This window comes from Mirounga angustirostris, unplaced genomic scaffold (assembly GCF_029215605.1).
Source record: "Mirounga angustirostris isolate CCGP_5_RB_7025 unplaced genomic scaffold, mMirAng1.0.hap1 SCAF_15, whole genome shotgun sequence".
Taxonomy (NCBI): domain Eukaryota; kingdom Metazoa; phylum Chordata; class Mammalia; order Carnivora; family Phocidae; genus Mirounga; species Mirounga angustirostris.
This window is the reverse complement of record NW_026991723.1, coordinates 2,199,596-2,343,774: the sequence shown is the minus strand read 5'-3', so window position 1 is coordinate 2,343,774 and position 144,179 is coordinate 2,199,596. Positions and strand designations below refer to the sequence as shown.

Below are 144,179 nucleotides of genomic sequence, written 5' to 3'. Positions count from 1 at the left end.
AAATTTTGGTGACATCCAATGTAACAGTTTTCCTTTTATGGGTGACGCTTTTGGCATCAAATCTAAGAGCTCTCCACCCAGCCCTAGATCCTGAAGGTTTTCTGCTATCTTTTTCTAAGTTTTTCTAGTTTCACATTTTGTATTTAGATCTGACATCCATTCCGAGTTAATCTTTATATAAGATGCGAGGCTTTGACCGAGGCTCTTCTGCTTTTCTTTACCTTGGGCAGCCAGTTGCTTCACACCTTTGCTGGAAAGGTTACCTCTCCTCCGTGGAATTCCTTTTGCACATTTGTCGACACTCAATTCGGCATGCTTGTGGAGGCCTATTTCTGGGTGCTCTCCTCTGCTCCACGGAGTGCTGTTTCTGTTCCTCTGCCGGAGCCACACTGTACCACTCCCGGCACCACACAGAGGCCTCAATGCTGGCCAGACGGGGCGCTTCAGCTTTTTCTTCTTCCCAAGTGTGTTAGCCATATAAATTTTGAGTAAGCTTGCTTGTATTTACCAAAATCAATCTTTCTGGGCGTGTTGATAGGAATTGCATTAAACTTACAGATCGACCTGGGAAGGATGGAATGAGAGCATCAGGCAACCCCGTGGGGCCCCAGGTGCTGCGGGCAGGGCCGTCCTCCGCACCTGCTCTGAGCAACCCAGCAGCCATCTCCCCAACCTGGAGCATCTCTTACTTCTCTGGGAGTTTCTCCCCCTTCGAGTTCTTCATTTTGTCTTGCTTGAACTTTCATCAGCCAATGCCGAATGTCCTGTCCTGAGCTGCTTACATAGTTTTCTTACATTTTTTCAATTTCTGAGTCTATCTTTTGTTGTATTTTCTGTGAGATCCGTCAGGTTTATCTTCCAAAATCCCTATTAAACTTTTCATTTTGCTTATTCTGTTTCCAAGAGGACTTTCTTCTCCTCCTACTGTTGCTTCATGTAGCACTTTTAATGCACCCAGTATATTTCATTAGCTTTCCAAAATGTGCATTTTATTCCAGCACAGCATACATACAAATGGTCCAGGAGTCCTGAGTGTGCAGCTCCACGGATGTTCAAACGAAGCACACTCATGTGGCAGCACCTGGCGCACATTTGTGCCCCCTCCCCACCCACACCCTCCTGGGAGGATGGCTGTCTTGCCTTCCAAGCCCACTAGTCAGTCTTGACTTTTTAGACCTCGTAGACAGAATCATATAGTTTGCACTCTTTTGTATTTCTTTCACTCAAAATAGCCTGGGAGGTTCACCCATTCTCCTTCTCACTGCCAATGTTACTCCATTGTATGAAGTGGGTAAATCCTACCCTCAATGGGCTTTTCGGTGCTCCCAATTGGGCTATTATGAATAGTGCTGCTTTGAATCATTCCGTGCATGCCTCTCAGTGAACACACGTACACACCTGTGTGCCGAGGAGTGGAGTAACTGGGTCATAAGCTCCAAATGTGTCAGCTCCGGAGAGTCTGCTGAGCGGCTTCCCAGAGCGCGTGAATGAGCCCACCCACCTGCCGGCTCAAAGTGCTCCCGTTTGGTGTCGTCCGTGACCTTCACCGGAGCCGCTGTGGTGGGCCTGCTGTGGTATCACATTGAGGTTCTAATTTCATTTCCCTTTGACCAATAAAGTTGAGCAATTTTACATGTTTATTGGCAATTTGGAGATATTCCTTCTCAAAGTGCCTGTTTGGGGTCTCAATGATTTCTTTTTTTTTTTTTTTTTTAAGATTGTATTTATTTTTTGACAGAGAGAGAGACAGCGAGAGAGGGAACACAAGCAGGGGGAGTGGGAGAGGGAGAGGCAGGCTTCCCGCGGAGCAGGGAGTCCGATGCGGGGCTCAATCCCAGGACCCTGGGATCATGACCTGAGCCGAAGGCAGACGCTTAACGACTGAGCCACCCAGGCGCCCCAATGATTTCTGCATCTAATTGTCAATGTTCTTCCTGAGTTATAGTTCCTTACCTTTCTGCCCCATGACGATTGTGGAGTCTATATGTTTGTAATTGGTTATTGCTGGTTAGGAAAAAAATATTTTGGTATTTTTGTAGTCTGGTTTTCACTTTTCCCATCAAATATTAAAAAGGACTCAGAGGTGTCCATGTTGGAATGCTTTTGGGGAGGGGGAAAGAGCAGCTGCTAAAAACAGAAACTGTACCTATTCCCACTTCCTCCCCTTAGTAACAGAGCCCTCCTCCCAGCACAGTGCTCTCTGGGCCCAGCCTCTTAGCAGGGGCCGGATTTGCCTCCCTTGCAGCTGCGCGTGGCTCTGGGGCAGAGCTGGAGCAGCAGTGATGGGGGGCAAATCTCCCACAACACGTCCCCCACAGAGGAGGCTGCTCCATGCCTGCTCCCCTCCTGCCTCAGCCTCCAGCCACAACAGGAGGGCCTGAGCGGAGCTGGGGGCAGCAGTGAAGCAGGGCCTGCATCCTGGGGCCTCATGGGAACCTCCCCATCTGGGGGCTGTGCCCTAAGAGAGACACATCATTCTGTGGTTTGTGAGCCGCCACAGTTCGGGGTCTCGTTTTTACAGCAGCTGCGCCTGAGCGCTAACTAGTACAAGCTTTTTCTACCATATATGATGCTAAGAATTTTATGCACATCAATAATTCCTTTTCGTAGCAATTAAATGCTCCATGCCCATTTTTACAGAAACTGAGGCTCAGAATTATTATTCTTGATCAGAATCTCAAAATTTATCAATTAGTTTCAGATTTCAGATTCAAAGCACAAGGTTTTTCTACTACACAAGTAGTTTCAAAGCTTTCTGTTTTATTTTTTACTTATGATTTTTGCCTCTTATTGGCATAAGTTTTTTTTTTTTTTTCAAATAAAATTTTATGTGGACCTCTGGTACAAAACACATCAAGCAAATGAAAGAAAAGCTGTTTGGGTTGAAGCTGGGTTGGGACATTTAGAGACCCACCTGTCGCCCCTCATCTCTCCACAGACCAGGCCTCCCTTTCAGGAGCCCGGGACAGGCTCACCAGGAACAGAACTGCAAGGAACTTAGGGCCCCCACGCAAGACTCAAGCTACAACTGGCCTTGGCTTTTCATCCTGAGGTATTACACGTCCCCAGTGCTAAATGCTATGCCCACTCTCCTGGAACCCAGCAGGTAGGACTGCTTTTCAAAAAGGACATCAGACTCATTAGATGGAGCACAGACTTTAAATGTTCTGCTAGTTCTCACAATCAATAAAATGGAAGTTCCTGAGTACCTCCCAGAGCTCCTCACCTCCAAATGGAGTGCAACTTATATGAGTGTCCTCATGTGGGTCCAACTCCGTGACCAGTTTATAGGTCAAGGATGAAACATTAGTCTATTTGTTTTACTTCAACTTGTTTACCCAGCTTCGGGACTACCCTTCTTAATAAGGCTTGGTATTATTAAGTCCTGACTATTTCTAACTTCAAACTCATGTTACAGAATGAAGGGGAAGAGTGAGGCACTCAGGCCATCCGTGCACATTCTGAAAGTAATTCCCAAAGGGTCCAGGTACTCTGGGAGCCATACCAGCAGCTCTGGTGAAAGTGCTGTGCCCCTTGGAGAACCCATGTGAACCCTCCCTCCCTTTCTCCCTCCCTTCCTTCAGGATGCAGGCTTCAGGATGTTTAATAATAATCACTAATTTCTTTACAGGGCCTACTGTACAGAATATTTTCCTAAAAACTCCATCACTTCTATATTAATATAATAATGAGAAAAGCAAATTAGTGAAAAAGGAATTCAAAGTTACGGGGGATTTCTCTTTTTTCTCCAGAATTGATAAGACAAACCAAAGTGATGCCTTAATCTAGAATAAAAAATTGAATAATTACATTGAATAATTACTGGAGAAGGCTGGCCTCCCATGCTCTACAAGCTGCCTAAGAGATTTCCTTTAATGCCCCAAACTGAACTGCCTCCAACTGGCCAGCCCTCCTCATGTGTGGGGTTCTGACAGCATGAGGGTTTCATGCAAGAAAGACATGGAGAGCCTTCTTCAGACTTACTCTGTTTTCCTATGCTCCCCCATTTCCAGGTTTAAATGTCATCTTTTTTGTGATGTTTAATTTTATGTGTCAATTTGACCAGGCCATGGGGTGCCCAGATATTTAGCTAATCATTATTCTAGGTGTTTCAGGACTGGTGCTTTTGGATGACATTAACTTTGCCCTCCTTAGTGTGGGTGGGCCTCATCCAATCAGTTAAGGGCATGAATAGAACAAAAAATTCCCCTGAGTAAGACGGAATTCTCCAGCAGACAGATGGCCTTTAGATTTTATCTACACCGTTGGCTTCCCTGGGTCTCCAGCCTGCTGGGCCCCTATTGTAGATTTGGACTTAGTCTCCATGATCACACCAGTCAATTCTTTATCATAAATAAGGGAAGGAAGGAAGGAAAGAAGGAAGGAAGGAAGGAAGGAAGGAAGGAAGGAAGGAAGGAAGGAAGGGAGGGAGGGAGGGAAGGAGGAAGGAAGGGAGGAAGGAAGGGAGGAAGGGAGGGAGAGGGGAGGAAGGAAGGGAGGGAGGAAGGAAGGAAGGGAGGGAGGGAGGGAGGAAGGGAGGGAGGGAGGGAGAGAGGAGGAAGGGAGGGAGGGAGAGAGGAGGAAGGGAGGGAGAGAGGAGGAAGGAAGGGAGGGAGGGAGGGGGAAGGAAGGAAGGAAGGAAGGAAGGAAGGAAGGAAGGAAGGAAGGAAGGAAGGAAGGGAGGGAGGGAAGAGGAAGGGAGGGAGGGAAGGAGGAAGGGAGGAAGGGAAGGAAAGAAGGAATATTCATATATATCCTATCAGTTCTGCTTCTCGGGAGAATTCTGACTAATATACTCCCTGTTGCTACAACTGAAACAAAGTAAAGCTACTACTTTGGATTGACTTGCATGGTTAACTTCCCGCCATATCCATGAAATGGAACCAAGAGAATCTAAACTCTCTTTTTCAGTGAATGGGCATTGGGAGCTGGCCGGAAATGATTTTTTAATTTATGCTATACTTTTGTCTTTGAAAACCCATATTTTTGGCAAAGTTAAGTTTCTGGAGCACATGGTGAGATAGCTTATTATCCTCGGGCATTAGAAGTATTTCCAAGATCACCAATGAGCAAGTACCTTCTGTGGAAACACAGTAAGTATTTGGAAATGTAACCGCTCGCTCGTGCTCCCCACAACAAGAATATTTGGTCCTTGTGCGGCTAACACAGTGGCCGGGCTACCTCCTCATTAATTTTAAAGGCACAAGGAAGATGAAGGAACCGAAGGAAACTGCTGCATGGAGGATGTTTCCAGACTCATCCATCTGCAACCTCATCAGTTCCCTGGGTCCAGATGCACACTGACAGGCCCAGGAGAGATCAATGCAGGGAGTAGCTCCCGCGTGAGGACGCAGATGTGGTCCTGCTGCGCACGCCTCTCGGTGCTCAGAGCACGGGGGGCGAAGTGTCATGAGCCTGCAGGACTCACCATGCACGGACATATGCGCTCCCAGGTCACATGTGCGCTCCTACCATGGAAATCCCGTGCAATCCAATCAGCGTTCATTTCGGTATTTAGAGAATGCTGTTTTGGGGGCAATGGTTTTTCTGGAAAACCACAAAAGGATAGAAGCACTTTTCTTGAGAGAAAAGAACGGATTTCTTTTCTCAGATACCTTTCTTGTTTCTCTTAGCTGCTGTTTGTCAGTATATGTATACACCGAAGGTTTGGGTTTGTACTGACCGCTTGGTACTTCGGACGGCCAGGAGCGACGGTCGACGGAGGGAATCGGGAATACACAAGGTGCCAGAGCGCTGGCTTATCCGGGCATTTGTACTGGTGCTTCCCAGTTTCCAGATTTATGACCGGTTTCCGCAGTGTAAACTGCATGGTCCACGTCAGGGGGTGATGGAGAACAGGCACTCGGGTGCCCGCCGCATGGTGCCCGGCACCGGGTAAGCGCCCGCAGTACGGAAGACAATGCGGTTCCTGCCTTCACCTTCCCCCCCGCCGTGAGAATCACAGAATTCATAATGAATTACCGCATTTTCCCACATCTGTTACTTCATCTTGCTTGTGCTGATGACATGCCTGTCTTTTATTTATTTATTTATTCTTATGTTAATCCCCATACATTACATCATTAGTTCTAGATGAAGTGTTCCATGATTCATTGTTTGTGCACAACACCCAGTGCTCCATGCAGAACGTGCCCTCCTCAATACCCACCACCAGGCTAACCCATCCTCCCACCCCCCTCCCCTCTAGAACCCTGTTTGTTGTTCAGAGTCCATCGTCTCTCATGGTTCGTCTACCCCTCCAATTTCCCCCACTTCATTCTTCCCCTCCCGCTACCTTCTTCTTCTTCTTCTTTTTTCTTTTCTTAACATATATTGCATTATTTGTTTCAGAGGTACAGATCTGAGATTCAACAGTCTTGCACAATTCACAGCGCTTACCAGAGCACATACCCTCCCCAGTGTCTATCACCCAGTCACCCCATCCCTCCCACCCCACCCCCCACTCCAGCAACCCTCAGTTTGTTTCCTGCGATTAAGAATTCCTCATATCAGTGAGATCATATGATACATGTCTTTCTCTGTTTGACTTATTTCGCTCAACATAATACCCTCCAGTTCCATCCACGTCGTTGCAAATGGCAAGATCTCATTCCTTTTGATGGCTGTATAATATTCCATTGTATATATATACCACCTCTTCTTTATCCATTCATCCATGGACATCTTGGCTCTTTCCACAGTTTGGACATGCCTGTCTTTTAAAAACACAGGGCTACAGTTTTTTCCTTCAGTGTATTGAGGCTCCTGGCTCATCGGTTTATAGATCCCCACAGAAATATCCTGAGAACAAATAGTAGGAAAGAAGAGCAGCTTTTGGTGGAAACATTTTTTAAAGCAAGAGTGTCATGCCAGGGTCTCTGCACACGTCCTCTGCTCCTCACTGTACCCCTACGAGGAGACCAATGGCCACGCAGCTCACGTCTGAAGACACCTTCCCGACTGACCCTCTTCAATGTCATCACTAAGTCACCGTGGAACGTAGGACTCAAGCACCCCAGGGGTATCTTACGTCTGTAGAGAGGAGCGATTCATGCGGCTACCAGAGGAAGCGGTGTTTTTAAAAGACAGAAAGCCCTAAATCCATTCTGTATCCCTATTATTCAATCCCACAGCTCATTTTAGGAAAATATAAACCCCTAAAGAGAAACAAGGGTTCCGTAATATAGCATCACAGAGAAATTCAGCCACAAGCCCAGTAAAAGAAGTGCAAGAAATAATGAAACCTTATTTCCCACCCGATGGACTGGGAGTGCTTAAAAGACCAACGGCGCAGGGTTGGCGGGGTCCAAGCAAGGCCCAGCCCTACCACCGTTGGGGGGGGGGGTCTCTGCCCCACAGCAGCTGGAGGTGACAGCTTGGGAACAGGTGGCAAAATTTTAATAGGCATCCGTTTTGAGTCGCTTCTAGAATTTATTCTAAAAAGATCATCAGGCAAATCTGGAAAAAAGTAGATAAAGTGATTTTTATCGCTATGCTGTTTTACAATAAACTTAAAAATAGGGGAAAGCTACATCATGAAACCATCAACCCGAACATCCATTCCTCACCCCGAGTTCAAAAGCCTTGAAGGAACAGCAAAGCCGCATCTGGCCTGGCCCCTCCTGTGTCTCCAGCACTGGCCGTTTGCCACGCTGGCTTCTCTCCATTCCAAGAAGCAGACCAGGCTCCTGCCCACCTCTACAGTGCTCTTTGTGCCTAGAAGGCGCTTCCCCCTTCCCATTCCAGGTCCTCGTTAGGCCTGTGTGAGCACGTCTGACCCAGACCACGGTCGCTCTGGTGTATCACGGCCTCGTGGCACCTGGCACCGTCCTACAAACCACTCACACACGTCCTTTGTCCTCTAGCATCTCCATCTGTATCTGTGTCTCTATGTCCTTCAAACCTCCTACCAGAACATAGTAGATGCTCAGTGAACACTCGCTGAGCTAAGGGCCAACTTACAGAGCTGGCTCCCTCTCTCCTGACTCTGTGCCCGGCTCAGCACCCACTGCAGTTCAAGCAGAAAGAAGGCAGTGTCAGACAGGCTCGTCTCCGTAGGCTTGGTCTAGTGGCCATTCCAGCTGTGACGCTTTACCAGGTAGGTTTTTACCTTTCCAGCATCTACAGCAGATAAAGATGAGCAAAGAGCAACTGAAAATCGAAATTAAACTTCTATATCCACCTTTCCTTTACCCCATAGAAATAAAAATACAAGGGCGTCTATGATTTCAATGCTCTGACATTCTGGAGAAGGAAAAACCCTGGAGCCAGTAGAGAGATCAGTGGTTTCCAGGAGCTGGGGGGGTGGGGGTGAGCAGGTGGAGCACAGGGGATTTTTAGGGCACTGCGTCTACGCTGTATGACACCGTGGGGCCAGATACACATCCTCATACATGTGTCCCAACCCACAGAACGCACACCACCAAGCATGACCCCGACGTGAGCCATGCACCTGGGTGAGGATGATGCATCCATGCAGATCCATTCAGTGTAACAAATGCACCATCTGGTGGGGATGTTGATGGTGGGTTCTGGGGGCGGGCAGGGATAATGCGGGAAATCCCTGCACCTTCTTCTCAATTTTGCTGTAAACCTAAAACTGCTCTAAAAAAACATAGTGTTTTTTTAAATGCAAGGACACAAGTACTTACTGATGCATTGTTCATAGTGACCAAAGGTGGAGCTCAATTAAATGCTTTTTAAAGGGGGCCAAATAAATTCAGGTTCACGGAAGACCAACCAGAACAGAGCATTTTACTACCCCGCTTTCAGAACAATGCAACGCGGCCCCTTCCCCTGTGAACAAGCACGTGGGTAAGCACATGCGAGGTGAACGTCCCCTGAGTGCACCCATGCGTGTGCCGAGAGCCGCGGGCCACGGGGTCGCCACACCTGTGTGGACGCACGGATGGGTCTCCAGAGGGACAAGTGGAGAAGATAAGCAAAAAACAAAAAAAGAGAAGTTTGAAAAGCAGCATTATGACATGATCCATTAACGCACTGATTTAAAAACGTGTGTGTGTGTGTGTGTGTGTGTATTTACCTTCCCATCTTGTCTCCCATCGGGTTCACCAGACAACAGCAAGACCCCGTTGTGCTGATTCCTCAGAAACCACCCTCTCTCCCCAGAGCACACTGTGCAGACGCCACTTCGTAGCTGGACGTCCAGGGACCATCCTGAATAAGACAACGCTTCTGCAGCACGAGCCCCCAGTTGCCATTGTGACCTCACCCAGTGAAACTTCCATTTCTCTTTCCAGCATGTGCTTCTCCTTGGAGAAACAACTCTGTAAATGTTTGAAGTTAGCACTGCTCTGTATGCTGAAGAAAATAGGGTTACACAGAAAACCGACTCCAGGACATTACAAATCAATGCAGTTTGAGGATTAAAGTAGGACAGAAAAGCAGCTCTGCCCATGGTGAGATGCCCAGGCCATGCAGAGCAAAGGGAACCACCACCAGAAAAAGAAGATTTCGAGGGAGGGCATTTGCCAGGCAAGCCGAGAAATGCAATTGTGTGAATGGGGACGATTAACCTTGCCCATATCTTATTTAAACACCCGTAGATGCAACTCATTGCTAATTGCCTCCTTTGAAATGTTCTTGGTGGCAAAATGTTCAGCATCATCCCAGCCTGGGGACATACTTTTCTCATCAAGATCCTCACTGATTGTTCTGACTTTTACCTCATTTCAAACTTTACTTTTAAAGTTTGATTCCAGATCTTCAACTGTATCGGAAAGTGTTTAAATATGCTTAGTGTTTCTGTTATTAAGTACGCAAACTTGGGGGTTTAAAAGAGCAGCTGATGATATGATTTTAAAAACTTATAAGAGAACGGTTGCTTATTTCTGGCTCCCACTTTCCCAAAAAGGACAGGCTAGGCTTTGAAGGCCGGTTTGCCTGCCCCACCCAGGGCCGCCCTCAGATTGGGGATCCGGGGTTGGGAGCTGCTTGTCGAGGGCTGGGGCAGGCGGTCAAGCAGGAGTCTGCACTTCCTACACCCCTTTCTAGGGCCCTCTGGTGTCCCGGCCTGTAGACAGACACCGAGCTTGGGCTCCACTCTTGGCCCCGCGGTCTTAGGGACCAGCACGGCGAGGAGGAGAGCGGGCTAGCCTGGAGGAGGCTGCCCCCTGGTGGTTAGTCTAGCGCGTCCTGCCCTGCTCATTCCCACCTTGGCACCCAGAACAGCCTGACGGCATGTGATGATGATCCGTGTGTGCGTTTATCATAACTACCCATGTCCCCGTTAGAGGGTAGGCATCTTTGCCTTTTTGCCCATGGAGGCGTTCCATGCACTCACACACTTCTGGCTCAGAGCGGGTGTTAGTGAATGTTTGCTTGCTGAATGGCCCGTTGGGACACAAACCACGGACGGCCAGAGATGACCAGCTCAGGGACCGCCCCCGGCCAGCATCGATGTCCAGGATGCCCTGTGAGCACCTGCGGCCCCGTGGATGCCCATGCGCAACCCTGTACTCTCAGGGAAATGCTGGGTCAGCGCCCCCCCGGGAGCTCCAGTCTGTCGGTGCATCGGTAACCATGAACACCATTTATCTGTGCACACGATATATTCATTTCCTGGGCTGGGGCATCCCCCAGGCTGGCTCATGACACGGAGACATGAACAACAACGTGTGAATTCCCAGGGGCTTCTCTTCTGGGCTTGAGATGAACTGTTGCTAGACCGGCCTCAGCACATCCCCAGACGCAAGGCCCACGACTCCTCCAGACTGAAATGCCTACTAACTGTAGGGAAGCACAAAAGACCCCAAATAGCCAACGCAATCTTGAGAAAGAAGAGCAAAGCTGGAGGCATCACGCTTCCTGATGCCAAACTATATTACAAAACTGAAGTAATCAAAACAGGTTGGTCCTGGCATAAAAACAGACACACAGACCAATGGAACAGAAAATCAAGAGCCCAGAAATACATCCATGCTATATGGCCAACTAATCTATGACAAGGAAGACAAAATATACAAGGGGGAAAGACAGTCTCTTCAGTAAATGGTATTGGGGAAACTGGACAGCCACATGGAAATGAATGAAACTAGACCCCTATATAAATCTTACGCAGAAAGTCAAGTAAAATGGATTAAATATTTGAACATGAGACCTAACCCCATAAAAACTCCTAGAAGAAAATATAGGGGGTAAGCTCCTTGACAATGACTTTTTGGATTTGACACCAAATACAAAAGGAACATAAAAATAAGCAAAACTTAAAGGCTTCTGCACAGCAAAGGAAACTATCAACAAAATGAAAAGGCAACCTACTGAATGGGAGAGGATATTTGCAAATCATATATCTGACAAGGGGTTAACATCCAAAATATTTTAAATAACTCAATAGCAAAAAAAAAAAAAAATCCGATTGAAAACAGAGGTACTGAAGAGTCATTTTTTCCAAAGAAGACATACAGACGGCCAACAGACACATGAAATGATGCTCAACATCACTCATCTCCACAATGCAAATCAAAGCCACAATGAGATATCACACCTGTCAGAACAGCCTTCATCAAAAAGACAAGAAACAACAGGTGTTGGCGGGGATGCGGAGAAAGGGGAACCCTCCTACACTGTTGGTGGGAATGCAAACTGGTGCAGCCACTCTGGAAAACAGTGTGGAGGTTCCTCAAGAAGTGAAAAATAGAACTAGATCCAGCAATCCCATTTTGGGTACGTATCCACAGGAAATGAAAATAGGATCTAGAAGAGATATTTGCACTCCCATGTTCATTGCAGAATTATTCACAATCCAAGATACGGAAATGACCAAAGTTGTTTGTCCACCGACAAATGAAAAGGTAAAGAAGGTGTGGCCAGTGGAGCTGCCGAGGGGGGGGAGCCCCAGGATTTGATCTGGAGGCACAGGGAGCCAGGACTGTCCTCCTCAGCCTTGATCTCCACTCCAGGCACCAGTCCACATGGTGCTCCTCCTCCACGTAGTGCTCCTCCTACCCCCACGTGGGCTCAGGCTCCCTTACACCAGTTCTAGACCAGGATAAGCTCTGTCTCACTTCTGGGGTGTGATGGCCAATCTTATGTGTCACCTGGCCTGGACCACAGGGGCCCAGGTATGCAGTTCAACACTATTCTGGGCGATTCACACCCGAATCTGCACACTGAGTAAAGCAGTGAGGGTGGGGCTCAGCCATCCACGGAGGCCTGGATAAGGCAGAAAGGGGCGCAACTCCCTCTGTGTCTGACTGCTGAGCCGGGACACGGTCTTCTCCTGCCCCCGGACCAGCATGTGCCTCTCTGTGCTCTGGCTCTCAGTGCCTATGGCTCAGACCCACACCCCCGGCTCACGGGTCTCCAGCCTGCCCACTGCATTTCAAAATGTAAAACAATGTACCTCTTCTCCCATCAGATTTTTTTAATTTTGGAAAATATAGATATTTTTATTAAAAGATGTCATTTAGAGGGCGCCTGGGTGGCTCAGATGGTTAAGCGTCTGCCTTCGGCTCAGGTCATGATCCCAGGGTCCTGGGATCGAGTCCCGCATCGGACTCCCTGCTCCTTGGGAGCCTGCTTCTCTCTCTCTCTCTCTCTCTCTCTCTCTCTCATGAATAAATAAATAAATAAATAAATCTTTAAAAAAATAATAAATAAATAAATAAATAAATAAAAAATAAAAGATGTCATTTATAATAGCATGTAATGGTTTATTATTCTCATTTATAAATAAATAGTTTTCAATTTCTTCAATTTTTAGGATGAGTATCTGTAGCCATAACCTGCGTAAACAAAAACCTGTGGGATCCTCAATAATTCTTAGGAACAGAAAAGAGGCCTGACATCAAAACTTCCACTGCTAGTCTTGTAGTACAAGTAACAACCAAGTGTCTCTTTAGTGGGCTCCTTCTGTCTGGTCCTGAATGGTGTGACGTGTTTGGGGCCAGGTGGGGGGTTCTGCAGGGCGGCGACGGCCAGGCCGACTACCTCTCGCTGAACCGCGTGTCCGGCGTACTGCTGGTCAGGGCCCCACAAACCGGACCCCCTGCTGCAGCAGCTGGCCCGCGGCCCTCACCCGCCAACCCCTCGTGGGCTCCGGCTATGGCCCACTTTCCCCAGAGGTGCGTGGGTAGCTCCCTGGTGAGAGGCCCTGACTTCCGCGGGACGGGCGTGCAGCAGGGGCAGAGGCAACGAGGATGGACGAGTGTCCCGTCTGCTCTCGGGGGATCGGCGTGTGTCCACTGCTGCCGTCCTTCCCTCGTATCCGCTGCAGGCCAGCTGCACGTCCCGGGAGCTGCAAGCTCCAGCCGTGCCATGAAGACAGCTGCCGTGGCCATGCCCCTGGGGCAGCCACTTGTTTGTCATTCCCTTGGGGTCAGCAGGGCAGCGACCGGAGCTGGCCGGCGGCGCGACGAAGAGCACGTGGAGACACAGGAAGGCGCGGAGGGAGGCTGTCCGGGGGAGACGGGATGACCTCCTCACGCTGACGCTATAGGTTCTCGCGTTGGGGCTCCTGGTGTCCCCTGTCCCTCCAGAGGCTGCCATGGCCAGAGGGGGGCACACAGGGCCGGGCTGTGAGGAGAGGCGCCGGCAGGCCTCCTCTGGAGGAACCACGGCTCGGGCTGTCAGGCCAGAAACACATCTGCTGGCGGGTCATGGAAGCTCGTGGAAGGTACCTATGGTGTCGCTCTGGGCATCTGTGCAGGACAGACAGCCTCAGTGGGGAATAAACCTTCACAGGCACGTCTACACTCTACCTTCCCGCCCTTCCATCATTCGCTTTCACTTTTGTTCCTCGAGTGTTGGTGAAGCTGAGTAGCCTCCAAGTGACCAGCACACGTTCTATGGGCAAATACACACATTTTTCTATCTGAGGACTGTATCAGTTACCTAACGCTGCATTACACGTTACCCCAGAACAGAGCAGGAAACCAGCAAGCGTTTATTAACTCAGAGAGTCAGGAGGCTTGGAACAACTCAGCCGCCTCTCTTTGGCTTCGGATCTCTGTAGATTCCAGCAAAGCAGTGACCGGGGCTGCGGTCATCTGAAGGCGAGAAAGGCTGCAACATCTACGTCTAGGCAACAGCCACTTCGAAGCCAGTCAGATGGCTGCTGGCCAGAGGCCTCATCAGGTGGGATGGTCCGCAGGATGGCTGGTGGCCACAGGGCAGCTGGCTTCCCCAGAGGACAGAGCCACACTGGTGCCTTGTATAGCCTAATCTCAAGGGGCACAACATCACTCCTGCCACGCTCTGGACACACAGGACAACCCAACTGTGAGAGGCTGACACACGGGGCATGCATCCCACAAGGTGGGGCCACCGGGAACCATCATGGAGGCAGCCATTGGGAATCCATCCAGGGAGAGACGGAATCATGACTACACAATCCCCAGGCAAAACAATTAATGATTCTTTATATTTATTCATTAATACTTGACTTTCATGGGAAAAATTGAGACATCAGCAAGGGAATATTATCATTTCTAGTTTGCAGATAAGGAAAATAAAACAAAAGAGATCTTTGCCACCAGGTTACAGTGCACCAGCTGGGTCCAGAACTCTTAGCCGACTGGGTTCCCCCAGTATGCCCATCACAGAGTGAGGCAGTGAGAGGCGGGGATGCAGCTTCCCACGGAAAAGGATAAGGAATGGCCAGCAGGCAGTCGATAAAGAAGGGCTTCCGCTATTTGAAGAGAACTCCTACACAATCCTCCCCAGCGACTTGTAGTGAGTGGTTCTCAAACCCTGCCCCCTCTCCCTGCCCTGAACGAGGTGTCCTGCTGATAAAACTAAATGGTGCCAATTTTTTGCCCCTTCATATGCATACACAAATATTGGATAGAATTTTCCCAATTTTGAGTTTTTAATCCTAGATTTTTCCTAAAATCTGCAACCTGGTACCAATTATCCAACAAGAGCTGGCAGAAAACGAACGAATGAATAGCAAATGACTGTTAGAAAAACCAGACACAGCAGGACATTCCATGAAATGCCTTGTGGTATTTCTTTTCTTTCTTTTTTTTTTTTAATTTATTTGACAGAGAGAGACATAGCGAGAGCAGGATCACAAGCAGGGGGAGAGGGAGAGGGAGAAGCAGGCTTCCCGCCGAGCAGGGAGCCCGATGTGGGACTCGATCCCAGGACCCTGGGATCATGACCCGAGCCGAAGGCAGACGCTTAACGACTGAGCCACCCAGGCACCCGCCTTGTGGTATTTCGTGATGTGTTTTCACATGTGCCCGAGATTACTTCACGGTATGCAAATACACATTCCTAACTTGTATGTTTCATTAAATGAATTGGTGTTTCTGGTGGTTCACCAAGGAGTCCAAGACCATCCCGAGGTCCACTTCCTGAGCAAGATCACACCACTGAAGATGAGACTCATTCCAGCTCACTACAGCTCCCTCCTAATAAAACGCTGATCTTTGGCTTCCATGAACAAATATGTTGGGAGAAATTTAAAACATTCTTCCCCAGAAGAGTACAGATTAGGACAATGTCTGCCTGGTATTCCCCAGCCTGCTTAATTTTCTAGGACCACAGAGCTCTCCTCCCAGTGAGCCATCCAAGAAGGAGAGTCCTCCCACCACCTGGAGATCTGTTACCTTCCTGTCTGACAATGTCATGGGCAAGCCTGTCATCAGCAACCCTGAGAGGCTATGGGCTCCTCCAGGGTAGGAATCCTACATCCTTAGCTCCGCACAGTACCTGATGCAGAGTACCGGGGCGTGGAGAGGCAGCTTGTAATGACCTGTTAAAATAATGACTGGTTCAGAAGTCTCTGAAGGCCTGATCCTATTCCCCATCCTTTCTCATTAAAGCCCTCTCAATCAGGATTTAGCCTACAGACAAGTGATCTGAAGGACTGTTTTTCTGTTTTCCCAAGAATGCTCCATAGCTAGTGCCCTGTAGGAAGAGAGGAGATAAGCTGATTTTTTTCTTTTTTTTAGAGAGAGAGAGCGTGCAAGCAAGGGGATGTGGGGGAGGGGCAGAGGGAGAGAGAGAATCTTAAGCAGGCTCCGTGCCCAACACAGAGCCCAATGCGGGGCTCGATCTCACTACCCTGACACCATGACCTGAGCTGAAATGAAGAGTTGGACACTTAACTACCTGAGTCACTTAGTCGCCCTGAGATAAGCTAATTTACAACACATGTTGGTTGCCTTAGGGCAGTGGGCTTTATTCTAGCGGGCATCCTTGTCGAGAAGGGCCCACTGAGGTCTCCCAGCTAACCTGGCTTGTGGTGGGAGCACACAGGGTGGGCTGGGGTCTCAGCTCTGCCTGAGAAGGAACACGGAACCACGCTCGAGCTCCCTCAGTGAGCACAAAACCTAAACTCCACGAGCACAGATAGTGGACCCATGCTGGCCCGACACTAGGGGCGAGGGGCGGGGAGGACTGCACACGGCCACAAGGGACCCTTCTGAGGCGCTGGAAATGTTCTAAAATTGGATAATAGTGGTGATAGTTGCACAACTCTATAAATACACTAAAAATCACTGGGGCTGTACACTTAAAACAAGTGAAATTTTATGGTATGTGAATTTTATCTCAAAAAAGCATTGTAAGAAAGAATATATTTTTCCATAAACATCTACTGTAGAGACTCTAAGCAGACAGATGTGAAAGGAAAGAGCTCAGGATGAAGGGAACCACAGGCTGACTTAGGGCCAGAGTCACACCATTGCCAAAAACAAGGATGGTGAACACAGCCATGTAGTAATACAGATTTTTTAATGTTCTCACTCCAGCGGTTTCTCACCACATGCTATAAATGTGTTCAATTAAAAAAAAAAAAACCTCCCTCAAAACTATCTCCCCTCCAGGCACCACATACCTACTTCCAGTCATGGCCAAGCTTCTCAAATGTCTCTATTTTCAATTCCTACTGATCCATGCATTCCTTTATGCAACAAGTATGTAGCAAACATCTATCCTGTGACCAAAAGTTTCCTCAGCATGTAGATAAATAAAATACAGAACCTATTTACTCTTAAGAAACTCACTCATGGGTGATGAGAGCAAAAATTGTCAGAGTAAGGAAATCCAAAAATCCACATCTGCATAAAAATCAATGAAACAAAAAAACAGGCAGAATAAACTCATTTGGAACTCTAGAATCTACGCAAAACCATGCAGTAACCTGGGGGGCACTTATTCCAAAAAAAGGCCTGAATCTCCATAAGCAGCATTTCATATTACCCTAGCCCATCCCCCAATGCGTCAATGAGTGTTAGCCTTTAAAATAACAGTCTGCATCCCTGGGTCAGGCACCAGAGGGGGAAGAATGGACCTTATTTGCAAAGAATTGCCATTATTTGATCTGTCTGGAGGTTCCCTGGGAGACATGTTCTAAAGGCTTGGATTTCTGGCCTTGTGATAAAGCTGCTATCTGGGGCCATTTATCGAAAACCTTTCTGGGCAAATGTTTTAGTCACTGATGCATGAGGTAGTGGATAACAGATCACAATAGATTGGCCAAAAGGTGGGGGTGGAAATACTAGGGAATGAGGAGCTCTGGGTATTCGAATAAGGGCTTTGAAAAGCCCCCACATATTTCTGGGAATCTAGAAGGCCACATACATGCCCAGGGCCGTGTAAAGGCTCAGGAGAGACCATAGCTCCACCTGTGGCTGACCTTGAGGCTCTGTAAAAGCTAAGTTAAGCTAAGGTGTAGTTGTGAACTGTCTCGTTGATTGTTGAAGCTATGCCCCAACACAGAGCCCCTCAGCAGAGATGCCTACATCACTACCTCTTACTCCATCCTCCTCAAAAGTGGTCGTCAGGGAAAGTAGCTGTTTCCTCTGTGCTGTTTTGGGGTAGAGAGGGTGGACGTGATGAAAGCCATGACTCAGGACTTAATTCTCTCTCTTATGGATCTGCTGCCTTTGCACCAGAGTCTGACATAGCTGCCAAGAGTTCCAGCTGCAAGATGGGAAGAGTGTATCACTGTAGTCACATGGTGACAACCCTTGGGATCGAAATCAGACTTCTGTTGCATGATCACCACTCAGCTGGCTTTTTAGAAGTTTAATGGGTTCATTTTAGTCTTCCCTTTTGTTTGGAATTAGACCCTCCTCCTTCAACTGCTTAAATTATCATCACTTAAAATAAAACTTGAATAAAATATTAAAACTGGAGGAGAGCCTCAGGATGGTCACTCTCACCACTCCTACTCAACATGGTACTGGAAGTCCCATCTAGAGCAATCAAGCAAGACAAAGAAAAAAAAGGTATTCCAACTGGAAATTTGGCATTGTTTTCAAATGATGTGATCTTGTATTGAAAATCCCAGACTCAACTAAAAAACTGTTGGATCTAACCAATGAATTCAGTAAAGCTAAAGGCTGTAAAATCAATACACAAAAACAAGTTGCATTTCTATACACTAACAATGAAATATCTGAAAAAAATACAACGATCCCATTTACAGTAGCATTAAAAACAATAAAATACCTAGAAATAAATTTAACCAAGGAAGTGAAAGATCAATACAATGAAAACTACAAGACTTGTTCGAAAGAAATCAAAGAAGACACAAACAAATGGCTCATGGATTAGAAGAGTTAATATTATTAAAAGTCCTTGATACCCAAAGCTAGCTATAAATTCATTGCCATCCCTATCAAAATTGCAACAGCATTTTTCACAGGAATAGAGTAAACAATCCTAAAATTTGTATGGAACCACAAAAGATGCCAAATAGCCAAGGCCATCACAGAAAGAACAAAGGTGGAGGCATCACACTTCCTGATTTCACGCTACTACAAAGCTATAGTAATTAAGACAGCATGGTACCGGCATAAAAACAGACCTGTAGGTAATGGAGCAGAGCAAAGAGCCCAAAATTGAACCCTTGCTTGTCTGGTTAGCTAGTATTTGATAAGGGAGCCAAGAACATCCAATGGGAAAAGAACACCACCACAAATGGTGCTGGGAAAACTGGTTAACTACATGGAGAAAAAATGAAATTGGACCCCTGTCTTACAATACTCACAAACATTAACTCACAATGGACCAGAGACTTAAACAGAACACCTAATACCATAAAACTCCTAGACAACCTCCTCAACACTCAGTATCCAAGGGGCCACTGAATCCTGTGGATTATTCTCCTGATATGGCCCTTTGCCTCATCCAAATCTTCATCATTTCTTTCTGGACTATTATTTTAGTCGCCTAAATGGATTTTCCTTTCTTCTCCCTTCAATTCATTCTCCACATTGCAACCGAAGTGATCTTTCCAAAACCCATGTGATCTTGTTACTCCAAAAAATGCTACTGAAGACACACACATATCCATGTGCCCGCACACAGGTGCACACATGCATATGTAAGTCATGCCAAACACACTACTTTAGTGCTTAAACACTGCTGAACACTGGAAGGCTAAAAATGGTGCTTAAACACCAAAGTAGGGAAGGCTAAAAATGGGTTGCTCCACTTACCCACCAAGTAGTGCCTTCTTCCAGAGCCAGCAAAAAACCCCACTTTTTGTAAAAACTTCCCTTAAAGTTTCTCCCAAAGCCCCATAGACATGATGATACCCTTTCTTGGGCCCCAAACCACCCCTCCAAGCCACCCCACACACACATCTCCTCCTTCATACCTTGGTCAACCCCTAAGCTATCAACATCTCCCTCAAACTCCAAGGCCCTTGAAGGATGGGCTGTCATGTTCATTCCTATGTACTCAGTGCATACATCACTGTCTGATATGTGGTGCGTAAGAGCTCAAGAGATATTTTGGCTTTATTAATGGATTGTTCATGATAAGAATATTATCCCAGACACTAACAGTAGAGCCTGCTACTTGTTCTGAGAACAGCATGGTCTCCACACCACAACTTAATCTGTGTACAGAGAACTCGGAGAAAATAAGAAGAAAATATCTGAAGTTTTGGGAAAGGCTAAAAGATCATCTTCAACTTGAGAAATGGAGTCTGGGGAGGGATTTAAATGTATCTGCAAATGAATTCCATATGGTGAAAAGAAATGCTCTTCAGGCCCAGGAGACCAGGCCTCTCTGCTCCCAACCATCTGTGGGAACTTGGCCTCACTGGGCCCGTACTTCCGCTCCTGTTGTATCACAAAGCTGTGCACTGAGCTCCCTTGCAGCACCAGCGCTCTGTGATTCCATACCTACACTTTGCAGACAGTAAATATATACAAATATCGACTATTGCATTGCACACCTGAAAGCAATATGATGCTATGTCAATTATACCTCAACTTAAAAAAACAGGTGAAAGAAAAATATACAACTGTCAGCACAAGGGACTCTGTTAGATGCAAGAAAGCCTTTCCCTGGAGCAAAACCTGTTTAGGGTGGAGCAACATGACAGGGTCATGGAGAATTGTTTCCTGAGGCTCTGATTAGCAGCCATCCTGAAGGATTTGTGTTGTCTTCTTCCTGGAGGTGGTGGTGACGCTGACAGGGTAGGGTTGGGGTGGGGTGGGGGGGTGAGCCAGATTCCCCAATCCTGAACCTTTCTGATACTTTGATAAACTTTACATGTCAGAGAACAATCAGTAAGATGAGTCATTATGGATGAATCTCTTCTGACAAAGAAATCTAGAGGACAAGGTGAAAGAAGAAGAAATGGCCAGTTCTCAGGGACTGCTGACATTCAGGGATGTGGCCATAGAATTCTCTCAGGAGGAGTGGGGATGCCTGAACCACACTCAGCGGGAATTGTACAGGGATGTGATGTTAGAGAACTACGGACACCTCCTCTTCCTGGGTCTTACTGTGTGGAAGCCAGACCTGGTCATCTTTTTGGAGCAAGAGAAGCAGCTCTGGGATGTGAAGAGAAAGGAAACAGTAGCCATCCATCCAGTATATTTAGCGGTCTTCATTGAACTGAAGCTGGATTCCATGCAGCCTTGATTCAGTCTCTTGGTTCCCATGTGAGGTGTGCCTCCTCCTTCTTTTTCTCCACCACCTAGAAAGGAATCATTTTTATCACTCTTTGGTTAAACCTGAGAGATAAATGAGCTGTCTCTTCAAATGGCACCCAGAATTTCCTGCCAAAGCTGTGCATAGAAGCTTCTTTCCAAAACGTGGCAGTGGGTAGATATAAACATAGTGCCCTTGACAATTTACACTTAATGATAGACTGGAAAAATGATGGGGAGAGTGAAGGGCATGAAAGATATCATGAAGGACATATCCAAACTGAGACAACTGTCCATAATATGAATCTCACTGCCCAAAATGATGAAGGATATAAAACACTTTGGAAAACATCCCTTCTTAACCCTGCTTCTTCTGCAAAGCAGTTTGTTTCTGTAAGCAAGGGCTTAAATCAAATGGTCAAACATACATATCTGGAGAAGGAAAAGTTGGAAAATCTGGAAAGTTATCTAGTTCATGCTGAAAATAATTATTTGAACCATTTTGAAAGTAGGATTGGATTGACATTTGAGTCAAATATTTCTGAAAATCAAAGATTTAAAAATGAAGAACAAAGTGCTATGTGGGATCCATTTGAGAGATCCTTCACCAAGGAGTTGACTCTACAAAATTACCAGAACATATTCAATGAAAACAGAATTGCTCAATGTAGCGAATCTGCAAAACAATTTAACCAGTGTTCAAATGTTTATAAAAAAGGACTCATTTTCCAGAGAACCATTTTAATTTGATAAATTTGAGGAAGTCTTTTATCAAAGCTCCAACCTTATTATATATAAGAGTATCCCTTTGGGAGAGAATCCTTATAAATATAATGAATATGGGAAATCTGTTAACCAGTCCTCCAGTGTTGGTGATTATCAGAGAATTCACATGGAAAAAAACTCATACAGATGTAATAAACCTGGGAACATGTTTAGCCAAGCATCAGGACTAAACATACATAACACAGCCGTTACTGGACAGAAAACTTACATTTGTGAAGAATGTGGCAAAGCCTTTGACTGGCACTATGTCAACACTATGTCAACATCAACCAATGCCTACTGGAGAGAAACCTTACCAATGTAAAGAATGTGGCAAGGCCTTTAACCAGCACTCAAAGCTTACTGAACATCACAGAATTCATACTGGAGAGAGACCTTTCGTATGCAAAGAATGTGGAAAGGCCTTTAACCGGCACTCACACCTGACTCGACATCACAGAATTCATACTGGAGAGAGACCTTACATATGTAAGGAATGTGGCCAGGCCTTTATCCAGCACTCACACCTGCGTCAACATCACAGAACTCATACGTGATGAGAGAAATCTTACCTAAGTAAAGAATGCGGGAAGGCCTTTAATCACTGTTCAACCTTTACTCATTACCACAGAATTCATAGTGGAACAAACATTACAAATGTAAAAGAATGTGAGAAAACATTTAAAGACTACTCACCCCTTACTCCACATCAGAGAATTCATAGTGGAGAGGAACCATAAAGTTGTTAAGAATGTGGCAAGGCCTTTAAGCAATGTTAAACCCTGATTCCCCATCAGAGAATGTATGCTGGACTGGATTTTGCAAATACAAAGAATTTGGCATTGCCTTTAATAAGAGGTCAAGCCTCATTCAACAACACAGAATTCATACTGGGGAAAAAGTTACAAATGTAAAGAACATGGGAAACTTTTAAACTGCTCAACCCTTTTCTGTATCTCAGAGTTTATACTGAGGAGAAAGAGTGCTCGCTTCGGCAGCACATATACTGAGGAGAAAGATTACAACGTAAGGAGTGTCGCAAGCCTCTAACTGGAATTCACAAATTGCTCAACATCATAGTTATCATACAGGATAGAATCTGTAAAATGCAGACAAAGTTGCAGTGCCTTTAACTGGAATTCAGTCTATACTCAGTATCCCAAAAATGCATCCTAGATTCAAACCCTAGAAACATAATGAATGAGGAAAGACCTTCATTTTAAATATTCACTGTAGCAAACACCAGAGAATACATAAATGTAAGTAACTTGAAAGATGTAAATATTTAGAAATGTATGTAAGTGAACATCAAATGTCAATATCACAAAATCAAGTAGAAGGCAGTATAGGAATTAATCTATTCAGATGTTACATAAAAATATTCCTTATAAGGAATAATATAAAGTTAAACACTTAGTGTATGTGTTATTATGCTTCAAAGGTTTAAGTGGATGGATTTTTACATAAGTATAATTAATTTCAATATGTGCTTTTTTTTTCATTGACCTATCTGGAATTTGTGACTAGCAAATATTAATGATTTGTACTCTCAAATCATTTCATGAAATTCATTTCTTCCTAGTGGCTGATTGTCGCTGTATCAGAGATATGAGATGCCCTTCTTCATTTGTTGGGACTCGCATATCTAATTGTCCAGGGAAGAAGAAGGACAATATAATATACAATATATGAAGAAAAAAAAAATGAGTCATTATGAGTGGTTCTTGGCATCAAATAATCATGGCTGATAATCCCATAAAGGGAGACATGTAATGGGGTAAGGGAAGAGGGTACTTTTTGTGGGGAAAAAAAGGTAGAATTTTGTCTTAAAATTCTATAAATCCAGATACAACTAGGGATGTATTTTCATAGCAGCTGAGCTTCCCTCCAGAAATCAGCAAGGCATGAACCCTCTGCTTTGTCTTAAGGGAGCTGAGTGCCAAGATGAATTTGCCACTTTCTGAAAAGGACACAAACACCCAAGAGCGGCTATGGCTTCTGTCGATATTCTGCCATGACTGCTCTCCGAGTCTGTATCTGGCAAGATCTGATGGAGTGAGCTCACATGCCTGGAGCAAACTCAGCCCAGAACATTAGCCATGATTTACTTCCAGACGCAGTAATAAACCTCCCTGTTGGAACTATATTTGGTTGCTGCTAGCCAGGTTCCCTGTCCATTTGTATTATGCCTCAAAGCTATAAAAATACAAGAATTTAAATGGACAAGAGATATCTATTTCTACATACCTATCTGCTCCATGGATTGCATCCTATAGAAAAAGATCAAGCCCTTTAAAATACTAACTATGGTCATTTGTTTAAGGATCCATACAATGGAAAAATAACAGCCTCCAGTAACCATCTACCTCACTGTGGTATTTCCCACTGAGAGAAATAAATTCTGAATTTCTCACAGCTGTTGAAAATGGCAAATTCCATCACAGCAGCAGAAAAATAACCGTAGTAGGTAAAGATATTTGAGCCAAGTTAGACTTTGGGAACTCAGTGCCCTGGTCTTGGGATGAGGCCAGGGAAAATGAGCTCCCTGCCCATTTATGGCAACTGAGTTTGAGCTTAGTAGGGAATGTGGGCACATGTTGGACGTGACAAGGTTGACATCCAGTGAGCATAGCCTGACCTATCCCAGGGTGAAGATGTGCCCTTCCCCAGATGGCGCTGGGCCCTCTGCCTGCCTGGATGAGCATCCTTGCCCCGGGATTCCAGAAGGGCAAGATAAGAGAGGGACATGTCGAACCTGGACTGGGTGAGGCCAAGATTCTTCATTCCGTTCTGAGGCTTGTGTCCATTCAAATGCAGCTCAGTGCTCCTTCTCAGGCAGACCTGAGACCCCAGCCCACCCTGTGTGCTCCCACCACAAGCCAGGTTAGCTGGGAAACCTCCATGGGCCCTTCTCGACAAGGATTCCCGCAGAACAGAGCCCACTGCCCTATGGCCACCAACATATGTCATCAATTAACTGATCTCCTCTCCTCCTGCAGGGGCACTAGTTGTCCAGCACTCAGGAAAACTGAGAAAACAGTCCTCCAAATGACTCCCCTGGAGCCTCCTTCTCCCGTGGAACTCAGCCGAGATTGGCTGTAATTAGAAAGTCGCAGGAACGGGATCAGGCCTTCTGAACTTCTGAGCCAGACCCCAGGCTAGAGCACAGCTGGAGATTGGGGCTGTGTTCTGGGCCTTCTCCAGGCTTGGAGTGGAGGTCATTCCTCTTGCCTGCCAAGATCTCACAGCAACGGCCGACTCTGCTCTCCCCATGCAGACCCACCACCATATCCCTCTGCTGCCCGGGGGACCCACTCATATCGATGAAACATGTTATTGCTTCATCCAGTTTCTACCCCATATGTGAGAAGTCAGGGTGAGCTCCACTCGGGCACAGGTAAGCTGAAAATCTTGGTCAAGGGCAAGGATTTATACACAGATGTGCTTGTAACATTTCTCTTTTAAAAAATGCTCTTTTGGGGCACCTGGGTAGCTCCGTCAATTAAGCGTCTCTTGATCTCGGCTCAGGTCATGATATCGGGGTTGTGAGATTGAGTCCCACCTCCAGCTCCGTGCTGAGTGTGGAGCCTGCTTAAGATTCTCTGTCCCTCTCTGTCTGTCCCCGCCCGCCCCCTGCTCACACTCTCTATCTCAAAAAAAAAAAAAAAAATGCCCTTTCAATGGCTTTGTAGTGTGGAGTTTACAAGTGTGGGTCCTTGAAACAGAACTGAGTCTCGCATTGCTCCACATCTTATACATTATGTGTCCTCAGAAAAGTTACTCCGCCTCCCTCCCTTGGACCTGAGGCAATGAATAGTGTACCTGAGAAGTGGAAAACCAACAAGGTGAGTCCTCCAAGGACTGACCCGAGAGAGTTATCAGACATGAAGACGGTCCCAGGAGGAGGAGGCTTGTGGGTTTCCTGAACTGGAGATGTTGCTGGGAGTCCAGGGAAACAAAGGTGGCTACAGTTCACAAGACAGGGGGCCAGAGAGAAGAGAACAACAGGCAATTCCAGAGACCTGCAGAGGGTTGCCCTGAGCATCCATCACATGTGCAGGATACTCCCCAAGGCTGGATCCAGGACTGAAGGTGGGCAGCAGGGCAAAGTTTACTGAGCAAGAGTAGAAAGCTCCCGGAGAGGGAGGGGGGCCCCAGTGGGTTGCCCACAGAGTCTCTAAGGGTAGGGGTTTTGAGGAGCTCTTTTGCAGAACTTTCTTAAGCAATCAGGGTATACTGAGTCGTGCCAGTTGGGGCTCTGGCTACGTATCTGTCTACCTTTTAGGTTCATGTCTACATGCTGATGGTCTTCTTCCTCTTCTTTTTTTTTTTTGCTGACATCTGGGGGCTTAGGTCTTAACTGCCCCTTGCCCGTGATACTGACAAATGCTTTTGTGGCTAACTGTCCTATTTGGACATTTTGCACAAGTCATTTCTGCAAAGGCTGCAAACGGAATGTCAGTGCGGTCCCGTCAAAGCCACAGAACAGGATGGCAGCGCTGTTTTATTTTAGCTGCCTGACTCCATGTTTTCTTGTTGGGGACCCTGACTACCTAACTGTCCAGCTCACTCCTAACAGTCACCAGAGAAATCCTATGACTTGAGGGTGTCCCGCAGGACACAGGGTGGCCAAGGAGGCTGCGGTGTCCACACAGATGAGGCCTGGGGGTCAGTCTCCAATCTCAGCTTCCCTCCCAGTTTCCACCGGAAGCAGGAGGGCAGCACAGCATCATCCCCAGCGGATGCTATACATACACACACCCAATATACACAGTACTCCAGAGCAGGGCGTCTAAGGCCCATTTCCCTAGGGTGACCCCAGAGCAGGACGTGAGGTCCAGCAGCACCTGCCCCATAGAGCAGCCGGATGGACGGACGGGTCCAAACCCAACCGCTTCCTTGGTGTGACGTTCGGGGCACCATGTCCACCAATTTCTGCAGAGGGGGCTGTGGCAACGTGTTGTCTCCCGGTTCAAGGAGGACCCATGGTCTGGATAGACACAGGCTTCCCTTGCTCGCTAGTACGCTCTAGTTCAGATCTGCAAGACGAGGCGGGAGGACATCGCAGGCCATGTGGAAGGTTACCAGTAAGAGATGACAGCAGAGCATGGCCACATGCATGTGACCCACACACTCCGAGTGTCTGCAGGGTCTCGCATCTGGACGGGAGTTCTCACGCGGTCGGGAACTGGGGAGATGTAGACAGAGGCGTGTGAACCCCGGCGAGGTCGGAGACGGAACTCTGCTGCCAAGCCGCCATATTTGCAGCCCTGCAACTAGATGTCCCCAACCTGAGGGATCTTCATGAGGTTCCTATTTTTTTTTTTTTAATGTAAAGGTCACAACTTGTCCCCATTAGCAACACACTAAGAAGGCCCTTTCGGTTCCTTTCTGGGGTTAATTTCAACACGTCACAGTCGGTCATCATGCGGGTTCCCGTTGCGGCCATCATAGAGAACCAAACACAGGGTCGTAAAGAAGGGAGATGTGTCCTCACCGCTCCAAGGTCTGTGCATCAACAGATGAAACCAGGTACACCTACGCCAGAGAAAATTATCCAGCCTCAGAAAGGAAGGAAGTTCGGACACGTGCTACAACGTGGATGCCGGGCAGGATGCTAACTGGAAGAAGCCAGTCACAGAGGGAGAAATCCTGCATTTTTCCACCCGGATGAGGCACCTGGAGCTGTCAGTCATAGAGAAAGAAAGCAGATGGTGGCCCATGGAGGAAGGGGGATTTGGTAGTTGTTTCAAGGGCATAAAGTCTCAGGGTAGGAAGGAGAAAAAAGTTCTGGGCACGATGGTGATGATGATTTCACCGAAAAGTGAATGTACTCGACACCACTGAGCTGTATGCTCAGAAGTGATAAACGTGGTAAATTTATGCCATGTGTATTTCAGCACAATTGAAATTTAAGAATCCAAATAAAGTATGAAGTTTTGTTAATAACGAAGTAGATCAAGACAAAGATAGAGGGCAAACCCCACCCCCCAACACACACACAAAAGTTCGACATTTTCGTAGAATCCAAGGGCAAGTGTCTGGGTGTCCACTCTCAATATCTTTGTATGGTTTGGGGTTTTTTTAGATTTTATTTATTTATTTTAGAAGAGAGAACACGAGTGGAAGCCACGAGGAGCCTGAGCTCCCAGGAACAGTCACTGACGCCCAACCCGCGGTGGAAACGGTGCGGCCCCCACGGAGAAGCTGGGTCCTAGGCAAGGACTGCCCCAGGCGCCACGCTGGGAGGCAGGCACAGTCCTCACGGGAACCACAACGTCCCCATCAGTGCATTCAGTTCCCCATGCTTGGAGGACACCGCCGCCCGGTGGCCACTGCAGATGCTTAGCAAGTGCCTGGCAGGCCGTCGTGGTCCGAATGCTGGGTGGTGGGCTGGTTGGTTAGTTGGGAGAGCAGAAGCGTTGTGTGAGTAACCACGGTAACACCCATCAGCAGAGTACGGCGGTCCTTCCTCTCCGTATTGAGATAGAACTGACATGCAGCATTGTGTTAAGCGTAAGTGACAGGCCTTCCCTTGGCCCCAGGATGCTATGCACCCACTTTCTTGGACCACCTGCCCCTCCTGCTGGCGAGGACCAGAAATGAACAATCCGGGACACCGGGACCAGAGCGCCCACACGCACCGGAGAGCTGGGGACAGGGCCCCCTTCCCCCAGCACACAAGCACACCCGGGATGCGGAGGCCTGGACCCCGCCCCACACCCCGGGCTGCGGACCAGGGCTGGCCACCCTCATCTGTGCACGCCTGTCTGCCTGGGACAAGCCGAAGACTCCAGAAATAGTGTCTTGGGGGAAAATAAACTTGCAGTTTCTGTTAGCAACAGAAGGGGCTGTTCCCTGCCTGGGGGCAGTTTTAAATCCCATTTGGGAAGCACATTTCTGAAGGTGGATCGTGTTCCAGGGATCAGAGCATGGTGGGGGGGTAGGGGAGTTGTTCAAAATTAGAATTCGTTTCCATTATTGTCACTGTGAGACTTTCAGTTATGTCTAGCACTTTCGACTACAAGCCTGTTTTACATTAGTATTTATTCATTTCAATAAATAAATATTCCCAATGACGACCAAGCCAACGTGCTCCTGTGAAGGGCAGAAGGACAGCAACTGGAGGTAAAGGTGGGACCTGAAGCAACGGATGGCGGGGGAGGGGAGGCAGAGCAGAGGCGGGCGCTAAATCCGGCAGGAGGGGCGGGGAGGGCCCACACAGACACGCGGAGGTGCCCTGTCAGGTGCAGCAATGGCTTTTTACCTTTCTCGGAGGCGCTGGGAAACATCTTCTCCCGCCGTTCCCGGACACGTGGCAGGGAGTGGAATCTGTCTGCATTCACACACACAACGAGCAGGACACACCCAAGGGACCTTGTGCTTCCGGAGCCCGAGAAATGAAATCCCAGCAGTGAGAATAAACTCGGTGACCGCAGAAAACTGTGTCTGTGACTGTAAAGATCTGCTTGGGTTCATGAGAGTGTTCACACGGCTTCTCGGGGGAAATAGCTCCCCATAGGATAATTGCACAGAACTGACCATTTTCCAAGACAATGACAGAATTTCAGCTTCATCTAAACTGTAAGTGCAATGTCTGGCTCAGAAAAGCTTCTGGAACTAGTTTGTCGATGGGACCTTTGTTGGTGCCAGGACACGTTTCTAACGTGGACCTATCGGAGAAAGGACAGAGTGACGCAACACAGACGTGATAAAATGGGGGACTGCTTTCTCCTTACTGTATTAACCATTTGGTGCTTAAAGCCATATCAGTGGTGGCTTTTGTCTCTCACCGTGGCAGACAGCTTGCCAACAGGGCTGATAAGCTGCCTCCCTGCGCTCAGGCCCTCGGGTGGCCTCCCCCACAGGACTTTGGGCAGACCCCGGGTGGAAAGATAGCAAATGTGACCCGAGCAGAGACCTGAACAGAGCTGCACCTGCTTGGAGTCCCCAAATCCCCATGAGAACGAGGCCAGGGGTGCCTGCTGGGGGACAAGAACCACGTGCCCCGCCTGCCTGCTGCCCACCGGCCAGAGCACACGGAAGAGCCCAGCAGGGGCCCAAGCAGCTCTCAGACTTGCAAGTTGAAGAAAATGGGTGGGGGCGCCTGGGTGGCTCAGTTGGTTAAGCGACTGCCTTCGGCTCAGGTCATGATCCCGGAGTCCCAGGATCGAGTCCCGCATCGGGCTCCCTGCTCGGCAGAGAGTCTGCTTCTCCCTCTGCCCCTCCCCCCTCTCATGTGCTCTCTCTCATTCTCTCTCTCTGAAATAAATAAATAAAATCTAAAAAAAAAAAAAAAAGAAAAGAAAATGGGTGGTGTTTCACGCCTCTGCACTCTGCAGCAAACGCTAACACCGTGCAGACCCCACCTAAGAAGAACACCCTCCCCTTCCCCACACGAAATGCTGCTTCTATTTACAAAGACGTGGCCAGCTGGTGGCAAGGCGCAAAACCTCTTCAACTCAAATACCATTCCGGAGCCCAGGTGAAGGACGGAAAACCAGTGGGTGAGCACGCACAGGGGGCCCCAGGGTGAAGGGGTAACAGGAGAAGAAGTCAGGGCCTCCATGAGGACGCTCGCCAAACGCCGCCGCTCCCCACAAGCCAACGTTCCCTGGAGCCAGCCACCTCCCAACTACGGAGAAAAGCTTCGAAGTCACCAAGTGCTGTGCACAACGATGTCCATTTGAAATACGCTTCTGTGGATGTGCAAACAATGCATCCACAAACAAATGGACTGGCAAAACAGTCCCTTCACTTAAATCACCTGCAGGCAGGGCGCCTGGGGGGCTCAGTCGGTTGGGCATCCAACTCTTGGTGTCAGCTCAGGTCATGATCTGTGGGTCACGAGATCAAGCCCGGCATTGGGCTCTGCGCTGAGCACAGACTCAGCCTGAGTTTCTCTCTCCCTCCCCCTACCCCTCCCGCTCATGCTCTCTCTCTCTCTTTCAATTAAATAAATAAAAATCTTAAAAAAGAAAAAACCACCCGCATTCACTCTTAGGACCAGAAAAGAGTGGTGCTATTTTTCTTGATTGTCTTTGATGCCCCCATTTTGGAGCTTGTGAATTGGGAACTGACCGTGAGCCCAGTCGGCCCCCTTCTTTCCGTTGCTCTTCAGCTGCATGTGTCCCCTCCCTGCTGGCGGGGCCTGAGGACAGAGGCTCCTTCCAAAGGATGGGGACAAGGCTGCGGCAGGCCAGGGAGACCCAGCGTCGTGTCCCAAGTAGTGCGTTCGGAGGCCAGTGTTGAGACGCACACTCATTACACAGAGGACGGGGACAATGACAGCCTTGTGGACAAGCTACTGACCCACCTCAGCGTGGGTCAATACAAGCGTGTTTCCAAGGATCGACGCTGTGGTGTGCGCCCATGCATCAGTCCCTTTGCTGTGGGTGACAGCACGGTGCACGCGGACCACGTTTTGTGCGGGTTTGCCAGTTGATGGTCTTTGGCATGTTTCCACTGTCTGCGAACATTTATGAATATTTATTTATGAACAATGCCGCAATGAGCATTTGTGCACGTGTTTTCCGTGGACATACGTTTTCGGTCCTCGCCAGTGTGTATGTACGAGTGGAATTGTTGGAACACGCAGTAGGTCTTTGTTAATGTTTTAATTACCAAACTTTTCCAGAGAGGCTGCGCCATCTTGCCCCCTGCAGCAGCTAAAAGGCTCCCGCGGCCCCAACCCTGGACACCTGTCACTCACCGTTACTCACCACAGCCGCTAGTGGCTGGGAAGGGGCAGCTCGCGAAGCGCCGTCTATTTCTCCCCTGACGAATCATGGTGCGCGTCTCTCCGGGTACCATCGACCATCTGTGTATCGTCTTTGGAGAAACACCCACACAGATCTTTTGCTCTTTTAGTTGTGGTAAAATACGCCAAACCCAAATTTTACCATCTTAATCGCTTGTAGGCATACAGTTGGGTAGGGCTCGGTCTGTTCGCATTGTGGTGAACCATCCGCAGAACTTCCTCACACCCGTTAAACAACCCCCCAGCCCCCAGCCCCCAGCCCGCGGTCATTTCGAGGAGAGGGCCGACCTGCTGTGAGCACTCCCCCGTTGCATGTTCCCGCACAAACACTTCCATTGTATTATGGCACTCCTGCGGGCACTGACCTCTCCACGTTGCTCAGACGTTACCAGAGACATCGTGGGTATTTCAGACCCAAGATTATTGTATGTCTTTTGGTTGTGATGGCATTTCCAATCACGGTCTGACAGCAAGCTAGTCCCTGCCCCTTGGATGAAACCTCTCCAGTCCAGAGTCCCAGTAGAAGCCGGTGGATGGTGCTCACAGGCTTCCATCATGGGCCTCGTCTACACCCCACACCAGGCTATGTTCTGTACCAGCGCTCCAGTGTCTAATTCACACCATTTGGAATTAACAACCCGTGAGGGCTTGGGCAGCTTTACTGGTCCCCATCCACACATCCAGTTAATCTGCCAGCAGGACGGGTTTCCCGGCCTCCTGTGTCACGACACCCCTACCCGCAGTCAGGGAAAAGCCTGCGCAGACTCACCTGATCTGTCCGAACGCTCACCCCCATCTGCGGGCGCCTGCATTCCTCACTATAGGACCTCACCAGCATAGCGGGAAGTGGTCTCCAGTCAGATGTGATATCCACTCCCAGAAAACTTAAGAGTTTTCACACACACAACCAGGTTCCAAGTCCGCCAGGTGCTTCATCAGCGTGAAGGCTGTTCTACCTGTGGGCCCAGTGCTCCTGCCCACACGCGGGGACCCTTCCACGCACCTGCAGCTCAAGCTCCGACCATCTGAGGCCATCAAGCTGCAACTGGGCTCCGCCAGTGAAACCTGGCATTCTGTACTGTTAACAAATGAATAATAGCATTAATTGTAACAATAGCACTTACATAATGTTTACGGCACGCCTGGTCTTAGAAGTCTGTGTGTGTGTGTAATCTAATCTGCTCCCCAGCAGCCGACGAGAAAGGTGAAGTATCTAGTTTACAGATGAGCACGTGTGCATTTCTACACCTTTATGGGCGAAGATGGGCACAAGAGTTTATTTCTAAGCAAAAGACTGAACCCCAGGTGGCATGGCTCCATATCCTCTATTTGCCGAAAGAAAAACACATCTTTGAGAAGTACGAAACAAGCAAAGCCCAGAGTTCTACCCTATGTAAGGCCACCCAGCGCACACCACACAGGCGAGTGGACAATGCCCTGGATGGGCACCAAAGTCTGCAGAAGCAGGCGGCACGTCGTCGTGCGTGGTGACATCAGGTTGTGCGATAGGGCTGAAAAAATAGCACCAAATGAGCAGTGTTATAGATGAATATCTCTGCAAATAGCCTCAAAAAACATTAACCAATTTAATTCTAAAGCTCATTAAAATAATAATAAGCCTTGGCCAAGTAGGACCTATCCCTTAGAAATGCAAGGATAGTTCAAAGTGGGACGTCTAGTCACCGAATTCACCATGTGAATAAGTCCAAGAAGAAAAACCACATCATCGTCCACAGAGAAGCTAAAATGGCATTCTAAAAAAATTCAGCAGGGGCACCTGGGTGGCTCAGTAAGTTAAGTGTCTGACTTGATCTTGTGTCAGGTCTCGATCTCGCAGTCCTGAGTTCAAGCCCCACAGTGGGCTCCGTGCTGGGTATGCAGCCTACTTAAAAAAAAAAAAAAAAATTCAGCATTCATTCCTGATTAAATTTTAAAAACACTTACCAATAAGTGGATATTTTCTTTTTATGGTAAAAAAAAAAAAAACGATATCTTAAACCAAAAAAAGTATCAAACGTGAAGGTGAAGAACCAGAAGCATTCTCACCACGTCCCCACTGTGGTTACAAGTCGATGTAAGGAGAGAGGTGAGCATAAGAGAGATCGTAAGGAAGGAGGCAAAGGGGCCGCTGCTGGACCCGGTGTCTCCAGGTGCGCTGAGCGCCGCGGGAAAAGCAACACGCTGGCTGAGGACAGAGCCACCTGCCGGAGGGGCCTCTTTTCTATAAATGGAGACCAGTTACAGGGAGCAAAAGAGAGGGAAGCATTCTCTTTACGAAAGCAATAGCACCAAACACATGGGAAAAGGAACAAGGGCTCAGGGCTGCTCGGGGAGAGTCGGAGAACCAGCGGGTCTCAGCAGCTTCTCCTAGCTCGTTGTGGAAAAACTACATACAGGAGAATACCCAAGAAAATTCTGAAGAATGAGACAAAGCCAGGGAAAATTAGCCCTGCCAGGTGTCACTGACGTGGCAAACGAGAGTGTGCTGTGTGAGGCCGGGAAGACCGAGCTCGCGCAGGCACGCGGAGAAAGTGGGGCGGGACGGCCGTCCGGGTCCTTGGCAGCGTCCCCGGTCCTGCGGGACTGGCCGCAGGCCCCCTCAGCCAGCGCCCCAGCACCAGCGGTCTCCTAGGGACGGCCAGGGGACGGAGTCTGGGCTGCCGAGTGTGCCGTCCCTGGCGCGGTCCCAGACGTAGCCGTGAGGCGCAGGGGGCCACTTAAGGGGATATTAATTAATTACAATGAAAGATCGCCAAACGGTTCCTCAGGGCACGAGCCACATCACAGTGTGCCTGATGCACTCAGCGCCTGGCCAGCATTTCCCCAGGCTCCCCTGGCCTGGGGCCTGGCCCAGCGTGGCAGGGGCCGCCTGTGGCCACACAGGAAGGGGCGGCCCCGAAGGCAGGGCTGGACACGGTCGGGAGCACGCAGGCAGGCTCGGGGCTCCGAGTCAGGGAAGCGGCAGGTGCACCTGGCCTCGGAACAGCCCCACTGCACCGTCCCCCAGACTAGAGACGCCGGGGTTGTCCAAGCACAGCTGACTAATGCAGCAGGAGAAAGGTTATCCCCTACATGGTGACGGAACAGGAGCACGCACCCCAGAAAGGGATGGACTGCTCACCCCTTCGCTCTTTACCAATTCATGCGCACATTCACTGTGTCCAACAAAGGTGCTGGGAGTCACCTGGACAAGGGTGCTCATCACAGCAAAGGTTAAAGACCAGCCTTGAGTTCACAGACATGCGGCCGGACACAGTAATCTACAGGGTGCCACCCTCGATCCTGCTCAGTAGACATTAGAGTCCAGGAAGTCAGGGGCGCCTGGCTGGCTCAGGTGGTTGAGTGTCTCACTCCTGATTTCGGCTCAGGTCATGATCTCAGAGTCGTGGGATTGAGCCTCACATCAGGTTCTGTGCTCAATGAGGAGTCTGCTTGAGGTTCTTTCCCTCTCCTTCCCCCAGCTCATTCTCTCTCTCTCTCTCTCTGTCTGTCTTAAATAAATAAATAAATAAAATCTTAGAATTCAGTCAACAAATAGTCATGGACATCAAGTACATACCAGTTCTATGAACCATATATGAATGCAGTTTCTGCTCTCAAGGTACTTACTTGCTGGTCAGGGAGAAAGATGTAGATAGACATGATGGGTGGATGGACGGACGGATGGATAGATAGATAGATAGATAGATAGATAGATAGATAGATGGGTGACGGATATGACACAGACACGATAGAATAGGCAGATCGATGTGATAGATGCTAGATATGATGAATGACTGACAGACAGCTAGACCAACAGACGGACAACCCAGAGAAGGCCGTCCACACCAGTGACGCACAGAAGGAGCGGGGTGCCATCTGGATAGGAGGGTCAGGGAAGGAGCCTCTGAGGAGCCATGTGGGCAGCGTGAGCCCGGCGAGGAGGTGGCCAGGACACTCAGGGAGAGGAAGGACAGGGGTGTGTGTCTGGGAGGAGCAAGCCGATGCAGAGAAATGGGAGGGCGGTCCCAGGAGGACCTGGCCACAGTCTGAAGTGCTGGGAAGGAGGGACAAAACACGACCTGATTTCCACATGAAGGACGGACGTCGTTGCTGTGTGGACAGCACATTCCAGGAGGTGGGGAGTGGATGCCCTGAGCCCAGCCAGGGACCATGGTGGCCGTCTAAGTGACAGGCAGGGAGCCCCCTGCGGCCCCAGAGCTGCCCCTCCTCCAACCCTCGGGGCCCTGCACTGACCCTCTGGACCTGTTCAGCCAACAGCCCCGGGGGGAGGCAGGCAGGCGCCCAGCAAGTGGAGTGTGCGGAGTGTGCCTGAGTGCGGGAGGCTCACGGCCACAGGGAAGGCACCTGTCCCGGCTGACAGTGGGCAGGGGTGCAGGAGAGGACATCTCAAATCCATCGATTCTGCACATTGGGATGAGCTCTGACAGCAGAGGTGGTTTGTGCTCATGTGTGGGTTTAACCAACTGCACTGTTAGAGCCTCCCCCAGAACCCGAGGCGGTGGGCCCTCCGGCCGGGACCTCCACTGCAGAAGCCCTGGGGCGCCCCCACGCCCACTGGAAGGGGAGCCCCTCGAGTCCGCGGGTGCTGGGTTCCTTCCGAAGCTGGGAGAGGGAGGAGGAGAGAGGGACCCCACAGGGTGCAGAGAGCTTTGCCACGGCTCTGAAAAATGTTCTTCTCCGCCCCTGTCATCCAGAAGTCTCACGATGCTTCTTCCTTCCCCCAGAATCTGCTCCGTGGACAACCCCACCCCATCCCCTGTTGTCCAGCTGGGCCTTTCTTTCAGCCAGTGGGTTAGGGTGACTCTCCGGGGAAAGCCTGCCGGGCGGGATGCTTGTGAGTGTGTGCTGAGCGGCGGACGTGGACCCAAGCCTGCTGCCGGACACCAGGTGGACACCGTCCCGGCGGGCTTTCCCCGGAGAGTCACCCTAACCAGCAAGGGCCGCCATACTGGCATCGCGCCCAGGCTCGCGGCCTTCCTTCAGTGCGGACGATCTCCTCTGCCCAGCTCACAGAAGACGGCTGCTATGGGCACGGAGAAATAATCACCTCTTGAAAGGCCCCAGACCTGTGTCCCGCTACGGAGTTGAGGTCTCAGCTGAAGGTGGAGTCAGGTGACAGCTGTCCCTGCAGTGCCACCAGGACCCTGCCCGGGCGGCCCGAGCCCGCCTCCTGCCCGGGCCCCCACCACCCGCGGCACAGACGTCACCCCGTCACGCTTCACCTCTGCCAGCCCAGACGCCTGCCGGATGAATTACCAGATACCCAAACCCTGTATTCATGTGACGCGTTTCTCCCCAGACCAAAGATGATTATTCGTAACAAGAAAACCAACATCATAGCACAGACCTAAGGACTTCCCTGTGTCAGAAAGAGAAAGCAGGAAAGCAAAAGAACATGGGTGAGAACACGGCCTCCGCCCCCTGGTCTGTATCCACCTGGAATAGTAGGAGATCTCTTCTCTGAAGCTTAGCGGAGGCAAGCCCAGGCCCAGCCCTCCCTCTCCCTGTAACCGAAGCAGGATAGAGCCTCTTCTCCTTGCCCCTTGCGACGCACTGCCGCCCACGGCCGCCAGAGGTCCCCGCGGCCACCAGGCCGCACGCCCACCCGAGATGCAGCATCAGGAGAACCAGGAAGCCTTGCGGGCCGAACCCAGACACCAAACGCACCGTATAGAGGAACTGAGAGAGGGCGGGCAGGGGACAGAGTCGCAGGCTGCCCTCGCGGGGTGCACAGCGAGGCTGGCGGGGTATTTGGGGGGAAGCAGGGGGAGCCTGAGACGCGCAGTCTCGGGAGGCAGGCAACCAGTGGAGATCCTACCGTCCCCCAGCTGCGGGTCTCTGGTGGCGGGACTGAGCCCGTGGGCCACGGGCTGCAGGGGGGTCCCCGTGGGGCAGAGGGACGTGGTCCAGGATTCTGACCCCAGGGCTGGTCGAGCCACAGCCAGATTTATCCCTCGGGGTGCAGACACAGCCCTGCGCCACGCTCCTGCAGACAGGGAATACGCAGGCGCAACTGGGGGCCTCATAAGGATGAGAGATGCAGTTTAAGGTAGAAAAGGAGACTCGCACAGCACGTGGTCGGGTCACTAAATTAAATAAAAATTTAAAAAGGAATGTTCCGGGCGCTGTTGCACCTTAAAATGAACTCTTCTCACCGCTCACACAAACCCGCGGGTTTGAACACGTGCTTCGCGGAGTGAAATCACAGTAGGGGTTTTAAATCTCGGGAAACAAAAGAGCGAGCATAGTAGGACATGCTGGGAGGCCTGGTGGGAGCAGGTGGTGCCAACCCCAAGGCCCACAGCCGCGCGAGCCAGTGCCAGCACCGTGGACGACTGGCCACTGCCGGAGTTCATCAGACCACCCCGGGGGACACCCTCCACACCTGCGCCCAGAGGGGGCAGCGGGGCCTCTCGTGCTGGCGACGGGGCTGGGGCAGGGAAGCCCAGGTGAATCAGAGGACTGCGCCCAGGACACCCAGAGGGGCCGTGGCCAGTCCTCTGCCCGCAATAGGACATGGGAGACATGTCCTGATAGACGTGTCCAGTGCAGGAGCGGTCCCCTTCAGAATGAACCAGCAAGACCACTCTAGAGGGGAGCTCAGAACCCAACCCCACTGTGTCTCAAGTCCCCCAACCCCACAGGGGCCCCTTCGGTCTCTGAAACCTGCTGGGGTTCTGCTTAGTCCCCCAAACCTACCAGGGTCCCCTGTAGTCCCCCTAAGTAAACAAGAGGGGAAAGAGAACTCAGGTTATCAGAAACTACACAGAAAAAAAGACATAAAAGTACTGTTACTGTCCTGGGGCGCCTGGGTGGCTCAGTAGGTCGAGCATCTGCCTTCGGCTCAGGTCATGACCCCAGGGTCCTGGGATCGAGCCCTGCGTCGGGCTCCCTGCTTGGCGGGAGGCCTGCTTCTCCCTCTCCTGCTCCCCCTGCTTGTGTTCCCTCTCTCGCTGTGTCTCTCTCTGTCAAATGAATAATAAATAAAATCTTAAAAAAAAAAAAAAAGGTGTTGGGGGGGCGCCTGGATGGCTCAGTCGTTAAGCGTCTGCCTTCGGCTCAGGTCGTGACCCCAGGGTCCTAGGATCGAGCCCCGCATCGGGCTCCCTGCTCGGCGGGGAGCCTGCTTCTCCTTCTCCCTCTCCCCCTGCTTGTGTTCACTCTCTCACTGTGTCTCTCTCTGTCAAATGAATAATAAATAAAATCTTAAAAAAAAAAAAAAGTGCTATACCTGTCCTGACAGACAGACAGACACTTCCTGTGCTTTCATGGACCCAGCGCAGGACGCAACGGAGGAGGGAGGCGGAGAGGGGCTCAGGAGACACATGTGGGGCGTGTGCTGTGTGCGTGTGTTGTCTGTATTATGTGTGTCTGTCCTGTGGTGTGTGTTTTGTGTGTGTGTGTGTGTGTGTGCACGGTGCCCTCCGAGGGACAGCCGTGCAGCAAACCCTCAGCCCAGGGTCCCGGCAGGTGGGCAGGTGGGAACCGGGCCAGAGGGGACCCGGTATTTCCCGACCCCAGGCACGTGAGTGACAGGCAGCGAGGGGAGGCAGTGCGAGGGGGGCAGGGGCTGGTGGGGGACCCCCGACAGAACCCCTCCTGCTCTTCTTTGCCAAGACAGCGCGTGGGCCTCTGCTTCGCTGAGCCACCAGCAGCTTTTCGGAGATGTGCATCGGATCGTGAAGACCCGAGCCCACAGCCTGGGAAAGCTCTGGGACTTCGAAACACAGAACCAAGTGCTTGAGAACGGTATTCCCGCAGCACCTGTCTCTCCTGTGAGACCACCTGGTTTGCCGCGAGGAAGAAGGAGATCAAGCATGTGGATTCCGCAAACCTCAGTAATAAATGCAGGGGTGAGAGCAAATCACCAACATAAACAGAGCTCCAGACGTATCAATAAATATATTATCTCACCTGAAGAGCAGGTATAAATACATGTTTCCACAGATTTCCAGGAGCTCAATGTGAACCTGCTCAAGCTCCCGCAGAGAAAGCTATGCTAAGAATAATCACAGTAACTCCTCGCAGGCTGTGGGGGGGCACTCTTCCTGGGCGCTGTTTTCACCTCTGCTCTGACATGAGCTCCCCCAGGGCGGGCAAAGATTGGAAACCAGCCCGCTCCCCTTCTCCCATGCTCGCGCACCTGCCCCGGCCTGGAACCCCCCATGTCATCCGGAGAAATTCTGAAAGATGTTGGCGGCCTCCACCCAGTTCTGGAAGCAGGCCAGACCCCGCTCGCGGACCTGCTTCCGCCCTTTGTCGGTGATGACCTCCCCGCTCGGTTTCACAACCACCAGCCTGGGGGTGACTGAGATGTGGTACCTGGTCCTCAGCTCGCTGCAGGAGAGAAGAGGGAGGGGAGGGCCGGGTCAGCAGGGGGCCGGGCGGAACGCCACGTGCACGTCTGAGGGGACCAGGGCCTCCCTTGGCTGGCAGACCCTGCCAAGCCTCAGCACCAGACCTGCCGGTGCGCCCTCCCCCACGCTGGCCTCCTCGGCATCTGCTCTCCCTGCTGCGGGCCTGTCCAAGCCAGTGCTGCCCCAGAGGAGCGTCCGCAGGGAGGGAGCGCCTCTGAACCTGAGCTGCCCGAACCGACAGCTGCGTGGGACCCCGAAGCACCCGAAAGGTGCTGCAGGCCTGAGAGAACGAATTTTTCATCTCAGCTAACTTAAATTTAAGTAGCCACATACTGGACAGTGCAATTTCAAACCCACAGATCCCCCCCAATAAACTTATATCCCTCCTACATTCAAGAAGCAGAAAAACATCAGGTCCACACAGTGGTCCAAGCGAAAACTCCATGGGTTCTAGACCACTGCAAAGCCGTGTGAGACTTTCTGCCCAGGAAACTCAAGGACAGGCTGATCAACATGATGACACATTTCTTGGCTATGTTTCTTGTCAGGTGCAACCCGGTGAGAGACCTTTTTACAAAATTATTTGTGTTCATTTAGGGGAAGGAGCATCCACCTTCTTGGTTTCTCCCTGTAGCTGTCCCCGGGATTACTGTCCTCAGGATAGGGCAGCTGATGAAAATCCCTCCCCATTTCCAAGGCCAGCCTGCTCGGGCCTCCCATAAACAGTAACCTGATTTCCCTCATCTTCACCCTCAGGACTGTGGGTCCGCGTGGAAGGAAAAATGTACCTGAGACCCTCCTGTTACCACGTCTCCTGGTGACACCTCCACCACGACCTTCCTGCTGCTTTTGGGGAACCCAGATCAAACACACACGCATAAATCAAGCAGGAAAAAATATACCCCACCTCCACCCAACAAAGAGAGATGGCCTCGTTTTCAAACCTCCATGAGACAGTGACAAAGCCAGCATGCTCTCAGCCACGCAGGGATCTTAATACATTTCAAATAATCAGGGGCGCCTGGGGGGCTCAGTCGGTGAAGCGTCTGCTTTCGGCCCAGGTCATGATCTCGGGGTCCTGGGACTGAGCCCCGCATCAGGTTCTCTGCTCAGCAGGAGGCCTGCTTCTCCCTCTGCCTCTGCCCCTCCACCTGCTCATGCTTGCTCTCTCTCAAATAAATTAATAAATCTTTAAAAAATAAATAAATTTCAAATAATCAATAGCACACAGACCACTTAACCAGACCATAACATAATGGAAATTGGTAACCAATACGAAATAATTTTTGGAATGAGTTTAAAAGCTAAATATCCATATGTTACCCATAAAACAGCAACTCAGACTACAACCTAATTAGAAGAGAACGATGAAGAATACACTCCGGATCCCCAGCTGCAGACACCACTAGACACAGGAAGTTGTGGTCTTAAACACACTTTTCTGAACGACAGGCCTCTGTGTAGACGAGCCGTAGGTCTGATCCAAGAAGCGGGCACGGTGCCGATGCGCAAACACTGGGAAAGGCACACCAAACACAGAAGTCACGGACAGGCAAACTGGACCTGGCCCCAGGGAAGGTGCACAGAGCAGGGCCCTGACTGCCCGAGGGAGAAAGGAAGACACGGGAGCATCGGGAGTCAGGCGGTGGCCAGTCCCGGCGCGCGGTGGACTCTGCCCTGCTTGTGGACGCTGGTGCCCAAAGGACCCCCGCACTGGGCTGGCTGCCCCTCCAGCAGCTTCTAGAAGCCGGTCTGCACGGCGTCCCCTAGTTACTCACATGAGGAGACACGAACGTCTGAGAGAAACAAGTCAGCTATTATATAAACATGAGCATTACTGAAACAGACACCAGGGCTGACAAACCCAAAGCACGGTCATGGAGAGACGCCAACCCGGGGACCCACACGGGCCTCACTCATGAGCCCGCAGGTCTGGCAACTTGGGGGGTTCGGGGTGTGACCCAGGTAACTGGGGGGAGACATCCTCCCCAGTGTTTTCAGAATCCTGCACAACCCCAGAAATTTGAAATGCCCAAGAAATTAGCTTTCCCCCAAAGCATAAAACAAACACGAAGAAAAGAGGAACCACCCAGTAGCCCTTGGCGTAACGGCTGCAGGAAACGGCGGTGGCCCGCGAGAGGCTCTGTCCGGCAGCCGGGGCAGATAGGTTCTGTCCGGGCCTCCGCTGTGGGCAGCATGGCAGGGCCTGCAGCGCGCACCACGTCACCACGGTCCCGCTGGGGCTTACCCCCAAGGCCAGGCGGAGGCCATGGGGGGTCCTGGAGGTGATGAGGGGACCCCTTGGCGGAGCCCACATGCATTCCTGACTCTGCATCCACATCCCTGCCAGGCTCCCCGTGCGGTGACTGCGGCTTGCTGGTCCAGGCCCCACCGTGGAGTAGCTCATCGGCAGGAGCGGTGCTCCAGGCATGGGGTCCCCAGACCAGCAGTAGCCACCCCACCAGGGAGAGTCTCCTGCCCTGCTGGTGGGGGTGGAGCCCCAGTCTCCCAGGGCCACCTGCACCCCCTCCCTCCGCCGTCCAGGGACCCCGAGGAGGGAAGCTGAGAACCATGCCCTTGACAGTCTGGGCAGTACAGCCTGCAGCTTGATGCCCAGCGTCCACAGCCCTGCACTCTCTGGCATGAACTAGCTGATGGACTCGGGCAAGCTAGCCAACCTCCCTGTACCCCGGAGTCCTCACCTACACGGTGGGAAAAACAGAACCCACCTCCCTGGGTTGCTGGGAGGATGAGATGGTGAGTAGACATACAGCACAGCCAAGGGATGGGCACATAAATGCTCAAAAAACACTGGCTGTTACTGATGGGGGGCCCACCCCCCAATTCCAGCTGGGCTGTCCAATGCAGCACAGCCATGCTGATGGGTACCCGGCAGACGCAGAACCCCTGAGACTCCGCAGAGCGCTTGGGTGTGTGCTAGGAAAGAGGAAGGCGTGAGGATGTGCAGCCTGAGACGCGGCAGCCCCTCTGCCACCTTGAGGGGAGACTGGACTTGCCAGGTGGCCACTGGCTGCAGCCTGAGCACGGAGCGCGCATGGCAGAACGTGGAGGAAACTGTCCTCTCTGGCCTCCCCCACCCCTCGAGACCAGCTCCTGGCTGCAGTCTGTTTAAGTTAAGCCAATCAACAACCTTCGCAGTTCAAGCTTTGGGCCAGTTGCTGTTCTCGTCCCTCGCGACATAACATCAGCTCTGACACCGTCAAGGGGCGCAAGGCAAGCCAGCCGGGCTTAGGGGAGTGAGGCGGAGTCTGGAATAGACGTTTGCTCCAGAATGTCTTCCGAGTCAGCCGTGTGGGCCCTCCAATCCCCGCCCAGGCAGCCTCCGCCTGGGGACAGCCGTCACCTTAGAGCCACTGGCCCAGAGGCTCAAAGCACCTGCACCTGCTGCGGGCGCTGTGTCCCCAGGGGACAGGCTGTGCCTCCGAAAGGAGAGCCCTGGGGCCGTGCACATCGCGGGTGTGAGAACTCCGGGCGTTGTGGCTGTCCAGGGGGATCCGAGTTCCTCCCTGCCCCGGGCATGGGGCGCTGCTGCAATCCTGGATCCCTCCTCCACCGAACACAGCGCACCCGGCACAACCCCTTCTGGGTTGCCATGGCAACTCTGGTTCTGGCCTCTTCCCATCCTGGCCACCGGCAGACTGTTGCCCAGCCCCCACCCAAGACGCAGCCCTCAGACAGCAAGCAGGGAACCGGGTCTGCTCCAACCTTCAAGACTGCAGAGACGCTCCTCACACGGGCTGGCGTCCCCAGGGGCGCCGGGGAGGAGTTGGGGCTGCCAGGAGGGGAAGGGGGCTCCGGGGTTTGGAGGTGGGAAACATATGGGGTAGTCTGGAACACCAGCTGCCCTGTCTGGCCGGAACATGGGTGCAAAGGGGGTAACGGGGTGAGTGTGGGCAGACAAGACATGGACTGAGCCCCGGAAAGCTGGGGTATCCCCGGTGGGACCAGACTGCCTTTGACGAGAGGAGGCGGGTTCCAGAACAAGAGTCCGTCAGATGTGGACACTGAGGCGGGGGGGATGAGTGAGGACATGCCAATGGTCCAGGGCCTAAGGGAAGGAAGTAGCCAAGAGGAGAAACCCAGACTCGGCAGAATCGGTGCCTGACGAGGACGTGCTGAGTCAGGAGGCCGGGGAGCTGGAACACAGGGCTGGGGAGAGGGCAGGGAGCGCGGGCCTGTCGAGAAGCTCGGCCCCACCGAGTGGACGGCTCTAATGGAGCCATTCTCTACCCGAGAAACGAAGCCACGGCCAGCTGTCTTCTCCATCCAACCCAAACCTGTCAGCCTGGAGGCTGAGGCATCCATCCGCCTGGCCCACAGTGGGGGCAGTCGGAGCCGAGCGGACTGGAGGCAGGGAGGGTCACAGAGGTTCCAGAGCCCAAGTGGGCCCCAGTGTTGTTAAGAAACAATCATAAAGTCCAGGAAAATCACGATGGAGTGGGTCTTGCATGTGACAGCAGGAGACAGGAATTCCTCCAGGCAGAAGCAGAAGCTGATGCTTGGGTGCTGGGCCCATAACAAAGAGCAGGAAGACGGGCAGGACACCCCGTCCTCGGTGCTGTCCCCCCGCTCAGGCTGCTCACCCACCTGCACACAAGCACCCGCCGCAAGGACATCAGTAAGCAATGTGCACCCAGGCAGAAGGGCTGTGGTCGCCTGCCAGCCATCCAGCCACCAGCCATGCCCAGGGCACCCCCGTCGGGGCTCTCTGCTGAATTCCCCTCCTCATCCTGGGACTCAGTGGGTCAGCAGTCATCCAGCGGGTGGACCCTGAGGGAAGACAGCCTGGGGTCCCTGACCATGACCGACCTAGCGGGGCCCAGGTGACTCCTGTCCCGGCCCCACTCCCCAGGGCACCACGCAGAGCGCCGAGTTCCACACACTTCTGGAAACTTCCCCAAAGGCCGCCCGCATGCATCCCACATTCCTTAGTGCTCCATGCTGGTGGCTATTTCCATGGGGTTCGTGATCTGATTCCATGTATCCAGGCTGCAATGAGCAGAGCTTAGGGCGTAGCTCCACATATTCCCACAGAATAGCCCATTTCCTACCATAGAAACTGCAAGGAGAGCTCGTGAGGTCTCTTCTGGAAAGTAGAAGGGCAAGGAGCTAACCTAACGGAAGGAAAACGGAGGCTGGCTTCTTCCGGAAACCAGGCTGGCCGCCCGGGCCCTGACCTGCTCGGCTGCAGGCAGTGGACCTCAAGGGCTGTGACCGCATCCCAGGAGAACCAGGAGGAGCTGGGCCAGGCCCTCCCGGGGTGAGGCCGAGCAGAGGGGCTGAGGCTTGCGGTCCCCTGGGACCCCTCGGAGAGGGAGAGGAAGAGGATTGCCAGGGCAGAGTCAGGTTCCAGAGCCCGAAGCACCGGCCTCCTTAGTGCCTCAGCGACACATCTGTGAGATGGGGCACACAACCACCACCGCGGGTCCAAACTCACGAATCGGGGCAGCCCACGTACGACACAGGGACGCCATGACCCCGGGCAGCGAATGCCTCGCCTACGTCACCGCATGAGAAACCCCAGAGCTGGGCTCTGCCCAGACCCCCAGCTCTGCCTGATTACCAACATGGTCCCCCTGTCACTTTCAAAACTGAGTGTGTTTGTTCAAAAAGCTGCACATAACCTGAGTGCTAAGCGAACCAGAGGCACTAGAGACCCGATGATGCATCCTTTGCCGAGCAAATCCCTGAGATGCATCCTCACTAAATTGCCACTCAGGTTTATTTTCACTGTCACGTAGACCAGGCGTCAGTGAGACTTTCCCGGAGTCGGGTGCCCACCTGGAAGGCCTGAGGCTCACCTCCTCAGCATCACCCACCCCGTGTGTTAAGGCGGAGGGGAGGGGAGGGGAGGGGAGGGCAGTTGTCACACCACTGAAGAACCGCCCCCAGAGAAAAGAAGCATGCCCCCAGAAAACACACCCAGAAACTCATTCCACATCTGTTACAGGGGTGCTGGGGTAACACAGTTGTGAGGAGCAATGTACACCCAAGTCTGGAGCCTGTCACCACAGCAAAGACCCCAGCGACAATCAGTGCCCAGCTCACTCCAGTCGGCCAGCCCTGCTGATCCTCACCATGCTCCCTCCTGCCTCCTCCCTCCCACCTTCTCTATCCTCCCTCCTCCCTCCCACCTCCTCCCTCCCACCTTCTACGTCCTCCCTCTTCCCTTCTCCTCCCTCCCACCTCCTCCCTCTTCCCTCCCACCTTCTCCCTCCTCCCTTCTGTCCTCCTTCTTCCCTCCCACCTCCTCCCTCCCACCTTCTATGTCCTCCCTCCCACCTCCTCCCTCCCACCTCCTCCTTCCCAGTTTCTCAGTCCTCCCTCCTCCCCCCACCTCCTCCCTCCCACCTTCTATGTCCTCCCTCCCACCTCCTCCCTCCCACCTCCTCCTTCCCAGTTTCTCAGTCCTCCCTCCTCCCCCCACCTCCTCCCTCCCACCTTCTATGTCCTCCCTCCCACCTTCTATGTCCTCCCTCCCACCTCCTCCCTCCCACCTCCTCCTTCCACTTTCTCAGTCCTCCCTCCTCCCCCCACCTCCTCCCTCCCACCTTCTATGTCCTCCCTCCCACCTCATCCTTCCCAGTTTCTCAGTCCTCCCTCCTCCCCCCACCTCCTCCCTCCCACCTTCCACGTCCTCCCTTCTCTGTCCTCCCTCTTCCCTCCCACCTCCTCTCTCCCACCTTCTATGTCCTCCCTCCCACCTTCTGTGTCCTCCCTCCTCTCTCCCACCTCCTCCCTCCCACCTTCTACGTCCTCCCTCTTCCCTTCTCCTCCCTCCCACCTCCTCCCTCTTCCCTCCCACCTCCTCCCTCCCACCTTCTATGTCCTCCCTCCCACCTCCTCCCTCCCACCTCCTCCTTCCCACTTTCTCAGTCCTCCCTCCTCCCCCACCTCCTCCCTCCCACCTTCTATGTCCTCCCTCCCACCTCCTCCTTCCCACTTTCTCAGTCCTCCCTCCTCCCCCCACCTCCTCCCTCCCACCTTCCACGTCCTCCCTCTTCCTTCCCACCTCCTCCCCACCCCATCCTTCCTCCTCCCCACTCAGGTGCCCCCTCCTCACCCCTCCCACCTTCTCCCTCCTCCCCTTGGAGGGACTCTGTCATTAACTCCGCTGGAGTCCAGGGGCCTGGTTCTTCCGACAGTTGGGAAAAGCTCACCACTACGTACTGCTCCACAGTGTCTTGCTCTGCTGCATCATCCAAACCCGCTTTTCTACAGACTGCTCAGAGCAGCGTCTGCACGCAGGCCGGGTACAGGCCGAGGGAGGCCCCCCGATGGCTGCACTTGACCTGCACTTGTGGCGTTCCAGGCTCCGACCCGCTGGCCACCGGCTGCTGACTGGGAAGCCCAGGAAGGCACACTCACTCCCCCGCATTCGTGGGGCCCGAGGCCGGCAGCGCTGCCCAGAAAAGACGCTCAGGGAAAGGGCCTCTCCAAACCCCTCCCCGTCTGAGACGGACGCAGTGCCCTCGCGGTGGAGGCCGCCTGCCCTCCAGGCCCGGTGACCGGTTTCCACGAAGCCACATGCTCACTCCCTCCTGTGGTTGCTGACGTGGCGCCCGTCGTGGCCACTGCTGCAGTTTTACTCCAGGGGGGCTCATCCACCCAGCCCCGGGGTTGTCCCGATGTCCTGGCGGGCGTGGGGCCCCAGCCTCCCCACCCACTCTCCCCAGCCCCTCGGCTGCAGGAGTCTCCCTCGACTGGCCCGACTGCAGCTCCGGAGGCCGGCCACGTCCCCGCGGCTCCTGCTCTCTGCCGGCCTCTCCTCTACACACCCGGCCACTCCTGGGGCAGCAGCCGCCCCCGCAGCTGGTTAGACCTGCAGGCTCCGGGGCCTCGCGCCAGACCCGCTGAACCAGAACCTGCATTCATGCCTCCACGGGAGTCCTGGGCTCCACCCTGTAGTTTCCAACCAACCAACCAACCAACCAACCCAGAGCACCCCTGGGCGCACACCTCCGTTTCAGCAGAGGCCCAGTCGGGAACATTCTGCTCTCTGGGTGCCGGGCCCAGATCCGTGTATCTCAGCCTGCACCCCCCACCTCCTCCTCACCCGCCTCTCTCCTCCTCCTCACACACTCTTACACGTGGACACATAGACACACATGCATGCACATTTCAACATACCCTCACATACCCCTTGCACACACACACACACACACAAACACACCCTGTCCCCAGTCTCTGGGACTGGCAGGGAGCAGGGAAAAATAAGACCGATTCCCAGGTGCACGGACACCGTAAAACCTGGGGGTAAAAGACACAATCTTCACTTCAGAGAAAGATCTGGACTTTCCATCATGTGTGCTCAGCTTGTTTTGTCAATCTGTACTGAAGACAGTCAGTGGCGCCTGAACGAACGCGGGTCAGCCGCACGGACGGTGCAGGGCATCGCGTCACCCTGGACGGGCAGCCGTGCGCCCGGGCAGAAGCCCAGGCCTGCGCTGCCCCCACAGGCAGGTGTCCGCAGCCGGACAGACCCGTGAGCTCAGGTGTGTGTTGCCACTCCCACAGGTGCGACCCCCACCCCCACTGGTCTCTCTAGGCCACGGGCCGGGGCACGCACTCACACACACCTCGGCGCTGCTGCTGGCCGGTCCCGGTCCTGGCACCCCTGTGGTCAGTCCCCCACGGCGGAGGCTCCCTGCGGCCCGGGGCCCGTGAACCGGGCAGCCGCTCCCTGCACCCCGTCCGGAAAGGCCAGCTCCTAAGCACACCCACCACGGTCACCTTGCCCTGAAGGTGGACGCCCGGGACCAGCCCGGCCTGTGCGGCTTTCCCACGACCGCACAGGGCGACGCTGGGAAAACCAAGGCCTCTCAGATCCAAACACAGTGTAGTCGGGGGCCGGGCAGCACACGTGGGATTTCAGTTCCTCTGGAACCTCAGTCTGGGTCTGACGCTGGGCCAACGGCCCTGTTCCTAACAGCACCAAGGAGCCCCTCTGGGGGGCGGCCATGCAGGGCACCCGGCCCCCCACCTGCCCTCCGCACGCGGACGATCCCTGAGAAGTCAGACCCAGGGTGGTAAGGGGACCATTCCTCACAGCGGCGCTGGGCCCTGGCAGCTCAGCCTCGGGTGGTCTGGGGGCCCACGGGCCTCTGGGGCGGCCCGGAGCTGGCCCATTCTCCGGGTGTGGGGAATGCACTCTGCCTCTGCTGCAGGGGGCAGCCGAGACCGTCCCCCGGGGCCGTCTCTGCACAGGGCCCCTGCTGCTCACGGGCAGAAACGGGGGTCTCACGGCTCGCAGAACAAGGACCCTTCACACCCGAGCGGAGGCCCCTGGACACGTCACGCTGTCCTCCGAGAAACGGGAGGGAGGCCCCGGGCTGCCCGTGTGCCAAGGAGCACCTACCGCTCCCCATGTGGTTACAGAGCAGCGACGACAGACGACCACCCACGTCAGGCGGGGGCCAGAGCGTCTGCACCGGCCACGGAGGCAGCTATGAGCCACACGCGGCCGTCAGCGTGGCTTCCGCACCGGGCGCGTCCCCTCGTCAGACGGTTCCGGGGCAGAGCTCGTCCCTGATGCTCTGAGCCAGCCCCGCGTCCCGTACGGCTGGCTGTCCTACCAGACGCTCGGACGGCCCCCGGGGCCACCTGGGAGTGACGGGAGCGTCTACCCTTCAGGAGCTCACTGAAGGCCTCTGTGTCTCCCACACACAACACGGGGGGGGGGCACACGTGGCGGCCGGCGCCAGGGCCCCAGCGGGCCCGCACGGCCTGGGGCTTACGGACGTGAGGCTCAAGTCCCAGAGCCAGGGGCCTCTCCTGGCTCAGGGACAGCCGTCTTCTGTGTCCCCGCGTGGAGGAAGGCGCCAGGGAGCTCCCCGGGGCCTCCTTCCTAAGGACAGTAACCCTCCGGGACTCCAGCCTCGTGAAGCAACCACCTCCCAGAGGCCCCACTCCTCGGACTCCGCTCTGGGTCAGGATTCGCCCCGTGAGTCTCGGGCAGACACCGTCTGGGGTCCCCGGGCCCCACGGGCTGGCGGCTCTGCCCGGTGCCTTCAGGCGGGCTCACGTGGTTCCCCTCAGAGCCCGCATTTCGTCAAGGGCTCAGAGGACGTCTCGGCCCCGATAAAGGGCTGAGTGACTCTGAAACGCTCGCCACGCCCCTGCCCTGCACGGAACTCCCTCGGCTGAAGTGCAGAGCTGGGCTGTGGGCTCTAGGTCTGAGCCGGCTCCCGTCGGCAGGTGCAGCTCCTGGGCCCGCCGCTCCCCCAGCCCGAGGCACCACGCTGCTCTCCCACGGTCGCCGGCCACACGCCCAAACCACTCTTACCAGAGACGCTCGTTCAGAGACACACCGGTAGATCCTGGTTCTTAAGAGCAACCACCAAGCAGCCGAATTTCTAAGGCCCTCTGTAGGGCCGGTTATCAAAGGCACACTTTAAAGGCGACCTCAAACTTACCACGGTCGCTGGCAGTGCGGGACGGCGCTCTGCAGGACTCCAACGCGACACCGTCCCACGTGACTGCTGGGCCGCTGCGCTGACCTGACGGATCGCCGCCGTGGCCGATTCTCCTCCAAACACGCTTCCCCAAAACCCCCCAGAGCCACGAATGTGCACGGGGTGGGGGGGGGGACTCGCGACAGTGGGCGCGGTGCCGAAGGAATGTCGGAGGGGCTCTCCCAGGACGCCTGGAGGTCAGCAACGAGGAAGCTCCAGCCGGCTCCTGGGAGGCTCTGGGGCCTGTCCCGGCCCAAGGTGGCGGTGCGAGGCCAGGAAACCCTGACAAAATTAGGAAGAAGCCGCGAAGCCAGGCTTCCTGCTCCAAGTAAGGAATATCCCACCTCTGTTACCAACTGCTGATAAAACCCGGAGGCCCAGGCCCGGGCTGGATCCAGCTCCTGCTCACTCCCCTGAGCCCTCAGCTCTTCTCTCTCACCTCTGGAGACTGGAACTTTCCCACTGGGCTACGTGCCTGTCCTGGGGTCTGGCTGGGTCAAGGCCCCAGGGCCCAGGTCTCCCCCGTTCACCCACCACAGGAAGACGACACGGCGACACCCCTCAAGAGTGCCAAGGGTTCTGGGCCCAGCTCCCCACCGGCCCCCACCTTGTGACCTGTTTAATTCCCACTGAGCTGGAGTTAAGCGAAGATCTCAGGTCACAAATTCTGGGGAGTGTAAATGAAGTGCACGAGCGTGTCCTACTCGGCTTTTTGTTTCCTTGTTTTCTGTGTTCCAAGCTCCCTTTCTGGTTCTGCCTTCCTCCCCAGCCCATCACCTTTCCCAGATCAAGCCCCTCTGGGCCCCTGCTGGAACCAGTCAGCACCCGAAGGGCAGGTGCACCTGCCATGGCTGCCAGAGGGGTCTCCCCCAGGGGCCTCCCGCCTCTGCCCCCGCCTGCCCGCCCACACCCGAGCATGCTCCCCCCTTTCTGCCTCTCCCCCAGCCTTCAGCAGGTCCATGCACTCGTAACGACCCCCTCGTTGCCCCTCTCTGGCATTCCACCAGTCATCATCCTGAATGGAAAAACCTTACTTTCTCATGATTTTAGCCCCGACGCGGTTCCCCAGCCCTCGTCCTGAGCGCAGACACAGGCCACTCCTGGAGGTCACAGCTGCCCGCGGCCACCACGCCCCTGGGCCAGCCCACCTCCCACCGGAAACAAGCTCCATCAGAGTGTGTTACACACACAGATTCCAGGCAGCCCCGACCTAGCTCAGAATTCAGGTCTCGCTCAGACAGCCTTGCAAAGGCTCCGTGAGGGTACAGCTGACGCGCACCACAGGATAGCCTGTTTTCAGTGAACGTGGTCCACCAGCCCTGCAGTCCAATCGGAGATGCCTTCCGTGCCCACTGGCAGGTGCCCTGCAGCCCAGAGTCCACTCTCCATCTCCTCCTCCCTCGTCAGGACGAGGCACGTAAGCAGACGCACACGCTGTGCCGCTTCCGCCTGCTCCCCCCACGTTGCGTCCTGCCATCCCTCCCGAGCAGGCCACGCTGTCCACCCAGGGCTCTCACAGACAAGACTCCCACGACCGGCTCCCAAGTTCCCCGCAGACGGGGACTTCCAGTTCTCACAAGTATCCCCCAGAACCCAGCGTCGGATGCAAAGTCTGTTAACTTCTCAGCCAACGGTGAGACGTCCTCCCCGTCTTCACCAACATCTGTCACTGCCTGCCGCACGTGGGACAGCCGTCCCAGCAGTGGGAAGTGGCAGCTCCGTGTTCACCCGGTTTTCCCTAGTGACTGTGGACGCCGAGCAGCTTTCCTGCATCTACCGGCCCTTGTAGATCTTCTCTAGAAGAGCATCCACTCAGCTCTTTCCTTTTTAACTTGGGTTGTCCTCTTGCTGCGTTCCTCCCAGATTCTGGACGCCAATCCTGTACCAACATGCCCTGCAAACACGGCCCGTCTGTAGCTTCCCTCGCTTTATGAGCCACACACTTTAACTCTGACGAAGTCCTACTGAGTCAGTCCTGCCTCTTCTGGACTGGACACAGGAGTCTCTGCCACCCCAGGGCCGTGAAGATTCTCGCCTGGGGTTTTCTCCAAGTGTTACAGTGTCGACTCTTACTTTCAGGTTTATCCACGCTCCATTCTGAGTTAGTATTTGTATATAGTAAAGTCTCTCAATTCACATCTTCACGTACGGATATCAAATTCTTCCAGCCTCGTGTGCAGAAAGGACAACTTTCTCCCCAGTGAGCTGCCCTGGTGCCACTGAGGAAAACCAACGTGACCGTGCGTGCAGGCGGATTTCAGGATTCTCTGTCTGAGACAGATCCGTATACCAGCACCACGCTATCTGCGTACAATCTTATCGCACATTTATAGTAAGCTCTGAAATCAGGACGCAGAACTTAACCCAACGCTCATTTTCCTTCGGCTATTTGGAGTCCTTTGTATGTCCATAAAAATTTTAGGAGCAGCTTGCGAACTTCTGCCACAAACCGGCCAGGCTTCTGGGAGAGACTGCCGTATTGGTGAGGACTCCTCCAATCCATGAATGTGAAATTTCTCATGGCTGTAGTCTTCAGGGTACAATCTCACTTCTATTCAATTTATTCTCAAGCAGTTTGACCTCCCATGCTGCTGTGGATGGAATTAATCTCACTTCAGATAGATCACTACTGCGTTGTATGTAGAGAAGGGGTTGGCTTCAGTATATAGATCTATGGTGCCACCTTGCCGAGTTCGTTAGTTCTCAAGTTTTTTGTGTGTATCCCTTAAGATTTTCAACACAGAATCATGTCATCTGCAAATAAAGACGGGTTTATTTCTTCCTCTCCTGTCTGGATGCGTATTTTCTTCTCACCTGACTGCAGCAGTACGATGCTGAGTAGAAGGGACGAGACCAGACGCCTTCGACATTCCTGATCCTACCAGAAGACACTCATTCTTCCACTACTGGGTACAATGTCAGCGTAGATTTATTTAAAAAAAAAAAAAAGATTTTATTTTTAAGTAATCTATACACCGAACATGGGACTCAAGCTCACAACCCTCTCCCAACTGAGCCCGCCAGGCAACCCGGCTGTGGATTTTTCCTAAGGAGGCCCTTCATCAGGTTGAGAAAATTCCTTCCTACGTCATGTTTCTTGAGATTTTGTTGTGAATAGGTATCACCTCTTGTCAAATGCTTTTTTCCTACCTTCTGAGCTGACTTGTGCCTTTTGTCCTTCCACCTATTAATATGGTGGAATATACACATTGGTTTTCTGATACTAAATCTCACTTGGCCATGTCCCTTAACCTTTCTATACAGACACACCTCATCGTATAGCACTTCACAATTGCTTTTTTTTTTTTTTAAATCAAAGGTTTCTGGCAACCCTGCATTGATCAAGTCTATTGGCATTTCCAACAGCATTTGCTCATATCTATGCATCACATTTTGGTAATTCTTGCAATATTTCAAATTTCTTCATTATTATTCTATTTGTTACGGTGATCTGTGACCAGTGATTAGGATTCCCTCAAAACTCAGATAATGGTCAGCACTTTTTAGCAATAAAGTATTTTTACACATATTTTTAGACACAATGCTGTTGCACACTTAATAGACTAGAGCGTAAGCAGAATTTCTATGTGTACTGGGAAACCAGAAAATTCACCTGATTCGCTGTACTGTGATCTTGCTTTATCAGGGAAAGAAACCCACAGAAGGGCAGAGGTGTGCCTGGGTCACTGGGTTTGCTGAAGATTCTGTATCTCTACTCAGAACTCAGGGAGGAGACTGGCCCACAGTCCTCTCGTGACGTTTCTGTCTGGTGCAGAGCCCACAGCCGGTAGGTATTCCCTCTTCTCCGAGGCTGTGAAACAGGCAATACTTCTTCTGCAAACATCTGGGGGCATTCACCAGCGAAGCCCTCTGGCCCGTGGCTTTATTTCGTTTCCGTTTCTTTACTCGTTACAGGCCGACTGAAACTTCCCACTTCTTCTGGACTGTGTCAGCCGTTTGTGCCCAAGGTCTCCCCACCTCCCTTGAGCAGTCCAGTGTGTTGCATGAAGCTGTGCACGTCTCTCCTTACAACCCTCACGACTTCTGTAAGGTCGGTGGTCATGTCCCCGCTTTCATTCCTGACAATGGCAAGTCCTGTCTTCTCCTTGTCCTTGTGGCTAAAAGTGTGCCAAACTTGTGCATCTTTTCAAAGAACCAGCTATTTATTGGTTCTGTTGACTTTCCTCCACTGTCTTTGCTTCCTATTCACTGATTTCCATACCGATCTTTATTCTTTCCTTCTGTTTGCTTTGGATTTACTTTGCTCCTCTTTTTCTAGTGCTTTTAAGGTAGAATCTTAGACTACGGATTTGAAATCTCTTCAGTATTTACAGCTGTAAATTTCCCTGTGAGCGCGGTTTAGCTGCATCTCATAAACTGATATGCTGTGTGGTGATTAACGCTAACTAGGAAATAATATTCAATTTACAAACACCTCTTTAATGACCACTTAATACAGTTTTTGCTAAAGTCAAACCCCCTTCCAGGAAGGTAACCAGGAATTTGATATAAGACATGGGGTGTTAGTTATCTAATCCAAGCTCTGAACTGCATGTACTGAGAAGTAACATTAAGTGTGTTACGATCTGTTTCTCTGCATATAGTCCCGGAAGCCGGCTGATGTGAACTGTCTGGAGAGTCAACAGGGATGCGCTTGGTACTAAGCCGCTGTATACATACACCCCCAACGTCCTAACTGAGACGGTCTGTGGACCGAGTTCCAGCCTCTGAAGGACAAACTTGAATTCTGTGGAACACACAGCGCAGGTGGTTACTCGGTGAATCTCCAAGGGTACATGACAAATGCACTGTGATAAATACTATTATTTTGTTCCTATAATAAAGTAGTGGTTTCTTATAATAAATAATACGTATCTTCCAAAGTTATAAAACAACATCAACCCATTTTCCAAACTTAAGTTAACGGGAGAGGACGCAAGAGCATCTTGCAGGTAAAAATCATTCTGGTGCAAGGTACTGCCCAGCCCTGGTTTTTCTAGTGTGTTGCTCTAAACTTAGTGGGTATCCTTTCTGGAAGATAACGGAGCTTTCTAGAAGGGAGTTTCGTTTCATTTTGGATGGAGACACCAACATCGTTAGGAGGCCAACGCTGGAGGGCCGATCTCCACCCAGAAGGCACTCCTGAAGGCCAGGAGCAGACCAGGACCACCTGGCTGAGGTCACAGGGACAGCCCACGGCCTGACTCTCGGATGGCAAAACACAGGAATGCCACATGCTAATAATCTGAGCAACTGCAGAAAGCATTCCTAGAACTCCAAACGCAACTTTAATCATTTCAGGAGTTCCAACGTCCTTTAAGAGGAAGATTCTTGTATTGATGTAAAATGTAATCTGGAGGTTTAAAACAGAGAGTCAGGTCACAGTCATTAGAAACGTAACAGCATTTTCTCATCATCCCAGAGACAGAGCTCTGCAAATACTAACAAACAGAAATGCCCGTGACTTCTATGTAGCCCTGAGCCCCAAGACGGCAACTCTCCAATATGAGTGCGCATCACGTTACTCTGGTTTGGGGAGTTTTCCTAGACTGCAGTTTCCTGAGCCCCAGGAATCTGCGTTTCTGCCCCACCTCACCACATCCTGAGGCTGCGTCACAGTGCACTCGGGAACACTAGTCCAGGGCGCGTTCGCATCTCCCTCTTACCGGCCGGTCTTGATGACCATCCACTTCTGACGACTAACAAATTCTGTGCGCCGTGAATTCCTGTTTCTCGGCTCTCGAACCCGTCTGCCGCAGAGCCATGTCAAACACCAGGGAGAAAGCACACAAGAGCCACCTTTTAGAGACAGAGGTAGCAACTGAGTTTCCCGCAAGGGCCTGTTTGGGCTTGTGATGACACTTTTCAGAGGCCTTCGTAAAAAGCGCGTTAGGTGCTCACGGCGCAAGGAAGACAAAGGTACGAAGACCAGGGCCACCTGAAGAAAGCCAGGCCCTCCGCTGGCACGTCGCCGCCTCGCATGGAGCTGCTTCGCTACCAACTCCAACGTGCAGCCCGCAGCCAGCCGGCCACGGTCTCTGCGAGCTCTGGTCAGGCAGGGAGGCAGGCAGGGAGATCCCCACGGGCTCCCCCGGCACCACTCAGAACGAAGCCCAACGTCACAGGGTGGGCGTGCCCCCAAGTACCACGGTGAGCCCCAGCCGCACACACCAGGTGGGGGAGATCCACTCAACTGAGCAATATCCCCATCAGAAAGGGAAGGCCGGCCCTTCTTCCAGAGGAGGAGGAGGTAACAATACGGAGGGAAATCTGGCAGCTGCCGTCGGGGCAGGCGTCCGGCCGAAACCACATCCAGCCCTTCACCCCGCGGCCAGCTTGGCGGTGCAACTAGAACGTGAAAACACGAGACACACGGTTCTAGGATGTTTAAAATAATGAAGACAGAAAGACTGGGAAAAAAGGTTTCGGGCTTTTCTGCTGGTTAACAGGAAACGAGGTGACAGGTCTCTCCGGGATCCCTGCCGAAGCTGCTGGGTGTGCACCGCCCTGCCCGGCAGCCCCGGTGGACTCCACAGTCCCGAACCTCGGCTGGCTGGCTACTGGGCAGCTGGCAACTGGTGTTTTGCTGGGTCCCACGCTGCCCTCTGTCCACAGAGAAGTAAAATGTGGATGCGGCAGTGGCCGACAGAGCTCCGGGGAGGACACCGATTGGAACACATGCCCCGCGGCCCCATGCTCATCGGCCAACACGCAGCCGAAACTCGGGTGAGGCAGCTCGCTGAGAGGTGGGCTCGGACAGCCCGATGCAGGGACGCTCAGGGTGGGGCCAGCCTGACTGCTGTAGACACACCACGGACCGCCACTTACTGAGCCACTGTTGTAAACACTACTCATCTTTCCTAAGTGCTTGAAAGAGTAGGAAATCACGTTATTCTGGAAAAACAAATTAGAAATTTGGAGAGGTTAAAACAAATCCTTCAAGGAGAGACACTGGGACACAGAGACATTTTCAGACAGAGCACAGAGACCAGACCCCAAACCTGGCCAGGCTGGTTTACTCGGGCCTGGCGACCTTGCCACGCAGAGTCCACCGGCCGCACTGCACGGTTCCTGCAGCCCCCAAATCACACCCACCATGTAACCACACTGACCGTGACCACGAAGTTGGAAAGCAGCTTTGGTGACCTGCCTCTCGGAGGTCAGCACTCCACACTGCACGCATGGGCATTATCTGGAACCTTCCGGATAACTTAACAATTCACCACTGAAGCATGGAGAACGTTCAAGGACAAAGCAAATACGCCCATTTCGTTCCATGACAGGTGCTCAGGAGCTTGTGAAATTATTCACGTACGTCCACGGTTACAGAACAGACTGGAAGAAAGTATATGCGTTCTAAAGAATACCTCCCTGGGTGGCAGCTGTAGGTTCTGAAACAAGACTCGATTTTTAACTAACAACTGATCGGGGGGCCGCCAGTGGACGCTGAATCCTCCAGCACCGCATCTCTCAAAAGTGGTAAGAAGGCCGCGTGGTGCTCAGGGCCCCGTGACAACGTGAAAACACACGCAAGACTCATGTGCGCACCTTCATGCACGAAGGTTGGGCTCACATTCTTCTTCTCAGTCACGATCAAACAGGAACTGCACAACACCTCACCAACACCTCCACGGTCTTTATGGCAACGGCGTGTGTGGACACTAGCGTTCCGGGAGCAGTACCTACGAGAACCTCCCTGCCGACATCCCAGGACACAGGACGTGTGAGCCGAAGTCAAGCACGGGGAGCAGGACACGGCAAGGCCCCCGGGACCACACAGCCCTGTGAGTAAAGCGGGCCCTGAGCGTGGTGGCTCGTGGCCTCCGCGTCAGGCTCAGGTCCGCGCTGCGCTGGACACAGGCGTGTCCTCAGGGAGCCAGGCAGGGCTTTCCCAGCACACAGCTGAGAGCAGGGTAAAGGCAAGCTGATCTGCCCAGAGTGCCAGAGAGGCGGCCACCACACCTGGAACTCTGTGATTTCACGCTTTTCAGTGCATGAAATTTACCTGCCCCTTTTATACCAGAATAGAACCTTTGTTGTCACTTTAAAAATAGTCTGTCAAAAATAATGCCCTGCCAGTAAAATTTCTTTCCCAGTGTTAGGTTAACAGTTAAGAAAGCCCAACTAATTTTTAATATGGGCTGTGGGCTGCACCAACATGTCCCCCAAACTCCACCTACAGGACCTCAGAACGGGACTGCATTCGGAGACAGGCCTTGAAGAAGATTATTAAGGTTAAATGAGATTATATGGGAGGGACCTGACCCAGTACAACTGTGCCCTCAGAGGCCGAGATCAGGACACAGCTGCACGCGGAGGGAGGACCGCGCGAGGACATGGGAGCATGGCCGTCTGGACGGCCAGGAGAGAGGCCCCAGCGGACGCCAGCCCTGCTGCCTGCATCCCGACCTCCGGCCTCCAGCACCCGGACAGTAGCTGCTGTTTAAAGGACCCTGTCCCATCCCGCGTTCGCTGCAGCCTCACACGCATGGCATGCAGAGAGTTCGCACAAACAGGGCCTCGGGGGCCCAACATATGCCTGATCAATCAGAGCACAACCCTTGTGAGAAACACAATGACTAAGTAACACAAAGAGAAGGCCGGTGAGGACAGCTGAGACGCAGCTGTTTGTGAACGTGTGTGAGTTTAGCAGAGGGACCTCTGGTAACAGGCGTCAGTCCCCTGAGTGTGGATGGGACTCTCCCCTCCAGCTGCTCAGCCAGAATCCCAGCTGCAGGACGATGCAGACTTCGGGCTCCACCCCCTCAGACGCATTTCTCAGTGCCCGATGACTGCTGCCGCAGGGCCGTTCTGGAGAGGACACAACCAAGGGGTGAACACGATGGGACGTTAGCATTACGGGACAAGCCGAAGCAACAGTTTGCTAAAATAAGGTCCCCGGTGCGTAACACACACACGCGCACGCGCACGCCCCCGCCCACACACTCCCCAGGGAAGAACAACTTCCGGGACGAGAGCCCCTCTCGTCGCCCTGGTGGGGACGCCCACCGCCTGTCACACGTACGCACACAGCGCCTGGGCAGAAGCTACCAGATCGCTTACACACCCGGCGGGACACAAAATCGACGTAGAGCTCTAAAGCTCCTTTCGCAGTCTGCACCCACAGTCCACGCACAATGCAGAATTCCAGTCCGGAGTCGCAAGCTCTGCGTTAGCACCAAGGCCTGCCTCTGTCCTGTTCACGTCACATCTGCCGCAGCTGTTCCAACACCAAGACAGAGTTTCAAAGTTATGTGCATGTGCTGATCCCGTGAAGGGTTCTGGGTCCTTCCCCGAGCACCCGTGTCCACAGCGCAGAGGTGAGCGGCGCAGGGATGTGCCCACATGGCAGACGGCAGCCTACTCACCAGATGGGAATGGCCAGCACAAAAAAAGAAAGGCGAGCCAGGGCCCGCAGTCCCAGCGCCTGGGCTGGCAGGGATCAACGCGCCCCCTGGTCCTCAGGAAAAAACTACGCAGAAAGAAGGCAGGGTCATTTTTAGGCAAAATGATGTGCCAGGCCAATAACCCTAAAACCGTCTGCCATGGAGTCACCTTAGCTGAAGGCTTTTATGGCCAATACGAGGGAGACAGAGCCTGAGAGCGTCTGCAGAAGTAATTCAAAGACTCCCCTAATTCTCTGAGACTTGGTGGCCTGCGCGCTTACAAACAGGACATAGGACAAACCTGTGCTAGACTTTACGTGTGAGACCGTGTACTGCAGGCGTTAGGAAGTCCAGGTTTTACAAGAACATTAATGTAAGGACATGTTTAAAGTATCTTTGAAACACAAAACAGTTCCCACAGTCCTGTGACGGAAATGCAGATTTCTTCAGCATAACTGGAAGACAAGACAACACGTTTTGCCACTGACCTGGGAAGGAAGGTCACAGAAGTGCCTGCAGAGACGGCTGGGCTGTGGGCTCTCTGGGCCCCCGCACAGAGGCCGCTGTTGTCCTGGACCACACATGTGCCCCCACGCCTCCCTCACGGGCGCCGCAGACGAAAGGTGCGCCTCCCCCGACCAGGGGTCCCACTCGGCAACGGCCAAGGGCTGCGCAGCATCTGCCACACTTTACTCACTACCAGCTCGTGGCTACGCTGAGGACGGTTGAACGGGCAGGCCCACCCACAATTCTCCAAGCAGGGCCGCTTCCAACAGACCCACTCGCTGGCCTATGGACAGCGACTGGCGACCAGCGACCGCCAACCTTCCCACGAAACCTGCTGTCCTTTTGGGGAACACGCTTCCCAAGCTGCACCTGCAGGGGCAGGAGGAGGGCTGGTGCGTGTCAGGAGGAGGGCATGAGATCGGGCCTCCCACGGGCGGGCGCTGGTCGTCCCTGTCCCACACCTGCCCGTGCCTCCCCCAGCCCCAGCCTTAACCACGTGATCCACGGGCCCAACTCAGCGGGCAAAAATCAAAACACAAATCTAATTAAAGGCACATGAGGGATCTACTTTTTACCTCACTGGTTAAAATTTCCCAGGAGGATAAAGCACAGAACACGCACCCGTCAGTGGCGTGACCTTCGCTTCCTCATCCCACCACTGGGAAACGGAGATCTTCCCTGCACTCTCGCTCGTGGGTCCTCGGGTATTAACAACATTACAGGCAGTATATAAAGCAAAACTAGATGTGAAAGTATAAAATACACATTATTTAATTCTATTTAAAATAATCAAGTTTAAAATTTTATGATAAATTTTCTCCTTAATGGCAATCCACTACAGAATGGCTCTAGGACACTGCTCACTGCCCCTCTCCCTTTGGGGACGACCAAGTATTACCATATGCGAGGAGAAGTTCGACCTCCTTCCGTTTCTGCGTGCTTTGGACGGTTTACATGTGGTGGAGAGGGGAAAAGGTTACTTAAAATCTTAAACTTTAAAAAACTTCCAGAAGCAGGTTTAACACATCACATTTTGCTCATGAGCACAAAATTTACAGTCAGAAGTTGCACATAAAGGGTTTATTTTAAATGTTTTAAGGATAGGATAGAGTTACATCATAATTATAAAAATTACTTACAGAATTAACAGATTTATATTGTTTATACTTCTAAATGCAGAGAACAGGGAACGGTCTACACATTGTATAAAATAAAATTAAAATTAAAAATGAATTCAAGCCTGAAAGATGAGGTCATTTACCTAATTGTAAGATGCGAACACGAAGACCTCTGAACTATACACATCCGCTCACACCACACTAATGGTGGAAATACAAAAAGCGCAGCATTTCCAAGGAACCACAGACATTTCGACCATAATTATTTGTTATAATAATTGTTCCTGTTTTGTCTTTGGAGAACTTTCTTTCTTTCTTTCTTTTTTTTTAAGACAATCAGCTTACGCGTGTTTTCAGGCACTACAATTTGTGACAATCAGAACAGTCTTCTAATGGGTCCAGAGCGCTCAGAGATTCGAGCCCAATGCACTTCGGGGTTTGGCACGTAAAAGAGGAACAGGAATGAACTCTGGCTTAGAGGTGACTGCGAGCGCTTCGAGCATGCACAGTCCCTTCAAATGCTGCACGACAGACAGAGCTGGGGAACCACCCTCTGCCGGCACTGCGTGGGGCCACCAGCGCATTTTCATCCTACGACCACTACAACGGCACAGGAAGCAATATACAGAGAACTGAAAACAAATAAAAACAAAGATAGAAAACAAAAAACCTAAATATCTTTCACATGCAAGTTCAGTTAGTTACATTGAACATCCTACTTAGAATAGAGCATGCAAAAAAGGATGGTCTGCGTTTAAGGTTCTCCTCGGAAGCTTCACGTGGCAGCCGGACGTCACACGCACACAACACGGGAACACGACAGCAGGTCAGTGAGAAAGGCCGGGACATTTTATACAGGTTCAGGGCTTGTGCACTCACAAGACCCATGGTAATTTTGGAAACTCATGTTGGGCTCCTCGAACAAGGAACCAACATTCTGATACCAGGAAAAGGCAAGCAATGCATGCAGATCTGAAACGTGAGCCTAGAACGAAGCCTGAAGTACCGGGCGAGGGAGTGGAATCAGTCACCGCGCAAGTGTGGGTTAAGCCACCAAAAGAAAAGAGAACAGGGGGAAAAAGGAAAACAACAAAAAGCCCCTTCCCCTTCCTTCCGCCCTAAAGGCAACAGATGGAACAGTGATGAAAATAATGGTGATCGTAAGGTGTCACATTCACCTGGAGAGTGGCAGACCATGTGGTGTTGAAGGTGCTAAAGGAACTCGCAGGAAAACCACAACGCAAGTCATTGAGCGAGGCTGCAGAGGTTTCCACTGCCCAACCCTCAGGATACTTCCAAAGAACACTGGTTTTCAGTCCGAAGCACTGCGCCACGTTCGCACAGAGCACATGCCAGACGCCCCCACTCTCGGGGCACACGCATTCGCCTGCGCTCGGGGAGCCGGGCTCAGCCTGGAGACTGGCATGCAGGGGCCCTGACCAGAGCCAGACAGACGTGCGGCACGCCGCCTGTTCGAGCAGGAGCAGCGTGAGACCAGCACTCACCGCGGGGGGAGCGCAGAGCCGGACAAGCTCCCCCTGCCGCCCGAGGTGAGGCGCTGCACTTCCCGAGCGCGAGGTCACCATCCGACAGCATGACCGTGCACAGCCTTCCGGAGGCGAAGCGGGGCACCACTCGGACCACGCGCAGGGAGGTCACCAACGACAGAATCTCCAATACTGAGCACAGCCACGACAGAGGCCACACGGACTGCTGGTAGTTGGCTGACGACGTGCGCATCCAGCCTTCTGCCCGACACTGAGGCAAGCTTTCCCGTCTCCACGAGAGACTGGATCCCCGTCCTGCCGCTCTGTGGCTTTCAAACCATCAGGACTCATCCAAAACAAAGTGACAGATGGCCACGTCGCCACCACCCCAACCACGTCTATGGTTCTATTTCGGTCAAAACAACCTCGCAGGAGCAAGCCACGAAAGCGCTGCGTGGCCCAGGGCCACAGTCACACCCAGAAGCTAGCGCGATGACGGAAGAGTCCACGTCAGCAGCACACGGGGAGCCGAGACCGCCCAGCACCACAGAAGGTGTCAGGGGATGCAGGCTGTTACGTGTCTAGATATTCTCTGTGGGGAAAAGCCTTCTGACCACAACCTTGTATCAGTAAGAACAGTAATAAAAATAAGAGTGTCCCAGAGAACTTGTCAGAAGGCAGCAACGCCACTCCCAAACTTGTATTTCTAATACCAAAGCACTGGGTTCTGCCAGGAACTTCCCACATACACACAAACACTGATGCACGGTTGCCTCTCAAACCCACGCACTAGAATCCAGACTGCGATGGACAAATCAACAGAGCAGTTGTGCCGTCCAGGACACACCAGCATCACACCATGTGGACCAAGTACCTGGGCTTTGCTTTAAAACAAAAGAAGTACTTAGGATAAAAAATGTAGACAAAAATTTACAAAGCTTAGAAATTAAAGGCAGCTTTTTACCCAGATTCCTAACTGTTTTGTTAAATTCTAATGTGGGTCCAGCAACTGTTCACAAATGATTCCTATTTGGACTCATGGTTTAATGCCTCCAGACTAAAAAGGTGTCTGAACTTCTGACTTCCAAAACACGCCGCACGTCCCTATGTGTCTCCTGTGCCCACATTTACTTTTAAATAAACAGCAGTAATATACGAAATCGGACTGACTCAGGACAAGCACTCCTGCTGACTGGAGAGTATTACTGAACCCCCGCCCCAATCCACAGAGAACGGACTGCCAAGGAAGTATGTGTGCGTGCATGTGCGCGTGTGTGTGTGTGTGTGGTGCTTATGGACACACACAGATGTGGACAGGGAGAGCGGGGTGCATACGTCTCAACAAAGAAGGCGGTACCGACAGTACCAGACTAAGCTTGCAGTGTGGCAGCAGACGGGGAGAACTACAGTGCCGGGGAGCTGGGGGCGATCCAGTCCAGTCTACACGACCGCGACGCTAGCTTAACTTTACCAAACTTGCCCTAACTCCCCTCCAGACACAGAGACTTCTCGTAAGAGGAAGGAGTTCCTTACACAAAATGCTTTGTGTTCACATAAATCTGTACTATTCAGAACAAAACCAGTTCTGCTGGCAGAGATTGTGGGTTCGCAGGGACATTTAAGCTTTCATTAAACTGGAAAGCAATCAAGTCTTTATGTCTACAAATTATACATTTAATAGTTCCACAAATTTGGCCAAGTTCATGATGACATCTAGGATGTTTTCACCAAATCGTAGACATAAATATGGAAATCGTCATCAAACTTGATGAAATAGACAGACGGTTTGGCCTCCACTTGATGAATGACCATGCCAGTCCTTTTAGAGCCGTCCTCTTTGGCATATTCCACCTGTTTGCCTACCAGGCTGTCCACAACTTCTCCCGGTTCCCTTTCTGCTGGAGGAGAATCATCTGCATTAAAGAGGGGAGAAGAAAGAATTTAAAGTCAATTTTTACGTATGTACCAACTCACATGTCTATCTTAGCAATAATTTTTTAAAACGTTAACCTCTGGATTCACCCTAATTATCTAGAGCAAGAGTCAGGCCACTTTTCCTTCAAGGGCCAGAGGCTCGAGGACATATGTCTCTGCACCAACTGCTCGGCCCTGCCAGTCCCATGAGAACAGCCGAGAGAGAGTGCTGAAATGAAAGGTGTGGCTGTGTGCCAATAAAACTTTATTTACAAAAACAGTGTGCCGCCCCCACCCCAGGATGTAGGCATGTCAAGGATTTTGAAAATCATAACCAGAAATCCCCGTGGCTTGTGTTTAATTACAACTGAGACCGTCTGAGAGGATGAAGCAAGGAAAGGCCACGGAAAAGCCGAGATGCACAGAACTTCTCCAAAGTAAGCTGGAGTGACTTTGAAACAGGCCTTCAAAACAGACAATACCTCTTGGGACACTGAGAATATGCCATTCTCTTCAACACAAGCCTGGTCTTTCTCCTGTGACTCCTGAAACCTTGTTTCTCCCCACGTTCACTGCAGCACACATGATCTTCCTATCCCAGCTTCCGAATAAGACTTCCTTGCTCTGAGGACAGGTGGCGCGAACCCCTTCCCAGACTAATCACGACGGGACCTCCGGGATGGCAGAGGCACTCGCGCCTGTCAGACGGTCCCCAGCAAAGCCTGCGCGCCGGAGAACGCTGCCCTGAGCCGGCAGGGGCTACGAGGTGTTCTCGGAGCGCAGGAACCAGAGCAGACCCGATGGGCAGGGGGATGGGCTGGGTGGCTACCACCCTCTCTCAAGAAACCCCTGCAGGTCGTGCGGGGGCGAGCTCTTTTGCAAGGAGCAGCAGAGGGAGCGGTGGGTCCTGCCTTACCCCAGGCCGCCCGTGCTCACGCCGCTCACAGAGCACCCCAAGCCTCACACACAGCCTGCTGTGGCCCCGAGCATGTGTCTGTCCCTCACGGTGGACACAACCCTAACCCCGCCTCTCTGACCGCCAGTGCCGCCGCCACATGCCCGAGTCTACTGGTCCTCAGGTCCCCTGAGCAGGGAAGCGATGTCGAACCCGAAGCTCAAGTTCTCTCTTCAAAACTGCTCTTTCCTCGGCAGCGGCACCAGCCCACCATGCTTTCGGGGCGCTGCCTGTTTACAGAGCATTCCAAAGACGCGACGGCCAGGCATTTCGCTACTGAGCCAAGATGCAAGGGCCTCACACGGAGGCCCCTGCGAGCTCCCAGCACCAGGGCAGCATCTCCCGTGGCTGCTGCACGTCCACACTCGCTAAACCACTTGGCGGGTGGGTGAGGAGCCCAGGAGACGCCGCGGGCGGTCCCAACGCCCCTACGCTTTCCCAAGCAAGGCCAACAGTTCTCACTGCGGAGCTTTCTCTACAGAAAAGTCAAAAATCAACTTCATACAGACTGGAGAAATGCTTTTAAGGAACACTCTCCTGATCATTAAATTCCTGCCCGTATAAACACTTCCCTTTACAGATATATGAAGAAAATACACAAAGCCTAAGACAAAGAAAGAAGGTGGAGAGTCAGGGCCGGATGAGCACTGTGAAAGCAGGTTCACTGCCTGCCTTGTTGACGGAAGACCCCGAGAGATGCTGACACCCCGCTTGCGTATCAAGCGTCTGCCCGTCACCCCGTCCAGGCCCAGGGATCCCTGTGCTGGAGGGAAGGAAGGCTATGGAGTAGTTTAAAAAAGAACAGGCTTACCCAAAAATGAAAGTAAGAAAATAATTCCATTCATAACAGCATCAAAAAGAGCAAAATATTTAGGAATAAACCTAACAAAAGAAGTATAAAACTAATACTCTGAAAACTACAAGACACTGTTGATAGAAATCTTTAACTCTCAATAAATGGAAAAGTATCCGTGCTCCTGGGTCAGAAGGCTTCACGGTGTCAAGATGATCAGAGATTCAGCACAATCCCCATCTGAATCCCAGCTGACCTCTCTGCAGAGAATGACAAACTGATTTCAAAACTCATGAAATTGCCACGGACCCAAAAGAGTGAAAACAATTCTGAGACAGAACAAAGTAGGACTCAGCACCTCCCAACGTCAACGCTTACTTCAGAGCCGCGTGACCAATATGGCACGTGCCCCACAGACAGGAGCACAGCCGTCCATCTGCGGCCAGCTCTCTTTCACCACGGGCGCCAAAACCACCCAGCAAGGAAGGAGCAGTCTTCCCACAACATGGTGCTCAGACAGTGTGCACAAGAGTGAAGGGGGGACCCTTCCACCACATCATAAAAATTGACTCAACACGTTACCGAAGATCAAAATGTAACAGCAACACCTATTAAGACTCGCAGGAGAAAGCGAAGAGGTACATCGTTTATGGCCTTGGACACACACCGAAACGAAAGCGCAAGTTACAAAAGAAAAAGCAAAGTGGACTTCATCACAATCAGAAACTTCCGTGCTTCAAAGAGCACCACCAACAGCGTGAACAGAAACCCGCAGAGTAAGAGAAAGTGTCGGCAAAGCCTACGTGGGTCGGGAGACCCGCACAGAGACCCAGACTCTGACAGGCTTCGCTCCGAAGAAGACACAGAACCGGGGCGCCCGGGTGGCTCAGTCGGTGAGGCGTCTGCCTTCGGCTCAGGTCATGGTCCCAGGGTCCTGGGATCGAGCCCCGCGTCGGGCTCCCTGCTCCGCGGGAGGCCTGCTTCTCCCTCTCCCTCTGTGCTAACAGATAAATAAAATCTTAAAAAAAAAAAAAAAAAAGACACGGAAATGGCCAATAACACACAAAAGGACGCCTGACGTCTTTAGTGATCAGGGAAATGCAAACCAAGCCCACGATGAGGCAGCATTTCGCAACCACAAGGACGGCTAGAGTGAAAACGTCAGTTAACACGTGTTTGTGTCAGAACCCTCACACACGGTCAACGCACGTGGAGAAGGGGCAGGGGTCCCCCAAACAATTCAACAGTGACACAGACCCATCAATCCCACTCCTCGGTATGCACCCAAGAGAACTGAAAACATCCACTCAGAAACCTGCGCACAAGGGTTTACCACGGCATCCTTCATAACCAGCAAGGGGTGGACAACCCACACACCCATCCGTGGACGGATGAACACATGTGCACACGGTGCCGCTGTATTTGGCATGAGAAGAGAGAAAGCACTAAAACGTCACAACACGAGGAGCCTGAAAATGGTGAGCTGAGTGAAGGAAGCCACACAAGAGGGGCCCACCATACTCCACCCATGCCAAGTCCACAGCCCAGAACAGCACATCTACTCGGCAAAAGGTGCAAAGCTTCACAACTTATGCTTGGTGCAGGACTCAAAGAATAATCACTTGACCCTAGTAATCAAAACAAGACACATCTACAAAACAGTTCATCAAACATCCCATTCTAAAATTCAAGTTCCTCTGAAATTAACAGAAATAAAGGCTGTCAGTACACACTTACTAGAATCGGGCATAATGCGAAGGTCGCCTTCTTTATAATCATCTAAGAGCTGGTACATGTACAAGACAGGGTCCTTCTCGTAGGTGATGTAGAACCATGTGTTCATGATGGGGGCACGTGCTAGGACCATCCCCCTCCACTCGTCCTTCGAGCCGTCCTCCGTCTCAAACATGTGCTCTACCGCCTTGCCGATCATCGTGTCGGCCAGGTGTGCATCGCTGATTCGAGAGGTCGCTGGGGACAAGAAGCAAACAACGGTTCACACGGGGTTTTACCAGGTACGCACCATGAAGACTGAGCTCATGCAAGGGGGCAGCCTGAAGGGCTGTCCGTGCACCACACCAGCACCCCTGCGGGGCCCAGACCACGGGATCCCACGGGCACTGTTACATCCCAAGTCAGCTCCTGAGAGAACCTGCTGTTCTTCTGTGAGTCTCCCTAAACTCCTCTGCCCTTGGTATTGTGTCTAAATTGGAACTTCAATGGTCTGTCGGAGGTACACAGTGTGTTTTGGTATTAACAGTTACTTTGTATGTTGCGGTAATGACCGCCTTCTTGCAGAATTCCAAAACAGGAGCGTTCCCACGCACGCTCACTCACCTTCTCTCTATTAACACCTACGTAACCACATGCCAGGGATGAAAACTAGGCAATGCACCCATGCCAGGCCTGAGAGGTTACTCTCACGTCCACATTGTTTCCCACAGCGACCAGACCGTCCCTCATGACGGTCACACCAGCCTGCGCTTTGACACGAAATGCCCCAAGGCTTCCGTTTGGTCATGTGAAGAACAAATTGCTTCCCTGGGCCTGCAAGCCTCCCCTCCTGGCCTGTCCCTGCCCCCACGGGCCTCTCCCTTCTCCCCACCAGGCTCCCCCATCTGCGGGATCGCCAGCCACCAGTCGCCTCCTCCCACTGTCTCCCCTAATGACACCAGCCACCACGTGCAGACCCATTGACAGAAGCAGGGCCCTTCCCGTCTGCTTCCCAACACGGAGATCACAGGGCATCAACACCTGCCGTACAAACTAATCCTCAGTCCTGTTCTGTGTTAAGAGGCAGGCGGAAAATCACAGCCTTCCTTTTATTAATACTGGGAAAATTACGGAGGATCCTAATGATTTTAAGCTTTTTCTGGTCCCCACGTTTTAGACAAATGTCTTTAAAAACAATTAGCACTTCTATTTTACTCATTCGCAAGTGCTATTTCTGTTAAAATAAAATTCAAAGGAACACAGATTGCAATTTCTTACTAAAGATACTGTTACCCAATTTTATCAGAAGGACACTGTAAACACATATGGTGGTTCTCTCTACTTACATATGCAGTAATTCTCAAAATTACATAAAACTCCCCACTGCACACTAAAGCAAAGCCTACTAGTTTCAAAAGTTCTCAAACTTTTCGATCTCTGGACTCCTGTACAGTATGCTCAAAAATTTCTGAAGATCTAAAAGTGCCCTTCTTTGTATGAATAACTATCAGAATCCAGTATGTTAGAAACTATAAATGACAAATCCACAGAATGTATTTCTAGTGAAAAATAACTACACTTTCTAATAAAAACTCAGTCGGCAGTGTGGTGTGGTTTTACAGTTCTGCTGCCCAGCTTTACAGAAGGACACCCAGACGCCCCCGTCTGCTGCTGCATTCAACCTGTGACATGCTCTTTGGGGTGACGCACAAAATCCAGCTTCACAAAGACCTGCTGCTGAAAAGGGAGTCTTGCGTTAGGGTTTTCGGGAAACTGCAGAGCTCCCATGTGACGTAACAGCTCTTCAGCAGTGAACTGCGGTGCGGAATTGGAAATCCTCACCAGCAAACCCGTCACACTGTCACATGAAAACTCACTCCTACAACTCAGCAGCAACAAAAATTAATTAACCCGACTACAACCTGGGAAAGGCCCCGAATAGGCATTCCTGCAAAGATGACAGCCAAGTGGCCGAAAAGCATGTGAGAAGATACCTGACACGACTAATCGTCAGGGAAATGCAAACCCAAACCCACAGTGAAGGGCAAGGGCTGGTGAGCGTGGTAGAGAAACTGGAGCCCTGTGCACTGCGGCTGGAAACGCAAAATGCTACCCACACTGTGGAAAAGAGCACGAGTCTCCTCAGAAAATCCAACACGGGATTCCACTTCTGGGACTCTCCTCCAGGGAAAGGAAAGCAGGGGCCCGGAGAAGCATCTGACTGCCACGTTCACGGCAGCGCCACCCACGGCAGCCCAACGGTGGGAGCGGCCCAGGCGTCCGTCCATGGATGGAGGGGTGCACACGTGCCATGCAGGGTCACGTGGCCTTGAGAGGGAAGGAGATGCTGCCACCAGCTAGACTTGGCAAGCCCTAGGCACACTGTGCTGAGGAAGCAGCCCATCACAGGAAGACACGTACTCTACAGTCCCGCTTTGGAGGTATGGAACGTGACCGACTTCATGGAAACAGAGTAGAAGCATGGAGGCGGGGGCCGGGGAGGAGAGCTGCTGTTTAATGGGGACAGAGCTGTAGACTGACAAGATGAAGAGATCTGGAGATGTGCTCCACAGCAGTGTGAATGCACTTAACACTAGCTGAATTACGGACACTTAAAAATGGTCAAGGCAGTAAATTTCAGGTCACGTGTTTTCTTTTCACCAAAATAAAACAATCTGTCAGTCTTCAAATGGCTCCTTTACCAACATACAGTCTGGTCCCACACAGAAGATGACTGTTTGCTGAGTTATGCAACGCTGCCGCCTTCCCACGTGGAGTGTAAGTGAAGGCCACAGAACTTCCAGACTGCAGGATCGCAGGGCAAACCATAGTCAGCACATGATCTACTGCTGGTTTGTATAGAAGCCTTCAGATTTCCTTTTTAAAATGCTCTGCTGTTTACAAAAGCAACCCCTGTCTCCTGCTGGGAACTACAAAGCAAAACATTAGGCAACTCTGAAGTCCATCACCAGAGATACTTAAAGATTTGGGGGTATTTTGGTTTGGTCAAACCATGTTTTTACCAAGATAAAAGGACTTTTTCTGTCCTTACAAAGGCAAAAGAACTCAGGAAAAAGAGCACAGGACACACAGCAAAATGCAGTAAATCTCACGTGGGCTGACAGTCTTGCCCCAGAAGAGATGCAGACTAAACTTCTGGATCAGAAGAATATATGATAATTACTTCCTACAAACAATGGAGATGAAGGTTTGGACATTTTTTAAGACCTGCAGGTAAGACTCTTCAATGTGCATTTCTTACGTTGGAAATGGGCGAACGTCAAGATCAAGAGGAAACCGATGATATATGCCTCAGGAGGAAGAGAGAGGGTCCAGTGGCCCAGAGAATAGTAAGATGTGACAGAAGCCAGAAATGCAACGCTGCGCAATGAGTTACCTTTCATAATGGATAAAGAAGATGGAAAGCAAGACTTCAGTGAGAACTGAGCTGCATTTACACAGGATGAGGAAACACCAACAAAATACATGCTGCTCTGGCAAAGAGTTAACATGCTGGGGAAGCGCGTGGGTCCCAAGAGCACAGTGGCAAAAACAAAGGGGACAGAGGGACTGAAGAGCTCCCTCGCCTGACAACCCGACCCCACGCTTCTACCCCTCCAAGTCCACCTCTGCCGGGACTGGGTCTGTTAACTCGGAGGCTTCTTCTAAGGACCATCCCAAAAGCATAAACCAGAGCTCGTGCATGAGCAGCAACGCTGTCAGAAAACATTTCCAAGTGAACACGCTGAAGAAAGTAAGGTTAACGTGCATGCATCCTGCTGACCGTAACAACAACATTTTACTTATTTCTTAAAGATACAATCAGTCATTATTATTAACTGACACCTTACACCTTAAAGAACTAGGTTATGAAGGTGAAGCACATTTGTATGACACTTCACAAAAGAAAGGGCTGCTCACTTCCCCAGTCACTGTGCAAACAACAAGAATGCGTATTCAAGCCCACGGGTTCTGGCGGCCTGAATTATGGCTGAAAGGGCAACGACCACTTACGTAATAACACACACTGTGAGATATACTTCACATAAGGATTCTGAAATAAAGGCATAAACTACTATATAATCGGATGAAATAACTACACAGCATATTTGAGCTAATAAGAAAATATTCTTACCCATCAGAGTCCACATGAACAGTGAGCAAAATGTGGGAAATAACCATGTTAGACATTATCAGACTGTCAATTTCTTCAGCAATAACTTCATATATCTTTATATCCCTCACAGTTCCTTGAACTGTGGTTTTAGTGACTTAATTATGTATCTGGAGTGCTTGCACTCCAGTAAAAATAAAAATACCAATAAGGCAAAAGAATAATAAAAAAGCATCCATTTCAATAATCATTTTTAAAGCATACAATGCACAAATAATAAAGAGAACTTACCAACTCTATCAGGGAGGACTTCGAGCGCAGAAACTCTTTCATCTTTATTAAGTTCTAGTCCATAAACACAGTCAAATCCATCGTATTTTATAAGATACAAAGAAGGATTTACAGGCACCTGGTCCAGAACGGTTCCTTTCCACTGGGTGACAGGGCCACTCCCCTCCTTCCACCCATGCTGAATCCTGCAGCCTACGATGTTCCGCCGGGGCTGGGAAACAGGTTTGCTCGGCCCCACACTGCTCCGATGTTTTCTGCATTCACACATATACACACGTAAGGGATCATCTCAGAAGTACGCACCCCTCAATCCAACGCTACCACTAGCCAGCATGCTCTCCTACGGGTTATCCCAGGCCCACGCCAGCTAATGGTGCCACACTCCCAGTCCAGGTGCCTCTAGGTGAGCCCTCGGGCCCTGGCCACAGGGCTCCCCACGCACGCACTGTGGACGGGAAGAACACCACTGCCGGTGGCAACCTCAGCCCTCATACTGAGCACGAGAACAGCGTTCTCAGCATTCGCGTTCCCGCTCATGAGTCAATTCACAACGATCCCAGTTAATCATAGAAAGAGAAGGGCTGAGCACGTGAAATATGTACACATGCACATGAACCCGTTCCTCGTCCAACGGAAATGTGCAAACGTTCCATCTCACCCACTCCAGGGTCCACACCACAAGCCCCCACCACCTTAATCAGTGAGAAGAAACAAGACATTGAACTTCTTCCCCCATTCCGCCAGCCAGTAGTCCAGGCCGGCTGGCATCCCCACGTTGTACCTTCGGTTATCTCTAGAAAACACAGAATCTTACACACTTGCATTTGTGACAAATACTTAATGTAATGTAAAAATTATTGCAGCAACACCAAACCACATTCTTCCCGGATCATTAACAACTGAAAAATCTACACACGATATTTACAAGCAGTACACGTGGATCTTGGGATCAGGGAAGGAATCCTGGTTCCACCTAGGAGTCTGCACACAAGGGACCGGCTGGGCGTGAATACCAGCTGAGGGCCAGGGCCATGCCCTGCCCGCGCTTCCGTGAGAACCTCTGGTGATCAGAAAGCTCTCAGCTGCTGCACCGTGAGGGCAAGTAATTAGCGAGTGGCGTACACACAAACTTGGAAAGAAAAACAATTTATTGTTGGCTGTAATATTTAAAGCTACAGAAGTATGTACGTCAAATAGTCAAGTCTGGTAAACTCAGTGGTTCTGTGAGACAAACAGGGTCCGGCAAACCATGGCTGCCCGATGAGGCCAGGTTAGCAGAGGGGACAGGGCCCAGGAGGAAACCGTCTCACAAGGGCTGAAGAAGGGGTCCTGAGGCTTCATGCAGGGCTGTGAGGACAGCACCCCCCACCCCCCACAAGGCTCAGGAGGCACCCAGCAAACCCAGCTCCCAACAGGATGGTGCTGTAGGAGACAAAGGTGGGCCTCAGAAGGGACGACGGAGACACCCCACACTGGCCTCACGGGTACAGAGGGGCTCAGAGCTCGGCAGGGAGGACAGCCGTCAGGGGAGCCCCAGCCCTCCTCACACACAGGGGCCTCACAACGGCACCGGGAGGGAAGCACGTCCAAAGACAATCTGCCCACTGTCAGGCACACAACAGGGGTCAGGACAGGGAAGGAGAGACAGAAGCACCCAGAAATGAGGACTAAACTGGAGGAACCCGGCCAATAGACACCGTGGGGCACGCCTGGGAGAGAGGACAAGGGGACGGCGGGGGCAAAACAGTCATGGAAAGACAGGGACAGACACGAACTCCAGCTTCCGTAAAACAGAAGGACACCAACACAAATCAAAAAAAATTGCCTGAAATAGAAGACGGACATGTGCACAGGCCTCCCTGGGAAAGTGGACCCCCAACCACAGACACTAACATTCTAGTAAAACAAAGGGACTTCAGGGAACAGAGCATCTTGTGGGCACCCGGGCGAAGGGACCACATCACGTGTAGGGAAAACTGGGAATGTGACAGTGATGCTGGGGCCACCAGACAACAGAGTGGCGGGGTCAGGTCCTCAGGAGGGAAATGTGAGCCGAGGGCTCTCCGCTGACCTCCAAGGCCCAGGAAGAACGTCCTTGCCAGGGCCTCCCAAGGAGTCACGGGAGTTCCTGCAGAGGCTGACTGCAGGCCGGGAGCGCCTCCTCCAAGGGCACACAAACTCGGGGAATGGGAAAGAGGGGCGCGCAGCAAGGCAGAGCTGGACAGAGAGTATTTGAGACCGACGGCCCCTCATTTGACGGGGAGAGGGGAGTGAGAGCCGGACTGAGAGATGCGCACAGCAAGGAGCCCCCCGACGCCCCCAGACTCTGCAGCGTGCAGCTCGGTGCAGAGGAGAAGGTCAGCACCGCGCAGCACCGAGTCTGTGCCCTGCGGCTACGAACAATGCTCAACCCCAACGACCGCGAACCTCAGGCCTCTTCACAGACCCTGGAAGCGCGCCGTGTGGGGAAACGGCTGGAATCTTGCTAGCATGGCGTTTCTCCTCCGTCAATCCATCACCTACTTCTTGGGACGTCCAGGCAGAAGTCTTAGTGATGCACACTGTGTACGGGGTCAGGCTTTCTGCACAGCGAGGGAGGGGCTGGCTCCCAAACCCCAGCGAGGAAGGAATGCAGTCCCATGCAGCATTTCGGCGATTCACGCAAACGCTCCGCCGTCGCTACCAAAATTACAGGCCAGCACAGCATCTGCGCGTGTCAACGTGGCTGGGCCACAGTACTCGGTACGTGGTCAGTCATTACTCCAGGTGTTTTCTGTGAAGGCACTCTTCTAGAAACACATGGAAATCGCAGATGGCCCCCACACAGTGTGGGTGGGCCTCGTCCAATCAGTTGAAGGTCTTAAGAAAAAGTGTTCTCACAGGAAGGTGCACTTTTCCCTCGGACTGGAGCTACAACACCAGCTCTTCCCTGGGCTCTAGTGGATGTCCATGCGTGTGCACGCACACCTACACACACACACGCACACAATCACCACCTGTTCTGTCTCCTTGGAGAATACAGACCACAGGCGGAGAAGTTTCTGTCCGAGACTCTGAGGCAGGACATCTTCTGTTAACCATGATTCTCAACAAAACCACCCTAAACTTGGCCAGTGACAGCACAGAGGGTCAGCTGGAGACGCAGAGCGGCGCGCTCAGCCACGCATCCCTCGTACACTCGCAAGCGTCGCTGCTGTGGCCCACAGCGGTTCCTGAGGAGGGAGCGGGGCACCGCGCTCCGCCGTGTTTCCCGGCTGTGTCCAGCGGCGGCACAGGCCCCCGCCCTCCCCGGGGTCCCACAAGGGACTCAGAGCTGCTGGGTGGTCCCCCCCAAGGCGGCCCCTGCACCCTTTGCCCGGGACACAGCGGTCCTTCCCTCTGTCTTCGCTAAGGGAGCTGGGAGCCCCAAGTCCTGCTGCCGTCCACGGGACGCCTGGGCGGGTCCAGCACCCTGTTGTGCGTCTCTGTGCGGCACTGTGTCATCACCCGCGTCTCCCTCCGTCTGTGCAGCTGGGATGACGGAGGTTCTGAGCCCCGCACGTGGCGTAGCTCTGGTCTTACAGAAGCTACCTCTAACCTCTAAAGTGCTGCACTTAGACTTAACGTTCTTCTACTAAAATCCACAATTAATCAAAACCTATGCCTTCTCTTTCCTAGCTCTAGCAAGACCATAAATAAGCAAAAAACTCTTAGTAAAAGAAGGAAAATTAAAAAAAACAAAAACAACAAAAAAAACACCTCAGCACATTGTAACCCCACCTGACACTGCTCGAATTTGGGCTGCTCTTCCAAATTGTTATTTTTCCTTTCGTTATTATCTGAGTAACTTTTTTAAAACATTACCTTATTTAGAAACAAACGAGGAAGGAAAGATTTTTGTTGCTTCTTGTAACATGTCCACCTCGTGGACATGTTATTTTTCTAAATACACCCTGTGGTGACGCAGACGGGGTTCAGAGGCAAGCACAGGTTCCTGCAAGCCTCCAGATGCTGTCCTGGTGCCCACGTCCCCAAACCACCTTGGTCCACACATCAGCTTCAAGACCCTTCTCCCCTCAGTGCCTGCATCAGAAAACAGTATTTTCACTGTCTCCCATTTTTCCAAGTTACAGATGTCAGGTGCCAATCGATCCTTCTTCATTTTGACTGGTTTTTCAGAGTTGCTTATAGCATTTTCTTTGTTCCTGCAATCAGAAATGTCACCGGAACTTGGGACTTGTGTTTTTCACCACCCCTCAACTAGCACTTGACCGACCTAGAGAGAGCTGCACAGAATTATCTCCCATATTATGACTCTTGATCCTACCCCCTCCGCTCCTTTCGTAACAGGAGGGACGCAGGGTTTCCAGGTGTGTCCTCCAAAATCCACCTTCCCCAACGCTGCTCGCCTTCCAGAAGGACTCAGACCAAGTGTTCCTGAATCAGGTAAAATAGATAGGCTTGAATTTCTGCCTATCTACTGAATATCTTACATAGTATCTTTAATTTCTAGAAACTGATGGCTTGATCTTCTCTTCAACGGTGTCTCTTCAATTAACAAGTCTCCCAACATCGGGGGTAATGTTCGCCTCCTTCCCCGGTTCCTCTACGAACTCTGCGGGTCGGCCTTGTCTGTGTTGGGTGTGGATCCCCGGTTAGCTCTTCGTTGGGTGTGACAATCTCTCGTGCCATCAGTGCTCCTCAGATGCCTGCCGTCTGCCGGGGCCCTCGTGTTACATGCAGCTGGGGCCACAGCGTCTGTGGTGGGGAGCACGTCCTCGGGCCCAGGCGAGCCCTGACGTCGGGCAGGATCTGACACGCAGCTATGATGCAGGGGGCTGTGGAGCGGCCAGGAGGTGAGTGAGAGACCTTGGGGAGGGCAGCAGGGGCAGGCAAGCACCTAGGCGAGCTGGTTTCTCTTCGGCTGTAGCCAGCCCTGGTGGTCTCCGACCTGCGTGGATTCCAGAGTCTACTCTGGTGGTCACTCTTTGGACGGCCTCCTTTTCTCCTCAAAGTGGCAGAGAGTTCCTCAGCTCAGCTTAGTATTTACATAAATCTGTCCCAACACACTTTAGGTCTCTCAGAAATTTCTAGTGTTCTGGCCTGCCAATAGGATGAGGTAGGATGAACTTTCCAGCTCAGTAACAAAAACTGCAAATTCTGAGGAGTTGTTTTAATGCAGATTATGGCGAGGTACAATCCTCTCTCTGCTTACGGTACAGACACAGCCCTCCTAGCGCCCGACCCGGCAATCCGCTGTCCCAGGAATTTATCTAAGGTGGCGGACAGAGACCAACTGCTGCGCTCTGAGCGGCGTCCGTGACGGGAGACTGGAGACAGCACGTGTGACATGGGCCTCCGAGGCAGCAGCTCGTACTACACAGCTATTCAATCCGTGAGATAGGGAGAAAATGTGACATGAAAACCTTACGCACATAATTACCCACAGATAGGGAGAAAAAAGGCCTCTCAAACATTCGGTATGGTACCGGCAGCTGTGAGTAATCCCAGAACAGCACTAGAAATACTCAGGCTGTCCTCCTCTGGGTCCACCTGTGCTTTCAAATTTTCCTACAATGACTTAAAAGCAGTTCATTTTTATGGGCAGATGAAGCACAATTTTTAATTTAATTACTGCTGAATTAATGCAATTAGTCTCTTACTTCTGCAGGAAACTATATATAAAAACAGATTTATACATTTTCATGTTTCAATTCCGAACTTCACTTCCAGTGCGTGCGTTTAGTCAGGGGTAATTCTACTTGTGGGGCATCACGTCCCTGGCTCTAAAGGAAGAAGGAAAAGAAGATTCATCAGCAGTCTGGCCGAAAAGGCAGAGGTGGCAGAGATCATTCTCCCCGAGGCAGCACCGAAGGCAACCACGAGCACTGAGAGTAACACACCGATGCTTCGAGTCGAAGTCAAGCTCCCCAACTACCCGGACAGGACTCTGCCCACGGCTCTTGCAGTCACAGCTTACGGAAGAAGAGTGTTCTAAAATGTCTTTATACGTGCTAAAATATCAAATATTACTTCATATTAAGAGTGCACAAATACATGTTGTTTGTAAGCTGATTTAAGTTCTTCCAACCAGCATCAACCAGGTGACGAAGTCTGGAACTTCCCTGGGTAAGGAGTGATACGCTCGTGTATCATATTAGTGTCTTTTATCAGGCAAAACACTGATGATCACTCAAGCTGGCGAACAGGGCTCAGGACTTACTACATGCTACTCTATTTTTGTGTACATTTTAAATTGCTCATAACTAGAGGGGCGCCTGGGTGGCTCAGTCAGTGAAGCGTCCGCCTTCAGCTCTGGTCATGATCCCAGGTCCTGGGATCGAGTCCCACATCGCGGACTCCCTGCTCAGCGGGGAGCCTACTTCTCTCTCTCCCTCTGCCTGCGGCTCCCCCTGCTTGTACTCTCTGTCAAATAAATAAAAATTTTTTAAAAAATCTTTAAATCGCTCACAACTAGAAAGGTTAAAAATTGTATCCTGAACAAGTTCTTAAATCTTATTTTAATTGCTAACTGGTAATTTAGATAAAAATCAACAAGAGCTGCAATAAAAATAAAAGCTTATTTTCACGAGCTGAAACAGTACGTATAAAAGCAAACTAAGAGGAATGTGTCTGATTCCCGGAGAAGGTCCAGAATCGGGACACACCCTCAGGTCATCTCTGGGTGGTTCAAAGAACAGCACGCAGATGGGACATTATCAACGGAAACAGCTTTTCTAATTTAAAATGAGGGCTTCCTAAACGTGGTGATGTTGACTTAGGTCCTCCCTGGACACATGTGTTTTTTAACGGCTCTCAATCCCTATATTCTTGGGAATGAGTCTGCAGCGCTCTCCACAACCACTTGCCAGGCCGACACACCGTGCGGCTGCAGACAGATGCCCAGAAACTTGGCTCCGGGGAGGTAGCCTGAACTGCAGCCGAGCGCGAGGACAAGGCCGCCCCGAGTCACCATCCAAAGGATTCAAGGGTAAAGCAGAGAGACCAGAGGTGAACACCTATGATCACTCTGCTCGCTGCTTATCTCCAGAAGCCATCTCTGACATGACTGGTTTCAGGGACCAGCGAGCTGCTGTGTGTCCTCAAGGGTGAGTGGACGGGGGCCGGCCCCTCAGCAGCTGGTCTCACTGCTACAGCACAACCCGCTTAGCTCCCCAACGAGCCTCAGAGGAGCCGCAGGCAGGCGGCCACCTGGAGCACGTGTGGACGGCCGCGCCGACCCCACAGACCAGAGTCCACGATCCCAGACCTTCTAGCCTAACAGGTTCCCGGGCACTCTGCCCCAGGCACCACCCCTGGGGAGCACGATTCAGAACCAACACTAATTTCTATGCATCCATGTTCCCAACAAGGCGAGCTCGACTGCAGGGGACTTTCTGTACCTTGCTCAACGCTTTCAACACTTCAAGTAAGTTCTGAATTGACCATGCTACTTGTTCCGTCGACCAGAAAGGAAATTCTGTGTGGGAAGACCTTCCAGTGTTTACCCAGACTCCCTCCATGTCTGAGACCCACCCCAAACAGCCCCCAGGACTGGAGGATCTTATTTTGGTAGCCAAAAGTTAAAGGGACCACACTTCTTCAATCAAATTTCAACTACTACAACTCTGCTATGAACCAATAAATGCCTGTTACACTCTGTGTATGTTGCTGTATCCATTAATTACTGACATGCTTTCCTTGTTCTCTTTAGTCTGTCCTAGAAAAGCAGTTCCCTTACTCTGTGTTCCCGCAGATTTCAGCATTAAATACGGATTAAATCAAAATGGCTGTCTTTTTACAAGATGCCCACCAGCAAGAAGAACGAAAAAACTGCTTTTCTGCTGTGCGCTGCTTAATAAAAGTTCCACAGCAGACACTCTACCATTGCTGGCTTAACAGGACAAGATAAAAACAACAGGGAGTGGGTCTGTCTTCCACCCAAATCACTCGGGGTTCTCTCGTTACTCTGTCTACACACTAAGAGCTGTCCACGGAAGCCTCCCAATGCCGAGGGCCTTCCAAAACGCTACCCACTTCACTCGTGTGAAGAGCAGCTCCTCACAAGCCGATTAAGAAGTCATCTAGGCAGTCAGCACCAGGCTCCACTGCTCACCTAGCCCATGTGTTTACCACGGACAGCACCCACTCTGCAGACGGGAGACTAGAACACGTTCCCCGCGGACACAGCGTGTGGTCGCTGCGTGCTCTAGAGTCCTGCCGTCCTATCTGTGAGCCCTCGCTCAGTCACTCCCGCGTGTAGGAACCCGGGCTAGCTCGTTAGCCTCTGTGCATGGACGGGCTCAGGGTTCCTCCCTGACAGGGAGGCCACCCAGGGACTTGACGAAGAGGAGGCGGCGTCTCTGTCCTTGTTGCCATCAGTGACTTATGTCTTAACAAATGGAAAAGCCCTCCCTGGAAACATCTCTACTCAGTGTGTAATATAGCTCTGGTCCATTCTCTAAATGTGCGTTAGTGGGAAATACACCAAAACCCTGGAAACGGAAATGCATCCACTATTCAAATTAGGGAAGAAAAAGAACCAGATTTCCGTTTGACAACCGAAACAAAGAACGACTATAGCTAAACTCACCTTAGACGTCCCACTATACGTTCCCTTCAAGAACCACAGCTGACCCTTGAACAAAGCAGGGACTGGGGCACTGACCCCCCACGCAGTTGAAAATCTGGGTGTACCTTCTGACTTCCTCAAAATTCAATAGCTTGACCACAAGCCTTACCGATAACCTCAAACAGTCAGCTAACCCCTATTGTGTATGTTACACGTACTCCATACGGCATTCTGACAATCCAGCATGCTGGAGAAAAGAGTGCTATGAACACAATCATAAGGAGGAGAAAATACACGCACAGCGCAGTCCCGTGTTTACGGAAAGAAATGCAGGTCGTGTGGACCCACGCAGCCCAGGCTGTTCACTGAGAGGCATTTCCCAAACCACCTCCTGAGAAGCCAGGACACGCCGGTCACCAACTTGTTCCCAAAATGCAGTGAGGGGCCCGGCTGGCAGGGGGCACGTAAGCTTGTTCCCTTTGCTGTAAAAGCGGAAACGAGCCAGAGCTGCACAACTTCTGGGTGCCGCGGTGCTCCAACACGGCAGACCCGCGTCCCCGAGTCCTGCCGGTCCCCGCGGGGACGGTGGCTCCGCCAACACGCACCTCCCGGGTGTGCCTGGGACGCCCTCCAGCAAGCAGAGGCGTCCACACGTGGCGTTCCTGCTCAGCCCCCTGGACTGAGGCGTGTGTCAGGCCTGCGTGCCTGACTCGCTCGCCGGAGGGCCACAGTGGAGAGACAGAGTGAGGCTCCAGGTCTGCTTTTCCACGTGGTTTCCATAAACATGTCACCTGTGGAGAGGAACCGTCCTGGTCCACATCAGGATTTTTAGGCCCGGTAAGCACGGTGCCAGGCGGATGGAGGAACGTGCCGAGGCGCCCAGCTGAGCCATCCAGCTTCCTGCTTCGCACCAGCTCCTGGGCAGGGGCCGCTCCAGAGGCAGCCAGCAACCACCACCCGTGGTCAACGGTGCAGACCTGTGCATCATAGGTCTTTGTTTCCAACCATCTTCAGAGGTGCACAGAGGTGAGAAGACACAGGCGAGTGGGAGCGACAGCCTCTCCTTTCTTCCCAGCTCCCTCTGCTACAGAGTAACTCCGTCACGGCCCTCTACTTTCAATGGAAATAAGCACTAGGTCAAGCTCCCTGCACGGCAGAGCCCAGGGGTCAGATGCCTTCAGCTGGCACACATATGAACAGCAAAGTTATAAAGGTAGGTGTTTATTCCTTGTGCTCTGGGGGGAGAAATAACCAGCACCTCAGAGCCAGGAGTTAACAGGTGATCATGCTTCAGACGAGGCTCGTAAAATCCTTGCACAAACCCAACAATGCCCACAATCCTGAGTCAAGGATGTTCTAGTCCTAGATACCCGGCAATGTGTAAAAATGGATAAAACTGAATGCACATTACATTCTTAAAGCCATTTATCTTAACACAGATTATGGCAAAATCTATTTTGCATGTACTGTTCTGGTCTTGCAAAGTTAACGTGTGCCTTGCTTCTCTTCCCCACTGTAGTTACGTTTCTATCATCACCTAATATTTAACGCTTGTATTTGTTTGGTTACCTTCCACTTGGACCAAGACATGGTTTACCATTTACTGTAATGCTGTGGTATGATAATGAGGGAGAAACAGTACATGAATGACCAGGTCCCTGGATGTGGCAGAAGCACGAAGGTTAGTAATGGGCAAATCCACGGAATCTGGGAAATGCTTTATCAAACCTCAGGGACACACATACTCACCTCAACATCACACCTTTCTATTCCAGGTCATTTCTTAAACTACGCATTATAGATATTTACGTTACATGTCCACATGTGCTCTGAAACGGGAGGCATGTGCGCACTGACCACCAACCATTACGAATGGGCATCTCATGCTCTTCAACCCCACAGGGTGGTGGCAGGGGCACTTACGAGCCTCTCAGTAGGAAAAATTTGGAAAGAACGGCTATAACAAGAGGCTTGGGAGGTGCTAGCTGGGGTCAAAGGGTCTCTTCCAGAGTTAAGAAGTCTACGATTAAGACTCCAAACAATCAGAACTGGTTCTTTAGAGCGATTTCCGTAGTGTAGCAGCGAGCAGAACCTGGTGGGTACTTGTGAAATCTATTAAATGTAATTCAGTACAAGCACAGTATTATTCAAGATAGTATCTCAATTTTCTTTTTAAATGTAACTACGTCATACACAAAGATTTAAGAGAGAAAAAGTGACTTCTTTACTCTGGTACCTATAGAATTTAGGAATTATAACCTACTGGTCACTTAAAATACATGGCTTTTTAATTATCTTCCAACATGCATATGTGTTCCCTAAATTACAAGCTTTTCATTTATTTGAAAATGTTATAAAGCAGTGAGCAAGCACCTGTCAGCATGCTAGCCAGGCCCTCAAGCATGAGCGAAGGCCTCTGTCCACAAGGAGCTCCTTGTCAAGCTGCAGATCAGAGACAAGAACCTGCAAGCCAAGAGCGTGTAGCCCTTCCAAGGAGAGAAGCAAGAGGGGTTCACCACGCACCTGCCACCCTCGCCACAACGGACGCTTTCGGCCATCAGTCCAGCCCCTCTGAGCTGGAGGGGAAATCATGGCCCAGAGGCTTTAAGAGGTGGAAGGACAGGCCTAGGCAGCCGTAGGCCAGGCCAAGGACAAGGGACACGGCTGCAGGTCTGTACTCAACATGCAGCGAGGCAAGACCTCCCAAACCCAGGGGAGAGGGCGTCACGCTGCATCTCAGACCCCACGTCACGTACGGCCACAGCCTGCTATCTAAAAGCAAGTTTCAGGGGTGCTTACTTGTGGGAAGTCCTTTTCTTCATCATGCTTGCAGACACACCAGCATGGCCTAAAAGAGAAGTGAATAGAAGTCAATAAAAACTGGATAGAAAATACTTCAGAACTTGGAAAAATTAATTTCTGAAAAACTGCTAAATAAAGCATGAATAAAAATAAACCATAAACAGCCAACATGCAGAAAGCCCTTTGTTTATCTAATTTTTAAAAAGGAGATAAAAGGAGTTCTAGGAAGATAAAATGACAAGGACAACAGCTCATCTCCCCAGATCAGTCATAAAAAACCGCCAAAAATCACATGGACAAAAACCAGAGAAGTGACGATCCTGGCCATAAAGTACAACATTTCAGCAGCTGTGTTCCCATCCCCAGCAACTAGAACACCGCAGACGTGAGACACCTGGATCCAGGCATCGGAATGATGGGTGGGGCAGGACTACGGCGACCCGGCCCTGACGCAGACTGTGTTCTGAGGGCAACATGTGGATGCCAATAGGAGAAGGGAAACCAGAAGAACCTGGTGGGTGCGCCAGGCTGAGAGCCAGACCAGGGCTGGCAGGACAGGGGGCCGGGGGCCTCCAAACATCTGGGGGTGGAAAGGCATGAGTGGTGTTCGAAGTCCAGCAAGCCACCTCTTTGAACCTGTGAGGTAAAAACCACAAAGAGGTGGCCCCTCAGCAGGAAGGCTGAAGGAGCCCCAGGAATCAAAGCTGCTACAGCCCATCCTGGCGTCTGAGGACCCCAACAAACCCAGAAGGCAGCAACAGGGTCCCGACGTGCCACAGCTCATTCCCAACACGGAGCGGCAGACTGGACCCCACACCCCCGTGGGCTATAACCAAACAACGTAAGTAACAGGAAAAATGTTAAAAGTGCTGTAATAAATAAGCTCAAATAGTTAAAGGAAGACACAAACGACACTTAAAAGAAAAAAAATGTGAAGAAAGGACAGGAATGAAACTGGTGGAAAACACAGGATCTGAAATGAATGAAGAAGAGCGGGATGTGGTGAACCGCAGACCAGACCCCACAGACACAAAGACCAGTGACGCGGTCCCCAGTGGCGGGGAACAGCGGGGACGGGAATGGCCTTGGTGGCCTGATGCACTGTGAACTGCACCCACAACAGAGAGGATGGTGTGGGAAAGAAGAAACAACTCTGGAAGGAGCAACGGCAGGTAAGTGCGCAAACACATGGCCAGCGAGCTCACCGACGCCAAAGACGACCACACCAGGGCACGTCCTAATCACGTTTCTGAAAATCAGCAACCAATAAAATACTTTTAAAACAGCCTGTCAATGAAAGACGCATCAAATGTAGGGAAACAAAGGCAATACTGACTCCAGATTCATTGTCAGAAACTGCGGAGCCAGGACAGAAGACGGTGGGTGAACCCATGCACTGAGCACACATTCAGCCCAATGGAACGGAGAATCCCAGCAAACACAAACACGCCACACACACCAATTCGGAGACGAGACAGAAGGGATGGCACAGTGGCTAACACCACACGAGTTAACTTCAGGGCAAAGTTATAGAGGATCAAGACAACATTTCAAAATGGTAAGAGCCAATGAACCAAGAAGTCCCCACATTTAACCCCAGGCCGACTGTGTGGACCTGGTCCCAGAACACTGAAGGACACAAAGCAAAACCGGACAGCGCTGGCAGGAAGAATCACCCACAGTCCCAACCTGAACTCCCCTCTCGGTAACTGACTTAACACGCAGGTAGAAAATCGGTACAGACACAGAAGACCCGAACTCCACAAACAGCCAGCACGCACTTTTTCCCAGGTTCACATGAGACGTTCACCCAGTCACACCATCTGCTCCTCAGAACACAAACCCTCCATGTACTTAAAACCACCTGAAATCATAAGAAGTTTGTACTCTGGCCACATCAGAATTAAACCAGAAATAAATAATATCTGGAAATACCTGTGTTTTTGAAAATTAAACAACAATCTTCTAAAAGTCCATAGTCCAAAGACAAAATCACAATAAAACTTTGATCTTGAAGAAAAAATGGAAACACAATCGGTGGAATGCAGCAAACACAAGTACTTACTACAATGATCAAAATTCACATTGAGCAGCAAAAATAGACAAAAAACCTCCAACCACACACTCGGTATGGTGGTTCCCCAGGCTGGAGGCTTGCGAGGTATCCAAATTTCTCTCTCCTTGGCCTTACATGAAAGTATGCGATTTAAACACACACTTCCTTACTAGTGTTACACTCACGATGATAAAGTTAAGTGAACAGGAAGAGAGATGGCCAACTGGTCTGCACCGGACGATCCATCACGGTTCCCAGGTGACGGCGCAGGGCCATCCTCGTTCTACACAGCCTGCACACAAACATGCAGTTGACTCAGGGACGACGGGAGAACACAGCCTGGAAGGAGAGCAGAGCTCCCTGAAGCACCGTGGAACATGGCGAGGCTTGGGCTGGAAGGATGAGGAGAGACGTGTACATAGACATGAAGGACTCGCTCAGGGTCTGCTGGGCCTGCCCCAGGCGTCAGCACGCCCTCCCCTCCCACACGGAGGACACCAGGGCAGGGTAGCTGACTCAGCATCTGGGCTGCTCCATCCCTGCATGCCAGGCAAAGCTCAGGCCCACAAGTCACCACATGTCCCCATGGAGTTCACTTCCCCAGCTGGAGGAGGACCCTGGCGGAAACCATCTTCTACTGATCACTCAAGAAACAACCCCTCCGTGGTAGGAGTGCCATCAAACGAGCAGCGAACTGGTTATGAAATGATCCCAGAGCCACACGGGAAGGAAGTGAAAGAACGGGTGTCCGCAAGGAAACCAAGGGAACACGGGAACAAGAGGCTACAAAGAGGGAAAGCCAAGAGCTCCTAAAAACTGAACGCCATGAACAGAGAGAACGTGCTGTTTCTGGTGCCACACCTTAACAAGCAAAAAGCTGAACTCGATGAAGAATCAACAACTCTCCTTTGATTGGTCAGAGACGTGAAGTCACAGGGCAAACGGCTGCTCCCCAAACCGGAGACTGACCTGCAGATGCGGACGATCACAGCTCAGCGGGCAGAAGTGTCTGCAGGAAGCAGGGCAGGAAACCCTGAACAGCAACTGCCCAGCGGCTGAGGCCTCAGTGTGGAGAAGGCTAGGACGAAGTCTCCAGCCACCAATCGTGCTGAGGGGACACAGGGCACCAATGCTTTGACAGGTTTCACCTCCAGGAACGCTGCCAGGTTCTCAGGGAAGATCAGACAAAAATCCCCTCCTGCTTCCAGTAGAGGGAGGGGAAAAGTACCCTTTTAGAAATACAACAAAGTATTCAGTTCTCAACAAGGCCTACCCTCAAGAGCTTAACCTCTGGGGTTTGTCTCAGCCCAGGTGGACTGAGGGAAGAGGAATTCAAAGTGCAGGTGGCGGGCCGTCCGGTCCCACAGAGGGAGGTGGTCAGCCTGTGGCCCAGACGCAGGAGAGCACGAGACCAAATCACAGCACTACAGGACGTGTGCTGCCCCCACACCCCATCGTCACTTTCTGGACGGCTCACAGAGTTCCTTCTACCTGGCATATCATGCCTTAAGCAAAAAAATTATACAGCACATTAAAAAGCAAACAACATGATGGTTTGATGAGACAGCAAGTATCCAAACTAGACTCAGATATGATAGGGATGGTGGAATTATCAGACCAAGAATTTTAAGTAACTATCAATAATAAGCTAGGAGCTCTAGTGAAAAAAAGTAGACAACATGTGAGAAAAGATGAGTAATGTAAACAGAGAGGTGGAAATTATCAGAAAAAATTAAAAAGACACAGCAGAGATGAAAACATCATAAAGGAAATGAAGAATGTGTCTGGGGGACCCATCATGGAGAAAATGGAATCATGGGAAGTGCTTGATTAAAACCACAAAAAAGCAGGGAAAAGTGGAAGAGAAAAAAGGAAGAAAGCACAGGGCAAGGAACAGGAAACAGTAAGAAACCGGCCGACGTTAATCCAGCAATCACCAGAGGCCACTGAGGAAGAATCTCTGAGCTTCAGGACATGCCAACAGAAACCTCCAAACCTGAAAAGCAAAGAGAAAAAAGACAAAGACAGGAAAAAATCGGACTATCTAAGGACCATGGGACAACTACAAAGAAGTAACATGTACAATGGGAATGCCGGGAAGAAAAGGAGACAAAGAAACAGAATAAGTATTTGAAGCAATAATGACGGACAATTGCCCAAACTGAAGTTAGACACTAAACCAGAGATCCAGGAAGTCCAGAGAATGCCCAGCAGGATAAATGCCCCCAAACCACATACAAGGACAAAGAACAACTCCTGACAGAGCCAGAGGAAAAACACCTTACGTACAGAGGAACAGAGCAAAAATTACATCCAACGTCTCCTCAGAAAGCATGCACAGGGAGAGCGGACCTGAGATACCTAGTGTTGAGAGAAGATTAAAAACCTAGAATTTTGTATTCTGCTATCCTTCAAGAGAGAAGAAGACTTGCTCAAACAAGCAAAAGGTGAGAGAATTCGCTGCCAGGAGACCTGCACTATAACAAATGTGAAAAGAAGTTCTTCAGAGAGAAGAAAAATGATACCGCTGAGACACTCAAATTTACAGAAAGATCATCAGAGATGGAACCGATGACGATAAAACAAAAACTTCTATTTTTATTATTCTTAATAGAACTGGTAACACTTTTCAGAGTATTAGCAACAACGTATTAGATGATTATAGCTTACTTGTAAGTGAAGTGGATTAGTTATAAATGTGTCCTGCAAACTCTAGGGTAATCTCTTAAAAAAGTAAAAGAACGGGCGCCTGGGTGGCTCAGTTGGTTAAGCGACTGCCTTCAGCTCAGGTCATGATCCCAGGGTCCTGGGATCGAGTCCCGCATCGGGCTCCCTGCTCTGCGGGGAGCCTGCTTCTCCGTCTCCCACTCCCCCTGCTTGTGTTCCCTCTCTCGCTGTGTCTCTCTCTGTCAAATAAATAAATAAAAATCTAAAAAAAAAAAAAAAAAAGTAAAAGAACAAGGGCAATGAATAGAAAATAGTAACAAATACAGCAGATATTAATCCAATAATCACTTTGTCTAAGTACACCAATTAAAATACCAAGACTGTCACAACAGAACAAAAAAACAAGACCATACTATACACTGTCCACAAGAAATCCACTTTATTTATTTTTTTTACCAGGCTAACCCATCCTCCCACCCCCCTCCTCTCTAGAACTCTGTTTGTTTTTCAGAGTCCATTGTCTCTCATGGTTCATCTACCCCTCCGATTTCCCCCAAAAAATCCACTTTAAAAATACATTTAGACTACAAGTAGAGGGAAGGAAAAAGATATACCATGCTAACACTGATCAAAAGAAGCGAGAGTAGCTATATTAATTTCAGAGAGATTCCAGAGCAAGGAAAGTCACCAGGGAAAAAGAAATACATTATGATAAAGCAATCAATCCTCTAAGAAGACATAACAATCCTTAATGCGTGTATCTAACAAAAGAACATCAAACTAAGGAAGGCAAAACTGTTAGAACTACAAAGAGAAACTGATGAATCCACTATCACAGTTGGATACTTCAATAACCCTCTATCAGAAATGGACAGATCTAGCAGGCAGAAAATCAGTGAGGACACAGTCAAACCCAACACCACCACTAATCAAATGGATGTAACTGACATCAACAGACCACTTTATGCAGCAACAGCAAACCACACATTCTTTTCAAGTTCCCATGAAGCATTCACCAAGACAACATTCTCTGGACCATAAAACACACCTTAATACACTTAAAATTAAGAACAGAAATCCTGCAACTGCTCTCAAACCACAATAAAATCAAACTAATTTCAATAACAGAAAAATAGCTGAAAATCCCCAAATACTCGGAGATTAAACAACACACTTCTAAATACACAGTTGAAAGAAGAAACTGCAAGACAAATTAAAATATGTTTTGAACTAGATAAAAATGAAAATACAATTTACAAAATTTGTGGGATGCAGGGAAAGCAGTGCATAGAAAGAAATTTATAGCACTGAATGCATGTCCTGGAAAAGAGGAAAGATCTAAAATAAAAAATCTAAGCTTCCATCTTAGGAAACTAAAAGACGAAACCATATTAAATGCAAAGTAAGCAAAAGATGTTATAAAGATTGGGGATCCTGGGTGGCTCGGTGGGTTAAGCGTTTGCCTCTGGCTCAGGTCATGATCCCAGGGTCCTGGAATCCAGCCCTGTACTCCTTGGGGAGCCTGCTTCTCCCTCTCCCTCTGCCCACTGCTCCCCCTGCTTGAGCTCTGTCAAATAAATCTAAAAAAAAAAAAAAAAAGCTGTTATAAAAATTTAACAGGAATCAGTAATATTTTAAACAAGAAATCAACAGCCAAAAATCAATGAAATCAAAAGCTCATTCTCTGAAAAGATCAAAATTGATAAATCTCTAGCCAGGATAACTAACAAGAAAGAGAGAAGACACAGATCACTAACAAGAAATCAAAGAGGAGATATCACTACAGACCACATATATAAGATAGATATGAGGAAAACTGATGAAAGACATCAAAGAACAACTATCTAAATGGAGAGATATTCCACGTTCACAAACAGACTCAATATTGTCAAGATGTCAGTTCTTCCCACGAGTGCCTGAGTGGCTCAGTCGGTTAAGCATCTGCCTTCAGCTCAGGTCACGATCCCAGAGTCCCAGGATCGAACCCCGCATGGGGCTCTCTGCTCAGCAGAGGGCCTGCTTCTCCCTCTGCCTCTGACCCTCCTCTCCTTGTTCTCTCTCTCGCTCGCTCGCTCTCACTTATTCTCTCTCAAATAAATACATAAAATTTAAAAAAAAAAAGAGAGAGAGAGAGAGAGATGTCAGTTCTTCTCAAGTTGATCTATAGATTCAATGCAATCCCAATTCAAATTGTAGCAAATTATTTTGTGGATATCAACGAAACAGTTCTAAAGTTTATAGGGAGAAGCAAAAAATCCACAACAGCCAACACAATATTGAAGGAGGAGAATAAAGCTGCAGAACTGACACTACCTGACTTTAAGACATACTACACAAAGCTACTCATCAAGACAGCAAGGTACTGGCTAAAGAATGGACAAACAGATCAAATGGAAAACCCTAAAAAGATCCACACATAGCTGATCTTTGACAAAGGAGCAAAGGCAATACAATGGAGAAAAGATAGTCTTTTTAAATGAGTGGTGCTGGAATAACTAGACATTCACCTGCAAAAAAATGAATTTAGACACAGACCTTACATCCTTCACAAAAATTAACTTAAAATGGATTATAGACCTAAATGCAGAGTGCAAAACTGTAAAACTCCTAAAAGTTAACACAGGGAAAAATCCAAATGACCTTGGTTACACTGAGGACTTTTTAAGATAATACAACGGCACAATCTATGAAAAAAGTGAATTGATAAGCTAGATTTCATTAAAATTAAAAACTTCTGCTCTGTGAAAGACACTATCAAGAAAACGAGAAGCTGGTGTACGTGCTTGGCTGAGGAGCCAATGGGGCGAAGCTACCATGTGTGGGATTATGACTGAACACCTCTAAGTCAGAATCCTGCCCAAGCAGAACGATACGGCAGCACCAAGGAGCCTCGGTCGGCCTGAGATAACCAGTCCCCCACTGTCCCCACCAGCAGGCCATCAAGCTTAGGGACCAGGGTCTGGTGCAGAGAGCCCCTCGTGCCGGGAAACGGGGCATGGCTGAAAAGGGGGCCACCCCCTCACCAGTCATGCAATGCACATTTGTGGGGAACCTGGTACTAAACCATTCATAGACGACCTGCTTCTAGGTCAGGGTTTCGTACACAGGAGAGCAGCTCCCTCGCTGCGATCTATTGAAAGTCAGCCCTCGACACAGGGGTTTGTAATTCAAAAATAAATACATATTTTTTTAATAAAGGGAAGACAACCAGAAGAAGAAAATACCTGGAAAACATATCTGATGAAGGACCGTTATCCAAAATACATAAAGAACTCTTAAAATTCAACAAGAAAACCACCTGATTAAACATGGTCCAAAGAGCTTACCAAAGAACAGACAGAGATGGCAAAAAACATGTATGAAAAAATGCTCTACACATCATGTCATCAGGGAAATGCAAACTAAAAACAATGAAGATACCACTACACATCTAATAGAATAGCCAAAATCCAGAACGCTAAACACGGGAGAGGATATACAGCAACAGGAACTCTCATTCATGGCTGGAGGGAATGCAGACTGGCGCAGCTGCGATGGAAGACAGCTGGGTGGTTTCTTACAAACCATACTCTTACCATATGATCTAGCAATTATGGTCCTTGGTATTTACCCAAAGAAGTTGGAACCAGTCCACACAAAAGCCTGCCCATGGATGTGTACAGCAGCTTTATTTATAATTCCCTAAGCTTGGAAGCAACCAAGATGTCCTTTAGTGGGTGACTGGATAAAGTATGGTACACCCACAAATAGAATATTACTCAGTACTGAAAAGGAACAAGCTATCAAGTCATGGAAAGACATGGAAGAACCTTAAGTGCACACTGCTAAGTGAAAGAAGCCAATCTGAAAAGGCTACATAGAATTCCAACTCTAGCACATTCCAAGAAAGGCAAAACTATGGATACAGTAAAAGGTCAGTGGCTGCTAGGGGTTAGGGGGAGAGAGAAATGAATACCTGAAGACTAGGGGATTTTCAGGAAGTAAAACTACTCTGAATGATACCAGAATGGTGGATTTGAGTGATTATACATTTGTCAAAACCCACAGAATGTACACCACCAAGAGTGAACCTTAAGACATCTTAACAATGGACTCTGGGTAATCACAATGTGTCCAATGTAGGTGCATCAACTGTAACAAATGTACTATCTGGTGGGGACTGTTGCTAGTATGGGAGGCTGAGGGGGAGGGCACCAGGGGTACATGAGAAGCATACATTCTGCTCATTTTTGCTGTGAACTTAAAACTGCTTTAAGAGGGGCGCCTGGGTGGCTCAGTCGTTAAGCGTCTGCCTTCGGCTCAGGTCATGATCCCAGGGTCCTGGGATCGAGCCCCGCATCGGGCTCCCTGCTCAGCAGGAAGCCTGCTTCTCCCTCTCCCACTCCCCCTGCTTGTGTTCCCTCTCTGACTCTCTCTCTCTCTGTGTCAAATAAATAAATAAAATCTTTAAAAAAAAAAAAAAAAGCTTTAAGAAAAATAAAGTTCTGGGGCGCCTGGGTGGCTCAGTTGATTAAGCGTCTGCCTTCAGCTCAGGTCTGATCTGAGGGTCCTGGGATCGAGCTCCACATCAGGCTCCACATCGGGCTAAGCAGGGAGTCTGCTTCTCCCTCTTACTCTGCCTCTCCCCCTGCTTGTGCTCTCTCTCTCTCAAATGAATAAAGAAAAAAAATCTTTAAGAAAAATAAAGTCCTTTTTTAAAGTCCTTTTAAAAAAAAATAAAGAAGTACTAGACGTATTCTTTCATCATCAACACTGAGCTAGACAACCAGAAAGCAAATACCTGCAAAGTGGAGGTAAAATGACTTTGAACCCAGACTTCCAAACCCAGCTAAATTGCCAATTGAAGGTATAGACATTTACCTTCACATATGGGCTCAAAAATTACATCTCCCACAAATATCTGGAAGTTACTAGAGGATATTCTTCAGAAAACGAGACAGATAAGATTCATAAATACACAGGATCCAAGAAACCACAGACATAAGCTAGGACTGCAGAGTCCAGCATGACTTCTGTGACGGAGGCTGAGACCCATGTAAATGCAAACAGGCCAGGGACTTAAGGAAAGTCCTCTCCCAGAAGCTGGCACCACACAGTGGCAAGTGTAAGAAATAACTCCTATCACAAAGTAACTCTGACTTTAAAAGAGCTTTTGGGCGCCTGGGTGGCTCAGTCGTTGGGCGTCTGCCTTCGGCTCAGGTCATGATCCCAGGGTCCTGGGATCGAGCCCCGCATCGGGCTCCCTGCTCAGCAGGAGGCCTGCTTCTCCCTCTCCCACTCCCCCTGCTTGTGTTCCCTCTCTCGCTGTGTCTCTCTGTCAAATAAATAAATAAAATCTTTGAAAAATAATTGACTAAAAAAAAAGAGAGAGCTTCTAAAAGCGGAAGAAAATCAGGGGAGAAAAGAACAGAAAAAGGAAGGCCAAAGAGGTCTTACAGGACAGGACGCGATATTCACCTCACACATGAAACTACACTGAGACTCCTTCCTTGCCCATCTGATGACATACTGCAGCAGCAAGACTGGGAGAGAGACACACTAACATACTGCCTGCTGGTAAGAGGGCAAGATGGCACAAAGCCCACGAATACCTCACAGAATTAAATATGCATTTAAGATGTGATTCAGTTCTCCTTCTAGAAATCCATCCCAATGGCAACACACTGGCAGGACAAAAGGACAAGCCTATTCATTGCAGTCATCATGTCTAATACAGAAGAGTAGAAACAAACTTAATGTCCAAGTAACTGGTCTCTGAACAAATGAGTATGAATACCATTCAGCTGTAAAGAGTGGGAAGGAGGCGCTCCACATACTGCTGAGAGGTCACCAACAAACACTGTTCAGTGGAAAAGCAGCAGAGGAATAGGTAGGTGTGTATATATTCACTGCGCCCTGATGTCAGTTTGTCATTGAAAGTGGGTGGCATCACTCATCTGAGGATCAAAGATTTTCCAGTAGAAAAGAGAACAAGATCCTTTACTAGGTACTACATCTATTTGTTGATTTAAATGTGAAAAGAAATAGAACCATAATTTATAAAATAAACTGTTTTATGACTCACAAAAGTTATTTAAGCTGTACTAAACCGAAATGGCTAAGAAAAACTACATTCCCTCAAACTCATTCAGAAGCTCATTCAGAGACGTATGTTCCAAAACACTCATGCTTCCTTTCACTGTACCTCACTTTACTGTGCTTTGCAGATACCACGCTTTTTACTAACTGAAGCACCAAGCAAGTCTATCAGCATCATTTTTCCAACAGCATTTGCTCATTTCGTGTCTCTGTGTCACATTTTGGTAATTCTCACAATATTCCGAACGTTTTCATTATTACAATATTTATTACAGTGTTCTGTGACCAGTGCTTGCAACTCACTGAAAGCTCAGATGATGGTGAACATGTTTTAGGAATAAACTTTTTTAATTAAGGTATATACATTGTTTTTTAGACATAATGCTACTGGGGTGACTGGCTGGCTCAGTCGGTAGATCATTTAATTCAATCTCAGGGCTGTGAGTTCAAGCCCCACGTTGGGCATGGAGCTTACTTTAAAAAAAGGGGGGGGGGGAGGGGAGTGCCTGGATGGCTGAGTCAGTTGAGCATCTGAGTCTTGGTTTCAGCTCAGGTCAAGATCTCACGGTGGTGGGATCAAGCCCCGTGTCGGGCTCCATGCCCAGTGGGGAGTATGCTTGAGATTCTCCCTCTCTCTCCTCTGCCTGTCTCCCTGCCCCCACTCATGCACTCTCTCTCTCTAAAATGGATAAATAAATCTTTGAAAAAATAGACAGGTAGACTGCAACAGAGTGTAAACATAACTCTTATACACACAGGGAAACCAAGAAATTCATCTGACTCATTCCACTGCAATATTTGCATTATTCTGGTGGTCTAGAACCAAACCTACAACAGCTCCCAGACATGCCTTAAGCTGTTCATTTCAGAGGGCTCAGATTTTCCAAAGATAAAGACCCTGTCTGTTTCAGCGCCTCGTTTAGATTCGGAATCCTCGCCAATCTCGTCCACACCACACCAAGTGCCTCCAACCCTACCAACTCACTCATTCTTCCCTGTGAACAGTTCTGCCTCTTGTGAAATCTCCCGGGGAGGCCATCAAGAGCACTGTGTCCCTGCCACTGAGCAAATCGGACAAGCCCAGTTTTGTGTGAGCAGAAGTGGCCTCTGGTGGGGAGGCTTCAACAGACATAAAGCTACAGGACAGTAAGGGAGAAATCAGGAATTCTGAGGGTTAATAGTCTTCTCCTATAGGTAGGAAATCTGAAAACCCATCTTTAGAGAAAACACCCAAAAATACTGACCCTTAGAGGCCTCAATCATGTAACTAAAGTCCACCAGGCGCCACTTACACATGCAGCTTCCAGCCAACTCCTCTGTGCATCGTTGGGGGATCCACCTCAGATCTGAGGAAATGTGAAGAAAACCTCTCCTCGGTGCCCCGGGAAGATCCACCTCGGATCTCAGGAAATGTGAAAACCTCTCCTCTGTGCCTCTCTGGAGGGTCCACCTCGGATCTCAGGAAATGTAAAGAAAACCTCCCAAACTGACTAAAAAGCAAACAGACACAAAGACACTCCTAACAGGCCAAGCTAATTCAAACAAGTCTTTTTAAAAATACAATTTATAGCCTCAGAAGTATAAGCTACTTGCACCTATGAAATAATATGAAAAAAAGTGAGCTCACAGAAGAAACAAAATGCTCACTTAAGAAATCTTCTTAGGGCACCTGGGTGGCTCAGATGGTTAAGCGTCTGCCTTCGGCTCAGGTCATGATCCCAAGGTCCTGGGATCGAGTCCCGCATCGGGCTCCCTGCTCCTTGGGAGCCTGCTTCTCCCTCTGCTTCTCTCTCTCTCTCTCATGAATAAATAAATAAATCTTTAAAAAAAAAAAAAAAAAGAAAGAAATCTTCTTAAAAGGTTGGAAAATAAAGTCAGTAAACCTCCTAAGAATGAGAAAAAGGAAATGAGTAATTGGAGAAGTTTAGGAAAAAAAACAGAAAGACCAGCCTAAGCAGCAGATGTCCCAGCAGGGTGCATTCCAGGGAGAAGAGGAAATGAGCACCAAAGAAGGAAGGACGGACCTACCACTGAAAAGCCCAAGCACCGAGTGAAAAAGACCCATTCAGCCACTCACTGTCATGTTTCCCAGCATATGAAAAGTCCAGCCCAGAAGTTTTCAGGGGGGAAGGAGAAACCAGTGGACACACACCCAGATGCAGAAACAGCATCCAACTCCCTCAAACAGCAACACTGGGGTCTCAAAGACAAGGAATGGAGCAATGCCTGGAGAATTCTGAATGAAAAGTTATTTCCAACTTAGAACCTTTTGCCCCACTGAAGACTGAGCAGGAGAAAAGAATGAAGACAATATTGATGCAAGATTTCAAAAAGAACCTCATCTAGGTGCACTTTTGGAAAACTGTATCAGAGACAACTTCAAACGGGCAGAAAAGTAGAGAATATTACCAACCACACATTCCACTTACCACTTTAAAGATTTTTATTTATTTATTTATTTGAGAGAGAGCATGAGTGGCAGGGGCGGGGAGTGGGGGAAGGATGGGGCAGAGGAGAGGGAGAAGCAGGCCCTCCACTGAGCAGGGAGCCTGACGAGGGGCTCAATCCCAGGACCCCAGGATCACGACCTGAGCCAAAGGCAGACACTTAACCGACTGAGTCACCCAGGCGCCCCGCCCCTCCACTTGTCACTTTAACCATCAACTCATTCACCGTCTGCTCTGGAAGCTTCTTGACGCTGTACAAGCTTTTCCTAGGCAAGAGTGCACACTGAAATAGGGAGGGCATGGCAACCAGAAACAAGGAGAATCCAGCTACAGAGAGGAAACAGGAATTCCAAGGATGACAGCATGGCCGTGGGGTGGTAGGACGCAGCTCAGAGAACAGGGCCGAAAGCACTAGAAGAGTCCCCAAGGAGCCGCGGACAGATGGGCCATCTATGGTGTCTGCCACGTGGCATATTACACTAACAGGTCTATAAAGCTGTGAGGACTGTTCAAGAGACTTCAAGCTGCAAAGAAATTTAAGCAAACAAAAAAAATTGAGAAATCTCTTAACTCCAGGAAAAACAAATAAACAAAAAAAAAAAAAAGAGAGAGAGAAAGTCATCGCCCTGCCTTCCTTGGTTCAGCACTGTCAGAGTCAAGAGAAATCTGTCTACTCGTATTATCTACAAATGGTGAAGGTAAACCACAGAAGGGACAGAGTGCCTGCTTTTTGTTATAAGTCTTTGGCACTACTTGACATTTTCAACAATGAATTTTTATTAATTTGATAAAAATAAAATCAAGGTTTTAAAAATATTTGAATACAGCAAAACCAGTTGCTAAATCAGAGCGTTAGGTACATGCACATGTATTATTACTATTCCCCGTACCTATCTGTATGATTCAAGTATGTCATAAGAAGAGAAAAACTGCAACCCTGGATAAACCAGTAAAAATGGAGGCTAACTCTAGGGGAAAAAACACATGAAAAATGTTGTGCCATATAATAGGACTTGCTGTCCATCATTTGGTGTATATAAATTACTATTTTAGTAACCAATTTAATTCCAACATAGTTCTATAGATAAGCCTAACTTATTTTAAACAGAAATGCCTAATATGTGGAACTAGATATATAAAAGCATGCAAGCATTCAATCTCGAGTTTTTACTGATCACCCACGCTCTATGTCACACAGAACTCAGTACTAGGGACTGCCTCGTGATCTATTTATCGCTGTGGCACTTTTAAGGCAGGGCCTCAAATTCCTCACCCTCCTCCCATCGAGCACAGTACACCTCCCTCCCTCGACCCTGGGCTGGCAACGCAGCACACGTCGGCCCGTGTGAGCCCCAAGGCTCCAGGCTCCGCCAGGAGGACCTCGCAGCTGTGCCTGTTTCTCTGGAGACACTCGCGCGGGGGGCTGTCATGGTGGTCCAGCTGCCCAGATGCCCAGGGAGGAGGAGGAGGGTCCCTCCGTTTTCTCTCCAGGCACAGCTGAGCCACTGCACCAATGCTGGAATGCCCACCCAGGCTTCTCCTTGCAGGAGAAAAAGAAAACCCCCTTTTGGGTGAATTTTATTTGTAAATTACATGCGTAACTGACAAGAGCCTTGGTCTATGTTAATAGGAAGAATGATTTAAGATAATTTCATAAACCATACTGATCAAGGGATCAGCAATCTTCCTAAAATATGATCTATCAAACAACAGTGGGAAACAAGTGACCCCACAGTCTCGTGTTAAAGTATCAAACAATGGGCCGACGAGAACTTACAGAGTACCCGCTTTGTCTTTAGCTCTACAGAAGTGTGGAGGACGAAGAAAATATAAAATGAGAGTACGGACTGGGATTAACAATCTCTCCCTTAAGAGCAACAGCATCTCTTGGTTTAGATCCTTCGGGCACTTACACCACATGACACATCAGTGTAATCTGCTCACTCACTCTCCTGATGACAAGGACTCAAAATCAATGAAGAAAACAGGAGTGCTAAATTTGGAATGGTGTGCATAAAAAGAAATCTGGAAAATGAATTACTATTCCCAATGAAAAACGTGGGAGGTTTCACCGATCAACAAAAAAAACGACAGTCGGTTAAGCGTCTGCCTTCGGCTCAGGTCATGATCCCGGGGTCCTGGGATGGAGCCCCGCATCAGGCTCCCTGGTCAGCTGGGAGTCTGCTTCTCTTGCGCGCGCCCCCTCTGCCCCTCCCCACCACTCGTTTTCTCTCTCTCTCTCTCAAATAAATGTCTTAAAAAAAAACAAAACAAAAACTTGACAGCAATTTTCGCAATTAACAAAATAAAATTAAAAATATTTTATTGTAACTAGTATGATCAACGATAACAATGCTTTTTTGTAGAACAGCTATAATGTGCCAGGCACCCAGCTGATTTATTTATTTAATTTATTTTATTTATAAAATTTATTCCTCCTAATAAGCTCAGCACACCCCTGTTTAGGTGATAAAAACCAAGGCTCGAGAAGATGTGTGGTGTGCCTGTGTCTATGTGGCTGAGAGGGCCGGGATTTGATAATACACTTGCAGATGGCTTATGCTTCAGTCTGTCATCTCTGGCCCAAAGTAATCTTCTGACAAACCCTAAACAGTGAAATCAATATTACCTTTACAAAAAAGGAGCTAAAATAAAAGACATAATGGGTACTCAAAAATCTGAATCCCTGTGGCTCTTCTACAAAGAATTCCAAATACTACCTTAATAAATGTAAGAAATAGTACTAAATCAAACAGCAATCATTTCTGTAGAATTATTAGTTTTACCAGCATAATTCTCAGATTCATTTATCAGAGTCTTAAAATGCTATGACAGACTTTTTTCAACATTTTAATGTATTTCTGAATGGAGAGGAACTTAAGTCCTAAAGAAAATACCACTTACCTATTTCACAGTGTAGCCTATTTACCTTTGTTTGTGGGGTGGGTAAAAATCATGCAAAGTCTAACCTTCTATTCTAGTTGTATTAGCTGTGTGCCACAAAAGTAAGAATCAATTTCTATTAAATATTTATTTCATTTCTATCCATTTCATTCCAATAAAGTTCTTTCAAACACACAAAAAGCTTTTTTCCTTAAAATCACTATAAATACCCTAAGTCTCATACTGCTCTAGTCAAATCACCTTCGCTTCTTTCAAAAAGAAATAATAAATCCTTCATTTCTTATAATCCCATTAGGTAGGTGTTTACAATTCACTTGCTAAATTTAATGGACATCTGTAACTTGCTAGAAGGTGAAAGACTACAGAAAAAATATGAACATTGTCCCTGCCTTTTAAAAAAGGAAGCTCTTTTTTCCCATGTATGTGTACGGAGTAGTGGAAAGCACACAGCTTTAAGAACAGCAAACCACTAGGAACCATGCGAAAGTATTCCTGGGTTTTAGCAACATTTCACACTTACTAAAAAACACAGGGACCGCACCGCCTACCTGCATCCGCTCTGGACCGCTGGCCAGGTGTCTTCCCGAATGGGGTCTTCATTCATCTGTATTTAAGTGAGCAGCACAGCTGCTGGACTAGGGTGAAAATTGAATACTCTCCGATTTGAAACTTTTCACAGAATCTCAATGTTCTTGTTAATCCATCATCCAAGTGCCTCTTTTACAAGTTCAGCAAAAACATGTGAAATCATAAGGACTCTGTAAAACAGTGAAGTGATAGTTCATTACTAGAGCGTCATCATAAGAGCAAAACTACCCGAGTGAGCCACCAACTAACATAAAATTTTAAACACGACATCCGCTTCAGAGTGCTTTGCCCAGAAGCAATTAGCCTTATTTCCGCAGGCCTGGGCGCCAAGGGCAGCACCACTCCCCAGAGGCCACGGGGAACACCACACCGCGTCTGCCTCCTCCACGCACCCCGGGACCCATTCTGCCGCCAACATCAGTAAAGGGCGGACGCCGGGGTGTTCGTGAAGATGGACCCTGGCCATGGCCCGTATCTCCTCGATGGGACACGAAGACCCAGCCCACAGGGGCGGTGGTCCTGGGGAGGAAGGGTACCAGCACGGCTGCAGTGGGGGCAGCACGGGAACCAAGTTCGGGTCAGAACCACGGCTGGGCGCCAGGTCAACAGGCCAGCAGCGGAGGCAAGAGAAAGGAGCACAGCCAACAAGACTGAGGTGCCCTGTCCGCTCCCAGAGGAAAAGATCAGTAAGTCCCACACCCATGCAAAAGTAAGGTCATCTTAGGGAAGCAGTTTATCCTCTCAGCCAAGTTTGATTCCAGTTCCAGTCCACATAGTAATACATATGTAATACACAGTCTCATAAAACACGAAAATGCCTGGGGCAAATCCCATTGAACCCAGGACTGCTCTAGGCTGGGCGTATTCAGTCTTCATGCAACCACCGCCTGTGTTCACAGATGTAAGAACTAAAGGCAGTGCTGATTAATTTTCGAGACAAAAATGTAACAAAATAGAATGATTTAAAAAGCATAATTAGTTGGGGAGAGAAGAATCCACTTAACCAATAAAAATTCTTAACTATATAAAACTTTTTATTATTCAAGGGAGATAGACTTAGAAATGACCAGATCTTAAGAATTCATGCATTCAGTAAGTATCCAGGGTGCCCCCTTTGGGGCTCAGGAAGGAGGGGGACGGTGCAAGCCTCAGCCAGGAGCAGCACCTCTTCTGGACGCGGCCTTCCCCTGCGAGGTTCCAGTACTCTGTGGCCTCACTGTTCAAGGCCTGAGGAGCCCACACCGAGGCTGCCTGACACGTGGCTGCCACCCATCTCCCGAGTCCACCCACAGCCACTGGAGCCTCGCTCCCCGACCCTGTTCAGCACCAGCCACGCCACCTCCCTCAGCAACTCATCCACACGACTCCCCCTGCCCTGTGGGGCCCTGCCTTCCGGAAGGCAGAATGCCGCTGGGCACCCCCCCCACACACACAGCTCCCCACCCTGCCGGTCCACACAGCCACAGCGTGGCCTGACATCTTGATCTCCGGCCGCCTGAGGACCCTGTGCCCGCTCTCCTCCTCTGCACCACCATTCTCACCACGTTCTTGGCAACAATGCCCCTGCAACTTGCCCCTCAGGTCTCTGACACCCTCCTTTCAAGCCACCTGCTCCCCACCCCCGCCAATGAACTCCAGGGTCACAGCCTGCACCTTCTCATCACCAAGGACTACCACACGTCCAGAATCCTCGTTCCAAGCACCTCAACTCAAACCGCCTCCGATCGTCCCCCTTCCCTTACCCGGCCACTCGCACCCCACACTTCCCTGCTGCAACCGTTACCTCTCTCTGTGGCCTCACCCCTGTGGCACTGTCCGTGGTCTTCCTCAGGGACTAACTGCCCTCCTAACTGCTCTGACTCTTCGGACATCAACCACGACAGTACTCCCCTGCTTTCCTCCATTTTCTTACCCTTCTTGTCCTGTCACCTTGGTGGCAAAACCCTGACCCAACTCCCTGCCTACAGTGCCCACAGCTTATAGGCATGGCCAGCCAGTTTTTGACCTCCCGCCTCAAGTGAGCAGGCAACAGCGGTCCGCGCCATGGGCAGGCAGGCTGCCATCTGCCAGGGGGACAGCCCCGCACAAGAGAGGACAGCTCACCCTCGCACCACCTGACCCTGACGGCGCCCTCCACGCTCCCCTGCCTTCCCACCAGAGCATTCTCAGCAGCGCTCGACAAACGATGCACCATCTCCCAAATGGACAACATCCCCCGACTCCTGGTGCTCGACACAAAGCCGCCTCCAAGACTGAGGAATAGTCTAATCTGCACAAGTACCAATGTACCCTAGCCTAGTGAACTAAACTGGTTCTGTAACAGGAGAAACCCAGCTTCCGGAGGTCCTGAAGCGTGCAGCCTTCTCCTGGTGAGGCTTCCTACTGCACACCCGTCACCGCGGGGGGCCGGGATGAACCTGTCCGGCCTGTTCTACTTTTAAACAGTGCAAGGCACAGGTTGAAGGAAGAGCTGCAGTGAGAGAGGCTGAATAATCTAAGAATGCAAAATGTGAGCTCAAAGTCCTTGCCCATTTCTGAGATGCAGTTAATATTCCAACTGCCTCATCTTACCGATGCCTGTGAGTCCAGAGACAAAGGGGGAGCCCGAGCAAGGGGCAAACACGACCCAGTGCTGACCAACGCACCCCTGGCTTTGCTCTGTTCCTACAGCTGCCATATGATGCTTCGAGAAACTTCCCCAGAACAAATCTCACTCTTTTGACTGGAAAGAGAAAAACTTAACTTGTTCAAAAAACACTTTTAAACATACTTTTACCTTAAGTTACTCTATTAAGTGGTTAATTTAGTCAACAAGACAAAGCGAAGATGAATTTTTCTTAAAAAAACTGTAAATGCTGACATTGTAAAATAGCATTATTTCTAGGAGAGTGGGAATTACTAAAGATTGTTCAAGTATTACAGAAAACGCTGTCATGGGCCACAGAAAGGCAGGCCTAGGTTTGCAGAGGCCCGAAGGCCGCGGCCGTCACGAGGGCAAGGGCACCACAGCGCCACGGCGCCACGTGGCTTTCGGCTGCGGGGCCACTTGAGCCAGCGCCCCTCATGTGAGCCAGGCGCTCCTCGTGGCCCCCGGGGACGCCGTTCCTCACACAGCATGGTCAGAAAGGCTTCCCCAAGCCTCTGCACTTCATCCCAGGGGACAGTGAGCAGAGGTGACCCGAGACCCACACACGAGCGGCGCCACTCCCCCAAGGTCCACGTACGGCTCCAGCCTGAGACTAACGGAGCCCAGACCAGCGGAGAAATTCAAGGACACTGTGGCATTACCACTGGCCCCTCACACACACTTGGGACGCTGGGTGGCACACCCAAATATGGTCACTCTCAGGAAACACATACAGAGATTTCTAGAACCAGACGGCCATGTGGGCTGCAAGTGAATTTCAAATGGTTCAGGAAAGAAAATGAAATACACATACACACAATAAAATGAAAACTGCAAACTACTAATTCTTGAATCTAAATGAGGGGCGTACTAATGCTCTTTGAACTCATATTTCAATTTGAAGATTTTCACAATAGAAAGCTGGAGAAGAAAAGATCCTGGATTTTCCTCTGCTAAATCCACCTTTACTAAACACGGCCAGGCTTGCAATTTTGCTAAACAATCTTTAAAATGTGTCATTAGTTTAGTGTTCAAACTCGAAATTCTCCTTCCATAATAATCTTAAAGGGGACGAGACTCTCACAGACGGTTTCACAGAAAAACAATGTCCCAAGGCGCACTCTGTGCGTCACAGCCGCTGCCCGCGCATCTGCTCAGACACCTCACGGCCACCAGGAGGTACACGCAGGGACCAGGCTACAGCATGGGCAGACCGCAAGGAGCATCGCTGAGATAACTTCCTATGTTAACAGTAAACACGTACATTGTTCCCATAAAGGAAGAGCGCGCCACAAAATTCAATGCCACTAAACGCTATTTCCAGAAAGCGTAAGAAATGAGCGCTTCCACATTTCAGATATAAACAGATTACCTACCAAAGTATTTGCGGCCAGCTGTTATCATCAAACAATGCTAGTTATAAAAAGGAAATAAATCTCCAAAACTGTTTAAGCAAAGATGTTAAGTCCCGAAGAGGTCTCCACACCTGGGCCACCACCAGAAAAGTACAGGGGTGCTAACGGCCAAAACACGTCCAGTGTGCGCTGAAGTCTGGGTTGCTAGTAAGTTGTCTGAAAGCTGTTGTCACAGATGGTTCCACATGGTGGGACCACAGACACTTACGTGAAAAACGATATACAGCTAAAATCTGAACAGGACTAAATACTAAATAACATTCTTAATTACAATGTTATAGTTATAAGGAAAAATATCCCTATTATAAGAAGTGTCATGCCGTCTGCAATTTACTGCAAACTTTCAAACGGCTCAACAAAAAAACGTTAGCGCAGTAAAATATTAGTGAATGGATCTCAACGGAGGGTATACGATATAACTCAGCTACAGTTTCAACTTTTCTGTGTGTAGAAAATTTCATTTAAAAAGTCTCAGGAAGGGGCGCCTGAGTGGCTCAGTGGGCTGAGCGTCCAACTCGGTTTCACCTCAGGTCATGATCTCAGGGTTGTGACTCAAGTCTCCGTCGGGCTCCGCTCTGGGTGTGGAGCCTGCTTGGGATTCTCTCTCTCTCTTCACTGCCCCTACCCCCCTGCGCATGTGCACATGCACACACTCTCTCTCTAAAATGAATAAATAAAATCTCATTAAAAAAAAACAAAGTCTGGGGGCGCCTGGGTGGCTCGGTCGTTAAGCATCTGCCTTCGGCTCAGGTCATGATCCCAGGGTCCTGGGATCGAGCCCCACATCGGGCTCTCTGCTCAGTGGGAAGCCTGCTTCTCCCTCTCCCACTCTCCCTGCTTGTGCTCCTGCTCTTGCTACCTCTGTGAAATAAATAAATAAAATCTTAAAAAAAAAAAAAAAAAGTCTAGGGAGGGTGCCTGGGTGGCTCAGTCGGTTAAAGGTCTGCCTTCAGCTCAGGTCGTGATCCCAGGGTCCTGGGATCGAGCCCCGCATCAGGCTCCCTGCTCAGCGGGGAGTCTGCTTCTCCCTCTCCCTCTGTTGCTCCCCCTGCTTGTGTGCGTACGCGCGCGCTCGCTCTCTCTCTCTCTCTGTCAAATAAATAAATAAATAAAATCTTTAAAAAAAAAAAGTCTGGGGAAAAAAATAGCAGAGGGAGGAGAAAAGGCAAGTTTGGACCTGGTGATGACACAGGTTTTTGCAGATGCTCAAAGATCTGTAATTTATTTTCTAAGATGTGACTTTTTAAAATCGATTAAAAAAGACAGCAAAGGGGGTGCCTTGGTGGCTCAGCTGGTTAACCGTCTGCCTTCGGCTCAGGTCATGATCTCAGGGTTCTGGGATCAAGTCCTGCTTCAGGCTCCTTGCTCGGCAGGAAGCCTGCTTCTCCCTCTGCCTGCCGCTTCCCCTGCTTGTGCTCGCTCTGTCAAATAAATAAATAAAATCGTTTAAAAAATTAATTAAAAACTAAAAATTTTTTTAAAATTAAAAAGCAAAATATTTGTAATTCCTAAATCTAGATGGGGAACATACAAATGTTCAACTGCCTATTTCAACTCTTCTATATGCTTGGAATTTTTCACAATAAAAAGAGAGAAAAAGAATCAATGGTTTTACTTTGTAAATCTAGAAAGAAACCCACTGGAGTACAACTGAGAACCTTCCTAGGTTTACTGGAAATTTACTTCCTAGAATTTACTAGAAAGTCCAATGGAGGGGTACCTGGGTGGCTCAGTCAGCTGGGCAGCTGGCTCTTGATTTCAGCTCAGGTCATGAGATGGAGCCTCACACTGGGCTCCACTCAGCACAGTCTGCTTGAGGATTCTCTCACCCTCTGCCCCTTCCCCCTGCTCGCCCGAGCTCTCTCTCCCTAAATAAATAGATTAATAAATAAATAAATCTTTAAAAAAAAAAGAAAAGAAAAGAAACTCCAATGGATGGCCCCTAAAGACAACATTACAGAGGCCTCTACTGCAGGCTGTCCCCTTTGGTTCAAACCTCAAAATTAAAATGAAGGGCTCAATATGAATAAAGTGCTGTTGATTACCCAGGGTTTGGCTATAATACCAAGTGGACATCGGAAGGCCTCCAGAATCCCAAACTCTCATATACCAATATAAGCAAAAACCCTACACATCTAAGTACCACGTTCTCATACAGGAGATCTCAAGCACGGACAAAATGCACAGGTCCATGAATCTGGACAAGGGAAACGTGTCTTCGTTTTCCCAACCTTCACATCTCAAAGACAGCACCTCCCTCCACCATGAATGTATGCAACAAACCACAACACTACTAGAACCTTCCTCAGGAGGAAGCAGTCTTTCCATCCCAATGCATGTGTCGTAGATCTCAAGTCACTTTTAAGCTCATCAACACTTTTAAATGATGTCACGTGGCATGCCACAGACCAGACCCAACCAGAGCAGACCAGCTGCTGGGTCAGCGGTCCTCCAACTGTGAAAACAGAACTGGTGATGCTGTAAGACAAAGAGCTGGGCCAGCCCTGGTCCAAATTCCAGGGAAAGTCCCTCTAAATCCTTGGAGGAATCTCTGTGATTCATGGTGGCCCCTAGATGTTTTGTGCTAACAAGATGTCTCAGAATGGGGTTGGTCACACCAGAAAGACCAATCATGGGACTGGGGGACTAAGGCTCTAAATCCCATGATGGCAGCCCAACTGTTTGTCAGTTCAACCTGACGGCCAACGATCCATCGACCATGTTTACATAATGGAATCCCAATAAAACTCTGGACACAAGCTGAAGTGGGCTCCCTCGGCAACGCTCCAACTCCACATACAGCTACACAGCCACATGCAAGGCAGGCAATGCTCCTGACTCAAAGAAGAGCACTACAAGCTTCCCATTCAGACCCTCAGAGACCTCGCCCTATGTGTCTGTTCCTCTTACGGCTGGTCCTGATTTGGACCCTTTTCTGCAAGTAGACACACACCTTCGGTTCCAGACCACTGGAAGTTAAAAGAATTTTTTGTTTCCCAGTGCAGAAAAATGCTACGTTAACACTACACTGTAGTCCATTAAGTGTAAAACAGCATTAAGTCTAAAAAACAATACCTTAATTTGAGAACTTTAATGCTAGAAACTAATCATCATCATCTGAGCTTTCAGCAAGTCATAATCACTGATCAGATCTATAACAAATAATGCAAAAATTTGCAATACCGCAAGAATCACCGGAATATGATGCAGAGACACAAAGCAAGCAAAAACTGTTGGGAAAGTGGCGCCGCGTGCTTGACAGAGTTGTCACAAACCCTCCATTTGTAAAGAACAGTATCTGCAGAGCACAAGGACGTGAAGCTCAGTAAGATGACGGGAGCCTGCACGTGCTTTCCTGAATTCTTCAAGATGTTCTAGCAAATCATCAAATCTGAGAGGGCCGTGGGAACCCCCAAACTTGCGGCTGGGGTCTGCCATGAGGACAGCTGTGCGGAGGACAGCGCTGCAGCCTCTGACGTCTGCCCTCACCCAGGAAGTTGGTGCTGTAAGCACAGGTCTATACGGCTCCCTGGTGTTCCTTCTCACTGATGATCTGTTGGCCAGTACGTGAAGAAAGAAAAATCAAAGACCACCTCAATTTATTTTTTGACAAGCATCAAAAGCCATAATTTAAGTATCTTAAAATATAAAGATTTAATGATGCATATATTAATATCAAGTTGCACTTAACATACTAAAGAAGCCAATGTACCGTTAAATTTATTTTCATAGTTTTACAATCATTTAAATATAGCTGATTTCTATTGTGATCCCTTCTACTTTATTTACTGTATTCAGAAACACTACAAGAAACATTACAACAGGTTTCAGCAGACTGCCAAGAGGACCACAGCACAACCACCTGCCTAAACCACCGGCAACAAGCAACTCTGGAATCTTCCAAGGCCACCTGCAGCACCACATAAAGAATGGACAACTCCTGGGAGGGAGAGACTCATCACTGAGAACACCCCCCTGAAAGCTAGAAAATCAAAATGAAATCTAAAAGAACACCCCAACAAGAACTATCAGGAACCAGGGTTTCTTACAGAAATGGCTACTTTCAGGTCAGGTGCAGGACACACAGGAGGAGGGGTGTCAAAGAGACAGGGGGTTCTCTTAACCATTTTCCTAAGTTCTGTACATGACTGAAAACTTCCATGACAAGATCTTGAACACACACTTAGAAGGCATCAAAGGACGCGATGGTAGCACTCACGGGGGCAGCATCTAGGGAGGTAAAGCCCATGTCCCAAACAGCTCGGATCACTGAGAGCAAGGGGCGGCTGAAAGGCTGACAGCTCTGCGAGGAGCCGAGGACCAGAACCCCAGGACTCTTGGGGACCATAACAGCAAGGAGGGGGCTGTGAACCCAGGCTGCTGTACACCTAATATGGAGCTGAGGGGAGCCCAGACTGCCCACTCACCCAGCTGCCTGACAGAAGCAAGCGTAAATCTTCCCTAGGAATACCATCCCAGACTCCAGATTATTTCAAACAATTTTTAAAATGTAATCTACTGCATGTGCACACACGTGCACACATACAAACTGGCCCGCAAGGAGACAAAAACTGGCAGAAACAACAAATAATGAAAAAAGCAGACCCACAGAGTTGCTAGGTATTTGGAGTTGTAAAATCATACCTGGAAGTATGCTGGGGGAAGAAAGATACGGAAATATAGTTATTAAATGAAAAATAAAACAGCTGTCAGCATCCTGCTCCAAAGGGTAAGACCTAACAGAAACTGGTAGAAAACTTTTGTTAAAATCAAGGACAGGCGGCAAACAGCCTTGAAGTTTCCCTGAGCAGAGAGAAACAGTTTAGTCACAGGCAGGCAAAGCTTGATTTAGCTTATTTTGCAAGACTGACTGGACCTGGGTCATCCCTCGATTGTGCCTCTGAACATCACAAGCAAAACTTGAACTGCGTCCCAAGGTTGGTATGAGGTCACCACTGAGCAGTTCCATATAACTTGAGAACGTTCTGGCATCATGACCAGTCCCTGGGAAGAACACAGTCACCGACTTCTCCCCATATGGGCTGCTTTATGACCAGGCACCCCCGAGCCTCACTCCATGCTCTGGCTCGAGTGCTCCCAGTCTGCAAACCGCTGTCTGAGTGTGTGCGTGATAGCCTTCTGCTAACTGCTACTTCAGTGACCCGCTGGTCTTACTTTGTCTGCTTGGAGCCTCTGACATTTTACGGTGTCAGGAGTGGAGTGCAAACGAGAGTCCCCACGACTCTGCAGCCAGAGGGCAAAGAGATGCTGGTGCCCTCAGACCCCACGGAACTCCCCGCTTTCTCCCCGACCCTGCAGTTTTAAGGTAAGTCTCTCTGGGTTCTGAGCTCTCCAACCTTCTAGTGCACATTTGCTTTCTGTCCCTACTTGGCTTTCTGGTTTCTATTTCCCTTTGCTGAAACTTCTCGGTAAGTCACCCATCCTGTTCCAAGGGGGGAAACACGTGATTCCCAGTGATTTGGAACAGCTGTTAGAAACGAAGGCCCTCGTAGCTGTTCTAGGGAATCCAAAGGCGAATAGGTTCCACCTGGTCCTTGGACCAGGCTCTTGTGCCTTTCTCCAAAAACAGGTAAACTTTTGGATAACCTAGAACTGTAATGGCCACTGCGGGGAACCTTTCTTTAGCCGAGTCCGCCTTAAGGGGCACGGGAAAAGAGGATCCCAAACCCCTCGGAGACAACAACGGAATGCTTTGTCTGATTGGTATGCAGAAGACTCTAAAACACAAAAATGACTTCAAAAACAGTCCTAAAAGGATCCTTACAGCATGCAAATAAAAAAAATCTTTAGTAAAATCTTTGGCCACCTGGGCAAGCAACCTTAACTTAGTTCATCTGCCAAAAACACAATTTGGATCCAACTATTCTTTTGAGTTCTGTATCTGAGACATGACTAAAATTTTTTGAAACAAAAGCTGTAAGATCTGTGTGTCTATCTGTAGGTTTATGATGCCTACATATATGTTACAGATGTGATATATTTTTACCTCTGAATAGTATTGCCAGAATTAATTTTAAAGGCTCTATTTAATTGGCTTAAAGAAAATTAGGCATTTATATAAATTAAGTATACTCTCAGAAATGTCGTACTAACCCAAACATTCTTCAAGTTCATTTGAACTGGGATAATCTCTGATAAATAAAAGCTAGTTTAAGTTTCTTGGTTTAACAAAAACAGGAATGTCGGGGCGCCTGGGTGGCTCAGTTGGTTAAGCAACTGCCTTCAGCTCGGGTCATGATCCTGGAGTCCCGGGATCAAGTCCCACATCGGGCTCCCTGCTCAGCGGGGAGTCTGCTTCTCCCTCTGATCCTCCCCCTCTCATGCTCTCCGTCTCCCATTCTCTCTCTCAGATAAATAAAATCTTTAAAAAAAGCAAAAAAAAAAAAACAGGAATGTCTTCAGAGTTACCAATATTGAAAGTAATGCAAACAGGAAACTCCTACCCAGGTTTACTGATCAAGTAAATTCACAGTGTCTCTAGGTTACAGAATATATCAACAAGAAAACAGTTAAGATAATAGTTAATTATTTAATGTCTAGTCCAAGCCTAATTGTTAGAAACAGGCAATTTAAATAAACATAAATAAGAACAAAGTTTCTACTGTTAAACTAATGGATGTTCACTGAATATTTAAATCATTTCCACATTAAACATTAAATGCTAAACCTGTTTATCTAATTCTGACTTTTTAATTTTTATAGAGACAAAAAATATCTAGCTCTCTTAATAAACATGTTTTATGCCAAACTGAAAAAAAATTTTAACATTTTATTTATTTGACAGAGCGAGAGAGAGAGAGAGCACAAACAAGTGGAGGGGCAGAGGGAGAGGGAGAAGCGGACTCTCCACAGAGCAGGGAGCCCCATGTGGGGCTCAATCCCAGGACCCTAGGATCACGACTGAGCCCAGGGCAGATGCTTAACCAACTGAGCCACCCAAACACCCCGAAAAAGAATTTAATATGAGGCAGAATACACTAGAAATTTTGGAACGTATGTATCAGTTTGCTAATCTACTAGAGGGTGCTAACATATGACGGACTGCTCACATCGTCCACCTCCTGGTTTTCCCTGGATAGCAAAGTTAAGAACTGTTAGAAGTTGGAAAAGGGCCTGAGAGTGAACAGTGCACCAGAGAAAACATGAGTACGCTTAAAGTAATGGAACAAATTAACTCTGCACACACCATGTGCAGACAAGGCAGCAGGCACACCCTGCAAGGCGGGGCGGCAGCGGGGCTCCCTAGAGCTTCCTCCTACTGAGGAGTAATTTACTGTAACTTCCTGTTTCTCAAACTGTGGTTAGAGACCCTTAGTGAGTTGTGATAAGCATTTACTTAAATAGGAAATATAGAGGTGCCTGGGTCCCTCAGTCAGTTGACCATCCAACTCTTGGTCTTGGCTCAGGTGGTGATCTCGAGGTGCTGGGGTCAAGCCCCAGGTCGGGTTCCGTGCTCACTGCGGAGTCTGCTTCAGATTCTTTCTCCCTCTCCCCTCCTCCCTCTGTCCCTCCCCATTCTTACACATTCTCTCTCTAAATAAATTCTTTTAAAAAATAAATAGGAAATATACACATTATTTGTAGCTACCTATATACATGAATGGATAATATGTATATTCAATTTACCTATAACTTCTAAATGAATTTATTATGAATTTATCTATGGATAACTAAAAGAATTTCAAAAAGTGCCAAGAGTGCATGCATGGCATACACTGAAAATAGGAAATACATGTCAGTTTATTAGGCTTTTTTTTTTTAAGATTTTATTTATTTATTTGAGAGAGAGAGAATGAGAGAGAGAGAGCACATGAGAGGGGGAGGGTCAGAGGGAGAAGCAGACTCCCTGCCGAGCAGGGAGCCCAATGCGGGGCTCGATCCCGGGACTCCAGGATCATGACCTGAGCCGAAGGCAGTCGCCCAACCAACTGAGGCACCCAGGCGCCCTAGGCTTTTACTTTAGTTACTTATATGGTTATATATATATTTGTATAGTATGTACTGGGCCAAAATATACATTGTATTTTTTGCTGTGGAATGGCCCCACATGTTTGAAAGCCACTGCTTTGATACCACAGTATCCTGAGCAACAAAAGGGTCTATGCAGCCAGCTGGAAAGACCAATACAAGAACTACCACTCTTTCTGTCCTGCACACACACAGTTGATAGTCCCCCAAGACCAGGCTGCAAGCACTCTCTGATAGGCTCACATGCTCTTGCCTTATGTTTTCAGTTTTACAGCCAGGAAACACTCTGTATTTAAAAGAACTTCTTCTATTTCTTATAACTACAATTCACCCTTGAACAACACTGGGATCGGGACTGCCAGCATCATCAAAAATCCAGGTATAACTTTTGACTCCCCAAAATCTTAACCAGTAATCGCTATTGTTAACTGGAAGCCCTGCCGATCACAAAAACAGTCGGTTAACCCATTCTGTATTCATATGCTGTATTCTTACAATAAAGTAAGCTAGAGAAAATGTCATTAAGAAACGCATAAGAAAGCGTATTTTTACAGTACTGTCCTGTATTATTTACTGAAAAACACCTGCCCGTGAGCAGACCTGTACAGTTCAGTCCTTGTTCAAGGGCCAACTGAACTTGCAAGGCTGCTGAGTTCTGGGGGCAGCTCCCCAGTATTCACAGCTCTGCTATCAGTTTAGAGTTTGCTGACCCACCTCTTTCAAATCTTGATTCTCCTCTCAGCAATAATGAGGGATCTGCAGCCCCCACCTGTCCTATCACTCCCACTCCAGCACAACAAGGTCAGGAGACCCTACAGACACAATCTAATACTGTCATCATCAAAAGGCACATGGTTCATGTAAACTATGTACCAGGAATTTATACTCATTCCGTGTAATACACAAACACGTCTATTATCCTCTAACAGTGAACCTGTGATTAATCTCTAACAACTGCCTTTCAAATTTCTTTTCTAGATAGTAGTCATTAAGTTTTAGAAATTAAGAACATCCGGGGCGCCTGGGTGGCTCAGTCCTTAAGCGTCTGCCTTTGGCTCAGGTCATGATCCCAGGGTCCTGGGATCGAGCCCCGCATCGGGCTCCCTGCTCCACAGGAAGCCTGCTTCTCCCTCTCCCACTCCCCCTGCTTGTGTTCCCTCTCTCGCTGTGTCTCTCTGTCAAATAAATAAATAAAATCTTAAAAAAAAAAAAAGAAATTGAGACCATCTGAACTAATAAAGTTGCAACTGTCAACAAAAAGTATTTATCTGTTTACTTATCTTTATGATTTTCATTCCTTAATCCCCATTACGTGCTTCCTCCATCCCATTTCCCCCATCCCCCTGCCCACCTCCCCTCTGGTGACCAGCACTGTGTTCTCTGTGGTTAAGTTTGTTTCTTGATTTGTGTCTCTGTCTCCTTTTTCCCCTTTGTTCATTTAACTTCCACATATTAGTGAAGTCGTACAGTGTTTGTCTTTCTCTGACTTATTTCACTTAGCATAATACTCTCTATATCCATCCACATCGCTGCAAATGGCAAGATTTCATGCTTTTTATGGATGAGTAATATTCCAAAGTATATATACACCACACCTTCTTTATTCATCTACTGATGAACACTTGGGCTGCTTCCATAAATCAGCTGCTGTTGATAATGCTGCTATAAACATCGGGGTGCATGTATCCCTTTGAATTAGTACTTTTGTATTCTTTGGGTAAATACCCAGTAGTGCAATTGCTGGATCGTAACGTAGTTCTACTTTTGAGGAATCTTCCATACTGTTTTCCAGAGTGGCTGCACCAGCTTGCATTCCCACCAACAGTGAAAGAGGATTCCCTTTTCTCCACAACCTCACCAACACTTGTTTCCTGTTTTTTATTTTAATCATTCTGACCGATGTGAGGAGATATCTCACTGTACTTTTGATCTGCATTTCCCTGATGATGAGTGATACTGAGCATCTTTTCATGTGTCTGTAGAACATGGGGATGTCTTCTTTGGAGAAATGTCTGTTCGTGTCTTCTGTGCAATTTTTAATTGGATTGTTACTTTGGTGAGTTCTATCAGTTCTTTATGTATTTTGGATACTAATCCTTTACTGGATGTGCCATTTGCAAATATCTTCTCCCATTCCATAGGTTGATGTTTACTTTTGTTGATGGTTTCCTTTACTGTGCAGAAGCTTTTTATGTTGATGTAGTTTACTTTTGCTTTTGTTTCCATTGCCTCAGGAGACTTCTAGAAAAATACTGCTATGGCTGATGTCAGAAAGATCACTGCTTATGTTCTCTTCAAAATTTTTATAGTTTCAGATCTCACCTTAAGTCTCTAATCTGTTCTGAGTTTGTTTTTCTGTATGGTCAAAGAAAGTGGTCCAGTCTACATTAAATTGATGGTCACTTACGTTTAAACCCATTCTTGACTCCTCTCCCCCCATTTTAGGTATATAGTGTCATATTTTACATCCTTTTTATTTTATGAATCCTTTTATTTTTACAGAAATATTCATTTTTACTGTTTTTGGTTTTTTCTTCTTTTCATACTCTCCCTTATGATCTCTCCTTTCCACTCAAAGTCCCCTTTGATATGCCTTGTAGGGCTGGTTCAGTGCTCAGGAACTCTTACTTTTTGTCTGAGAAACTCTTTATCTCTCCTGCTCTGAATGATAGCCTTGCTGGATAGAATATTCTTGGCTGCAAATGTTTCTCTTTCAGCACGTTGAATGTAACATGCCACTTCCCTTCTAGCTTGCAAACTTTCTGCTGAAAAATCTACTCATAGCCCTATGCGGGTTCCTTGTATATAGCTATCTCCTTCTACTGCTTTTAAATGTTCTTTATTGCTACTTTTTGCATTTTAATTACTGTGTCTTGGGATGGACCTCCTTGGGTTCAATTTTCCAAGGGATCTCTGTGCCTCCTGGATCTGGATGTTTCCTCCCCCAGATTCAGGAAGTTATTGGCTATTATTTCTTCAAATACATTTTCTGCCCCCTTTCCTCTCTCTTCCATGATCTCAAAATGCAAATCTTATTACCTTGATGCAGCCACTAAGTGCCCAAAGACTATTCTCAATTTGCGTAATTTGCTCTGCTCTCCTTTGCTCAGCTTACTTTCCTCTACTCTGTCTTCCAGGTCATTAATTTCTTCCTCCCCTTCACTTAGCCTATTTATTCCATCAAGTATATTTTTAGTTTCACTTATTAGGTTCTTGATCTGATTCTTTTTTTATCTCTGTGTCAAGGGTCTCATTGATGTTCTCCATTCTTTCCTCCAGTCCAGTGAGTATCTTTATGATCATTATTGTAAATTCCCTATCAAGTATATTACTTGTATCCATTTCACTTTGGTCTCTTGCTGTGGTTTGATCCTTTTCTCAGTCTCATTTTGTCTGGCTTTCTAGGTCTGTTTTGTGTTAGGAGAGTCAGTTACTTCTCTTTCTCTTTTTGGTAAGAGCCTTGTGAAGAAGTCCTGTAGTGCCCTGCAGTGCAGTGTCCCATTCCCCAGGTCCTGGCACTTCAGGGAGTGTCTCCTATGTGCATTGCATGTGCTCTGCTATTAAGTCCTGGGCACTTTTTCCTTCAGTCCAGTCGTCTGCAGAGGCTCTCTTTGCCTTTTGTTTGCAATGTTTGGTCCCCAGCAGGATGGGATGCATTTTAACAAGTGCGGTGGTCTGCTTGCAAAAAGGAGACCTGCACCCAAACTGACATCCTGCAAAATGTGCGGATCAGGAAATGTGGTGTTGGCAGGGTTTGTCTTGGTTTTTTCTGGGTGAGGGGCCCACAGCGCTGGGACTGAAGGGAGCATGACTGGGAAGGGCAGATCCGCCGGGGGGGGGGGGGGGGGGGCGGGTGTGGGTTTCAGGGGAGGGTGTGGAGTGCAGGTGTAAGCAAGTTAGATAAGGAGTGTCAGCGCCACACTGGTTCCCACAGATGGCCTTTTTTCATGCTGGGGGGCAGAGGAGGGAAATGATGCCTGCCAGCTCCTTTGTTCAGTGGGAGTCCCCTCCCTATGATCACTGTCTCCCTGGGCCACACTTCAAGATGGGCAAATCACTCTCCCAGCTGCCACCAGTGTTTTTCAAACTGCTAGTTCTAGGCCACATCTGCTCAGGCTGCTGCCGGTCAAGCGATCTCTTTAAGGATGGGGGATTCAGTTTACTAACGCCCTCTCCCTCTGGGTTCTGAGCTGATTCTGCTGATTTTTAGAATTCCAGGCTTTAAGTCCTGCTGATTACAAGAACTCACAAATTCGGGCCCTCTTGCTTTCAAAGGCAAACGTTACAGGGATTCATCCTCCCCATTCCTGGGCTCCCTGGTATGAAACTGTTTACTGCCCTTCTCCTTCCCACCAGCTCCCTCCACACCTCAAACGGCCATAGTCTGTTTTGCTCCCAGACCACATCTTCACCTTTCCTACCTTCTTTGATGGGGCATTTTTGCTACCTTTAGTTGTGGAGCTTGTTTTGCCAGTCTTCAGATCATTTTCTCGGTTATTTAGGCTGCTGTGTTATCTAGTTGTATCCATGGGACAAGGGAGCTTAAGGCCCTCCTACTTGGCCATCTTGCCAGCAAACCACCAAAAAAGTATTTTTTTACACAAATTTGTACTACTAGAAATAATGATGAAAGAAAATGTATACAAGAAGTAGAATCTATGGTTTCTGTTAAAGAGATATGAGGAATAGAGATGCATCTTTGTTGAAGGAAACAAATAATTTTATCCTTAAGTAAAATAATTATCCCAGAATAAGGGTGAAAAAAGGAAAAAACAGAACAAAACCTAAATAGATATAAAAATCTTAGAAGGTTTGTGGAAAAAGGAATTTTAAGAAACATATTTTGTGTGTGGTCAAGCTAAGATTAGGATGGGCCTATTTAAGTTAAAAAAAAAAAAGAAAGAAAGAAAAAGAAGAATTTTATTTTAAAAGTACCCTAGTGCAAGCTTAGAATTTGGCTTTCTGTTAAATGGACAAGCTTCTTTTCAGACTACTGGTCTGCTCTTAATAAGAAATTATAAACAAAGATTTTTCTCTGCCTTTAATGTAATAACCTACAAGAATAATTTCCTGTGTTCCACATTGTCTTCAACTGTCTTTGACTTCTTAGAAAAATAAGTCTTCTCTACTAAAACAGTTAAATTTTGTGGATTTTTTTTACATGTACTTACCACTGAAATCTTTTCAGTCATTTTCGTTGAAGGGATAACGAAGTATCGCTTCACACACTACAGTCCTATTTGATCAAATGTTTTAAACCTTTTGACATTTTTTGAAAGAGAATACAAGCAGGGGGAATGGCAGGCAGAGGTAGAGGGAGAAGCAGGCTCCCTGCTGAGCGTGGTGCCCGATGCAGGGCTCGATCCCAGAACCCTGGGAACGTGACCTGAGCTGAAGGCAGACGCTTACCCAACTGAGCCACCCAGGCACCCCAAGCTTTTCACATTTTTAATAAACTCCCCCAAATCAAATTCTGAACAAAGTAAAAAAATACATTGTTAAATTAAAATTTTTTATCTTTTGCTGGTGGAGGGTCTTGCCACAATGTTGATGGCTATTAATCCATCAGAGTGCTGGCAGCTGAAGGCTGGGTGACTGTGGCCGTTTCTGAAAATAAGACAACCATTAAGTTTGCCACATGAATTGACTCTTCCTTCAGGAAAAAATTTCTCTGTAGCATGTATTTCTCTATAGCATGTGATGCTGTTTGGTAGCATTTTACCCACAGAACTTCTTTCAAAACTAGAGTCCATCCTCTCAAACCCTGACACTGCTTTACAACTATGTTCCTGTGATATTCTAAATCCTTTGTTTTTATTTCAACAATCTTCACAGCATCTTAACCAATAGATTCCATCTCAAGAATCCACTTTCTTGGGGCACCTCGGTGGCTCAGTCTTTAAGCGTCTGCCTTCGGCTCAGGTCATTCTTTGCTCTTCCGTTAAGAAGCAACTCCTCATCTGTTCAAGTTTTATCATGAGATTCTAGCAGTTCAGTCCCATCTTCAGGCCACACTTCTGATCCTGGTTCTCTTGCTGTTTCCCCCACATCTGCAGTGACTTCCTCCACTGAAGTCTTGAACCCCTCAAAGCCATTCATGGAGTGTTGGAATCAACTACTTCCAAATTTCTGTTGTGGATGACATTTTGGCCTTCCCATGAATCACAAATGTTTTTTATGGCATCTAGAATAGTGAATCCTTTCCAGAAGTTTTCTTCAGAGAAATCACTGTGTGTGGTCAAGCTAAGACCCATCAGAGAAATCACTATCTATGGCAGCTATAAAACCTTACAAAAGGTATTTCCTCAATAATACTTGAAAATCGAAATTGCTCCTTAATCCAGGATGCAGGATGGATGTTATGTTACCAGCATGAAGCATTAATCTCACTGGATATCTCCGTCAGAGTTCGTGGGTGACCAAGTGCGCTGTCAATAAGCAGTTACTTATATTTTGAAAAGAGACTTTTTTCCTTGACAGTAGCTTTTATCAGCAGACTTAAAATACTCCATAAACCATGTTGTATGCAGACGTGCTATCCCCATTTCTACAGCACGAACAGAGTAGATTTAGCATACTTCCTAAGATCCCTAAGATTTTCAGAATGGCTTCAACGTCAAGTCATCAGCGGCATCAGCCCCCAACAGGACAGTCAGGGGCGCCTGACGCTTTGAAGCCATGCACTGACTTCTCTCCAGCTGTGGAAGGCGTAGGTAACACCCTTCACTTTAAGGCTGGTTCATCTACGCTAAAAATGTTGTTTAACGGAAGCATCTTCATTAATTCCCTCAGCCAGACCTTCTGGATCGCTTGCTGCAGCGCTCACATCAGTACCTCCTGCCTCACCTCGCACTTTTATGTCACAGAGACAGCTTCTTTCCTGAGACCTCAGGAACCAACCTCTGCTAGCTTCAAACTCTCCTTCCGCAGTTTCCTCGCCCCGTTCAGGCTTCTTGGAATTGAAGAGTCAGGGCCTTGCTCTGGGTGAAACTTTGGCTGAATGGAATGTTGTGGCTGGTTTGATCACTTATCCAGACCAAACTTCCTCCGTATCAGCAGTAAGGCTGCTTCACATTCTTAATCACTTGTGTGTTCACTGGAGTAGCATTTTTTTTTTAAGATTTTATTTATTTATTTGACAGAGAGAGACATAGCGAGCGCAGGAACACAACCAGCACGAGTGGGAGAGGGAGAAGCAGGCTTCCCGCTGAGCAGGGAGCCCGATGCGGGGCTCGATCCCAGGACCCTGGCATCATGACCCGAGCCAAAGGCAGACGCTTAACGACTGAGCCACCCAGGTGCCCCTGGAATAGCATTTTTAATTTCCTTCAAAAACTTCCTTTGCAACCACAGCTTGGTTAACTGGTTCAAGAGGCCTAGATTTCAGCCCATCTTAGCTTTCAACATGCCTTCCTCACTAAGCTCAATCCTTTCTAGCTTTTGACTGAAAGCGAAGAGCCAGATGACTCTTCCTCTCAGTTGAATATGTAGAGACCATTGTAGGGTTATTAATTGGCCTAATTTCAATATTGTTGTATCCCAGGGGAGAGCAGGAGACAGGGAACAGCCAGACAGTAGAGCAGTCAGAACACATGAAACATTTATCGATTAGGTTGACCACCTTATTTGCGCATGGTTTCTAGTGCCCCAAAACAATTACAATAGTAAAATCAAAGATCAATGATCAAAGATCACAAGTATCACATTAACAAAAATGTATGAAATATTGTAAGGATTATCAAAATGTGACACAGACACACAAAGTAAGCAAATACTGTTAAAAAAAAATAGCACCAGGGCACCTAGCTGACTCAATCAGAACATGCAACTCTTGACCTTGGGGTTGTGGGTTTGAGCCTCACAATGGGTATAGAGAATACTTTAAAAAATAAAATCTTTTAGGGCGCCTGGGTGGCTCAGTCGGTTAAGCGACTGCCTTCGGCTCAGGTCATGATCCTGGAGTCCCGGGATCGAGTCCCGCATCGGGCTCCCTGCTCGGCAGGGAGTCTGCTTCTCCCTCTGACCCTCCCCCCTCTCATGTGCGCTCTCTCATTCTCTCTCTCTCAAATAAATAAATAAAATCTTAAAAAAAAAAAATTTAAAATCTTTAAAAAAAAAAAAAGAAAATGGTGCCAAGAGACTCAACAGAGGGTTGCCACAAACCTTCAATCTATTAAAAAAAATAATAATAATACCGTATCTGCAAAGCACAATAATGTGAAGTGCAATAAAACAGGTATGGCCAGCATTTACATGGTAAGCATTATCAAATAAGAAATAATACGAACCCTTCTTTATGTTGCACTTTCATAAATATAAGTATTCTGGAAATTATATGGAAATCTTAAAAATCTGAAATGTTCTGGCACATGTTATAAGTCGCAATTCCAACTACTGTCTTACAATACTATATAATACAAAAATAACCAAACCCCCGTCAATTACCTTCTAATAATGTCTCATCTGACCCTTAACCATCACCAAATTTTAAGTCTTTTATCACAGTTATTGTTTTACTCTGATGCTTTTACAAAACTGTGCCTGCAAAAATGCTTCATCTTCAAGGAGATTCACAGAAAAGACTCTGACAATTACTCTAGAATAAAGATTTCTGAAACTCAAAAACGTAAAACTGAACTGGGGTAAGAATTTCCAAAACTCTGACGGAAAAACTGAACTGCTAACAAAAGACAAAGAATTACAGAGGACTGAATAAGTTGATAAAGATGATCATGACTTTTATGACTTCATTTAAAACACTGCTGGTTCTTTAATGTTTTGTTTTCCTAATTTAAAGGACTCCCTTTTCTCCTCTCAAGTTATCTATGACTTAACGGCAATTTAGTAATGTATGTCTTTATAACAAAATTTGACAACGTATGCTTCTGCAAAAGTTCAGTTAAGAATCTGTTCTCCCAGGTCGCCTGGGTAGCTCAGTCGGCTAAGCATCAGCCTTCAGGGTCCTGGGACTGAGCCCTGTATCAGGCTCCCTGCTCAGCGGGGAGTCAGCTTCTCCCTCTCCCCCTGCTCATGCACACTCTCGCTCAAATAAAATCTTAAAAAAAAAAAAAAAAAGAATCTGTTCTCCCTATGACAGGAAACAATTAGACAAATCCCTGTCTTGGCTTTTTAGCCTAAAGAGACTTTTAAAGTTCAATCCGAGATTCCCTATGAAAAGTTCCAGCAAAGTAGATTTAAAAAGAGTCTTTATGGCCAAAACACTATTCTTCCTGCACTTATATAAATAATCAAGACAAGTTTATCGGAAACTAGACTTAATCTGCAAAACTAGTCTTATGTTCTTATTTTTAATAGAAATGGAAATGATGTAAGGAAAAAATTGTATCAAATAATATGCCTTTATGGATATCAGATTAGTCTATTATTTGTTTTCTACCCATGAACTGGGCTGGTTCCAGAATTCTAGTTTCCTCTAATATTTAGCTAGAACTCTCTAACATTTCCAATTTTCTCCCACTTTTTGGACATGGAATCACCATGAAACTAAAATTGGCTCTTTCCTAGAACCACGTATCCTAAAACTGGACAACCTGATAGAAACTTCAGAGGAATCACACTGCTCACGTGTGTACAGTTTTCGTGCCTGTTGCTATGTGGCTGCTCAGAAAGATCACCAGGGACATTATTGCTGCAAACCAGGAGAATCTGTCAGGTTGCCAGTATCTGCCCTCACTCCATCTAAAGATACTCAGAACCCTACATTTAGAAACCTCAACTGGCTGCTCATCAAATTCACAAAACAGCATTTATAATTTGCTTGAACTACTAACCTTTGTTTTTTTGTTTCCATAGAAATGCCTCTCATTAAATCACCTAAACGATCTCACCTTACAGAGGCCTAATTTACATGGAAGCCCACCTGCAACACCACCTTCTGAAATACAACATCCTCTCGTTCATCCTGTCCTACATATTTTGAACGTAAGTGTTTGCTTATATGTTATGTTGTGCTCTATGTAATCATTTAAAAAAAAAAATGTAAACTGACTTAGGTAAAACCTGAATCTGATTATAAGCCACTTGATTTATTTGACTGGTTAAATCTTAGCTCCTGAAAATCCCGGCTCTGGGAAATTTTTCAATCTTTGGCTACTGTTCTCCTCACAGTCGTCATACAAACCCATCTAGTGCATATAATCTCTTGAAGGTTTTAAATGCCTATTGGCAGCCACTCACATGACAAATGTCATCCATCAGAATAAACAACTCAATGATATCAACAATAACCACATGAATGATAAAGACACTGACTAGGGGCGCCTGGGTGGCTCAGTTGGTTAAGCGACTGCCTTCAGCTCAGGTCATGATCCTGGAGTCCCAGGATCGAGTCCCGCATCGGGCTCCCTGCTCGGCAGGGAGTCTGCTTCTCCCTCTGACCCTCCCTCCTTTCATGCTCTCTCTCATTCTCTCTCTCAAATAAATAAAATCTTAAAAAAAAAAAAAAAAAAAGACAGTGACTACACGGACCTCCAGCCTGATGACTCAACTACTGGAAACAGCAAATGTGTTCATTCTTCTGCCTGACTACATCAGCGGTAGTAACCAAGAATAACATTATAATTGTTGGTCATACTCTCAGTCTGCTAAGTAAATGACCAAAGGGGGGGAACTGTTAAAATCAAGGACAGGCAGAGACTAGCCTTGAAGATTCCCTGAGCAGACAGAACCAGTTTAGTCATGCAGGCAAAGCTTAATTCAGCTTACCTGGCAAGGTTAACTTGATCTGGAACATTCCTTTCTTGTACCTCTGAAAATCACAAGCAAAACTTGAACTGTTTCCCAAGGTTGATATGAGATAACCTCTGATCAATTCCATATCATTTAAGGAAATTCTACTATTGTAACTAACCACTGTGTAAATTAAACAATCACTGCCTTCTCACTATATAAGCTTCTTTATAACAATATACCCCTAACCCTCATTCTATGTTCTGATTTCAGCACTCCAGGTTTGCAAACTGTATCTCTGGTGTGTGCACAACAAACTTTTACTAATTACTACATCAGTTATTCATTGGTTTTACTCTGGCTATTTTGAACCTTTGACAATATCAAAGAACATGATTTTCCAGAAGTGAAAAAAGCACAATAAATTCAATAGGTGACATTAACAGTAGGCTAACCTTGTTAAAAATTAGTGAAGAAAGAGAGATTAGAAGAAAATATCCTGAATGAAGCATGAAGAGGATAAGAAACTGAGAGGGTCTAATATGCTTTCAATGGATTCTGAAAAGGGGGTGGTAGGCAGGCAGCAGAAATACTTTAAAAGATGGTGCCTACACACTTTTCAAAAGAATGAAAAGAACTTCAGTACAGATTTAATTGCACCTACAAAAACAAAATATACATAAAAATATATACCTAGACACATCATAGCAAAACTGTTGAAAACCAAAGATTAAAAAAAAAAAAAAAACCTTAAAAGGAGGAGAAATCAGAGAGGGGGACAAACCATGAGAGACTATGGACCCTGGGAAACAAAATGAGGGTTTCAGAGGGGAGGGGGGCGGGAGGATGGGGTAACTGGGTGACGAGCATTAAGGAGGGCACGTGTTGTGATGAGCACTGGGTGTTATATGCAACTAATGAATCACTGAACACTACATCAAAAACTAATGATCTATACTATCCAGTGGCTAACTGAACATAATAAAAAATAAAAATTAAAAAAAAAAAAAAAAGACAAATTCCAGGCGCCTGGGTGGCTCAGTTGGTTAAGAGTCTGCCTTCAGTTCAGGTCATGATCCCAGAGTCCTGGGTTCGAGTCCCACATCAGGCTCCCTGCTCAGCAGGGAGCCTGCTTCTCCCTCTCCCTCTGCCTGCTCCCCCTGCTTGTGCTCTCACTCTCTGTCAAATAAATAAATTAGATCTTAAAAAAAAAAGACAAATTCCACTCATGGGAGTAAATATTAAACTGACAGCTTACTTCTCATAGAGAGAATAGAAACCGAATATGTAATTCAGGAACTTCTTTCAACACCTTAGAAGAAAACCAACAATTTAGGCAATTCAATACACATCAAAATTATCCCTCGAAAAGAAACCAATTTGTGAAATTTTTAGCTAACATAATCAGAGAATTCACTATTAGCAGTCATTCAACAGGTGAGAAACACAAAGAGTGTTCTTCAGGCAGAAGGACAATGTTCAAAGCTGGAGGACCAGAATTACAGCAATGAATGAAAAACAATGAAAAGGGTAAATCTAAATGGTTATTGATTATACAAATTAATAATGTCTTAAATAAAATAGATACAGAATTAAAGGAGCACAACAGTGGCATATAAGTGAAAATGAGATAAATGAAGTTTAAGTGCCCAGGAAGAGAGGGAAATAACCAAATATTACATTTTGAGAAGTCAAAAACAAGTGTTTTAAATAACTTCCAAGTTAACAACAACAACAACAAAAAGCATCCAAAGAAAAACAAAAAAGGAGAGAAAAAAAGCCATTAAGCAGGTATAATAAAGAGAAAATACTTAAAATTTACACCCAACTATGTCAATGATTTTGTTAAGTGACAACAGACCAAGTGTTCCAAATGTTAAGAAACATTGTCAGGCTAGATTGTTTAAATTCCAATGATACACTGTTGACAACAGACTCATTCAAAATGTAAGTACACAGAAAGTATGAAAATAAAGAGTAAAAAAAGACATACATTACATACATTAACCAGAGAAAAGACAGTGCAGCTATATTAATATAGAGCTAAACAAACTTTGTCCTAACTATACATTTGTCTTAAAGAGGAACACTTAATAATTTTTAAAAACTCAACTGATGAGGAAGACCTACAACTCTAAACATATATGCACCTAAGAACATATGCTCAAAATATTTAAAGCAAAAACTATCAAAACTAAGGAGGAACAAATGCAAGATCGCAGTATTAATACATTTCTGTTGCTAAGCAATACAACCAGTAGACTAAAAGGAAAAACTAATAAGGATGTTAAATTCAACATGACTAACCAAGCTGAGCTAGCATATATAGACACTGCATCCAAAAAATACATAAGCACATTCTTTCCAAGCACACACTGGACATTTACAAATATTCATATGTTGGGCCATAAAGCAAGTTTCAAAAATTTCAAAAGCTTTTAAATAGTGTTTTGACCACAACAGAATTAAGATAGAAATATAGGCAGAGGGGCGCCTGGGTGGCTCAGCAGGTTAAGTGTCTGCCTTCAGCTCACATCATAATCCCAGAGTCCTGGGATCGAGCCCCACATCGGGCTCCCTGCTCAGCAGGGAGTCTGCTTCTCCCTCTGCCCTTCGCCATGCTCATGCGCTCTCTCCCTCTCTCTCCCATAAATAAATCTTAAAATATACATATATATATATAGGCAAAGCAGAGACGATTCTTAGAGCAGTGAAACCACTGTGTATGACGCTATAATGGTGGATACATACCACATATTTATCAAAACTCACAGAATATACACCAACAACAGTAAATACATAAAACTATGGACTTAGAATGGTGATGACATGTCAACAAAGGTTCAGTGACTGTAACAAACAAATGTAGAATCTGGTGCAGGATGTTGATTATGGGGGAGGCTAGAGGGGATGGTGAGGGGATCAGGAGGTAGAAGAGACTCTGTACTTTCTGCTCAATTTTGCTGTGAACTTAAAACTGCTCTTAAAAATAAAGTATTTTTAAAAAAGATTTATCTGTCAGGTTATATTAAATATGCTTTAGTTACAAACCCCAGAAATCTTAGTTAAGAAAACTTAACCCAAAATACTTCCCACTTCCCACCCCTACCCTCCCACTTCTCTTCTTTTCTCCACCCCACCCCTCCTGCACCTCCCTCTGCTTTCTGCTCACTGTAGACACATAAAAGCCCGGCACTGCAGGAAGCTCCATCTGGAAACATGATCACTGGCAGGAGGAAGGGGATGTGGCAAATCTCACCACTGCTCTTAAAGTTTATGTGACAAGTCTCTTCTGCTCGCATTTCACTGACCAAGATAAATACATGGCCACATCTAACTCAGGAAGCAGGAACCAGATACTACCACACACCCACTGTAATATCTAAAATGTTTACAAAGACCAACAATACCAAGTATCGATGAGAATGTAGAACCACAAGAATGTATTTACTGTAGTAGGAATAGAAACTGGTATATCTACTTTGGAAAAGTTTGGCATTATCTACTAATATTGAACACAGACCTAATATATGACCCAGCAATTCTACTCCTAAGTGTACTGAACACAAAAGTATGCAAGAAACATGCACCTGAAAGTTCACAGCAAGTCCACTCATGTGAGCCCGGTGACAGCCATGAAAATGAGCCTCTTGGATCACCGACCATGGAGAGATGCTCCACTCTGAACTCACCAACACACTCCACACCAGCACCACACTTCCCACAGGCTGTTTCTAGCCAATGACCAGCCACAGGCAGAATACTAAACCAGGCTTATTCCTGCAGGACAAGGGACTCCCGTGACTCCCAACTCTGGCTAGAAGGCTCCTCACTGGCTTTGCTTATTAAACTTTCTTAGAACTGCACTGCGGTCATCAAACTTTGTCTCCCAAACATTCTTCAGCCCTTCCTCCTCCACATGCAGCAGACCTCCAAGGTGATGACAACGCCCACACATGTATTTCCCCCACTACATCTAAGTCTGATCCAAACTTGGGATGCCTGGGTGGCTCAGTTGGTTAAGCATCTGCCTTCAGCTCAGGACACGATCCTAGGGTTCTGGGGTCAAGCCCCACATCGGGCTCCCTGCTCAGTGGGGAGTCTGCTTCTCCCTCTCCCTCTGCCCCTTCCCCCTCTGCCTGTGTTCTCTCAAATAAGATCTTTTAAACAAACAAACACACCTGATCCAAATTTGTTGTCCTCTGGTTCTTGGGAGACCTGAACTAACAGTCTCAAACTGGGAACATCCCAATTTTTATCAACAAGAGAATGAAAACCCATGAATAGTACAATTCATACATGAAACTACAACTCTAGTGACCACATAAATGAAATTCACGATGAATAGTTCCACAATTAGTATGTCACAGACCATGAATGTGCCACTACCTCTATACATTTCACACATATACACACACACACAAAACAAAGAAAAAGCAAGACTCTGAAGTCAACAGTCCTCAAACAGAGGGTAGATCTACTATTAATGCAGATTAAGCTATTTAGAGCCAATTGTTACTATGTTAGCCAGAGCCCTCCTCTTGCCCTCCTCCAACCGCCCACCCCCAGAATTAACCAATTAGAAAAGACTGCTGTGACTCTAACATACTATTATGCAAATACTTAAAGCATAGATACAAAGACATACAAACATCTTAAAACACACACAGAACATAATTCTATAACTTGCTTCTTACTAAATATTTTGTTTCCCACAGAGTATAGTAAAATTTTCCTCTTATTTGTAATAGTGACAAGACATTCCAGCGTATCGATAAAAAATTCACTTATTTTGCCCTAACCCCAATATTGGACAGGTATTTCAAATTTGTCATATCACAAATACTACTATCATGAAAAATCTTACAAATACAGATTTACAAACTCATACAAATGCATCTATACAACAAATTCCTATCAGTGGAACTGCTAAGCCAAACATATGGACATTTAAAAATGTCTAAATATAGGAGCACCTGAGTGGCTCAGTCGGTTAAGTGTCGGACTCTTGCTTTCTGCTCAGATCATGATCTCAGGGTCCTGGGATCAACTCCTGTGTCAAGCTCTGCACTCAGCAGGGAGTCTGCTAGAGATTCTCTCCCTCTGCCCCTCCCCTACTCTCTCTCTAAAATAAAATCTTTTTTTGAAAAGTATCTAAATGCAATGAAACTACTTTCCAACAAGGTTCTACCAAACTACAATTTATTGAGAAACTATATATACTTTAGGTGAATCTTACTTTATTAGACTGATACCTTAGAAATTATGAAAAGTGGGCTGCCTGGGTGGCTCTGTCAGTTAAGCATCTGCCTTCAGCTCAGGTCATGATCCCAGGTCCTCGAATCCAGTCCCACATCAGGTTCCTTGCTCAGTGGGGAGTCTCTGCTTCTCCCTCTGCCTGCTACTCCCCCTGCTTGTGCTCTTTCTCTCTGTGACAAATAAATAAATAATCTTTAAGAAAAAAAATTATGAAAAGTAATTATAAATGGAAGCACATAGGATCACTTCTGTCTTTCACTGAGTCAGTTTAAAGGAAAAACTTTACAGAATTAAACAATACCGGGGTAAACCAAAGAAATTACTGGTAGATGCAACCCAAACATTAATTCTAAATTAAAACAAGACCATTCCAGGGCACCTGGGTGGCTCAAGGCAGTTGAGCCGTCCAACTCTTGATTTCAGCTCAGGTCATGATCTCAGGGTCGCAGGATGCAGCCCCATGTTGGGCTCCATGATCAGCTGGGGGGGGGGGGGGGGGAGTCTGCTGGAGATTGTCTCTCCCTCTCCCCCTGCTTGCTCGCTCGCTCTGTCTAGAAAAATAAATAGATCTTTAAAAAAAATAATATGGGACACTTGGGTGGTTAAGCGTCTGCCTTTGGCTCAGGTTATGATCCTGCTCAGCGGGGAGTCTGCTTCTTCTGCCCCTCACCCCACTCACGCTCTCTCTCAAATAAATAAAAAAGGCTTTAAAAAAAATAATAAAAGAAAAGAAAACAAGACCATTCCACAGACATGCCACCCCAGGAGCCAACTATCATCACTGCATTTACGGATCCTGCAGTTCCCACTGAGAAGAGTGACCAGAGCTCTGTAGGATACTGGGGCTCCCTTTGCAACTGCAATATAAGGCATAACCTCTGAATCCTCCCAGGATGGGTGAGCAGGTCTTTCACAACAAAGCCACTCCAACATTCCAATCTCCCTAAGCCTTCCTCCATTATATACCAAGACAGTTCTGTCATCTCAGCTTTGCTTAGACAGACGGCCTTTGATTTGTTTAAGGCAATCAACCAGCACTCTAATCCCTTGAGCTATAAAACTGATCCAGAATGCCCACTTATAAGCCCATATCAACAAATTCAGCCTAACCCACCTTCGTGTCCCTTCCACCACTATCAAACACCCTTAAGATCCATTCCCACAAATATCCCCCAGGTCCTACCTATACAGTGGCAAACCAGACGATCTTTTGGATCTCATGAGACACACTCTCTATACCTCCTACTTTGGGGCCCGCTGGGACGATCCTTGGGGAAGAGTAGGCAATTACAGGTTTGCCACGCAAAGGAGATTAAGTTCCTCACGCAGGGGTTGGAAAAGCTGTGTCTACTGGCAAAGGTAGCACAGCAGAATTTAGGTCTCCAGCTTAACTGGAATCTGACCATACGTTTCCTAATCCAATTTTTACAATTCCACTCCTTATCAATCAATGCTCTTGCTTACAAATTGGGAATTCAATTTGCATTTTTTAGGGCAGTCGCAGAAACTTTCAGGTCCCTTATGTGGAACCCCAGTTGGCATTTAAAACCCTGAGCTCATCATTTCGCTTTGTAATGTTTTAACTTGGCTAGATGGAACCAATTCCCCAGAACGTCCTTTCCCGGTTGGTTCTGGTTTGGGCCACAAGGGGGCTCTGGTACAGCGGGCGGAGGGGGCAGCACGTGTGGCAGCACATGTGCAGCCTGCATCCGCGGGCCTTCTGGGTCCCCTCACTGCGCCAGGCAGGGCTGGCCTTGCAAGGCTGCTGCACTGGCCCATCTTTTCCCCAGGCTCCCTGAGAGTCCTACCTCCTGACCGTGTGTGTGGTCAGCTCCAAGACCAAAGTCAGAGGCAAGCGAACGGACGCAACTTTCAGTTTGTCCCATACAGCAGACCAGACATAACTACACAGCATCCATCTCTCTCCTTAGACAACTGCCCAGGAGGGTTTGAGCACTCAACAACCCAGGCACCGAGCTGAGAATTAGAAAAGTAATTATAGGCAAAAACAGGAAGAGTCTCTGCTTTCATGAAGCTCAACCTCCTAGAGAAAATGAAAATTCACTAAGTTACATTAATTTACGTTGTAATTTTGAAGTAACGGTAAGGACAGCAGTGTCTCTAACAGGAGAATTTGACTGCAGGGAAGTCAAGAAAAAACTCAAGAACTTCAGAAAATTGATGGCTGCTGTAGTGTGTGACGGATATACAAAGTTCTTTAGACCATTCTCTTTATCATGAAAATCTGCAAACTCACGCAGAAAGAATCTCATGAAAAACTGATGCTGGAGACAAACTCTAAGGGAAGGCTGGGAAGAACTGAAACAGGACCAAAAAACAAAACATTCCAGGCAGAGGAAACAGAACCAGTGCCGCATGCCCTGTGGAGAAGGTGCTAGGCACAGGAGGATGACAAACGCAAGGAAAACAAGGGCAGATGTGGTGTAAGGTGAGGCTGAGGCGCCAAAGGATAAAAATTATGTATGCCCTTGAGATCATGTTACTAAGTTCAGTACTTAAAGCCATTGAGAGCTTTAAGTAAAAGGGTGACATAATGAGATCCACCTTTTTAAACTCTAATTTTTTTACACTAAACAAATTTCAAACACAGTTATCTTTTACCCACGAATCTCACTGTGTTAAAGCTAAACGTGCACAAATACAAAAAAACATATCCACAAGGTTATTCCCCGCAGCAACATTTATAACAGCAATAGAATATAAACAATCTATGTTCATCATTAGGAAACTACAAGCACAAAAGAATGGAAAAAAGCTTATATAAAACAATCTCCAAAATATATTAAGTAAAAAAGAACAGTGTTGAGTTCTACCATCTGTTTAAAAACAAAAAGGAAATAAAAATATGTGTCCGTGCTTCTATTTGCAAAAATGAAACACTGGAAGAATAAACCAGAAATAAAAAGGGGGCACCATGGGAATGGTACAGGAGACAGCAATGGAAGGACTATGAACATACCTTTGTAACACAACTTTGACTTTTGAACTAGATATACATTTTAAATACTAAAACTTTAAAAAATACATTAAATAAAAAATTAATGCAATCCTTAAAACCTAAAGATTTCATATAAATAAACCAAATTAATAATTAAACTGGTAACAATCAGAAAGAAAATACTTTCAAATCATTTTATAATTTGGAACGTCAACAGTGCATTCTTACGTGGATGCATCTTAAGAACTTTTAAGAACGGAAGAACTGTAATGAAATACAAACCAATACTTTATTGTTACTGGTGTTTTCAAACATTTATATACTGCAGAACAAGGGAAGTAAAGTTGCAAAGAATGCAAATCTTCAACGTTAGACAAAAAAGGATGAACTCAAAGTAAAAACCCTCAATGGTAAATCTAAATTGAAAATATCGATACAAAATAAAATGTCATGTATTTCCCACATCTGTCCAATGAAAGTAGAGGCATCCCATTAGCAATACGGACACACTGCACCAGATTTTGGTATCTAAATTCCATCCCCCAGTAAAAGGAGCTAAAAGAACTGGCTGATCAGGAAAGCACAGTCTTAGACATCCAGTATCAGAAAGCAAGAAATGGTTCAAAGATTAATGGGGTGGCATCCAAGGGAAGACATCCAGCTTGAAGGGACTGCACCATGTCCAAGTGAGGGACAAGCTGAGGAAAAAGAATGAGGACTACTTGATTAAAACACACTGAATACACAAAAATCCTTGGGTTCACAGTGGTTTCAAAAGAGAAAAAAGCAAAAAGAAACTCAAAACAACCCAACCCTGTACACAGGAAAAAAGACATTCTGATCACTTGCCAGGACCCAGACTAATTAGTATTAACTAAGACATATGACTAGTATATATATAAACATACATTCACATATAAATCTATGAACACAGATTCATACATCTAGGACTATGGAATTCATTTATAGATAAAAACACGTAGGCCACAAACAGGTCCAAAAATTACACCTACACTGTTAAGGACAGAACTATAAGCAAACTGAGCAACTTATTATAAACAAATACAATCTAAGTTAAAAAAAAAAAAAAAGTTGTTCCACCTTTATTTTTATTTAAGCCATTTCTACACCCAACGTGGGGCTTGAACTCATGACCCCGAGATCAAGAGCCACATGCTCTTCCGACTGAACCAACCAGGCGTCCCTGTCTCATTTTTTTAAAGACATTACTACAGTCTAAAAATATCTAAAATGGGATAAAAAATGCTTTACTTGTCTCTTTATTTACACTGTCAACACTTGGATAAAACACCCATGTAGAACGGATCCTTCTCCCTCCACCCCTTCCGCCCCCAAAACTCAACACATTTAACATTCTAGTGACTCCAGACTCCCCTTGTCCCAGATGACTTCATCCATCACCTCCCACAGCCTGGACTAGAGATCCTGCTCCGGCAGATCTCTTCAGTGCACCTTTCATGCTGCTTAATGCCATCCAATGGCTTTCCCCACACACAGGATAAACACCAGCTGCCTTGATGGGGTATGCAGATTATGTAAAATCTGGTCCCAAATTCATGCTACACACACTGGCCATGCCAAACTACACGTGGTGTCAGCAGTGGTCATGTCATCATCACCATCATCGGTACCCACGGGGCACCTACCACAGAGCCCTAGGGGCTTACACTTGATGAGGTAGGTGTGCTCATCCTGTTCAACAGATAAACACACTCATAGAACTAAATGCTAAGATGGGGCAATCTTTGGTTGGGATTCAAATCCAGGACAGTCTCAAACACCCTCCACATGCCTCTGCTGCTGCTGCCCCTCCACCTGGACTTCTTTGCTCTCCTGCTCTACACTCTTGACCCTGCTGGAGCACTGCCTTCTCTTCCAGATGCCCTCAGCACGAATTCCCACATCACGTGCATGCATACCTTCCCTACCAGACTGTAAGGTCTACAAGGGCAAATCTTTATGTATTAGACGCATACACAGCTCGTTTTAGTAAGAACTTATGGCAATTTTAAAGCCATAAGCACCCAACAAAGAATTAAAAATTACACTGAATACCGGAGCACGACTAAACAAACTGTTCACCTCAACATTAAAAACATCATGCTAGTAAGTACAGCCAAGTTCAAAAGCAGGAAGAGAAGGAAATCAACAATGACTGGCAGTGGCGGTTGCATTTCAGGACTGCACTGGGAACCCTACAAATCCACTTAATTCTCACCATAGCCTCATGGGACACGTCTCCTCCCAGTTTACAGCTGAGAAATGGCAAGTCCACGAGGTGGGGGGGGAATCTGTTGTGTAGCTTCAGACCAGTATCGAGTGGGGCTGGACTTCCACCCAGACTCTCCAGAGCTGAAGGCCATGCCATCTCCATAGCCAACTCCAGAGCCCATAGCCTTTTCACAACACCATAATGTCTGCCAAATTAAACAAAATACTTGGGCAAAATAATTGATTCCCTCTTCCAAGTTCTTCTCATTGAAGGAACAAGGGGAAAAAAAAAACATTTAATTAAGCATCAATAAAGAGAAGGAAGTATTTATGTAGACATGTATTAACTGCTCTTTCTCAGCAAATCACGATCCTGCTAACAACTAAACCAGAATACTCAACAGCATTATTTTTAATCTGTAAATAACCCATGTGATGAATTCTTCGGAAACAATATCCTTACCACATATTTTTAATGTACCAGAAAAAACGCTAACAAGGAGTGCAGCAAGTCAAGTTACGAGCGTGTGGGCAATCGGGTGAAGTCACAGCGAAGTGAAAACATTGTAATTAAATTTCTCCACTTACAACTTTAAATTAAGAATTCTCCTATCTTAAGACTAAGCCAGATTTGAGATACCGTCCATGAGATGCACAGGCACTCACAAACCACACCAACCTCGCCGTTCACGATGAAGGCACAGGGTACCATTACCTAAGATGCACTGTGAGGACAGCAATGACCAACTTTTCATTGTTACCTGGATTTCACGGGTGCTGAAACAAAACAAAACAAAGGGAGATCTACAGCCAACTATGGAAACAGTACCGCAGTATTTCTCAGAGCTCTAAATTCGATGCACTGAACTCTGACCCTAAGGGAGGACAGAACACTGCACTGTTTCCCAAACTGAGGCGACCAAGGAACCCTTTGCTTTTCCCGTAGCATCTCTTAGAACTACCATCACAAAAACACCATCTTAAGCGACACCCCTTCAGATACTCCAAAACTAAGTAAGTACTGTTACCGTATTCCGATTTGGAAACTGGAGGTACTATCGGAGCAGTACCAGCGAGACTCCTAGGTTCAGACAAAGTCTTTGAAAAAAAATTCTAAGTCGAACATAAAGAACGAGAAGTCCTTTTCTTGCCCTACCACCACTTCGCACCATCTTAACATGACCTCGCGACTCAAGATGAAAAATAAACTGTATTTTCTCACCAGAAACTAAAACCGACTACCTGTAACTTTGACATCAGCCAACAGTGCGACCTTCCCTCGCCATCAAGTCTCGCAACGAACGCTGTCTGCTCCTGGCGATGCTGCCCATCAAGCAAGGCCGGGCAAAGCCGCCCCCTTCCCTCCGCCCCGGTCTGAAAGGGCACCACCTCGAAGGGCCTTCCCGGACGCGGCCCGCCCTGGAACACCCGAGCGCAGCTTGGTTTTCATTTCCTCACGAACGCGAGGCACAGGCAGCGACGGCCCTCTCCGTCCCCCCTTCCAGACTGCAGCGTTCCTTCCAGAAAATTCCACCAGAAGAAAGTTGCAGGTGCTGGCATGTCGGCAGGCCTGTGGCCCCCGGCCCCGGGCGCGGCCCCCGGCCGAGGGCGCCCTGCTCGCCCCCCGACGCACTCGCCAACACAGCCCGCAAGCCGCGTGCGCCGCCCCAACGCGCACGACTCCCCGTGCAGACCCGGGCCGAGCACACGCCACGCACGCCAGCGCGAGCCGCCCACCGCGCGGCCCCCGAAAGCGCGTCCGACGAGGCGCGCGGGGCCAGCCCGGGCGCCGCGCCAGCTTCCGCGTCGTGCGGCTCATCCCGGCGCCCCGGGCGCAGCGCGCTCAAGGTCACCCGGGATGCGGGGGCGCGCGGCGCGACGGGCAGACCCCGGCGGGGCAGCCGGCAGGCGCGCCCCGGGCCGCAGGGACGGAGGACTCCGGCCGCCCCGCCCGCCCCGCCCCCGCCGCCCCGCCCGGGGGTCCCGTCCCCCGCCCGCCCGGCGGCTTATGCAACGCTCCCGCGCCCCGCCCCCGCCGCCCCCCGCCCGCCGGCGCCCAGGCCTGCGGAACAAAGCGCGCGGGGCCCGCGGCCGGGCGGGCCGGGCGGCCGCCATGTTGGCGGGGGCGGCGAACAAAGGCGCGCGGCCCGAGCCCGAGGCCCCCCGCCCCGCGGCCCGGCCGGCAGGGGGCGCTGTGCAGGCGCCGCCCGCGCCCGGACAATGCGCCGCGGCCCGGCCGCCGCTCCCCGGGCGCCGCCGCCCCGCAGCGCGCCCCGCCCGCGCCCCTGCCCGCCCCCCGAGCGGCGCCCGTCCACCGCGGCGCGTGGGTCTCACCTGCCGGCCGCCCAGGCCGCCGTCCGCAGCCCGCGGGCCCCGCCGTCCCGCGCCGCACTCCCGCCCCGGCCCGACCGAGCCAGACGGCACCGCCCCGCCCCCGCTCCGCTCCGCGGCCGCCGCCGCCCGCCCCCGGCCGCACGGCGCACGCGCACTGCGCCCGCCGACTGCGCCGGCCGCGCCGCCCGGCCCCGGCCCGGCGGGCCGCACTGCGCACGCGCCGCAGGCAGCGGGTGGGGCCTGGCGGCAGGGCGGGGCCTGGCGCCCTGACCGGATCCCGCGACGCTCACCTGGAAGCGGGGCGGGGCCCGGCCCGGCGGTGGGAGAAGGCCTGCGAGCCCGGCTTGGCTGGACGCGGGGCCGGGCCCGGCGCGGCTCGGCGGCGGCGAGGCAGGTGGGGCGGGACGGAGGGCGACGGGGCCTGGCGGGCGGCGGGCTGGGCCTGGAGCTGCGCACCTGGCGGCAGGGAGAGCGGGGCGGGATGACGCTGGACCAGGGCCGGCGGCGGGGCGGGGACTGGCGCCACCCCCTGGCGACCGGGAAGGTGGGAGGGGACGCGCGGCGCCGGGCCTGGCGGCGGGGCGGGCGCGGAGTTGCTCACCCGGCGGCGGGGCTGGCGGGGAGCCGAGCAGGGCGGCCTTCGTGCCGCCCTCAGCTGGCAGCGGGGCGGGCGGGCCGCCTGGGCGCTGGGCGGGCGTGCGGCACCGAGCAGCGCCGACCCGGCGCCGCGCTGGCCGGGCGGCGGCGTGGGCGGCTGGGGCGGGGCCTGGCGCGCGCCTCACCTGCTGGCCCGGGGGGCGGCGGGGCGGGGCCCGCGGCCGGACCCCAGGTGCGCGCCTGAAGGGGCGGTGTTCGGGGCGCCGCGGCTCGCGCCGGAAGTCAGGCATCCTGGGAAGTGTCGTTTTCGCCGGGTGGGAGGACTTCACGGATTGACCGGCCCCTCTCGTCGTGGGAGTTCGGCCGCAAGACGTCGTGCAGCGCGCGCCGCGGGGTGGGTGAGGCCGGTGCCGTGGTCGCGGCGTGCGCGGGCTGAGCCGTGGCCGTCCGGCCGCAGCCCGCACGCGGGCAGGGCGCCAGTCCCCAGCGCCGGCCGCTTCCCACGCGCGGACCCGCCGCCGCCCCGCGCCCCGGTCCGCCGGACCCCGCGCGTCGCCCACCCACCTGCCGCGCCGCGCGGGGCGGCGGATCTCCGCAGACGCGCGCCCCTGTCCGCCGGGACCCGGGCCTCGCCCACCCACCTGTGACCTTGAGAGCCGGGCCCCCACCACGCACGAGAGAAGTCGACCAGCTCTCCTCCGAGGTCGGAGCAAGGCATTCCCACGGTCACCCGTGAACTCGTTGACTCGTTTCACCCAAGATGCCCCTTGAGTGTTCTGTTGCTTGTTTGCGGGAGGAATGAAGCGAGAACAGCATCGACCCCTGCTGAGTTGAGTGCGGGATCTGAAGGCTGAACCCGGAGTCTGAAGCAAGCCCCCGCACCCCAGCCTGGAGCTCTGCGCCCACGGCCCACAGCCCGGGGGCCGGGAGCTCTCCCCTCCCCCCGCCGCCAGCAGCAGGTCACAGCCGCCGTGGTTCCTCGAGTGCAGCCGCACTGCCGTGTCGCGGGAAAGCACCTCACCCAGCGCTGTCAGGGCAGATGACAGGGCTCCTGGAGAGCGCCCTAGGCTCTGGCCTGGAGCACGACTGGTAGTCAGCCTTGCTCTGCGGGATCTTCTGGCAGCTTTCCTTCCCTCCCGAGTAAGACGGATACGTGCCTGCTTAAGCCATTAAGGCTCATCTCAGGTGACACACTTGGCGTGCGCCGGGACCTCACAGGCCAACTAGAGAGCCATTTAGACACAGACCTAGAAGTGTGTCGCTGTAGTAAGCGGTGAGGAAGCGCTGGAAAGTTGTGGTTTTGTGTTTAATGCTTATGGCGCAGACAGTAATGAGCAGATCAGGAACCAGGAGGGATGGGCCCCGGGCAGGGGCCAAGGAGACAGCCGGTCGGAACCTTCAGTGCGGTACGCCCCGTGTCTCCACCTTGCCACTGTTGACCTTTGAGGCTGAGTAATTCTTTTTTTTTTTTTAAAGACTTTATTTATTTGACAGAAAGAGAGATATAGCGAGAGAAGGAACACAAGCAGGGGGGAGCAGGAGAGGGAGAAGCAGGCTCTCCGCAGAGCAGGGAGCCCGATGCGGGGCTCAATCCCGGGACCCTGGGATCATGACCTGAGCCGAAGGCAGATGCTTAATGACTGAGCCACCCAGGCTCCCCTGAGTAATTCTTTTTTAAGGGGGATGTTTGGCAGCATCCTTGGCCTCTGCCCACTAGATGCCGGTAGCACGCACCTTCCCCGACATTATGGCAGTCAAAATGGTCTCCAGACAAAGCCAAATCCCTTTTCCCATCCCCTCCATCCTGGAGAACCCTCCCCCCCCCCCCCCCCGGGTTAAATTCTGCCTCTAGTGATGATCACTGGGAGCTGTCAACAATGCACAGGCTGGGGTGTGAGCCAACCCTATGTCAGAAAGGGCCACACTCCCTCCCTCCTAAGCAACCACCATTCCTGCCAGGAGTATCTCACCCGCCCTCCCCTCAGAAGCCTTGCTCCTTAGCATGCTGAATGTCAAAAATGGGCTTTTACATCACCCATGTAAATCAGCCAAAAATTTTTAAAATGAATCTAGTTACAGGGGGGAAAATTCAGACCAATCCATTGAGAGACTTTGTGCAAAACAGCTCCACTGGACTTTTCAAAAAGTCAGTACCAAAAAAAAAACAAACAAAAAACAGAAAAGCTAGGGAATCAGGGCCAGACATAAGAGACCACAACCAAATCCATCACATGACCCCCAATCCTATACCACTTTGAAGGAAAGAAGCTGTGAAAGAGATTTGGGGGACAGTTGAAAGATTTTTATATGAAATATATTTCAGAGAGACTATTGCTGAATTATCATTAAATGTTTCAGTGTGGTGACATCGATCACATTGCCCTTGTTCTTAGGGGATGTGTCCTGAATTATTTGAAGTGAAGAGTCCTGGTGGCTACAACTTACTTTCAAATGGTTCAGAAATAGATATATTTTATCTAGAGATAAAGCAAGTGTTAAAATGTTAACAGTTGGTACATTTAAGTGATGGGTATATGTGTGTTCATTGTCTGATTCAACTTTTCTGGAAAACTGAAATTTTTCAAAATAACAAGTTGGAAAAGTGGAACCCCAGTTACATCATGAATCTCTAGAATGGGATGCTCAGTAAGCAGTCCCTGCCTCCTTCCAACTTGCTAACCAAGCATTTCCAGAAACCTAAAGATACAGTTGTTGTTTTTTTTTTTTACAGTTTCTCAACCCTACTTGACATCTGGAGATTAGGTCAGATGAGCCTACATATATTTTTCCTCCTGCAGGAACTTTATTGCTGGGAAATATAAATTGGCATGTTAATAGTTCCAACCTCTACTAGGCCTATGTCTCTCTCTCTCTCTTTTTTTTTTTTTTTTTTTAAGATTTTATTTATTTACTTGAGAAAGAGAGATGGAGCAAGCATGGGGAGGAGCAGAGGGAGAGAGAATCTTAAGCAGGCTCCACACACATTGCAGAGCCCAACACAGGGCTCGATCCTACAAGCCTGAGATAATGACCTGAGCCAAAACCAAGAGCCAGACACTTAACCAACTGAGCAACCCAGGTGCCCCTAAGGCTATGTCTCTTAATGCTGGGTCCCTGGACTCCTACTTGGGGAGAGGACATTTCTGCCCCAAAGATGAATACATCTGTGATATGGTAGTGGGGTGAGCTTAGACCCACAGCAAACCTTGGTGTATTGGTATACTTACCCCACCGACCTTGTTGTGTTAGTTAGAAACCAACCTTCAGAAGCCTTTTCAAGTTATATTTATTATAAAATAATCCAGTTGTTCAACACAGCAAAAAGTGTTCAATATGCATCATACACACCATGGACAGGGATAATTCTTTGTATTAGTTTAGCCTCTAGGTAGATGAGTTTGATGAGCTACCAGTCTTCTTGTAGGTAGGGATGCTCTCTCCCTGTTGGATACCTGGGTCATCTTCCTGTTGGCCCAATAGCCTGCTACCCCCCAGGCAGTGGGGGCAAAGACTGTTGAACTGGGAACACTCAGGCTTCTTGCATGTCTAACATGTTGGTCCTTACGACTGGAGCTCAGGCTGGCCCATCCACTCCCACCTGTGGCTCCAGATTTCTGGCTGTGCTAATTAGGCAGCCCTAGCAGGTGAATCCTGATAAGACGGTGGCCTTCCCAGGACAGAGGCATCTCTTCTGCGCTGGTCCTGATGAGGCACTGGGGCTAGATTTCTGACTGAAAGCCACCTTGATACACACTCTGCAGAAGGATGTGCAAGATCTAGCGCTGTAATCCAGTGCAGAGGTGACCAGAGCTCACTTGCAGTGGGACCAGAAATGGGTGGAGGGGTAAAGAGAGCTCAGAAAGGGGCAGGGTCACCTCTGCCTGGAACTTCTCCAGGTATTTACCCTGCTCAGGGCTCCTGGAGGCTGGAATGGGTGGGGATGGATTCTCCAAGCCTCTTCTCATCCTCTTGTCACTTGATCTCTTGTAAGACCCTTTCTTTCCATTCTCTGCTGTATGTCCACTGCCTGGACTAGAGCAGAGAGAGAGAGTTCAGTGAGGATCCTACACACCATTTGTGGTCTACAGATGGCTTCCTGGGTTTGCTGCACAACCTCAGTGCAGATGTTAGTCTTCTAGGGGAAGTAATCCATCAGGAAAAAACTCAGGTTCTCCGGAGATGCTAATGTAGGCTCTGGAGGGCCACACAGTCCCAGGCCTAGACCCTGGCTCCTGACCCCTTTCCCCACACCCAAGGCCCTCCAGGGTCCACCTCAACTGGGAGGGTGTAAATCCCCTCCCTTTCCACTCTGAATGGAGGGGCCTGGATACCTTGCTTTCCAGGAAGCCTCAGACCAGGTAGATCCCACACAGAAGCTTCCTTGTAAAGTGAGAGGGAGCCAGCCTGTTACAATCCCCTCTCCCTGGAAGTCTGGCAGCAGTGGGACAAGAAGGCCCAGAGGACCCTCCTCTCAGGAATCCTGTCTCTCCAAGCACATCGTTGGCTTAATAACTTGCTCCTGGAGCTTCAGCAAAATCACAAATTAGAGCGCCCCGCCCCCTCCAGGCTTCTCTCAAACAACTAAAACTGTCAGGGCCCTGCCAAGTGAAGAAGCGACCAGAAGAGCCTTTCCACCCACTGGCTCGACAAATGTCAAACAGCCCAGGCACTGCATTAGCCTCTGTAGGGGACACTATGTCCACAGGCACAAGAACATTTACACTTCGTGTTCGTGGAGGGAATATCACGTGGTGCGAGGGACATGTTTGCAGAAAGAAGGACTCCAACAGAAACAGCAGGAGCAGAGTTCAGCCATCTGGTCAACCAGGCAGCTTCCTCCCCCAGTTCACTAATGTGCCCCTCTAGGTCATTCTCTACACAGCAGGCAAATAAATGCTCTCAAATGTCTCCTCAGAAGCCTGCCATGACCACCTGCCCAAGTCGATTGTTCTCTGTTCTCTGTGACGTACTTCCTTGTTTATTTCTCTTGGGAGCACTGATTCTCCTTTGCAGTCACATACAGTATTGATTCGTTTATGTGTGTATTGCCTGTTTCCCACCCCGTTATAAAGTCCAGATGGCAGAGACAAGATCTGTTATCCTTATCAATATACCTCCTGAAGGACAGTAAGGACTCAGCAGCTATTGATTATAGATGAAAGTATGACTTGTTCCGGGAATACTGGATCATGTGGATTTATTAGGACAAAGGGCTTGTGAAGGGGCTCAAATGCCAGAACATCGGGCAACTTAAATTCTCATTACCTACTCTTACAAGGTTATGTCAAGGATCAAAATAAATTCTGTATAGCTCTACACACACACAAGGGAGTTTCACCATCCAGGAGGACACAGCTGAAGATGTTCAGTCGGGGTTGTGGGGCGGCTGCTGAATCAATCTGGTACTATCTGGAGGAGAATTAGAGAGAGAATCGTGAACTACAGGAGACCATGAAGAAGGCCGTGGTAATAATGTTGGGAGACAGCTTTAGGCTGAATGGAGTGCTCATGGAAAGGATAATATAACTTCCAAACAGCAAGCACACTGGACACTTGATGGTAGGGGGAATTTCTGTTTTATTGGATGGCGCTATGGTCAGGTTGAGAGGGAGGAAAGCCTCATCATTTAAAAAAAAGTCCTGGGGCGCCTGGGTGGCTCAGTCATTAAGCGTCTGCCTTCGGCTCAGGTCATGATCCCAGGGTCTTGATTCTGGGATCGAGCCCCGTATCCGGCTGCCTGCTCTGTGGGGAGTCTGCTTCTCCCTCTCCATCTCCCCTTGCTTGTGTTCCCTCTCTCACTGTGTCTCTCTGTCAAATAAATAAATAAAATATTTTAATAAATAAATAAGTCCTGAGGATTTTGATTAAATGTTATGAGGATAATGCAATTTTGCTGATTTCTCTCAACAGATTAGTTTTGCCTGTGTTTGAACTTTTTATGAATGGAATCAAACAGTGACATGCCTGCATATCACATACACCTTCAGTATTATATATGCATCCCGGGGATACTGCATACAAACTGGAAGACAGCTGCTGTAGGATATATCCCTAGAAGTGGGATTGATGAAGTATATGTGTTACTAGATACCACACCTAGACAATGGTATCAGAATTTTAGATCTCTGCCAATTTATTAGGTGAACAAAACCATATCCCATGATAGTTTGCATTTGCATTTCTCTCAGTATAAGAGAAACTGGTCTCTTTTCATATGTTTAAAAGTCATTTGGTCCTAGGGAATGCACTACAAACTATTAGAAGTCATAAACGAATTCAGCAACATTGCAGGATATAAGATCAATATACAGAAATCAATTGTGTTTTAAAGTATAGTAGTAATAAGCAAACTAAAAGATTAAGGAAACGATTCCTACAACACGGATGGACTTAGAGGGTATTATAATAAGTCAAAGACAAATGCCATATGATTTCATTTATATGTGGAATCTAAAACACAAAACAAAAAGCAGAAACAGACCCATAAAGACAGAGAACAAACTGACAGTTGCAGGAAGGGAGGCGGGTGGGCGGATGGGCACAGCGGGGGAAGGGGAGAGGGAGGTCGCGGCCTCCAGTGACGGGATGACCAAGTCACGGGAATACGGGGTCGAACAGTTCTGGGATAGTGGTGCCCGGTGACAGACGGCAGCCACACTTGTGAGGAGCGCAGCGTAATGCGTGGGCTTGTGGACTCACTATGTTGCACGCCGGACGCTAATGGAACATTGTGTGTCAATTATACTTACTTTAAAAAAATTTTTTTAACAATTTTAATTAAAAGGAAATTCCTTCTATAATAGATCTCAAAAGAATAAAACAGGAATAAATTTAATAAAAGAAGTGCCAAGTTCATACCCTGAAAATCACCAGTGTTGAAATTAAAGAACTAAGTCGCAGACTAAAAGACTTCATATTTATAGGTGGCAATACTCCCCAGATGGATCTACGGGTTCAGTGCAATCCATCTCAAAATCCCAGCTGATCTTTTTTTTTTTTTTTTGCAAAAATTGACAAGCTGATCATAAAATTTGTGTACAAATTTAAGGAGTCCAGGATAGCCAAAGCAATATCGAAAAAGAAGAGTAAAGCATGAGGAATCACACTTCTTGATTGTTGAACTTCCTACAAAGCTGCAGTAACAAAGACATCGTGGGACTGCCATAGGAATAGATATATAGAAAGATGGAATAAAACAGCCCAGAAATAAACCCTCATATTTGCAAGCAATTGATTTTCGACGGGCCACCAAGCCAGTCTTTTCAGCAAATGGTGCTGGGACAAGTGTATATTCATATGTAAAAAAATGAGGTTGGACCCCCCCCCGCCCCCCACTTCACACTGTGTGTTAAGTATTAACTCAAAATGTGTTAAAGACCTAAATGTAAGAACTATAGAGTGCTTAGGAGAAAATATAGCTGTAAATCTTTGTGACCTTGGATTAGAGCAGTGGTTTCTTAAATACAACACCAAAAGCAAAA

General features: G+C 48.9%; 1 protein-coding gene and 1 long non-coding RNA gene across 6 annotated transcripts; both read right to left on the bottom strand.

The window, feature by feature from the left end:
• Positions 1-16,598: 16,598 nt before the first annotated feature.
• On the bottom strand, positions 16,599-29,855 carry LOC135362653 (uncharacterized). The gene is made up of 2 exons (XR_010407573.1): positions 28,900-29,855; positions 16,599-20,914 (listed from the first exon to the last, which is right to left on the bottom strand). It is a non-coding gene; the product is annotated as an uncharacterized LOC135362653 (long non-coding RNA).
• A 31,330-nt stretch (positions 29,856-61,185) lies between these two features.
• Positions 61,186-136,238, bottom strand: SPIN1 (spindlin 1). Of its 5 annotated transcripts, XM_064579436.1 has the most exons (8): positions 128,956-131,625; positions 128,573-128,746; positions 100,559-100,768; positions 95,952-96,149; positions 83,856-83,904; positions 72,506-72,759; positions 68,125-68,358; positions 61,186-64,638 (listed from the first exon to the last, which is right to left on the bottom strand). In XM_064579436.1, exons 4-8 carry the CDS (start codon positions 95,953-95,955, stop codon positions 64,439-64,441), a joined length of 741 nt encoding a protein of 246 aa, XP_064435506.1. In that variant the 5' UTR covers positions 95,956-96,149; positions 100,559-100,768; positions 128,573-128,746; positions 128,956-131,625; the 3' UTR covers positions 61,186-64,438. The 5 variants fall into 5 exon arrangements, with proteins under 5 accessions (XP_064435506.1, XP_054365105.1, XP_045738075.1 ...); XM_054509130.2 differs by lacking the exons at positions 95,952-96,149; positions 128,956-131,625 and adding an exon at positions 136,102-136,208; XM_045882119.3 differs by lacking the exon at positions 95,952-96,149 and having other exon boundaries at positions 128,956-131,622.
• Positions 136,239-144,179: the final 7,941 nt, after the last annotated feature.

Coding starts and splice junctions, on each gene's coding strand:
- SPIN1 (XM_045882118.3), bottom strand. CDS start 100,610: ATGAAGACCCCATTCGGGAAGACACCTGGCCAGCGGTCCAGAGCGGAT. Junction 72,760..83,855: donor AAGAAAAGGACTTCCCACAA/GTAAGCACCCCT, acceptor GTGTGAATGCAG/AAAACATCGGAGCAGTGTGG. Junction 64,639..68,124: donor TCGCATTATGCCCGATTCTA/GTAAGTGTGTAC, acceptor TCTTTAATGCAG/ATGATTCTCCTCCAGCAGAA.